The sequence below is a fragment of the Chrysemys picta genome, chromosome 4 (genome assembly GCF_011386835.1).
Source record: "Chrysemys picta bellii isolate R12L10 chromosome 4, ASM1138683v2, whole genome shotgun sequence".
Classification (NCBI taxonomy): Eukaryota; Metazoa; Chordata; order Testudines; family Emydidae; genus Chrysemys; species Chrysemys picta.
This window is the reverse complement of record NC_088794.1, coordinates 137,435,865-137,557,760: the sequence shown is the minus strand read 5'-3', so window position 1 is coordinate 137,557,760 and position 121,896 is coordinate 137,435,865. Positions and strand designations below refer to the sequence as shown.

The following is a 121,896-nucleotide window of genomic DNA, read 5'->3' as shown; positions in this document are numbered from 1 at the left end:
TTTTCAGCAATAGGAGAGCTGCACTGTTGCTACTGAAAGTGTAATAGCATACCATGGCAGGTTGTCATCACACACTAGTAAAAACACCAGAGCACTACCGGTACTGCAGCCTCCATTTTTACAACCCCTCGTGGGAAATTACCGGTCCCAGTTTTCCCCATTGTAGTCAAGGCTCTAGGCAGGACCAAACCATTTTTCACACCGTTACACAAAAAGTGACTGAGAGCTGGAGGAACACAGAATACTCCATGACTGAGTTTGTTTTTTGATGAATTATTACCCAATAAAGAAAGGCAGGATTTCATATAGTGCTGATTTATTATTGGTAAGCTCTATATTGCACTCCAAATAGAGTAGTGTACAGAAAACCAATCCTTTACATACAGAAAGCCAGAAACATTAAGCTGTAGAACTAAGCTTTACATTTAGAGGGGATGAAAATCGGTTAACTTTTACATTTAGCTGTACATTTCCTTAACAGACAGTTTGGTGCTTTTCTAATCTTCTCTCCCAAATAGCACATAACAAGTGAATCAAATAACGAAGAGACCATGGCAGACGGGTACTTGCATAACGTTTGTACGCAAAAGCCATTCTAGCCCCATTCTACATACAACTCCCATTGACATTGTACGGAATGTGGAAATTGTTAGAACCATCAGAAGGTCAAAAACTATTGTAAATTCATTGACAAGGTCAGTGTGAGAGAAAATAACGATGTGAAAATCATTACTAAGTGTATGCCACCAACAGCGTGCTTAATAGCCAAGTAGGAGACAAAGTCCAAAGAGCTTGCAGTGTAAGGCTCTCATCCTGCAAAGATTGCCACACATGCTTAACTTGAGTAGGCCTACTGACTTCTGTGTGAGTGTGAGTAGTCCTACTGACTTCTGTGTGAGTGTGGGTAGTCCTACTGACTTCTGTGTGAGTGTGGGTAGTCCTACTGACTTCTGTGTGAGTGTGGGTAGTCCTACTGACTTCTGTGTGAGTGTGGGTAGTCCTACTGACTTCTGTGTGAGTGTGAGTAGTCCTACTGACTTCTGTGTGAGTGTGGGTAGTCCTACTGACTTCTGTGTGAGTGTGAGTAGTCCTACTGACTTCTGTGTGAGTGTGAGTAGGCCTACTGACTTCTGTGTGAGTGTGAGTAGTCCTACTGACTTCTGTGTGAGTGTGGGTAGTCCTACTGACTTCTGTGTGAGTGTGGGTAGTCCTACTGACTTCTGTGTGAGTGTGGGTAGTCCTACTGACTTCTGTGGTGTCTACTCAAGTGCATAAAGTTAAGCATGTGCATAGCCTTTGCAGGATGAAGCTTTAGGCACTGTATAGGTGTGGGAGAGGGGTGGAAAAGGAATGCAACTGAAAAGTTAAATGTACTATTAGTTTCACAATTTGATTTATTTTCTTTTTCTTTTCACTGCGGGAAGGACTGAGATTCTCTGGGATAAGATTGTGTTAAATTAGTGATTCCAGTAGGAATATTTATTTAGGCTACAATGTACTATGTTAACTTTATAGTTATAATCACCATAACAATATCTGTAACCATACAAAATAGAGTGGAATCCCCCCCACCCCCCAACAAACAGGAAAGTTGTGAATTCATCTTTTCCATTTTTTTTTATTCTAAATTTTTAAAAATTTCTTCAAAATGTTGAAACGAGGAAGAAAAAACCCCCTACCTCTAATGCAAGGAACTTGAAAAAAAGGTGTTTGAATTTATTTATACTATAGATTAATCATGCAGATGCTGCTCAATGCTAAATGGACATGGAGAGTTAACCTGATACCTAGAAGCTTGTGGCTTTCACAGGCTTGCTTGTTTAATGCACTCTAATGTGTTTATTAGCTGTAAATTTACTAAAATTCTTGAAGGAAAAGTGAGTTTCTTTCTGAGGGCCAGATTCACTGCTCTGCTGGCATAAACGGATGCAACTCCATTGAAACAAATTAGAAGGGCCTTGCTTACACACCAGCACTGAATTTGGTCCTGAGGTAACTAGTAAGAAATCATGAGGAATACTTAGTTCTTTTGGGAGAAAATGAATGGGAGCTTCTCGAAAAGATCACAGGTAAAATACAGCCCAAAATTAGACATCCCACTCAGACAGCCTTCCTCTTCCCACCCTGTCTCAGTCACCTGGACTCTTGCTAAATTATTCCTGTGACAAAATTGGAACTGCTCTGTCATGATTTATGAACAGTGAGTGTTGACCTGGCTTTTGGGAATATATTGGTTTAGTTTAGTAGGGGGCTATAAAGAAAACAAGCAGGAAGGGAAGAAGATTGGCTCAGGATAAGCCACTTCTCAGCAAACACTTGAGTGCTGTTCAGTGGGCAATGCCCATACTCTTATAGCATCAATATTTTACCTCCTCCCAAGCCAACCTGCAAAACTAGTTTTGTCCAAAGGGACAAAGGCCAAGAATGCGAGAACAAAGCAACTCTGAAAGTTTAGGAAGGGGTGCTCTCTGCAGAGAGACAAGTCATTGTTTGGGGGAACCAGACTAGGATGCAGGCATTGGCTGGATTGTCTGAAGAAATTAGGCCTGACTAGGTGACCCTGAGGGGATGGTAAGCCTTTGGGGACGATGGACAGGTGTGGACTGTTTGTTGTCCTAAAATGCTTTTTCTCTACATGCTTTGTTACTATAAGTAAAATGAACAATACTCCGGTTTCAATAAGGCAGCTTTGTCACTATACACCATCGGCCACAGGCTCCTGAAGGGAAGAACCATAAGTGTGGAACCCAGTCAGACCTGCTGGGTAAGCATGGTTGATTCCCAGGGTACTGAAGCCCAGGTCCCAGTCCGAGTGGGAGAACTGTAGAATTCCACCCTGGGATAGGTAAAGACATGAGGCCTGACACTTGAGGGGGTGCATTCAGAGAGACCAAAAAGGGAACAGGGTGCAGCTGGCCCTCCAGCCATGACCATTACAATGGTGATTGACCCCTAAGCTCTTTTGTATGTGTGTATGTGTGTGTTTTCTCATACGAAGGGTCACATTCACTGCTGATAGTGCAGCTCCACTGAAGTTAATGAACCTCTACATGTTTACGCCAGTGGTGAACTTGATTTCAAATGCAGCTTTGCTACACTGCTACAGAGGATTTCCGCAGCTGAATCTGATAATGGCAGTGGCCCATTCTAAACTGGTAATTGCTGTAGTTAACCAATTTTCACCACACTCCAAGCAAAGTTTTTAGTTAAAGGTAGCCCCTGTTTTAATTCTGAACTTCATCCAGTACAGGTTTAGTAAATGACCCTTGATCAAGTCTTAATAAGCAATGCAAAGTAGCTTAGCCTGAACACTATTATATGTGCTCAGCAAGTTACTGTATATAGGCATGATTGCTAAAAGTAATGATTTTCCACACAGTTCCCACTGCAATCTAATATTGCAATACAGATTGAACAAACATCTAGAATTTTAAATTGACCGATATGTACAAAATTATATGGTACAAGGTTATTATAAAACATAATTCAGAAATAAAGCTCTGATTTCTTAACACAAAATACTGCAGGTTCCCGGTTTTAAAGCACAAATTGCATAACTATCTTTTAAACTGAAACAGACTCTAAACATTCTGTAGTTGAGTCCAAGTGCCTTTGAGTGCATGCAGCAGGCAATAAATATTCAGAACCAGAGATTTGCCAAATAATATTAGTTTTAAATATTATGAATGGATCACCCTAGAAAAATCTCTTTCTGTTTCTTTAACAAAATAGATACTCTAGGCCCCAAACCTGCAAAGACTTATGCATGTGTCTAACTTTATGCATGTCAGAAGTTCCACTGAACTCCATAGGACTATTCACATGCTTAAAGTTAATGTGTGTTTAAGTCTTTGCAGGATCCAGGCCTTAGGAGTTGTGTATATGGAGAGTTAGTGAACAGCAAGCTGGAGTGCAGTGCCCCAGCCTGTCACGTGCACTAACAGGCAGTATGGACCCTCCGAATGCCCACTAGAAGTTCGGTAGTGCACTTTGATCTACTCCCATTTGAAATACGTAGAATACTGCCCCAAACTGAAACTGGAGTAGATCAAAGTGCACCGTAAAACTTCTAGTGTGTGGTACCAGGGTCCACATGACCAGTTAGTGTGCAGAAGGCCAGTGCACTATACATTTGAACTTCAACTTGACACAAACTAACTCTCCATATAGACAAGTCCTTAGTGTTCAAACAGCCAGCTGTTCACTACAATACATTTTCCTTTAATAGATATCCCCTGTCTAAAACGATAGCAAGGGAAAGTATGTTAATCTGAATTGGGTCTTTTATTTGGTCCAACATCAGTTCCAATTGTTGGTGGGGCACTAGAATGGGAAGTAACAGATTTCCAATCAGATGCTGATGACAGTGCCTAATTTTACCCATAATTCAGTTTTGGAGGCACTGCTGTCTTTAAAATGACTCATGGGGTAAAATGCTGCATTCATTACCCAGGCCATGGCCTCATTGTCTTCAGTAAGAGTTTGGCCTAGGAAGGGACTGCAGGATTTGACCCCAAATGAAGTTTATCAGAGGCCTATTCCTATCAGCCCTTGACACATGGAACTCCCATCAGCTTCCACAGAAGTTCTGGGCATGGAGCATTTTCAGCATCAGACCTTGGCAGCATTCACATAAGGCACATTCTGAAGGTGCTTAAGTCTCTTGCATCTGTCGGTTATTTGCTGGATACACAGAATCCCCAAGGAAGGATTAGTGAAAGACCATTTTAGAAGAAACTTTACATCCCAAGATATTACTACAAACATGATCAGTAATGGAATTTCAACACTGTGAAACGTGCTTCCTAGAGAATGGCAGCATTATATGGATTTGTCAGCGTTTCACCGACTCCACGTTATTTATTCTTCTGCTTTGTTGTGACACCTGCGAGAGAAAATATGAAAAAATTACAACAGCAAAAAAGTTGTGGTCAGGTGTGTGTGTGTGTGTGTGTGTGTGTGTGTGTGTGTGCATGCACGTATCCCGTACATGATGTACTAGTCGGAAAAATTGGTTTTAAATCCATCAAATAACCAGGTGCCCCAATGCACTTAAAAAAAAAAAAAAGGAGAGAGAGGAAGAACAAAAAAAAATGGTAAAACTATTAATGTATGTACTCTATAAAAACTCTATTTCATTCATGCACTGAGATTCTAACTTTGTTTGAAGAGTTTAACCATCTTCTTTGTTCTGGAACTGGTCACTGCTAATAATTCAGCACAGTACTTTAACCAATAAATGTCATGTTCTCCATGCTGAATGTTGGAATATATTAGGTTTTCATCTGTATGCTAGTTAGACACAACTAGCTTAGGGACTAATATTGCTTCCTCTGCAGGAGCTGGCAGTTTTGCCATTGACTTGGGCACTGATCCCACAAGTAAATCTGAGAAGACAGACGTCCCACTGCTTTCACACAGAGCTGCATGCAGGCATAGGGTTCTTCTAGCATAGAATAACTTGTATAGATGGGATTGTGAATGGAGCAGAGTGGGGCCTTTGGTTTTAGCACAGTGATGGCGAAAGACATTTAGCATGGACTTAACTGAATCGTCCCAGTGTGTCAATTTCCAGAAATAAATTTCCAGAAAGAAAACACCAAAATTCCAATGTCGAGGTGAGTAGTACCATTGAAGACAATGAGGTTACTCATGTGAGTTAGGCACTTCAGGAAGTGTTTGCAGGATTGGAGCTTTCATCTGTAAATGTTAAGATGCTGTCTAGCTCATTGACCAAACAAAACCTCCTCCAGGTCTCATGCATATTTTACAAATATGGACACCATGGCTAAAGATGTACACATCCACAAGAGTGAATAATTAGATTCTATAAAAAGCAACAGAGGGTCCTGTGGCACCTTTAAGACTAACAGAAATATTGGGAGCATGTTAGTCTTAAAGGTGCCACAGGACCCTCTGTTGCTTTTTACAGATTCAGACTAACACGGCTACCCCTCTGATACTTGACACCAATTAGATTCTAGTGGCAGATGAGAAAATTTAAGATCATAAGAAGCACTGAATCTGTTGTAGAAGACAAGATGGGTTGTTAGCCCCCTAGAATTAGAAAACAAAAATGACCCAACATGAGTTATCCTAATTTTTTTTTAAAACTGAAGAAATACAGTCCTTATGGAAAAAAGAGCAGGTCAAGGTGTATATGTAGCAGATAACATATAGTGTATGGGACATTTTTTTTTTTTTTTACTTTTATTTGTAACCCTTGATAAATTGAAATCTACTTCCTCCCTGATTTATTTTCTTTTTCCCTCCTCCCTTTTGTGACTACACTGCTTTGTTCAAACAGAAACAAGTACCACGCACAGGCACTCATCTTTTGCTCTTTGAAGAACAAAACTGTACTTTTGGGGGCGAGTAGCATCATTTGGCCTTTACGAACAGCTATTGCAATAAAATTGGGGTTAATGCAGGAATCAGATTCTATGGCTGGTGATATGCAGGTGGTCAGCCTAGATGATCATAATAGTCCCTTTTGGCCTTAAAATCTGTGGTTCTGTGAAACAAGGTAAATTTGAGCACATCAAAGCCTGTCTTTATTCTACTGCTGTTGCAGATGCACAGCATGGTAAAAACTGGGAGCGGTTCAGCTCTGATCTTCCAACTGGATTTGGGCAGGGGGGAGCTTGTGCCACACTGAGCTGCTTCTAAAAAACGACCATGTCCCAAATGAAAATCAGTTCCCCTGATTCCACGCAAATTGTGCTTCCTTGCCTTACAAAATCAAAGGCTGTATTTCGGTAGAAAGGAAGGGGAATGGAAATCCAGCTACTTTTTCTCCAGAAGGTGACGATGACTAATAGCACAACTCATCTCCTAGTTTTACTGGGTTTGTTCCCACTCTCTTTTACAGGGAACGTTCATTGCCCAGTGAAGTAACAGTGCTGCTGCTTGTACTGAAAGGTGGGAAGCATGAATCGGATTTACAGACAGACTGGTGAGGAAAAAGCTGCAGCTAGAGGCTGTAGGGCAACAGAAGTAAAGGGCTTTTCTCATCTACTCCTCTTTAATTCACACAAGCAAATAACTGTTAAGACACCGGATAAAGAAGGAAAGGAAAGAATTTCAGTTAGGGGTTCTCTGTAGCATGTTCATCCAATACTTGACCACCAGAGGGCACTAACAGACAGACATGAAGATGGGACCGTATCGTAGCTAGAATTTTGGGACACCCTCAGCTGTGAATTGCCTTTACTTTTACTGCTTTCTTTCAGGACATTTACAGCGCTTACAGGGCTTGATCCAAAGCCCACTGAAGTCAGTGGAAAGACTCATTGATTTTCAACCAATTTTGGATCCGACCCTTAATGTAAATTCTTGTGTGTGGCTTTCTTGTGTATTCCAAGGCCAGTCCAAAAAACCTGGATGTGTCTCAGGTCTTGTCTGAGAAGCAGGGCCGGCTCCAGGCACCAGCTTAACAAGCAGGTGCTTGGAGCGGCCAAGGGAGAGGGGCGGCACCTGCGGCAATTCGGGGGCGGCAGGTCCCTCACTCCCTCTAGGAGCGAAGGACCTGCCGCTGAACTGCCGCCACCGATCACGGCTTTTTTTTTTTTTTCAAATTGCTGCCGCCGATCGCGATCACGGCTTTTTTTTTTTTTGTGCTTGGGGCGGCAGAAATGCTGGAGCCGGCCCTGCTGAGAAGACATGTTATAAACACACGTACGGTCATCTGTCTCCAAACATCGTTAATGTTCTTGATGCTACTCTTCTGACATAAGGGGGCTCAGTCCCTGATACCCTGACCTGTGTCTCAAATGTGAATTATTGCTACTTTTTGCTGCTGCTCCTGTCAATCTTTGGCGACTGGATTCTTAAAGGCAGCACAGCAGCTTCCCGCCTCTTTCAGGTGTGAAGCTGTAGAGAAGGGGTGTGACTGGTGCAGGAGGAGCCAGGAGTCAGAACACTAGGATGGTCACTCGCACATGCCCAGAACACCGGACGTTCCAGCACTTCCAGGAACGTCACATGACCTCGTCCCCTCGGCATGGCTTTGTGTGCCCTGCATGGGAGGGGTCATTTTGAAGAGCACGTTGCCCAGCTCTCGCTGGTGTGACCTTGCACTCATGCTGGTGGTGGAGGCAGAGAAGCACACTCTTCATTATGGCATCCTCAGTGTGATACCGGAGACAACCACATCTGGTTTTGTCTCAATACCACATGGGGGACAAACAACCCCAAAAGAGGACGAAATGACCTTCTTACAGAACACATAGTGCTCTGGCTAATCCTTGGCTACCAAAATGGCTGAGAGAAACTGGTTCCTGTCCTGATAAATTAGAGCAGGCTTCAGGCTACTGATGCAGAAGAAAAAAAAAAAAGTCTTAGCAGAGGTTCCCATGGCTTCTCTTTCACCACCAATAGATGACTGGCTAAGAGGAATATTAGTTCCTGGGGATCACTAGGGAGGGATACCCAATATTCTTACATAGCAAGAAACAGCAGATTCTGTAGAATAAATACATTTTGTTCATGAAATCAGACATTCAGAGAGTTCAGATTATTGGTTCATTTCATTGACTGCTTATGATTAGAATGCAAAGGAAAACATGTAACTATGCAATTTCAGTACATGTAACTATGCAATTTCCCTCCTGTCCCCTTAATATAAATAAAGGCAAACTTTGGAAAATGGTTTTGGGGCACTTGATAGAGCGTTTCAGAAAAATTGGGTTTACCCATAGCTGCATTGGTGTCTCAAACAAAGCAAAATTAGGCCCCAATCCTGGGCTGTTGACACTAGCACTTTTGTTGGTAAAACTTATGTTACTCGGGGTGTGAAAAAATATCACCCCCCCCCCCCCCCGCCCCGAACGACATAACTTACACTGACAGAAGCGCCGGTGTGGACAGTGCTATGTCAGCAAGAAATGCGCTCCTGCAGACATAGCTAATTATATCGACAGGAGAGCTCTGTCCGGTCAGCGGCTACATGGGGGATCGGTACAGCTGTGCCGCTGTAAGCTCTCTACTGAAGACATGGTCCTGGAGAGATGTCTACATGTGCTTAACTGTCAGCAGCTGCATGCTCCATTCACTTCCATGGATTACTCATGAGCCTAATGTTAAGTACATGCACATGTTTTGCAACACCAAGACCTTAGTGCTGACTAGCACGTAAAATTTGGATTTCAGTTGGGCTGGTAGTCCTGTATAAGCAGAATTTCTCCCCTGGTCCACTATTGTGCTGTAATAATTCCAACAAACCTGTTAAAACAACTCTGTAATGGATAAGCCCCACCCACAACCGTGAGCCTAGGGGAGGAGCAGTCGCCTCTTTCACAGGATGAATGTACTGAAGTTACATTTTTACAATTTTTGGAAAAAATAGTAATCAGACAAAAGCAAGGCCTCCCGTTATTCTAGCAAACTGGATTTGCTTGGTTTAAGTAATTAACACCAGACTTTACGGTCTCTGCTGGGAAAGGTAGATTGGCTGCTGCTGACATAAAAGACAGACATGTGGGACCTGATCCTGCAGCACTGGGCGTATTGCCACTGATTCCAATGGGGCAGGATCAGGCCCTTGGACAGCAAAAATCACAAACACAAAATCAGATATTAAGGCAAAAAGCTTAGTTGCCATAATGATTACTGATGGCATCATAAAGTGTAAAGTCCCAGTGCTGGGGTTAGTTCACATAAAAGCAACGTTGCGGGTTTACATACCTCACTGTATCACACAATGACTTTTGGTTTTATTATCTCCAGTATCAATGTCAACCTCTGCTTTTAAATAAAAGAGAGACACTAAATATATCTGCCCGCTGTGACATAAAGGTAACAACATGGAACATCCTAGGACAGAGACTGTCCTCTAGGAAACATGATTAGTTTATATTTCTTGGGACTAAAAACTATTAGTTTAATCAATAGCTAAACAGTCTGAAAACTTAAATGATTAAATTGTGCTTGGGGCCGATGGTGGCCACCCAAGGAGTGAAGTGGAGTAAAAGCCCCATCCCAATCCCCATCCCCATCCCGCTGTATGGGAAACACACCATTTGATCATGTCTCCAGCCATTGAGGTGGGAAGAGCAGGAGTTGCATGCCCGATATTCTCTCTCCTTTACTCATGAGGGAGGAGAAGGGGTGGAGAGTTGGAAGAGGCATGGATCTACCGCTATCCTTCCCGTCTGCTGACCAGTGGAGCTGGCATGGCACATGTGGGGTTTGGGGCAGCAATGGGAATACACTGTGTCAGTCCTCTAGAAGATACAACAGATCTCCCCATGAATCCCAAGTGAGACAGAGAACTCTGGAGCAACTGTGCCAGAGAGTCCCCCAGTCCTTTCTGGGGCGGCACAGTTACATGTATTCGGGGCTACATCTAAAAGCTGTCTCTAGCCTTAAGAACATGATCTTTTGCACAAGCATCAGTGTGATTTCCCAACCTCCCCCCCCCCCCCAAGCTGTGTGCTTGAATATTTAACACTAAGGAAGGGTCACACTGAAATACACCTGAACTTTTGGGCAGAATACTCTTGTAACTGATTTCTTGGGGAAAACCTAATAAAAATTGGGTGATGGGAGTGCGGGGAAGAGTTTTAATCATACTTATAGTAAAGATACATTTATAAATAGTTTATATGGGGTTAACAAATGATTAATAGATGTTATAATGAATGGTTAGTCTCTACTATAGTAAATGGTTAACCACAGCTTGTAGAGTCCAATGGATCAGTTAGTTGCATCTAACTCTAACTTACAACTATCTGTAGCACCTTCGACAGATGTGCTTATCATCATCTGTACTGCACTCCATTCATGTGTGCAACATGCTTTTTATTGATCCGTTAATCATTAACCCTTTATAAACTACTTATACATGCCCCCTACTGGCTAGTGGGACCAATGTTTTTGCATAGTTTAACCAGTCTCTGATTTTAAAGGACATCTGTATTAAACAGTGTTTTTCCTGAGGATGGTAAAACTCCTATTGACTTCACTGGTGCAGGACTGGACCTTAAGAGGAAGGAATACTTCTAATTAAAAAATCCTAGAGAGCTGAAGATGAGAACTCCAGTCTCCTGTATTTAGCTAAAGGGTTGTTAATCTCCATATGCTGCACTGAAATGTATTACCTGACTGGCTTTTGCTGTGTCGTCTCTTCTTTTTCCGTTTCCCAGACCCTCTTTGCCTTTCCTTGTCAGTAAGTGCTTGCGCTGGAGGGACTGTTGCTGAGCAAGAAGAATCAGTCACTGGCTCTTCTGAGAAGGATTTCTCCTGAGAGGTGTCCAGCAATGAGTCTGCGGCAGGGTCATTTTCTTTCTCTGTCTTCCTTAACTCCGTATGTTGAGAACTCGACTCTTTGGTTGGAGTCATTTCAGCACCGTCAGGTGCTACTTCAACTCTGGTTTTAGCCTCGTTCCCAACTGCATCACTTGGTTGTGACGTTTGTTCATTAGACACCGGGCCTCTTTCTACCTGAGTGGGTCCGGACTCACTGTTTTGGTCTCCTGAGATGGATCCATTCAATTCCTCTCCTAAACCAGTACAGTTGCCTGAAGAGCTGCTTGCAAACTTTATAGTGGTTCCTGGGTTCACTGGCGCAAACACAATGGGGTTGTATTCCACGTTCTCTTGAAAGCTACATGAGCTGTTGATCTGCTGAATACTCTCTCCACTGTTGGGTTGATGGGTTCCCTCAACTTCAGTTGAATGTTGGAAGCTCCTCTCAGTACAGGGTTGTTGTGGCGAATTTCCTCCAGCTCCGTCTTTAGGAAGCACTTCATTGGAAGCTGGTGTCTCTTTGACAACTTTACCAGTAGCCATTGCAATGGCAGCAGCTTCTGAGGCCGGAGTGTTTTCTGTGTGCTGACTGCCATCCTTTCGCTTGGTCTCACAGGCACTTTCCTTCGCTGCTTCTGAAGCATCAACACTCTTTCCTTTAAAGGGACAACACAGGGTCAGGCACAGTTGTTCAGTCTAGCATGACCGTCAACCAACAGCAATGGGTCGTCTGAGTGTAATCTGACCACCTGCAATGTGCCCCGGGCTAATGGCTCAGGGCAAAGGGGCCAATGAATTTATAATGGCCACATGCGATCAGGAGCTTTTTATGTCTAATCCAAAAACTAGCCACTCCCATAGCTCAGTGACCCCTAACATCACATGGGGGCATTTGGTTCAGAACCCAGACTCCCACACAGCAAAGCACTTCAGCACATACTTAATTTTGAGTATGTGCTTAGCTCCCATTGATGTTAATCAGTTTCATTCCCACTGAAGTCAATGGCACTTAAACATGATGCACAGGAGCTGAGCTGAGGGGAGCTAAGGGCCAAAGAATTCCCAGCTGGCATCATGGGACTGATCCTGCTGTCCAAGCCTCGTTGCAGTAAATGGCTCTGCCTGAGACAGGCCTTCAGAACCGCCCCCCATCTGGGCTTCTCCCATCCAAGTACCAACCCAGCCTGACCCTGCTTTTTAAAGGGATTGCAGGAAGGCTGCAATTTGCAAGTTATCTCTTGTGGTAGGCCAGGGTGATGCCCTCCAACAAGATCGTTGGCCGGTTTGCGTCTGGGAATGGAGGCTACCGCCTCAAAAGCTGAAAGGAAGCTCACGCCGCAAATGTAGAAAATAAGCATCTCTTGGGAAACATTTCCGGAAGTGCCCAAGTCCCTTGGAAAATGGGACTTAGTCACTTGCACACTTTTTGAAAATGGTCCCCCTTGTCTATTGATCAAATGCAACAATTCAAAGAAGAGAAGTTCCCGTGTATGTATTTGTTTTACTACAATATTTGCAGCAGGCTGGAGGTTAATGGTTGCAGGTATGGTTGGGTCTTTGGTCTTACCAGGCTCTCTCTCCTTCAGCGTTTCGGCAGGTGAGGCTTTAGGAGCAGTGTTCGGCTCACTCTTGTTCTTCACCGTTTTCCGCAACTGGAAACCTTTCCTTATGTCGGCCAGCAGGGCATCAATAACGCACACCTCCTCCTGCTTCACGGCCCCTTTCTTAACTAGTGTTTAAACAAAAATGGGGAAATGGCTAACGTCGCACTCCTGCAGTGATAGTCGAAAGCGGTGGGGTTACCACCCAGAGTATAGGCTGGGGAGACAGGGCCTGATTTTCCATTGCCCTGCCCCTTGCGTAATCACCCGTTCCAGTGCAAAGTGGGTGTCAAACATTGCCACTCTGATCTGGCACCATTGTACACCCACTGAACCGGTGTAAACGACTATGGAAGGCGAAGGGCAGTGAAGAACCTGGCCCAGAGCCCTGGCCAACCAGGGTCGGCACCTCTAGTATACTCTCCCCTTTGCCTTATGCCAAAGTACACCTGTGGCACCTTGCAGGCCAAGGCCTTTACATGACTCCTGTTCTGTATCTTGAATTGCATTAAAGGTGGGGGAGGGGTAATCTTGGTTCTCTCCTTTGCTGCTATGGGCTGCACGGTGGTAAGGGGCCTCTTTACGGCACCCAAAAGCCTTCAGCCATCGAACACTCAGAAATCTACGTTGAATGATTATTATTGGAACATTAAGGCAGGAAGAGTTGGGAGCTTCTATCAGTCCTCACCTGGCTGACTATGGATTGTATGCAGTGTTGTTGTAGCCAGGTTGGTCCCAGGATATTAGCGAGACAAGAGGGGGGCGTGAGGTAATAGCTTTTATTGGACCAACGTCTGGTCCAATAAACTTTTCCATCCAGACCGGAAGAAGAGCTCTGTGTAAGCTTGAAAGCTTGTCTCTCTCCCCAACAGAAGTTGGTCCAGTAAAAGATATTACAATCCATAGAGAGACAGGGTGGGTGAGGTATGTACATCTCCTTTTAAAGAAACCCTTTCAAATACTCACTGATCTTCCCATTGTCTCCCTTTGGTCTCTTAGCGTCTTCCTCTTCCAGCTGTTTCTTCCTTTTTTCTGCCTTTGCAGCTTGTTCCTTCCTGTCCTTGTTTTCCTGGAGCCAGAGAAGAGTCACAGGGGATGTTTGGTTAAATATCTGGTAGCAAAGCCACCTAAAGGGAAGATGGTTCAGTCTATTCACAGCTTGTGGCAAAACAAGGGGGAAATCCTGGCTCCTCCCTCCCAGAGAGATCTAATAGGCAGCTGGGAGCTGTGTGCTCCCCCATTGAGGCGTGAGAGGCAGTGAGTGTGCTTGGCCGGCGCTCTATCCCCATCCCCCAGTGTGGCATGGGGACGGGCAGCGACTGGATCCATTGTCCAGACTCCCCATATACAGGGGATGGACAGCAGGCTGAGGAATCTCCCCGGACTGGCTGCAATGGGCTCTGAAACCCTTCCCCAGCTGCTGCAAAACCCTCTTTGAGCCAAACCTGGTTGCTTGGGCTGGACCCACTATAAATCCACAACTTTTCTACAAACTTATCCTGGAAGAGAGACCGTCCTGGGTCCATCACTCAGACTCTGGGTTAATGCCAACCTCTGGCCTCGCAGCTCTAGTTTGGTAGTGCAAAGCTCACTGAGCTCCATCCTCACTCGGCAACGGGGTTCCTTCGTTCATGCACATCGCAATCTGAAAGCTCCCTGCAGATCTCAGTCAGATCCCCAAGCTGGCTGTTTCAGTCCCACAACCAGAACCCAGTAATGTCAGTGGCAAAAATCCCATGGACTTTAGCAGGGGAAGGCCCTAGCTCAGGAATCTGACCCTCAGGTTCATATCTTCCAATGTGATCAGATGGTGCAAAGTGGATAGATTCCAGCTAGAAATGGCCAGTGGAGAACACTTCTTGCAGTCCTGCCCACCTGGCTTAGGGGACATGCTGAGAGATGGATGGAATAGGGCAAGGAGCATGGTGGGGGTCGGCTGAGGGTATGGCGGAGCAAGCTTTGTTACGTCAATTCTCCATTGGCATATGGTCCATCAGGGACCTTATGCCTGCAGAGAAGTTAGAGCAGCCACTTGGTTGCTCTAATTAAAGTCAGGGCTGGGCCAATGCTGAATCAGAGGGTCATAATGAGCTCCTTGATGGCCCTGCCCTCACCCCTTGCACCAAATGGAGCTCAGATGTAAGGGAAAACCAGGTCCTATATACTAGCTGAACTGATGCATGTGTTGCAGCACCTGGATACTACTACATAATATTCACAAATGCAAACCTTTAGTGCTCTAATGAAGAGATCCCTGAAGGTTTTCATGGTGCTAAATATATCTTCTAATGACAACTTGTTTGCATCTTCACAGAGATAATTTGCAAGTTCCCCCTTCTTCCTTTCAATGATTTCAAACTCCTCCTCCAACTTCTTTGATGCATTTATGCTGTCCTGAAATGCATTTAGGCCAAGTTACAAAGCACTGTGCAAGACATTGCAAGGAAAGATTAATGGAAAAAATAGTTAGAATGATAAAGTAACAAGAGTTCAGTTCCAAGGCCTAGATCCTTTGCTGTGGCCCAGGAGCTCCTGGGGCAGTTAGGAGAAGAGGTGCAAAGATGGCTTGGGTTCTCCCTTATCCCTGCTCTCTGCCTTTCTAGTCAGTACCTGCTGGTCATGGCAAATGAACACAAAAGGGTTGTGTGGCATCCACATTCGTTTTCAAATATGAGAGGCGATGAGGGGACAAATGTTTCCACTCTTCACTCCTCCCTGAACATGCTGCCTTTGCAGAGTCTTGGCTCTCCTCTCCTCAAGTGAGGGCACTCCTTTCACTGACCTGGATGGGCGTCTCATACTGGGCTTTCACGTCGTCTTTCGAGGACAAAACCTTTCGTTCAAGTTCCAGCAGCTTCTTTAAATTGGAACTGGATTCCGCACGTATGATTTCAAGGTTAATTCTGAAAATGAACACGAAGCCGCAGGAGATTAAAAACAGTTCACTCCTTGGAGGGCTGGGCTAGCTAGAAGAGAGGAAAAACTGCAATGATTTCCCACCCCCCTTCCCCTTTTCTGTTTCCCAGTGACTCTATGGTATGAAGCACAGAACTATGCCTGTGTAATCCGAGGTAGCACCACAAGGCAACACGGTCTAGTGGTTAGGGCACTGGACTGCGTTAGGAGACATGAGTTCCATTCTTAGTTCTGCCACTGATCTGCTGTGCCTGGGACAAATCACTTCACTTATCTTATTGCCTCTGTCTGACTGGCCCGTCAATCGCCGAGCACGAGGGGGCCCTGCTCTCAGTTGAGGCCCTTAGATACTACTGTGATGCAAATAATTCATGAATTTAGAGTGGGCTTTTTGAAGTGCCTCAGTGACTTAGGAGCACAACTCCATTCACTTTCAATGGGGTTTGTGTTTCAATGGGGCTGTGCTCCTAAGTCACTTAAAAACTTTACGGTGGGCTTTTCAAATCCCCCGATAGTACAAAGCATCACCAGCTAGAATGGATCATGCTAATATTTGCTCACAATTATCTGGCTGTGCAAATTCTCAGGGGACATTTGTCCACATGTATCTTGTTGTGCTTAATGTTTTGTTTTCAAGAGCAAAAGGGTCACTAGTGTAAGAGAGATGAAAAATCAAAACAGTCCCCAAAAAACCTTCAAGCAACAACACAAACACCTGTGTTAACAAGCCAGCTCTTTGCCAGCCCCATGAGGAGAATACCCCCCAGCAGCACTTATGAAGAGAAGACCAGGTCTAACTGGACTCTTGCGTATTATACATTTGAAAATGGATACATACAGACTTTAATTGTTTGGCTTCACTAACACATTAGAGAGACTAATCTACAGATTCAGGGCTCTTCTGAAGCTGGTAGGCTATTGTCCCTGAATACAGCAGTGACAGGTACTTCAGCACTGCTTATATGTAGCTAGGATTAAAAAGATATAGCCTCCTTGAACTCCATACCATTTCTGTGAATGCCTGCAAAGCAGAATTAATTGAATGCAGCCCAATTTCGGACCCTACTTACTGTCTTGCTTATTGCTGAACCGTGCATATAGCCAATTTGCATTTTAAAACGGCTCCAGCATTTGCAAAAGGAAATCCTTTGGTTAAAACTAATTGAGTCTCTATCCGGTTAATGAATGGATTATAATAACAGTCATTTATGTCTTAATTTCTTGAATCTGGGTGGTTCTGCTTTTTTTAATTTAAAGTAACAGGTTCACAATCCTACCCGGCTGCCTTTGAGACACATTCAAGGTCCTTGGGAAGCTGCAGGAGGTCTGTGTGACTTTTCTCTACTTCCTAAAACAGAAACATTTGTTATTTTTGTATTTATTTTTCGTACGCAGCGGGTGCACGGTGGGGGGCGGAGGGGAAGGGTTACAAACAGAGGGAATGACTGGCGTGTGCAATGTTTAATTCCCACCCCTCCCCCCGCTGTTTGTTTAGCAGGATTCAAAAGGGGACCGTCTGTTTCTATGGTTGCCATGACTATCCAGAATTATAAGAGTACAGATTAAAAAAATATACAAGAATATTGAAAGGGCTATGAACCCTCATGCCTCAGGGCGGAGAGCGATCTCTAACTGATGGGTGGTTAGGAAGGAACTTTCCCAGTAGATAGATTATCCCAGAGTCTCCTACTGCAGGGTTTCTTTTACCTTCCTCTGAAGTGCAGGGTCCAGGCCGCTGCTGGAGGCAGGATATTGGACTAAAGGGACCATTAGTCTGATCCAGTCTGGCAAGTCTTATGGGTCTGTGTATGCATTAAGAATATCTGTGTCCTAGTTTATCTACCTGCCTAACTATCTATCTACTAATTTATACAACCATCTTTGCCACTGTGTCCAAGCACCTCAGCATAGCAATTAGGAGGCGGCTAATTTTTTTTAGGTGTCACGGTAAAAGTGGGATCCCCAAAAAGGGTTTGAATGCACAGGATTGGCAAGGGAAGAGCTCAATGAACAGGGCAATAAGACTGGCATCACTGGCAGAGGAGAGGGAGAAGTGGTAAGCTATGGGTGGCAGGGACTGGTTTTTTTTAGTTCTTTGTTTGTACAGCGCCTAGCACGATGGGGCCATGACTAGGCATCCTAGCTACAGTGGTAATACAAAAAGTAAATGTAAGGGCAGCTAAGCAGCAGTGAGAAAGCTATGAAAGATCTTGAAGCTTGGGCAAGAAGCTTGAATGTGATCTGGTGGAGAAGGGAGAGCTAGTGGAGCATGCAAACACTGAAGGTGACTTCACTGGAGCTACGGGCCAGGAATATGTTCCTGGCAGCTGCATTTTGTATGGGTTGGAGTGGGGTGAGATGGGCGTCAAAGAAGCAAGAGAGGAGGAACTTACAGAAATCAAGGTGGAAGATGACTAAGGCTTGGATGAGATTCTTTGCTTTCTCAACTCTTTGTTTAGAATTCTTTTAAAGCTAGGTAGCACCTGCAGCCCAAGGACTATGAGCCCAAGCAAATCAAGCAATCTCTCCAGTACTATGCAAATATAACACCAACAGACCCTGGTCGTCGACGGGCAGGAGTGAACCTGGGACCTCTGGAGCTAAATGCATGAGTCTCTACTGCATGAGCTAAAAGCCATATGGCTCTTAGCTAAGGCTGTAGAGCAGACTCATTAACCTCTCTCTAAGTCAGGGGTTCTCAAACTGGGGGTTTATAATGGTGTTAAATATATAAAAAAGTGTTTTTAATTTATTAGTGGGGTCGCACTCAGGGGCTTGCTATGTGAAAGGGGTCACCATTACAGAAGTTTGAGAACCACTGCTCTAAGTGGTCTCGGTGCCACTAGATGGGACAGAACACCACACCCAGGAGGTGTGTGGGTTACACAAACAAGTGAGGAGCATATGAACACACGCACATAACATCAACTGAAGGTATGGCTGGAAAAATAGTTCATGTCCAACCAAAATTCCCAAAGGAAATTGCAGTAGTACCTCCAGAATATGGTGGAGCAGAGTAATACGGGTTTGGTTTGCTTTGGTTTCAGTTAGTTTGAGTAAAGTGCTAATTTTAAAGCCATCGGCATCTCCAGTGTGACTTCCCTGAAAGACAGAAAGAAGAGGCAGGAATAACCCATGTCAAACTCAAACACTCATATGTATAACCTATACATGCAAAAGAGAGAAAAAAAAGTTCTTTTCATCTATAAAATGTAGTGATCTCTTAAAAACAACAACAAAAAAAGATTTCTTACATAGTTAAGAAAGTTTCCAACTTTGAGAATCAGTTGACAAAAAACTGGCAGGCGATGGGTCGTTAGAAGATCTGAAAAATAAAGGTATCCTTTACATAAGGGTCAGCTTCAAAACTGAATGTTTCCCAAATTGGATCAGAATTTCCATTGTACCAAGGCAGGATGTCCATATTCTAGCCTAGAACCTCAAAGACCCTCAAACACCAGAGTTACGGACTACAAGCAAGACATCATGTGAAACTGGAAGTAACCAATCAGGCAGCAGCAGAGACACTTCCCCCCTCTCTCCCAAAAGCAATACAGGCACAGTATAGTATTAAAGGTAAGCACATCTGGGCTGCCTGTCCCCACCCCACACGCTGGGCAGCCACTTACAGCTAAGAGGTGAAGAGGCCGGGTGGGAGGGAGCTCAGCTGCTGCCAGCACCTGGCCTGGAGCCCGAACTGCGCTTTGTTCAGAGTTACGAACATCTTAGAGTTGCAGAGAACCTCCATTCCCGAGGTGTCCATAACTCTCAGGTTCCACTGTATTTGTAACCCAAACGCTGCTGCATGCCGTCTCGTGGGAGAAGACTAACAGGAAACCGACTCTAATCAGACCTGTCCAGCTTCATTAGTTGGGCTGAGGAAAAGGTTTGGTTGATTTGTTGGACATTTTAAAGTTCTTTCATCTTCATTAGGAAAATATAGAGAGACTATTTCCATTTACACTAGTGTCAGACTGCTGTAACTCTATTGACTTGAATAGAATTACTCCAGATTTACATTGGTGTAAGTCAGAGAATCAGGCTCCAGCATTTTTATCTTAAAAAGCACTTAGGCCTGGATCCTGAAAGGCGTTTGGGCTCCTCGCTTTCATTGAAATCAGTGGATGTTAGGAGCCTAAATAGCTTTGAGGATCTTGGCCTTGGAGCCTGCCCCAGTGCACAGTGAAACCAGTTTTGACCAGTCCTTGCAATTATATCCTGACCTAGCCAGTGTATCTCTACCTGCTAGTCCTATTGTTCTCCAGTGGCCGGGGTGACCAGGGAGCTGCTTATCAGGATGTGAAGGATATAACGTGTGTCCTCGCTTATCTCCCAACAGTAAGTGCTGTAGCACCAACAGGAGGGGCGCTGGAGGCAGCATCAGGAACATCCAGAGGCAGGCTGCATGGTCGAAGCCTTTCTGAACATTTCCCACAAACCCCAGCACCCCCCTTATAATTCCAGCTGGTCAAAACTGTGGCACAGCATGATGGAGTTAGACTTTCTGGGTACATTGCTCTTGACAGCGGAGATGGAACATGATTCCATGTCCATTGAAGGCAATGGGAGTTTTTCTCCTGACTTCAGTGGGCTTTGGATCAGGCCAACAGAAAATAATTTATATTCTGTATTTTTTCCTGTGGCCAAAAAAATAAAATCTGCAAGTACAAATTCAAACCCTGGAAAGTGCCCTAGAAGTGGAGCTAGTGACTTTATTTACACTAGGGGGAGATCTTGAATAAGAATCGCTCAAAACATTTTATTCCTTCCTTCCCCCCCTGCTGCCTTTTTCCAGAAGCATTTCCCATTCTGTTCTTTTCATATCAGCCCTGCGCTCCTTAAACAACTTCACGTACTCCAAAAAAGGAAGCTTAACTTATGGCGAGGGCTCCCACATGATCTAACAAGGTATATCCATGATGGCCTACATCACTGCTGTATCCGAGAACTTCCTATTTAGAAAAGCAAACGTAACAAACTTTCTCGTCCTGCTCAGTCTGTAGGACAAAGAGTTTTGATTAGTTTATAGGGGGATTTGGGAGTGTGATTTTTTGTGGGGTGAGGCGGGATTGTGTCTGAGGAATTTATTGAGGGAAAGCTCAGTTGAATGAATTTGTTTAGCATTAACTTCTAAACGTGGGCATTCTTAACTCCTGCAAGCGCGAGTTCTGTCATCTAAAACCTGCTTCTCTGAAAGCTGTGTCACTTGCACTAACAAGCCTCTGACTGGTTGACAAAGTCGTTGTTCAAGTGGACTGTATCCTGGGAGGTCATAGAGGGTGAAGTGTCCTCTCTCTGGTACCCAGTGCCAGCTCCATGACAGGGCTTTGAACATCAGGAAAGACAGCTTGAACTACACTCTGTGCTCATTGGTGAGCCAGGGCAGAGAGTGGAGAACTAGGGTGATGCGTTCATAGTAGCCAATGGTGTTAAGCAGACAGGCTGCTGAGCTTTGTACCTGTTGGAGGTTTTTCAAGCTTGTGGCTCTATTCCTAGTTATGAGTTGCAATAATTTAAACTTGGTGGCCATGAATGCATGGGCCATCCTGGCCAGGTCTGTATCTGATAGGATGGGGGTGCAATCTTCTGGCTAGTTGCAGATTTGCATATATATGAGATGGAGACAACAAAAGGCCACTTCTTCCTTAAATTCTCAGGTAAGATAGATATACTACTACAAGCTGAAATGAGGCCTCACATGGCTCTGAACACAACACGCTGAGGGGTGACGCTGTCCCATTTACCTTCACAGGCTTTCCTGATCGCTTCTGCTTTGGGCTGTAGCATATCTAGCATGACGGTGGTCTCTTCACATGACAGCATACACTCAATCCGGAGCTGGTAGCTAAGAGAGGGAGCCGGCACAAATATACAGTTACGCTTAACAGATTCCTGACCCTGCCAGCAAAGTCTCCCCCTTTCCATTCCCCAAACCATCACACTCTTTCCTCTGGCAGCAAACCCAGCAGAAGGGGATTGGTGCTATCCCTTCCTTCAGTACAGCAGTCTTACTAAGCTTCAGTAAATGGCCAGGTTGGTCCAGCGATGTATAACTTACATTTCACTGTACCAGTGTGTCTGCTCCTCTCTGACACAGAGACTACTCCCCTACCTTACACAAGTGAGGATGATTAATATTTGTAAAGCACTTTGAGAGTCTCTGATGGAAGAGGCATGTGAAAGGCAAATAAATATACAAGTGCAATATTATAATATGACCACAAACAAACAAACAAACAAACCAACTATGGAGTACACTAGAAGCATTTTAAGAAAGGCTTAGTTTTAAAACAACAAATCCATTAAAAGAAAGATTTTTTTTTTAAGAAGGCCTTTCTATAGTGTTATCACAATAAAAGAGAGAGACTCTTTAAAGTTGACTTTCCCTAATTGCAGCAAACGTCTCGGTGTTCAGAATGTTTTGCAGAGTAATGCTCTAATTTAAAGTACTTTCAGTATCCTTTTAAACGACACAGAGTGCTACATCCAATCGGATCAAAAAGAGAAGCTTGCTGTTATGGAAAACAATATGGAAGCAAAAGATCAGGCTGAAGTTGCTAATGATCTGCCTTACCTGGGAACCCTGAGGAGGAGAAGATAAAATTGATCTGCACTTGCTAACTTGGCTTTATCTTCCTTGAAGGCTTTCAGGTTTTCTATCTAACAAGAAAACACAAGAGTCAAGACCCCAGAACGGCATCATATCTACAGCCTTTGTGAATTGAATTAAAAGAGTCTTTCCATCTAACCTCATGCTTTTCGGGTAGCAGCTTCAGTAACTGCTTCAGAACCTCCACATCAAACTTGGTCCTGTCCCCTTTTTGAATCATGTCCACTACCTCTTCATTTGAGCTGCAGAGAACAGGCACGTAATTAGAAGCAACAATAGAACAACAACACTGGCCAGCTCCCTATGACCATACGCTATTGATTATGCCTTACAAACACTAGTGAGTGGTGCATAATTAGACCTTACTGACAGGAAGGCTGTTCCATCGATTAGCGCAGTAGCCTGGCACTCAGAATTATAAAAAGGGCAGCATGCTGGTTTTAGATGGGGCGCACCCATCCACTCTCGAGGTACCATTAGAGAAAGGGATATGGTGATTCTTCCCATCCGGTAATGATCACCCCAGGAGGCATCATTCCACCTTAGCCTGTGAGTATTAGTGCAGTGCGTGGTTAGACTGCAAGACCTGTTTGCTTTAACCAGCCAGTTTATTTTAACAAGTTTTAAATGTTATCACTAGTGTCATTCACAGGCTTCCACTGATTTAAACTATCTCCAACCGCCCTGAAGGCTCAAACCTTACAGAATTCAGTTTGGTTTTATTTATTATCTTTTCACTACTAATTGGGAACACAAAAACCAAAGGTTACACACCAGGTACCTGTCTATATCTTTAGGCACTTAAAAATCTGGCCCTTTGTCTCTCTGTGCCTCAGTTTCCCTCTGTAAAATGGGGTATAAATAGCACTGCCCTTCCCTGCTGGGGTATTGTGAAGATAAATACCTTAAAAAAATTAAAAATTTAAATTGTATCTTCAGTAGATAGCTATAATAAACTGAAGAGAAGAGGGACTCATAACATAGGAGTAAGTGGCCACTGTCTCAAATAAAATTACTATTTCCCCACCCTTGTGTTTACCTTCCATTATTTTTAACACCGTGGAATATAAGCGAGATGCTTTAAAATCAGTAACTGTGGACATGAATAGAGAATATGTAATGTTGTAGCCTAGAAAAATTATAAATACATGAGATTGAACTAGCTGTCTTCCTTGTTTGTATTTAGGCATGTCATTTTATAGTCACTCCTTGGATGGTCAGTCACTCGCTCTATGTCTTAGCATCCAGGATGTGTTCGAACTGTGGGAAATATACTGCCCTGTCCTTTTCTATTTGTCCTTTCATTTTAAATCTCAAATACAATCTTTATTGTATTGTCTCTCACTACAAACATTTAGGGTGTGATCCTGCAAATAATTCAAACAGTGAATAGTCCCCCTGAACTCTGCTGCTGTGAAAAAAATTACTCGTTTGTAATTATTTGTATGACCAGGCCCTGGATGTCCTAGGAGGAAGGATGGCCAAGTGGCTAAGGGATTAACCGTGGTCTTGGGAGTCATATGGATTTTTCAGCCCCTCACAGAACTGTCTGCTACAAAGGCCATGCTAATTTCACTTGCCAAACTGTTGCTTTATTCAACAACCGTGAAACCAGTTCATAGCTTACCATCTAAATTGCTTCAAAAATATGTTCAGATTGAGACTCTTCTTGGAGTCTAAGAATGTGATCTGTTTAAGAAATAATAATTTATGTTAGATGAGCCATGTGCAGTGGCCTTTTACCGTAATCGTCAAATGATGAGAAATAGCCCATTACCTCCTTTGGTTCCACCTTCACTGGGGTAGCTGCTTTCTCTTTGGGCTTCGTTTGCGGAAAACAAAAAAGCTGCTCAATGCTCATGTAATCAGGCTCTATATCTTCATCGCTGACACTGCTCACTGACGCCCACATGGAGCGACTTTCTGAAAGAGGTGAGGCACTCATTAAGAACGCTACAGAAGTATCTGAAAATTCAGCACATCAAGGTAATGCTCCTTACTACCAGTGTTGCTGACCCTCCAGGATTGTCCTGGAGTCTCCAGGAATTAAAGATTAGGTCATGTGATGAAACCCCCAGGAATACGTCCAACCAAAATTGGCAACGCTACTTACTAAAAGGGAAACACTGAGAAAGATGAATGCAATAAATAAGAAAAGAGGCAGAATAGCCCTGGACTGTGCTAATTATTTAAGAGTGGCAGCTCCCACAGACAGCATCCCCAAGGTCTGAAGGTGAATTAAACCAGGAAATCTACAGCCGCCAGAGATTTAGCTGAGCTGGAGGCAGCAGCCGAGCTAAATGGGATTTACTAACTTCTGTTTGCTCTAGCTGATCAGCTACATATTGCAAAGTCACAGGTGTGCGCATGGGACACTGAGCTCCGGTTAGGTTATCATCTCTGCCTAGAATACATAAGGGCTCCTGAAGGTCAGTAACACTGCCAGACTCATTAGGAACCCTCTAAATAACTCCGGGGCCCCCCAGTATGTGAAGCTATCCACAGCGTTAGTTATACTAGAGAGAATTCTGCTCTATGCTGGAAGGGGAAGCTTCATTTGTTTGGGGGCTAAATTGTGACTTTACACCAAAAGACTGTGATGAGGGGAAGATGCCTTCAGGAGCTACCAGGCATGAAGGGGCAGCACAGCCGCAGCTGTGTTCCTTAAAGGACACAGATGGTGTTCTTCTGTGCAGCTGGCTGGGTTAGCATGATTGTGGGAGGGGAGGGGAGGGGAGGAAGGCATGGCTCTGTGGCTAGCACCCAGCCCATCTCCTCGCACACATGCACAGACACCAGCCACAGTCTGGCCATTTTGCTTCTCTAGTCTCATTTTCTGGCTATGGTCGCAATGAATTACTAGATGTGCAGCAATAGACACGGTGGGGTAACTAGTTCTGAAGCCTGGACCATAGGTGCTGGAACTGGCTTGAAGTGGCTACCATCATATACAGGGTTTACAGTTGGGTTCAATGGCTCTCAGCACCCCTGGACTGGAGCCAAAACCAAATGAAGCCAACGGGAAGACTCAGTGCTAGGGCACCTCAGGCTGTTTGGGGGAGCGGAGGCGAAGGGAGATATAAGGAAAACACTATTCACCCAACCCCCAACCCAACAAAATCCAGTGGAAATGTCACAATAAAACTTGCCTCCCCCCCATGGGGTCCCCTGGGTAAGCACCAGCGTTGTATATTGCTAACGCTTATATATGCATGGGAAAGGATTCTGGGAAGGGTTGAAGGTGTGAGTGTGGAATGAAAGATTCCTTTGCAGGTTGCGAGAGGCCGAAGGGGGAAAGGAACGGGTTAACTCGACGATTCAGCTAGGCTCCAAGATAAGGAACGAAACTGCCGCTCAAGGCCAATGCACCCAAACAAGCGCCCTGCTGCCAAACAGCCAAAAGCCTGTGGGAAAGGAGAGCTGAACCAGCCAGACCTGAAGGGGGTTGCAAAACGAGAAAGATTGCGAAGGCCAGTGAGTGGAAGAACAACAGTTTCGCGACCCTGAAGCCGGTGTGTTTTGGGGAACCTAAGGCAGCCGCAGAAGGCCCATTTGGACTGGAACAGCGAGCACGGGAGACGAGAACAAAAATGCCCCCAGAAGAACCCAGGGCTTAAAACCCTCCCGAGAGCTGAAGCAAGTCGGAGATCAACAGTGGACCCTAGACGACCTGTGCACAGGACAGAACTCTCGTCTACCCTTCCCCCTCTTCTTCTTACGTTACACCCAGGCTTGGCCAGCCTTGGGTTGTGCATGTGTGAGTATGAAAGTGGGTTAGGGCTTGGGCACTAATGCTTTCTTCCTTCCTCCGAGTGACATGGGGCGTACCCAGCACTCACTGCTGTTATTTGATTAATAAAGCTTTAAAACTAGTCACTTGGTGTGCTCCTTCATCTCCTCCCCTAAAGATCCTGCGGCCTCAGCCTGATCACCTGAAGCCCCAGGCAGATTGGTAACATAAATCTGTCACAGAAACAGATGGCGTAGGACACACTGGAGACAGCTATGTGTGTGTGCGTCTCTCTACAGCAGCTACAAAAACAATGACTGAGTGCAGCATTAGACGCACCTACCTCGCACCACATTGGAGGGCAGCTTCTGCCAGTTGAGTTTCTTCATTCTCAGGGTCGGAGTCTTCACCTTCTTGGGGAAAGGCCTGGCATAGCCCAAAGCATAGTCAACGTGGGCAACCACTACTTCCTCCACGTTGCCTCCTGGCGGGGGAGGGGGCGGTATGCCTCCCAGGCTGGGCAGTAGGGGAGGAGGAGGAGGCATGCCTCCGAGGCCGGGCAGTGGGGGAGGCGGTGGAGGCATGCCGGGCAGTGGTGGTGGGGGAGGAGGGGCTGGCACAGCTGCCATGCCGGGCAGTGGTGGTGGGGGAGGAGGGGCTGGCACAGCTGCCATGCCGGGCAGTGGTGGTGGGGGAGGAGGGGCTGGCACAGCTGCCATGCCGGGAAGTGGTGGTGGGGGAGGAGGGGCTGGCACAGATGCCGAGCCGGGCAGTGGTGGTGGGGGAGGAGGGGCTGGCACAGCTGCCATGCCGGGCAGTGGTGGTGGGGGAGGAGGGGCTGGCACAGCTGCCGTGCCGGGCAGTGGTGGTGGGGGAGGAGGGGCTGGCACAGCTGCCGTGCCAGGCAGTGGTGGTGGGGGAGGAGGGGCTGGCACAGCTGCCGTGCCAGGCAGTGGTGGTGAGGGAGGAGGAGAAGCAGCACTAGGCGGGGATATGCACTGCCCTGGTGAAGTGGAGCAGGCTGGTAGCTGGGAGGGTGAGACATTCTCTGTGGCTACCGGTGGCCCCAGTGGAGGTGCTGCTGTCGCCGGAGGGAAGGCTGTCGTAGCAGAGCTCTGAGCTGCACTCAGGGACTCCCCGAAATCTGTGTCGGTCTGAGTGCTTTCATTCACTCTCTCAGCTGATCGCTTTTGCTCTAAGTTTCGTTGGTTTGGGCACTTCTTTATGGATAACAGTCTCTCCAGGACTTCTTCAATGCTGTTCCCTTGGACTGTAAACAAGGTGAGGGGGAAACAAATGTAAACTAAAAGTTATCAAAGACTATCCAGATCCCCTTTAGAGCAACTGATCTGCAGCAATATAGGCATTCCACAGGTTTCGTCGGTTATGTTACAGAAATCTCTGGAACTGATCTCTGCTGCAGCGAACTTTTCCCACTGAGCTCGCTGCAGGAGCTGGGCCTGGCATGTTAACAACACCTTTGTGTATGTAAATGGTACTGCCCTGCCCAGCAATGAAGGCCAGATCCAATACCAACTGCAATCAACAGAAAGACTCCCATTGACTTCATTAGGTTTTGGATCAGAATAAACCCTGGGATTCGTTTGTAGAGACAAGGACTTAGTCTACACTACAACGTTTTGCCAGTGGAGCTACATCAGCTGGGAGTGTGAAAAAAATCACGCCCTCAAGCCGACATAGCTATGCCGGCCAAAAAACCTGGGGTAGATGCAACTGTGCCAACAGAAGAGAGCTTGTGTCAGTTAAGGTAATGTCACCTAAGCTAAGGTAATGGCAGCTAAGATAATGTCTCTCAGGGAGGTGGTGTGCCTACGTTTGCAGAACTCCTTCTGTTGTCTTATGCCATATTTCCAGTAGGGGGCTCTGCTGCCAGAGCTATACTGATAAAGGCTCTGTAGTGTAGACAAGGCCAAGGAGTGAAATCCTGATCCCAGTGACTTCAATAGGGCCAGCATTTCACCCAAGGATCAGCACAGACTAGTTATTGATTTTTTTCCTTGGGTTCTGTTTAATCCTGAGTGGATTCAATAATGGAAGTAATTTATGTACATTTGATTTGAGGAAGTTTGGAGGGGGGAGGAGGGGCAAAGCCTGAAATAGCAGGCAAGTTGTTCTTACTGTCATTTGCAAGCAAAATGGCTCTGTTTGCTAAGATTTCCAAAGATTCCCACAACAACAGGTTGGAGTGATGAGAAGGTTCCAAATACAAAAGGGTCTGGAGAATGGACAGCAGTTGGATGGCGACCGGAGAGCTGCTCACCTGAAATACAAGACAGTTTCCTATTAATTGCATTCTCTCCCTTTCACACATCACTGCAGCACCCACTCCTGGTCTCCAGGGCTGGCTGCTGTCATTTCCACTGCGGAATGGTATCCCCAAAGTAGGTCCTACTCACTTTATTGAAAAGACACGAAAAGACCTCTTGGTGATTGTTCATGTCAATCCCATCGCATATCTTTAACAATTCCTCGTCGTCTTCAGACTTGGACTCCTCAAATGTCTCACACTGGATAAACAGGTCCTCGTCCTCTATATCTCTACAATAGCACAGCACGCATTTTAATTGGAGAGCGTATAGCACCAGTTCCCGTTGAAACTTCTGTGTTTGTGTCGTTTGTACTTCTTCACCCACCAACCTGACTATTCAGGGCTGAAATGACCCTTCCCTTATTATTTATAAAGGAGCCAATCCTACCATCCTCTCCCCCGCTACGGAGTATCTTCCTCTGCAAGTAACTCCCTGAAATCAACGAGACAGCTTTCAGAGCAAGGTGTTATTCAAGGGAAAGATGTCTGGCCGAACCTGACCCTGGATGTGTTTTGAAAGCAGGTAAAAGAAAAATCTGCTCTGAGTTTTGACAGGATCATGGCATTTCCCTTTTTTAATTCTTCTCTCTTTACTTGACACTAGTTATTTATCCAGACAAAGGAGGATCATTCAAATGATTTATTTGCTGTTTCAACTGACGTTCCTTCCCCGATCAAAAAAGTTTTTTTTTTTAAAATTGGAAATCATAATCTGCAAGACTCACAGAACAGGCACCCAAACCCTTGTTAGCTGATGGTAATGGAAATACCGCTTATCTCTTAATTTTTAAAGGGCTAGAGCAGACATCCCAACCGTGTGAATAACTGACATTTATTATGCACATATCTTAAAACTTGACATGGTTTCCTCATGGACTGTCCTTCCAAATGAACAATTTATTCAGACAGGTACGTCCAGTCACGTGCCTTAGGAGCTGAATATTTCTGGGACAAGAATCAGCAATCAAATGGTAAAATGCCCTCAAACTGTTCAGTGAGCAGAAGCTATTGATACTATAAGATGAGCTTTATACAGACTCAGCAAGACAACAACACATTGATCCACAGTGATCTGTTTGGATTGAGTCTGAAAGCTCTTTGCAAAAACAATCTTGAAAACTGTCCCAGTTAAAGCTGTGGTCAGTGTGGATGAGGCAAAATAAAAACCAGAAAAGCCAGGTAAGCGAGGCTTTAAGCCATGTTGGCCTAAAACTCTCAAGTTTCATTTTAAAACAGTTGCACCCTTTCTACACTACCAAGACTAACCATGTTTATATTGTTACCGTAGGATGAAGAGGTTTGAAACAGTATTTTATACCATATGATTTCCTCCTTGGATCTTAGGTTTTGGTTTAGAAAAAGGAGCTATTTACAAAATGTAGATCTCGATTCAGTTTGGAACACTGCAAAAGTTTGGGGAGTGGATGTGGTTCTTGGGTTTTGGTTCTGACTCATGGTTAACATAAAGGGAGAAAAAATGAGATATCACAGTAAAAAGTGCAGTGAAATGCAGTGGTTTTTATATTTCTAACCAGGAGAGAACTCAGAAAGGAAGCAGCGAAAAATATGGATAAGCCAAACATTTTTAAAAAAAGGAAATAAAATAAAAATAGGCATTTGTATGAAGTGAAAGAATTGCTAAAATAAGCACTAAGTATTTTTATAGTTGTATCAAAATGAATCGCATTAAAAAATAAAGTTTAAAAGAAGAAAACCTTACCTTAGCTTGTTTAAAATATCCAACAACTGAAGACCTGACAGAGGAAAATAAAAAGTTTTGTCATTCTAATCTACTAGATGTTAAGCACTTCTGTGAGGAATTTGTATACACATAAAACCTAACATTTCCCAGGTGCAAAGGATTAAATTGCTATTTAAAGTTGCATGTTTTTATTATTACCAAGGTGCCTTAATTCTCCTCTTGGAACCTCTAATCATTGTATATTGCAAGGCTGTACAAAAAATTAATTAAAAAAAATTAAGACCCCCAGTTCTGCAAAGACTTATGCACATGCTTAGTACTACTTACTACTGCAAGCAGTTTCGTTGCCTTCAACAGAATTACTCAGAATGAGTAAAGTTAAGCATATGCATAAATGTTTGCAAGATTGGGACATAGAAAAGAGAATGTTCATTAAAAAGAGCTTGGATCCCAGTCTTGCAAATATTTGTGCAGGTGTGTAATACTCTGGAGCTAAATATCTGCAGGATCAGGACTTTATTTTACAATGTTGCGAAAAACATAAGGCGTATTATCCTCAGCTGCACATGAAGTTTCTTAAAATGGAGTATTTGAACATCTGTCTCATTGTACCCAACATTCCTTATGTTCAAGCAATTAGAGACTACTACTGTATATTCTTAAATCACGTGCTACATTGTATGGGCTAAACTGAGTCCTGGCAAAAGAAAGCACTACTCACATTAACTGTGAGAGGAGTTGCATCAGATCTCAGTATGGCCCTGGCCATGTCTACACTACAAAATTATGTTGACCTAACTTATGTCAGCATACAGCCACCACAGTTAATAAATCGCTTGGGTGTGTGCACACTTGGCTCTTTGCGTTGGTGGTACGCGTCCTCACCAGGAGCATTTGTATCAATTGTATGGTCAGTATGGGGCATTTTGGGACAGCTCCTGAAAGCCACAATCAGTGTAAGCAATGCAGTATCTACACTGACACTGCATCAACCTAATTACATCAGCCGTGACTCTACGCCGCTTGGGTAGTGTTACTAAATCGGCGCGAGCCAAATTTAAGTGGAGACACTTCCACAACTAGGTCAATGTAAGGCAGTTTATGTTGACACAACTGTGTAGTGTAGATCAGGCCTGAATAAAGACTGGGCTGCTACAGACATGAGTTGATTAAACTAGCTCATGGAATAAAGGTTACAGTGTATATATATAGGGTAGTTTAAGCTGGAATTCTGCTAGCATACAAGAAGAAAAGATCAAATTTATGTGAAAAAGAAGAACAAAGCTTGAAATAATGGGATTAAAGGAAGTGTATCAAATATAAAACGAGAGTCAAAGGCTACTGCACTGCATATAAGTTAGGCTCATTATTGTCAAGTATGACACAATGCAATTTGCACAACTTTTTTTTTCCATTTAACTATCTTACTGGTATTTTGAAAACCTAACACAGAACTGGCTTGAGTTCAAGAGTTTAATTCCTTTGATAAAGTTAGATCCAACCAACTTTCTTACTGTACCTATTGGGTCCTTTGAAGTGGGTGGGCGGAAGCCAGCCCACTGCTAAAGGATCCTCCCCCCCCCCCCCAGCCTAAGGGCCTGAAACCCAACTGATTTCGGGGGACAACTAATGAAATAACAGGGACAGGAGTGCGGTCAGAGGGCCAAAAGAAGGGAACTTGACGGGGACACAACTTTCTTACTGTAGTGGGGCAGTTACCCCGCTCCGGTGGAAAAAGCTAGGCTGATTGAGGAAGCAGTCACAGCTGGGGCCACGCCCAATCAGGCCACAGCTGGCCCTATAAAAGGGCTGTGAGCCAGGAGCTGAGTGACAGTCTCTCTCCGGCCTTGGAGGGAGAAGGACCCAGCTGCCTGGGAATAGGGTACCTGAAGCAGAGCAGTGCTGGGGAAGGGCAAGAAGAGCTGGGGAGCTCCAGCCTGGCAACTCCCCAGGCTGAGGCCTTGATAAAGGCCTATGCAGGTCCTGGGGTGGGAGGTGCAGCCCGGGAATAGGCAGAGGTAGCTGGTCTGACCCTCCTGCCAATGATGAGTGGCCAATACAGCCTGCAGTTTGCCCCAGGGAGCGGGGGCTAGATGACGACTGGCAGTAGCCACTGAGGCAAGGTGGGTCTAGGGGACTGGGGGTTCCCCTGGCAGGGGGACCCAGCGTATGGGGGTACTGCGGTGGGCAGAAGCCCAAGGTAAAGGGCACCGGGGTCCGGAAGGTACACGGGGCCTGCGACAGGCGAGACACCGGCCACCAGGAGGCGCTCCGATTGCTGGATGAGCTAATTCCCAAATGACCCGCAGGAGGCGCCGCACCTGTGAGTCTTCGCTTTGCTACACTTACCTATAAACTCATTTCTGAGCTGCGTCCTGATTCTTAGTTCTTCAGTCCCCAGGATCACGGCATTAATAACACTTAGCAGCGTTATCATGTAAGGCACGTTATCCGTAGCAAAGAGCTCATTCATTATCACACTGAATCGGTACTGCTGGTTCTTCACAGTCTGGTAACACACAAGTGATATTGCAGATGTTCCAGTTTAGAAACGTTTTTTTCCCTTTTAAAAACAGACTCTAAAACAAGGTCAGTATCTTAACTCCTCATCAGCATATCTCACTAAACACGAGAAAGAAAAATGTGTGCTAGAGACGGCTCCTTCCATCACTGAGCAGACGTCTAGTCAGCAGAGAAAGTAAATGGAAACTGATCACTTGCATTGGAAAAGTTCCCTCTTTGACCTGAGACTTCTTCCTGCTCCTTGGTACAGCCATCCAGGGCTGTGAAACCCACAGGCATGGTACCTTTGATTTTTGTGAGTTTTCTACGGATGCCGGTAGGGCTGCCTCTAGCTGAGTCATTGTGCAGCCACTCAGACTTCTGCTGACAAGGAAGGCATCTTTTTTTTTTTTTTTAACTTACTACAAAGCTCAGTCTTTAAGTCCCTGACTCTCTAACCAGAATGATACAACTTGATCCCTATGCCTGTGCTGTGCCCCCAGGTGGAGGGATGCACCCATGTGCATCCAGCTGCAGGATCAGAGCTGAAATAATAGTGCACACTGGTCTACCTATCACACAGGGAACTAGATAATAACACCATATAGTACTCTGACTATGCACTTGCCTTATAATGGTCCAGGGCGTCCAAAGCCAGGGCATGCCCATCCAGTGAGTAAATGCAGAGTGCAGCTAGCAGGTCAAACACCTGTTTTTTTACCATGACATTAGACGTGTCCAGTGCTGCCAAAAAGAGAAAATGTCTATTAGTGTATACTTCTCTGAAACTCCATCAACATCCAGAGTCTGGGACGCACACAAACCATGTACTTGTGCAAGTGTTCCAGGAAGTATTTGCAATGAGATTCAAATACCTGGACACTCAAGAGTGACACATTTTATTGCAAATTCACAAAAATGGTTCAGTTTCTTGAAAAGCTGGAGAAACGTTGCAGGTTTTTGTTTGAACAGTCTTATTCTTTGCGTTTAGATGGATGCACTATGAATTGCTCTAATCAGCCATCCTATATTTCTGCTTCCCTTTCCCTGTGTGTTCCACAGAGCATTGGCCAGGATATACCTTATTGATCTTTTACAATGAAGCAAAGAGATTGCATTACTGAATAACGCTACAAATGCTCCTACTTCCACAGTGAAAAAGGCCCATTCCTATATTTTATTGCTGTTAGGAAAGACAAGTCTTTTCTTTTTTGGGAGGAGAAAAAGGAAGATAACTTTAAAATAGAGAAGCTTATCAAACAGTGGAGGGTTTAACTAGCTATAAATAATGGGTTTGTAGATATGGCAATTCTTCTTAGCATATGCACAACATGCCACAAGTGGTACTTGACTAGGATTCATCACTGAATTTGGACCTCTGGATGCATTAGCTTTCCCGACCCAGGACAGGTGCTGACTGGGAGCACGACATGAACGCTGATCCATGTGGCATTGGTAGGATAGAGTAACATTAGAGACCTCAGCTAAGATCAGGGCCTCATTCTGGTTAGCACTATACAAATAGTAAGAGATGTCTTGAAGAACTTAAATCTAAACAGCCAAGACACACAAAGGATGGAAGAAAGAAGGCAGCATTAGCCTCATTTTACAGATGGAAACTAAGGCCTAGAGAAATTAAATGACTTGCTCAAGGTCGCACAGGAAATCTGTGGCAGCACCAGGTATAGAACTGGGATGTTCTGAATCTTAAACACAGAGACACCTTCTTCTTTGTCAATTGTAGCTCTTGAGGTCCATTTGATTAACAGTCCACACTCTGCTTTTTGACTTCACAAACAATAAGTGACAGATATCTGTCTACACGGTGAAGTCAGGGAGGTAAGGAACCAGTAGTTTCTATGTTATCCTAAGACAGAGTGTCTTACACTTTGTTGGCAAAACATGAAAGACTCCTATGTGGAAACGGGTCCAATATTTTTCTCTGCCATATGCCAAAAATTGGGGGAAGTGGCATTTAAAAGCAGTAGGGTTTTTTAGAGGAAAAAACCCGTTTTATTAAATGAGTATGCATAAGAATAGCCTCTAATGTCCTTGTGAGAAAGCTGCTAAAGCCCTATGCTATTTAAAAGGCAACAGCATGATAAAAATATAAAAAACTCTTTAATATATATCTGTGAAATAATATGTTCAGAGTGGAGCAGGTGACTAAGCAACAAGAAGCCTTATTGCAAAGCTGACTTGTGTGTGTTTAAAAGGAACAATAAGTGTTCTTACCTTGAGAGAGTTTCCTGACATAGCCTTCATTGCTGACAATGTATTCAATCCCCTTGTGGGAGTTCATGAGAGCTCGCACACAGTTAATGCAGGTGAGCTGAAGCAGGGCATCAGAAATCCTGGATACTCCTCTTCCAGACAGCCTGTCCAGGGCCTCTAAGAGCAGATCTAGGCCACTCAGCTCCAGGAACTGGACCATCCAGGTGTCATCGCTGCTCTCCAGTCGCTTCTTGAGACCAGAGTAGTTCACTACTGAGGGCATTTGTAGGAGGCGAATGCATAGTTCTGGCTCTGCATTTTCCAGGTTGGCCTCTGACTGGTCAGTCTCCTGGGACCCAAGTTTCTCCTTTACGGCAGCCCATTTCTTCTGGGCACCTTCCTTCTTGACAGACATCATGAATAATCTCTCCTTTAAAGGGAATGAAAAGGCAAAGTGAGAAATATTTGGATTTGGCAACATCTCCTCAAATGAAGGGGCATTTCCCAGAGTGATCAGAAACTTCAATCACAGATATTGAAGGTCTGTCTTTATTCTCAAGCGCCCAGCAGGTACACTGATCAACTGGAAGAGTAGCCCTCCAGCTATTGAAAGAAGATACCATTGCATTTAATCCACTCACATCACAACCAATCACTGCAATCTGTCCAGACTGCCTTAACCATTAGAACATCAAAGAGAGTAATCCATAGTTTTAAAAGTAATTAATTTACATCACTCAATAACCACTTGCTAGTTTTCACATAATGGAAAGGATGGTGGTGTAAGTGCTGTATTATCAGGTGTTGGCTTGGTATTTTCCTTCAGCTGTGTGTGCTTGAAGAAGGCAAAATCAGACGATCTCCTAGGTTTTGTTGAATAGAACTGGTTGAAGAATGTTTGGGTCCTCCTACCCCTCCACCCAGAAAATGTTTCATCTAAATTTTCCACAGAAATTTTCTTTTCTCTTTGGCAAAAATTCAAATACTGAAAATTTTTGGCAGAAAAGCAAAACATTGGGGGAGTTGGATCATTTTTGTTTTGGCCAAAATATCAAAAATTTCACAAAAAACTAACTTGTTTTTGAAAAAAAAAAAACCCAACCCTACTTTGGTTAAACTCCAATTTTCCATCATTAAGTAACTTGGATGGAAAAATTTGACCAGCCCTCCTGTTGGATTTGTCTACACTGTTTAAAAGAATAAATAAAAAAAGAAAAGAAAAATTCAAAAGCTAATAGTTTCTATGAATTTTTTCTTAATTCGATATACACAGACGTTAAGTGTGTGGATTTAAACATCCCCTGTGGTGTTTCCAACCCCAACATTGCAGCATGGTGCAAGAGAATGAGAAATGAAACCAGGTAGGTACTGGAGAGGGGTGAAGCTATTGTACCTCAGATGGAGCATCCTGAGTTTTGGAAATTAGGGGGTTCGTGTTCTCCTTAGAGGAGACAGTGGAAAGAGGAGCAGAGAGGGAATGATGGAAACATTCTAATGAAAAACTAAATACACCCCATCTAAAGGAAGTTCTCCTCCTCCTGACAGGGCCGGATTTCCAATTAGGCACAGTAGGCACGTGCCTAGGGGCACCAGAGTTCTAAGGGTGCCTAAAAATTCAAAGTTTGCCACTCCCGGGTCTGGGCAGGGTGCAGGGCCGGCTGATGGGGAGACGGCCTCACGCAGTCCTGTTGGAGCGCTCCTGACAGCAGGGAAGGCGAAGCAGCAGGGGAAGAGCTCAGCAGTCCAATGCCGCTGCGGGCCCTGCGGGGTAAGTGGGTCCCGAGGGAGCCAGGCCTAGGCAGGCCCCACTCCTGCTCCAGCGTGGCTGATCATGCTGCTCCCGAGAGGCCAGAGCAATTCCCTTGAACAGCCCCAGCTGCACTGCCAGCTTAGCTCGGCGGACACAGTCACCTCCCAGCCGGGCTGGTGAATGCGGCCGGGGGGCAGGGCACAGGAGAGTGGGTCTCTGGGAGGGTTTGTGGGAGGGTGCTGGGCAGTGGGGGGTTTGTAGGAGCTGCTGGGCAGTAGGGGATGGGGAAGGTCTGTGTATGTTGGGGCGCTGGGCAGTGGGGGGTCTGTGTGGGGCACTGGGCAGTTGTGCTGGTGGGGTTCGGGGGGTGCTGGGCAGTGGGGGGTCTGTGTGGGGCACTGGGCAGTTGTGGTGGTGGGGCTGTGGGGGGGTACTGGGCAGTGGGGGGTCTGTGTGTGTTGGGGTGCTGGGCAGTGTGGGGGGTCTGTGTGGGGCACTAGGCAGTTGTGGTGGTGGTGGGGCTGTATGTCGAAGTGCTGGGCAGTGAGGGGGTCTGTGTGGGGCAGTAGGCAGTTGTGGTGGTGGAGCTATATGTGGGAGTGCTGGGCAGTGGGGGGTTTGTGGGGGGTGTTTGGCAGTGGGGAGTGGGGGAGGTCTGTGTGTGTTAGGGTGCTGGGCAGTGGGGGGTCTGTGTGGGGCACTGGACAGTTGTGGTGGTGGGGCTGTGTTGGGGGGTGCTGGGCAGTGGGGGGGTTATAGGGGGTGCTGGGCAGGGGGGGATGGGGGAGGTCGGTGTGTGTTGGGGCACTGGACAGTTGTGGCTGTGGGGCTGTGTGGAGGGTGCTGGGCAGTGGGAGGAGTCTGAGGGTGGAGGAGCACAGGGTGGGGGTGTGTGCAGGGTGCTGGGCAGTTGTGGGTGGGGGATCTGTGGAGGGGTCTCTGGGCGGGACGGCGCTGAAGATGCTGTGCCTAGGAGCCCGTAAGATGTAAATCCAGCCCTGCCTCCTGATACATAGCACAGGCTTCCCTTCAGCTAGAGCAACCTTCTTTTGCCTTTTTTTTTTTTTTTTTAATTGAACCACTCTTGGGAAACACACGGACTCAATCCTGAGACCCATAACAGCTCCACTGTGCTTAAACTGCCAGCCGGGGATTCTCCTGATGTAGGAAGAATATCTGCATGGTGCAAAATGGATCTCTTGGGGATGTGCTAGTGCAGTGGTTCTCAAACTTTTGTACTGGTGACCTCTTTCACATAGCAAGCCTTTGAGCGCGACCCCCCCCTTTTAAATTGAAAACACTTTTAAATATATTTAACACCATTATAAATGCTGGAAGCGAAGCAGGGTTTGGGGTGGAGGCTGACAGCTCACGACCCCCAATGTAAGAACCTTGCGACCCCTTGAGGGGTCCCGACCCCCAGTTTGAGAACCCCCCGTGCTAAGGCAAGAGGGAGTGTCGCTGGCTGTGCTGTGCTCTGGCAGACAGTGGTCTGATGGTCACTGTATTTTTGAGATAGTTTAGGGCAACCCAATGGCTGTTCTAATCTACGGTGGGGGCCAAACTGGCTCTCAGCTGCCCCAGGCCTGGGGAGTAGCAACCCCTTCCTTTACGGCTTCCCTACCTCTGCGGCACGCAGCAGAGATTGGACAGAGGACTGAGCCCCATGGTTTAAATTACGGGGGGGGGAGGGGAAAGAGGGGATGGTTTGTGAACGTCAACTAAAGATTTTCAAAATCTTTAACCCTGCAAGGTTCCTGCTTCCTTGCCAGAAAGAACAGTCAGCCTGATAAGCCTGTCTTCATTGTTCAAGCTAAACCAAGTACACGAGGTAAACAATCAACAAAGACCTATCCTCTGTCTGTCTGTTCAGGCATTTATAAACAATGGAGAGTAAATTAGTTTTCTAAAAATTCTTTTAGTTGCAATAATCTCTGGCTATGTTTTCAGACACGTCTAACTAATAATATGTTTAAAAATATGTGATTATGGCATCTGAGAGTGACCCTTTAATTGTTTTTTTAGATCTCACCATAGCTGAGCTGTTTTACAATTTCTAAGTGTTCAGAACGTGCTCTTGAACTCTTTGATCAGATCTTATTCCTAAGCACATCCTATCACAAATGTTTTCTTTTCTTTTGTTTCCTTCTGATTGATGTGGAGATTAAATTGGTAACAGCCTCCTAATGTCTTCCTCTTCTGTTCTAATAGGACTGTCACTTGCAAAATGTGCCATTTGCATATCATATGTGAAAGTGCGATGGGTTGTGTGCTGAAGAACTGAGGTGTGAGGTTATTATAACAGCAGTACATCTTATGAGGTATCTCATTTTAAGGCCCTTCTACCATGAGGGCCTAGTCTGCAGCAGACATTCTCTTTGCAGCAAGGAGAGACAGGGATTGAGAGCAACGTCAAACTAGAGTCAAGTCACTCTTGACAGCCTGTCAAGCGGGTTTATGTTGTTATGCTGCATTTTAATAGCACATTTCAAATCAAAATAATAAGGGAATTATCCATCTAGGTCACTACAAGTTCCAAAATTTGCCTTATGGAGTTTCTCTGGCATTGCTCCTGGAGGTCAAGAGGGATTGAAACAGCAGAAGCCAGGGTTCAGTCCCTAAACTCAGCCGATCTCAGAGATTAGAGCCCTCCACACAGAGGCCCTGAATCTCAATGCTCTGCTGACTTCTGGTTCCTCACCTGGCCTCCTGGAGCACCTGCCCTTCCACTAACTCCCTTAACAACACTGCTGTGCTGCCAGGGACTCTCTACTGCACCCAGAATCCCACCTCCCTTGGGTAAGGAATTCCATATAGACAAAGGAAACCAAGGTAAATTAGTGGAGTCAGACCCACAAAATAGGAGAAGGGTGGAGTGATGTGAAGAGTGTTTCCCCTGTTCTAATCCCTGATAGCTCCCCTTCAGCCACATCATTCAACTCAATGCAACATCCGAAGATAGGCTTCCATACAGATGGGTGAGAGAAAGACAGCACAAAGGTAGCACCCCATGTCTATGCTGCTCCTGCTTCAATCCACCGGGAGCTCATCCCCTCCGCTGACAAAGGCAGGACCTCAGAGGCCTTAGCGGTTCTATAATAATGGATGAAACAGTCGATTGGGTTACAGTAATTAGCTTTCTGGATCCTCACTCTCTAATGTTCTGCAGCACAGGCCACACATAAACTTCAGGGCAGCTAGAAGCAGCACCGTCCCATGAGCAAATGGCTGAACTATAACAGTAACCCAGGACTGCCAATTCCTGTGATTTTGATCATGCCTTGCAATATTTGAGGTTTTTCCTAAAGTCCCAGCTCCCGAAGTCAAGTGATTATAGAAGAATCTCAGTTTCCATTAAAATAACCCCACCGAAGCAGTAAGTTTTTAGCCCTTCTGGTTGCAGAGAAAAATTTGAAAGCATGGACTGAGTGTATCGAAAGCTTCAGAAGACAAATGAAAAGAAACCCACATTTATAATTGTTCCAAAATAGTGTCGTGATTTTAAAGCCAATCTCACGATTTTCTGATGCTTGACTTGTGATTTTTGAACGTTTGGGATGGACAATAGCGACGATTACCCGTGTCCATTATGCTGTTGTACATACAGCCAGGTTTTCCGATTCAGAGGGAACTTTATTTGTTCTCCCCTTTCCCCCCGCCCCACCCCTTTCACCATTTAGTTTAGGGTTACCATGCCTTTGGAAACCTATGCATATATGTGTCTATTCATCAGCCACAGGCATTTAAGGTATGGAGCTGTTGCTTTAAAGTGTGTCTCCTTGCAGTACGGATGTGTCATCGGAATGGAATGTACTAGACTTGTAATTGCTTTAGCTTTTCAGAACTTTGGCATTTGGATTGACTGCTATTTCCAGTAGAATAGCTCTGATTATGCAGGTTTGCCAGCCACACTAAAGTCAATGGGTACCGATTTAAAACTGGGTCAGGGGTCAGAAGGGGTGGTGGCACTGTGGGGAGTTTTACAGAAAAATTCCTGATATCAAATGTTTATTGAAGCTACAGAGAAAATGTCAGCACTGCTTAGCCTGGGTCCCCTTCTCTCTCAGTTCTGTTTGACTGAAAAAATGACAGTAACAATGGAAAATGTGAAGCAGTGAATGAGCCATTTGGGCACGTCCTGGACAGCTAAAAAATACACAAACCAAAAATCCATTCCAAGTGCAGCCAGACTTTTATGATCTGTCATTAACAACTGAATTCTGCAGTAGTCCTAACTTGGGCAAAAATCCTCATTAAATTCACTGGGGTGAAGCTTCAATACCGCCACCCCTCTGTACTAAGTACAAGAAGCTGGGCTTGGCACAAGGCAGTGATCTGTGGGGGAGGGGAAGAAAAAAATCCTCCCCACCCCAAAAACTGTGGAGCTACGTGGAGTCACTGCTAGAGCCCTGAGGCAGAGGCAGCCCTCTTCCAGGTTAAGTTGCTGCGCAGTGGATTTACTGTCACAGCCTGTTCTCTTCCTGCAAAGGAAGTCCCCAGGGTGCTGGGCTCTGATGCAGGCAGGGATGCAGCAGATCCATTTCCCATGTGCCTCAAATCCTGCCCTATGCTGTGCATCAAAACCAGACTCCTTCCATGGTCCGATGCCAAGCCCATGAGAAGGCCAGATCCGGCTGGCTGACTTCAATTGGCTCTAGACCAGGTGCCCACTGCAGGCAGGGCCTTCTAGCTTTACAGGAGGAGGACGTGGCTACGGGAGGTAAATACATAAAAGCACCTCTCTATATTGCCAGATGATGTCAGTGTTTTATACCGAAGCAGATAAAAGCAAGACTGCCTTGTCCGCCTGCAGAGCAATGCTAATGGGCTATTGTTTTCACTCAAGCACATTTCCTGCTGCAGTGTCTTTTTGGGTGGGGAAGGGCATGAGAAATAGTTTCGGAGCCAAGGTGTGTGAAACCAATGGAAGAATTCAAACTGTTATGTGTGCAACTTTGTCTTGGCACCAGTAATTGCTACCCACACCTCAATGTTTGTCTACGTCCAGTTCTGCACATAGCATTTCTCCTGGGAGGAAAGGATGGTCCAATGACCAAGGCAGAGGCTAGCATTAAGGAGATCTGGGTCCTGTTCCTGGCTCTGTGTGACCGTGGCTGAGTCAGTGATCTTTCTGAGCGTCAGTTTCTCTTCCTGTAAAATGGCCATAATAATACGTTCCTAACTCATTGGGGTGTTTTGAGATTTAACTCCTAAGCATCTGTAAAGTGCTTTGAGATCCTCAGCTGAAAGTGCAAACTCTTACTGTATTTCTCATTCCTATAGTTCAGTGAAATGCAGCATGTCTACAAAATGTGATTGACAATTTCCTTTTGAGGCCAAACATACATGTGTAGGGCAGGCCCAAACTGTACAGCCCTCCTCTGTCCTAATTCACAGGGTTTGACTCTCGTCTTCCTTACTCCAGTGTAAATCAAAACGTATTCCTTCACTGAAGTCAGTGAAATTACACTGGGGTAAAACTGCTGTCAAAGGAGAGAAGAACCTGTGCCATTAACTTTAATGGGAGTTGTGCTTGAATCAGGGCTGAAAGTTTTAACCTGTATGTACAGTGCGGAGCCAAGGCTCCTAGCCTGTGCAAAGCCTGGAACATCAGCTTTGCACTGGAGATCTCCACAGGGCTGAGGGAATGCAATCCTTTCCCTGACTCCACAGAGAGGCTGTACTGCAGTTCTGTGCCATTCAGCCTCCAGGCAGCAGAAGCAAGCGCTGATTCTGTACACCCTCCTCTTTCTCTGTTAATATTACTTTCTTTTAAGCCTGGTCTACACTGGGGGGGGGGTGTCGATGTAAGATATGCAACTTCAGCTACGGGAATACCGTAGCTGAAGTCGAAGTATCTTATTCCGACTTACCTCCCGTCCTCACAGCGCGGGATCGACGGTACGCGGCTCCCCCGTCGATTCCGCTACCGCAGCTCATTCCGGTGGAGTAGTCTGGATGTACCCTTAGAGTGGGGGTAAATAGCTTTTCTGCTCTTTGCACAGCACAAAACCCTTTGATAGCAAACCTGGAAAATTAATGCCATTATTTTTTTTTATATTTTTACTTTTAGCTATCAAAATTAGGGCTGTCAAGCGATTAAAAAAATTAATCGCAATTAATCACACTTTTAAACAATAACAGAATACCATTTATTTAAATATTTTTGGATGCTTTCTGCATTTTCAAATATATTAATTTCAATTACAACACAGAATACAAAGGGTACAGTACTCACTTTATATTTATTTTTGATTACAAGTATTTGCACTGTGAAAAAACAAAAGAAATAGTATTTTTCAATTCACCTAATACAAGTACATGTACTGTTGATCTCTCTATCATGAAAGTTGAACTTACAAATGTAGAATTATATACAAAAAAAACCTGCATTCAAAAATAAAAGAATATAAAATTTTAGAGCCTGCAAGTCCACTCAGTCTTACTTCTTGTTCAGCCGATTGCTCAGACAATTTTGTTTACATTTGCAGGAGATAATGCTGCACTTCTTGCAGGAGATAATGCCCACTTCTTGTTTACAATGTCACCTGAAAGTGAGAACAGGCGTTCACTGTTGTAGCTGGCGTTGCAAGATATTTATGTGCCAGATGTGCTAAAGATTCATATGTCCCTTCAAGCTTCAACCACCATCCCAGGGAACATGCATTCATGCTGATGACGGGTTCTGTTCGATAACAATCCAAAGCAGTGCAGACCGATGCATGTTCGTTTTCATATCTGAGTCAGATGCCACAAGCAGAAGGTTGATTTTTCTTTTTTGGTCGTTCAGATTCTGTAGCTTCCGCATTGGAGTGTTGCTCTTTTAAGACTTCTGAAAGCATGCTCCACACCTTGTGGAATTTTGGAAGACACTACAGATTTTGAAAGATTTTTGAAATCTCACATTGGTACCTTCTTTGCATTTTGTCAAATCTGCAGTGATTCATAGATTCATAGATTCTAGGACTGGAAGGGACCTCGAGAGGTCATCGAGTCTAGTCCCCTGCCTGCATGACAGGACCAAATACTGTCTAGACCATCCCTGATAGACATTTATCTAACCTACTCTTAAATATCTCCAGAGATGGAGATTCCACAACCTCCCTAGGCAATTTATTCCAGTGTTTCACCACCCTGACCGTTAGGAACTTTTTCCTAATGTCCAACCTAGACCTCCCTTGCTGCAGTTTAAACCCATTGCTTCTTGTTCTATCCTTAGAGGCTAAGGTGAACAAGTTTTCTCCCTCCTCCTTATGAAAGTGTTCTTAAAATGAATATGTGCTGGGTCATCATCCGAGACTGCTATAACATGAAAGACATGGCAGAATGCAAGTAAAACAGAGCAGGGGATATACAATTCTCCCCCAAGGAGTTCAGTCAGAAATTTAATTAACACATTATCTTTTTAAACGAGAATCATCAGCATGGAAGCATGTCCTCTGGAAAGGTGGCTGAAGCATGAAGGGGCATACGAATGTTTAGCATATCTAGCACGTAAATACCTTGCAATGCCAGTTACAAAAGTGCCATGCAAATGTCTGTTCTCACTTTCTGGTGACATTGTAAATAAGAAGAGGGAAGCATTATCTCCTGTAAATGTAAACTAACTGGTTTGTCTTAGCGATTGGGCTAATCTTTTCATGGATTGAGAACTGGTTAAAAGACAGGGAACAAACGGTAGGAATAAATGGTAAATTTTCAGAATGGAGAGGGGCAACTAGAGATGTTCCCCAAGGGTCAGTCCTAGGACCAGTCCTATTCAACTTATTCATAAATGATCTGGAGAAAGGGGTAAACAGTGAGGTGGCAAAGTTTGGAGATGATATTAAACTGCTCAAGATAGTTAAGACCAAAGCAGACTGTGAAGAACTTCAAAAAGATCTCACAAAACTAAGTGATTGGGCAACAAAATGGCAAATGAAATTTAATGTGGATAAATGCAAAGTAATGCACATTGGAAAAAATAACCCCAACTATACATACAATATGATGGGGGCTAATTTAACTACAGCTAATCAGGAAAGAGATCTTGGAGTCATCACGGATAGTTCTCTGAAGACGTCCACGCAGTGTGCAGAGGCAGTCAAAAAAGCAAACAGGATGTTAGGAATCATTAAAAAAGGGACAGAGAATAAGACGGAGAATATCTTATTGCCCTTATATAAATCCATGGTACGCCTATCTTGAATACTGCGTACAGATGTCATCTCCTCATCTCAAAAAAGATATATTGGTATTAGAAAAGGTTCAGAGAAGGGCAACTAAAATGATTAGGGGTTTGGAACAGGTCCCATATGAGGAGAGATTAAAGAGGCTAGGACTTTTCAGCTTGGAAAAGAGGAGACATATGATAGAGGTATATAAAGTCATGAGTGGTGTGGAGAAAGTGAATAAAGTTATTTACTTGTTCCCATAATATAAGAACTAGGGGCCACCAAATGAAATGAATGGGCAGCAGGTTTAAAACAAATAAAAGGAAGTTCTTCTTCACACAGCACACGTCAACTTGTGGAACTCCTTCCCTGAAGAGGTTGTGAAGGCTAGGACTATAACAGAGTTTAAAAGAGAACTGGATAAATTCATGGAGGTTAAGTCCATTAATGGCTATTAGCCAGGATGGGTAAGGAATGGTGTCCCTAGCCTCTGTTTGTCAGAGGGTGGAGATGGATGGCAGGAGAGAGATCACTTGATCATTACCTGTTAGGTTCACTCCCTCTGGGGCAGCTGGCATTGGCCGCTGTCGACAGACAGGATACTGGGCTGGATGGATCTTTGGTCTGACCCAGAAGAAGTAGGACTGAGTGGGCTTGTAGACTCTGAAGTTTTACATTGTTTTGTTTTTGAGTGCAGTTATGTAACAAAAAAAAATCTATATTTGTTAGTTGCACTTTCACGACAAAGAGATTGCACTACAGTACTTGTATGAGGTGAATTGAAAAATACTATTTCTTTTGTTTATCCTTTTTACAGTGCAAATATTTGTTATAAAAATAATATACACTTTGATTTCAATTACAATACAGAATACAATATATATGAAAATGTAGGAAAACATCCAAAATAATTAATAAATTTCAATTGGTATTCTATCGTTTAATAGTGTGATTAAAACTGCGATTAATAGTGATTAAATTTTTTGATTGCAATTAATTTTTTTGAGTTAATCGTGTGAGTTAACTGCGATTAATCGTTAGCCCTAATCAAAATACATTGTTGTTATAAAATCAATTAAAAATCATCTATAAAAGTCTGAAGATAACAGAATTGTGCTGCCTTTCTGGTATATTTTCAAGTTAATATCTGAAGCTAAACCAGCTCCAAGCGCAGTCAGGAAATCCTGATTACAGCTTCCTGTTTATCAGCGCTTTGCCTTCCTCACCACCTGCACTAAACAGATCTGCAGAGAAGACGCGCTTAGCACAACTCCAAACAGGTGCATCTGAAAAGAATAAAGGCTTGTGGTTGTGCATTAAGTTGAAAAGGGTGGATTGATTAAACTAAACTCTCATCTTAACTGCAATATATTCCAGGGAGAATAAACTCTTTCCATAAGCAAGAAAGTGCCTATTATTGTGGAAACATCTTTAGTCATAAAAAGAAGGGAATAAATATCCAAAAATGAGCTATATAAATGGGAAGAGAACAAACAGAGAGGAAAAGATGGTACCATTACACTGATGGTGTGATAAACGTGTTACACAGATAGCATTGGTAAGCTGTTATAAATGGACTGTCTTTCCATATTTTCTGTGAAGCACCAGCAGTTCTTTAAATTCATTTAGCCTCATCTTTAAAGAGCTCCTCGTTTTCCTTGTATCTCCTGACCACAAGGATAGATTAGCAGATAAATGATCTAATCCAGTGGTTCTCAAACTGTGGGTTGGGATCCCAAAGTGGGTCGCGAACCCATTTTAAGGGATTGCCAGGGCTGGTGTTAGACATCCCAAGTCCCACCACCCGGGGCCAAAGCCTGAGCCGTACCACCCGTGGCAGTGGGGCATCAGGCTTTGGCATTGGCCCCTCCACCTGGGGCAATGGGGCTTCGGTGGGCTCAAGCTTTGGTTCCCCACCCTGGGGTCATGTAGTAATTTTTACTGTCAGAAGGGGGTCACGGTGCAATGAAGTTTGAGAACCCCTGATCTAATCCGTGAATTATGCATGACGGATTAACAGGCAGTACACGTTTTTCATGTCCTAGGGAGAAGAAATTGAGCTCTGTGTTGGCTGGATCAAGGAGAGTTCTTGTTCTGCGTGGAGGGGATGGAGGAGAGAGGAGGCTCATCTCTTCCTTCCGCCCCTCACAGTGTGGACCCAGGCAGGATGAGGACCGTAGTGCTTCCTGGGTGCCGGGCAGGGCAGGGTTAGTGCACCGAAGGCCCACACTCCATGCTGCTAGCGTCTGGCAGCAGGCACCTGGGGATGTGAGGAACGCTATATACACTGGGTTGTCTCTTGAGTTCCAGGAAACATTCTGCTAGCGTCTCTGCCCTTCTGGGGCACCTCTAGCCAGCCCCAGAATATTCCCTTCTGATCAATGCAGTTGTCATGATCTCACGCCTCGCTCTGTAAGGCTGGTTAGGCCCGTGTGTAAGAGGGAGCTCGCAGGGGAAGTGTCAGTGCAGAAATACTAGGATGTAAAGAGCCTCCCTTGGGAAAGGCCAGGCTATCACAGTGCTCCTCCTCCTGCGCTGGTCTAGGATGGTGATGTGGTTCATGGTGCCAGACGGTCTCTTTGAACAGTGAGCTCTGCAAAGCCATTAGGCCATGCTAAGTGTGCTCTGAATCCATCCAACCCAGCTTGTTGAACCAACTGTCGGTTGTTCTCCCCCTCTGACTAATACTTAGGAATCCTCTGTGTACTGTGCTAATACACATTCTCTCTAATATGAATCAGTGACTCACGGGAGTTTATTCATCACTATCTATGGGAGGTAACTGGGGCGGGGGAGTAAACACTTCCTTCTGGTTGTGAACTTGAGGAGACTGCAGCTACCTAGCAGAGGATCCGCTCTGAATAATTACATGTCTTGCTGATGGGGGGAGGGTGTCACAGCTGAGTAAAGTCATGTAGCAGGGCAGCTGGGACCCCTCCTATATAAACTGACGGGGATGGGAAGTTATAGGCCAAACTTGGCCAACTTGTTCCTTGGACCTGATTCATTCCCTGAAAGCAGGGTCTGAACCCCCCATGTCAGAAAGTCTAACTGGAGTGTGGATGCAACGCCACAAGCCGCCCACAATCCCCGCGGCCGGGGGCCTGGAGTTTGCCAGCACTGCACAGCACAACCTGGAGCGGGCCCTTGGGTGTAACGTGCTGCACTATGCAGTTGTAACCTAGGGTTACCATATTTTGTGCCTCCAAATGGAGGACACTCCACGGGGCCCCGCCCCAACTCCGCCCCCTCCCCAAAGTCTCCGCCCCCTCCCCTGCTTCCCGCGAACATTTGATTCGTGGGAAGCCTGAAGCAGGTAAGGGGGAGTGTGGGGGGAGGAGGCGCGGCCCAGGCTGGCCCCCCGGCGGCTCCAGCCTGGGTCGGCTCGGGCCCTGGGGTGCCGGCCCCGGCCGACCACCCCCGGCCCGCCCAGCACTGCCAGCGGCCCGGCGCACCCCCCGGCTCCCGGCCCCGCGACCCCGGCTCCCGGCCTGGCCCGGCGACTCCGGCCCGGCTCCCGGCCCCGCGGGACTGGCCCCGCGACCCCGCGACCCCGGCCCCGCGACCCCGCGACCCCGGACCGGCTCCCGGCCCCGCGACCCCGGACCAGCTCCCGGCCCGGCCCCGCGGGCCCGGCTCCCCGGCCCCGACTCCCCGGCCCCGTGACCCCGGACCGGCCCCCGGCCCCGGCTCCCGGACCGGCTCCCGGACCGGACCCCGGCCGGCACCGCGCCCCCGGCTCCCCGCCCAGCCCCGCGCCCGGCCTGGCCCTGTGACCCCGGCTCCTGGCCCGGCACTGCGCTCCTGGTTCCCGGCCCGGCACCTGGACCCCGGCCCGGCACCGCGCGCCCGGCCCGGCTCCCGGCCCGGCACCAGGCCCCCGGCCCCGCGACCCCAGCCCGGCCCCGCACCGGCCCCGGCCCCGGACCGCCGACCCCAGCCAAAGAGGCCCCGGCCGAGCACCACCCTCCCTCCCTCCCGATTTTCCCGGACATGCCTGGCTTTTGGGGATTTCCCCCCGGACGGGGATTTGAGCCCCCAAAAGCCGGACATGTCCGGGAAAATCCGGACGTATGGTAACCCTATGTAACCATCAGAGCCTCCTCCGGCACATCGCTGGCCCAAAGCACTGTGGCTACAGGCAGCTGTAACTACCAGCCGTGATGACTGTCATTCTGGGGATCTGTGACCCACATGAGAGGAGCGGCTATGTGCTCTGCTAAGAAAGCTGGGGGCAGCACAGAAAGCAACACTGCCAGCCATGCTGCAGCCTGTGCTGGAGGACTGGGAGCAGAGCAGGGAAGGAGCAGCTCTGCACTGAGATCCACAAGATTTGACTTGTCTTGATCAGTGGATTTTAACCCTAAATCCTGCTTTTCTTGGCTCTGTTCCCTGCTCACTCCAGAGCACTCCTGTTCCCTCTTGTTCTGAACTGAGAACTGTGGCAGCTCCTTTTAAAGGCACAGATCTTTCCTGCTAAGTCCTCCTGCGCATAGTTAGAGCATTCAGAATACCACTCTGTTTAAATTAATTTTAATTATATGGTTTTCTTCTATGCAAACCCCATGCTCATCCAGCCACAGAAAACAGGCCAAGCCCTTTTCTTTTTCAGCATGCCAGACTACTTAATCACTTAAAGGAAAATAAATTATGGCTCTAGGCTTTCTGAAAACAACATCCACAGGCATGATGGTGTTGGTCCTGCTTTGAGCAGGGGGTTGGACTAGATGACCTCCTGAGGTCTCTTCCAACCCTAACCTTCTATGATTCTATGACAGGTTTCAGAGTAGTAGCCGTGTTAGTCTGTATCCGCAAAAAGAAGAACAGGAGTACTTGTGGCACCTTAGAGACTAATAAATCTGTTAGTCTCTAAGGTGCCACAAGTACTCCTGTTCTTCTTTTTATGATTCTATGATGGACCTGAATCTCCTCCCCCTCAATTTGGAGGAGCCTGCCTGCAACTTGGCTAACTAACAGGGCTTCAAATGTGTTATCTTCAAGGGGCTTGTGTTAAACTACCTCGCTTGAATGAACAGGGTTGCAAAGGGTGAGTAGATTTCCAGCTAGCTGATCTTGCTGAAGGCTCAAACACTGGCAGGGTCAAACCCATGATACCTTAAGTAGGAGTGGGGTACCAACCAACCAGTCCACAAACCCAACATCCCATTCCAACCTCCTTGTAATGCAACCCAGGTACCCTTAATGGGTAGCCAATAGGAGGGGGCTGCGCACTCTTGAGGTGGCTGGCAATCTAGGACTTACTCAAGCCAAGAAACCAAAAAAATGAAGTATCATAGGGGTAGCCGTGTTAGTCTGGATCTGTAAAAAGCAACAGAGAGTCCTGTGGCACCTTTAAGACTAACAGATGTATTGGAGCATAAGCTTTCGTGGGTGAATGCTCAACCTTGGTGTTGGAAGAAGGAGAAGATGATGATGATTAAAGTAACACAAATGAAACATCCTTTGCCCCATTAACACCCACCCACCTTAACTCCTTAACACACTCCTTCCTTCCTTCCTTCTATCCCTAGAGGCTGTGTATAATCTGATTCCTTCCTTCTTCCCCCCTCCCCCTTCTTCCCAGCACACTCCTTCTGTCTCTCCTCCCCCACCCCCAGCAGAATTTTAATTTACACATAACAAAGTTTAAGCCATCTGGCATTTCAAGATGAAACTTGTTAACAGTTAATTTTTTGATCAGGTGGAGAACAGAAATTGTTTGTTACCCAGCAACATGGAAAATGCTTTTGTAACTTTCTAAGACAATTATATTAACGTCTCAGCAGGAAGCTGTTGCAGGACCTGCTATGAAAACTAGTGCCACAGAGCATCGTTGGTAGCATTTTTGCTCCTTGCAAAAGAGGATGGTAAAATTGGCAGAGAGGAGGGAATTCATGGGTTTAATAGCTGAAGTCAAAGCATTCTGCAGTCTTTTTCTTACACTGAAGCAAATCAGCTTCCTTTAAAAAAACTGTGTAAACTTTCACTTCCAAAGCTCCATCATTCTTACTCTGTGCCAAGCAATCTTTTGCTAATAAAGGCTTAATCCCTGAATGTGTCTGAAAGTTGCGCGTATCAGAAAGCTTGACAGGATGTCGGTGTTTGTTTATGAAAATTTCAGTCTTGTAAAGCTTCTGATGAGTGAAAGCAAGTGCCTTTAATGTAAGTTACAGAAAGGGCTCAGTTTTGCTCTCTGATCCACATCAGAATGTCATTTAAATGCCTTTCTGCCTCATCTCTATCTGAAAAATAATACCTACCATACAGGGGTGTTCTTGTCTACAGTACAGGCAATACGACAGCACAGCTTCAGCGCTGCAACTATACCGCGGTAGAGTAGACACTTGCTACAGCAACAGAAGGGGGTTTTCTGGCATTGTAGTAAATCCACTCCCTTCAGACGTGGCATCTAGGTGGCTGGGGCTTAGGTTGGCTTAACTACATCTCTCAGGGGTCTTGGGTTGACCCACATTTTAGGTGTAGACCAGGTCTTAGAGTGCTTTTAGATCTTTAGATGGATGGCTCTATTTACGTGCAGAGTATTATAGTGCTGATGATGACTGACTATGACACCTTCTCTGGAGTCTGCAGCTAGAAATATCATATAAAAATATCCAGCATTTAGACAATGAGCATAGCAGCCTGGTACATGAACCCTGGAATCCTACAGTTATTTCTGTACACATGGGAGTCAGACTGATCTGGAATGCATTGAACTTTTATGCCAGTATCTCTTTCGTAGTCCGATCAGTTTCTGCAGAAATTAATGTCTAATTCTGAAAGAAAAAGTTTCCAGCCCCTTGTGGCTGTGAACAAAACCCTTCCAAATGTGAGCAGGTGTAGTTGGAGATAGTCTGGAACAATAGCTCATAAAGGTATGGAATGCACCCATTCATTTCACTGCAGGGTGTTAACTGAAGCCTAATGATTATTTAAATGTCAACACTAACTATCAGAGGGGTAGCCCTGCTAGTCTGTATCCACAAAAACAACGAGAAGTCCGGTGGCACCTTAAAGACTAACAGAGTTATTTGGGCATAAGCTTTCATGGGTAAAAAACCATGTTAGTCCCTGCCTCTCCCTGCCCTGTTAGTCTGTATCCACAAAAACAACGAGAAGTGGTTTTTTTACCCACGAGAGCTTATGCCCAAATAAAGACTAACAGAATGAAGAAGTGGTTTTTTACCTACAAAAGCTTATGCCCAAATCATTTTCGCAGAAGCCTCCAGCTACTCCGGGTCTATGGGCTGTGACTGTAGTTTGAGAGCTGTTCTCTTATCTGACTCATACCGCTGAATGATAAAAGTCAGAAATCGGTATAAATTCTGCTGAACTCATACTGCAAACATCTGTCTCACATTCCATGAAGGACCAGATAGATCCTCAGCTAGTATAAAATAACTCCAGGGCTCAATAGAAATACACCAATTTACACCGGCTGAGGAGTTGGCCCTTTATGCTAAATTCAGTTTATTTTAACCAGAGTTGAATTTGGCCCAAGCCCTTTCTAAGCAGGGCAGTTTCACCCTTAAAATTCATTGTGCAGGGAAATGACTTTGCAAAGCATTCCATCCTGCTGTAGGAAACGATCTGAGGCTTTATTTATATAACAGAGGAGAAATGTTAATCCCTGATGGATTTCACCTCAGTGAATGCATTTTCGTTTTATGTTAGGCTCATTCCAGAGGTGTAATCCACAAATCCTGACAATGTCGGCTGCTGAGCCGATTCTTAAAGCAGAATTAGTTTCACACTAGATGATGTTGACAAAAAAAAAAATACACAGAAAGGAATATTGAGTCTGCAGCTAGAAATATCATATAAAAATATCCAGCATTTAGACATCCAGACAGGATGTTGCAAATTTCATCCCTCAATGCTGCAAGAAGAAAATTAAAGGGACATCAACTGCCAGGAGACCTCAGTTTAATCCTGAATTGGTATCATCGTGCCAAAACCATTTGTGTTCATGCACGGAGGGGAACAAATTAATCCAAAAGCTCTTTAGCTGCTGACATACTGCCACTGGATGGATTGCAATTTCTCTCTCCCTGCACCAGGAACACATTGCCAATGAAGGGACATGGCGAGGATGGGGCAGGAGTTAAAACATTGACCCAAGCCTGTGGCTCATCAGTCAGACATGTTCCTTCCAGGTGACTCCAACACTGCCAGTACGGCGGCTGGCTGCGAGTACACTGACCATACTCTGTCTTCTGTGATGAGTCTATGATGGCAGTTTCAAGCAACTTCCATTTTTAACATGATTTTAATCTGCGATGGAAAAGTAGCAAAATCCTCTCATCTGCACACTTTACACCCCAATCCCTTTTTTACTTGTATTGTGTATTGCCTGTTTAAAAGAAACAGGGGAATTCCCACTCTGGTCTACACTTAAAAATTTGTTTGACCTAGCTCACACCCCTGACATAGTTAGGTCAACCTAACCTCTGATATAGACAAGGCTAGGTTGATGGAGGAATTCTTCCGTCGATCCAGGTACTGTTACTCAGAGAGATGGATTAACTACAGTGATAGAAAAACCACTTCTGTCAATGTAGGAAACGTCTACACTACAGTGGCACAGCTGTAGTACCATAGTTATGCCACTGTAGCAGCTGTAGTGGGGGTTGGATAAGGGGTGGGGGGAGTCAGGGGACAGCGAGCAGGGTGGGTTGGATGGGGGTGGGATCCCGGGCGGGGGTGTTGGGGCGGGGGGTCTCTGGAGGGGGCAATCAGAGAGTGGGGGGGGTTGGATGGGGCATGGGAGTCCTGGGGTCTGTCAGGGGGCGGGGGGTAGATAGAGGTCAGGGGATAGGGAGCAAGGAGGGTCCTAAGGGGGCAGTTAAGGTGTGGGGGGCCTCTGGAGGGGGTGGTCAGGGGACAAGGAGCTGGGGGGGGGTTGGATGAGTTGGGAGTTCTGCGGGGGGCTGTCAGGAGGCAGGGGTGTGGAGAGGGGTTGGGGAGGCGGGGAGGCAGGGAGCAGGGGGGTTGTATGGGTCGGGAGTTCTGGGGGTTCTGTCAGGGGGCAGAGAGCGGTTGTATAGGCGTGGGAGTCCCGGGGTGGGGGTGTGGATAAGGGTCGGGGCAGTCAGGGGACAGGTAGGGGGTAGAGTCCTAGGGGGGCAGTCGGGACAAGGAGCAGGGAGGCTTAGATAGGGGGTGGGGTCCTGGGGGGGCAATTAGGGGCAGGGGTCCCAGGAGGGGGTAGTCAGGGGACAAGGAGCAGGCGGGGTTGGGGATTCTGAGGGGGGCAGTCAGGGGGCGGGAGTAGGAGGGAGTGGATGGGGCGGGGCTAGGGTGGGGCTAGGGCGGGGCTCCCTGGGTGCACACCCTAATGAAATGGGCTGCGCACGCCTATGCGTTTTATACTTGGTTTCCAAGCTCTTTGGGGCAGGCATTGTTTTTCTGTGTTTACAGCCTAGCACAGAGGGGCCATGATTCTTCACTGGGTCCTTGGTGCACTAGTGCAATACATACAAATACTAAAACAGTAGTCAAAGAGATCACCAGTTGAGACAACATTAAAATCCAGACCAAATTCAACTTATAGGCCTCGTATCATAATAGCTACCTGAACTTATGCAAGCCTCAGGTCTACAACATAATAATAATTATTTTATTATTTATTAGTATTCTTTTAGTGCCTAGGATCACTAGTCACGGACCAGGACCCCACTGTGCTAAGAGCTCTACAAATACAACATAAAGACAGTCCTTGCCCAAGGGGCTCCCAATCCAAGTACAAGACAAGAGACAACAGATAGATATAGACAGATAAGGGCGTACAAGGCAACAATGAGACAATACTGGTCAGAATGATAGGCAATAGTCTCCCACAACGCACTGATCCCATTGCTCAAAATCACACTGAAGCCATGACCTCATCAAGATTAACATTTCTTACAGAGGGGCCCACTCCTACTGGTAAATTCTATGACATGTTCTCAGCTCAACATTAAATTACTGCTGCCTTGGTTCCCCAACTCCACTGGTTGCATAGAACGCCATTCATTCCCTGACCCTGCGAATAAGGTAGCTTGGCTTGGAGCAGCACCCTGTGTGACACAGTTAGGTCAGCCTAACCTCCACTGTAGATGCAGCTAGGTCGATGGAGGAATTCTTCCATCGCACTAGTTACCACCTCTCCAGCGGGTGGATTTACTATAGTGATGGAAAAGCCCTGCTGTCGCAGTATTATGTGTCTATACTGCATCACTACAGCGGTTTAGCTGCAGCGCTGTAGCTGTGCCACTGTACGGCTTGTAGTATAGACATACCCCTAGTGCCTTTGGTTCTCCCATAATCAGTCTATAGCACTGTAATGTAGACGCTTCCTACATCATGGAAAGGAGATTTTCTGTTCATGTCGTTAATCCACCTTTTCAAGAGGCAGTAGCTGGATCAACAGAAGAATCCTTCTGCCTACTCCAGGGGTTAGGCCAACCTAAGATCGTGCTCAGACATGAACTTTTCACAGCCTTAAGTTACATAAATAAGTCGATCTAAGTTTTAGGTGTAGACCAGGCCTGATTGCAAGCTGCTCAGACTGTTTGTCAGGCAAATCTGCCTGCTACAGATGTCTCTTCCACCGACGTGATGATGAGGATGGACCTGTGTCTGTGTGTGAAGTTTTTGAGCTTGAGGTTGTTTAGCCAAAAATGGGAGACGATCAAGGTTAAATTTCAAGAGTGACTCATTTCTAATTGTTGTTTTGGGAATAGTTAGCAAATCTTTTTTTCCAAAAGCCCTTGCAGAAAATGTACTTGCTCTCTGAGCAGTAATCTGGTAAGCTTTGGTAATTTAATTCAGTCGCTGCTGTGTAAAACGGAGAGATTTTAATCTTGCTTTAAGCAAAAAGCCCGGTGCCTCCTTAACTATGGGATCTTCACTGCTGCCTCCATAATTTACCGTGTTGTCTGGTTACACAATGGATACATGAAATGAGATAAACTAATTAAATATAAATAAGCCAATTTTGCCTTTAAAAATTGGATTATTCTGAATTCTAGCCATCGGTGTCTTCTTGCCACTGTAGATTGACATGACTAATCAGCACCATCCAAGTGGTTCACATTGCTCTTGTAGGTTGAGTGTTAAGAATTTAGAAACTAGATGCCCAAAACATTTCCAGCTAGCACAGGCCCAATAACTCAGCAAATGCAACAGCAGTGTTCTGTTTGGCTGATCTAGGCAGAAGACTGACCTGCTGTCAAATACTGGGACAGACTAGCGCCAGAGAGTTACAGAAGTAATATATACACCTCTGCCCTGAAAAAATGCGGCCCTCGGGAGGCAAAAAATCTCACCGTGTTATAGGTGAGACCGCGTTATATCGAACTTGCTTTGGCCCTCCCTGTTCCTTGTTCCCTGACCACCCCCTCCAGAGACCCCCGTCCCTAATCACCCCCAGGACCCCACCTCCTACCGAACCCCCCTGCTCCCTGTCCCCGACTGCTCCGACCCCATCCACACCCCCTGACAGGCACTCACCAGCAGCAGCGGGAAGCGGAGCAGTCCGGCCCCAGCCCGCTCCACTCTGCCAGCTCCCAGCCGCAGCGCTCCACTTCCCGCCGCAGGTGAGTGCGGAGAGGTTGGGGAAAGGACGGGCTGGGGGGGGATCCCTTCCCTCAAACCCCCTCCCCCGAGTGACACAGCTGAGGCCGGGGCAAGGGAAGCAGAGCGGGCTGCTCCCGGCCCCCCACTAATCCCCAGGGCCCACTCTGAGACTGCGGGGCCCCCGAAAGTGCCCCCCCACAGCTCCTGCCTCCCAGAGCCTGTGGGGTGGGGGGAACCCCTGACCGCTCCCAAGACCCTCTGCCCCTTATCCAACCCCTCGGCCCCGGCCTGGCCCGGCACCCTTAACACGCTGCTTAGAGCAGCGTGTCAGAGCTTTACCGCCTTGTATGTGAACCCGCCTTATATTGGATCGCGTTATATCGGGGTAGAGGTGTATCTCCATAACCCTCTCTGTGGTAAGCTACCCTGTCCTTAGTAATGGCACAGGAATGTTAGTCGTGTCTCTTAAGCGTTAAGCCAGGTCAGACTGAGTCAGTACTTTTAAGAGAGTTCCAGGGAAAAGCTATAGGGTGTGGCAGGAAGTAATCTTGGTGTTTCAGTAGATGGTAAGGTCTTCTCTCTGACTGAGCACTGAGCCAATGCCTCAGCAATCAGGGCCAGCCATGGTTCGAGAGGGGCTATTTAAATTAAGTGCCCTCTCTCCAATGGTTTATGGAGAGGAAACTGAGCAGGTACAACTCCTGCTACCTGCAAAGAAGGGAAGGAAAGTGGCACCTATGGCACACGTGCCGAAGGCGGCACGCGAGCTGATTTTCAGTGGCACTCACACTACCCGGGTCCTGGCCATCAGTCCGGGGGGCTGTGCATTTTAATTTAATTTTAAATGAAGCTTCTTAAACATTTAAAAAAACCTTATTTACTTTACATACAACAATAGTTTTGTTATATATTATAGACTTATAGAAAGAGACCTTCTAAAAACGTTAAAATGTATTACTGACATGCGAAACCTTAAATTACAGTGAATTAATGAAGACTCGGCACACCACTTCTGAAAGGTTGCTGACCCCGGCCTAGTTGGTTGGGTAACAGATGGGAAATGGCCTATGAGGCAATAGTGAAGATGAGGTATTTTCTAGGTTTGATATCTGGCTATCTAACATCAGTCTGGTTTGTTTCTTCATTTATGAACAATGCATAAGGCTATGATTTTGTCATGGATATTTTTTAGTAGAAGTCAGGGATAGGTCACGGGCAATAAACAAAAATTTACGGATGCCGTGACCTGTCTCAGACTTTTACTAAAAACATCCCTGACAAAATGGGGTCCAGCACCCTGCCCCGCTGCGTGCGGCTGGGAGCTACAACCCCATCCCCTAGCCCCGTGGTTGGGACCTGGGGCGATCACCCCATGCCCACGGGGGTGGGGGATCTGGAGGGGAGCCTGCCGCTCACAGCGGCTGGGGAGCTCCAGGGTCCCACCGTGGCAGCTGGGAGATGCGGGGGATGGGGGTGGAGAGGGCCTGCCGCCCGTGGTGACTGGAAAGCTCTTGGATCCCCTGGGAGCTGGGGGAGGATCTGGTGGCTGGACTGCTGCAGGGCCCGAATGTCACGGAGGTCTCTGGAAGTCACGAATTCCGTGACTTCTGCAACCTCCATGACATAACCGTAGCCTTAACAATGTACTCTGAACATGTGAGGAATAGGAAGCCTCAAGGAGGAAAACATAGGGCCGTAAAGCCAATTCTTCTCTGTGCCACCTCCTGAATCCCTCTACCTACTTTCACTTCCCTAGTTCCCTTGGAGATGGAAAGCAAGGAGATTCTGACCTCTGTATATGTTTGTACCTTGGTAACACTACAGCCCTCTCCTCCTCACAACTATTTCTCCTACCACCTTTGGGTAAAATATACTCTGTATGTATGGAACGTTATAGGAACAAATTGGGAAAATTCTTTATCTGATGGATAATTAGGACTAGCTGCAGTGGCTTTACTGCTGCCAGAACGTGCATGCTTCTTGGCAGTGGTTATCTATTTAACGTCTGCTTTAAATGTGATACTTCGTTAAAAATATCAGCATTTTTTTTAACCAGGAAAATATTGTGAGATAAAACATCCTGTTTTCGGGAGGGTACATGCAGCTGCACAGAAGGATCTTCTGCTTCAGCGCGACACTTTGGGCTTTGTTCAGCTTGGAATGGAGATTACAAAAGTATCCAGAAAAAACAGCATCAGTGGTTACATATTGAGTGATGGACACAGCCATACTAATGCAGATGGAAAACATTTACAAATTATTTTCAAAAAGATGTGCTCATGCCAACTACTAATGCCTAATGTTCAAAAAAGAGTTCCCACTGACTTCAGTTGCAGTTGGGAGGACTCAGCACTTCTGTACATCAGACCTCTGGAGTCTCAAGTTAGGTACTCAGGAAATGAAGAACGCACCGTTAGTGGCTACCTGTGAAAAGTTTGGTTCAAGTGAGCTGCCCAGCATTACACAGGAGTGGCTGAGGTAGTGATAAAATCTATTTCTGCAGGGCAGCATTCAACTGCTTAAATAAACCATGAGACCATCCTCTTTTCTGTTCTTTCAGTCCCCTTTCTCACTCACTACACACTGTCCAACTACTGCAAGAAATGAGGCAGGGGTCCTACAGTCCACAGCCTCCTTCACAGCACAATCCTGATTCATCCCCAGGCATGTCCATCCTGTGCACTGAATGAGGCAGGGGTCCTCTGGAAAAATGGTATGTGATCATGTAATTAAAGACTGCATCACAATGAACAAGCAACCTTAATTCTGTCATTTCACAGGCATGTGCTGACAGCAGAGGAACCGTTGAGCTCAGCACTCTTGGGTTCTATTCCAGGTTCTGGAAGAGATTATTCTCTTGTGGTCACAGATCCTTTTGCCCCTGCCACCTCTGGCCTATCCCTGCCCTACTCCTGTCTCTTCCCCGATCCCTGGGCTCCTTGTCCCAGTCTCCTTGCCTAGCCAATCTGTCTCCCACTCTGGGCTGCCCATTTGAGTCCCAGTCTTCCTCTTACCCAGTGCCCAGTCCTACTGTCCATCTCCGGGTAACTCACACCAGTCTGTCCTCTAACTCCTTGTCCCAGTCTCCTCGCCCACTAGTCAGTTCAAGTCCCTTCCTCCAGGTTCCTCCTCAGATCTCAGTCCCATCCACCCTCAACTCCGAGTTCCAGTCTCCATGTCCAGCCAGTTCCAGTCTTTCCCTATCTCAGTTCCTTATCTGATCTTAGCTTCTCATCAATCCCCATGGTCGAGGCCTTTTCCCTCTGCATCTGAATCATGCTATTCTTCCTCCACCACATAGTCTGGGCCCAGCATGGGAGTTATTGTGAGCACAGGAAAAGCAGTCTCCCTGCTTACAGTTCTAGTGCCCAACACCACAGCAGCTGGGAGGAGCAAATTGCAAGGGAAGTCCTGCTTGGCTCCTGCAGCCCTAGGTTGGCGGATGCTCAGTGCAGACTGAGTCTCCAGAGATCTTAGCTTCAAAGCTCTAACTAGTCTCTAATGAGTGTGTGAGATCTGAGATTTTCAAAGGCTTATAGCTTGACCAAATTTGGTCCCTTTTCCCTGGGATCTATAAAAGGAACATGCTTGGCACCAAGCAATAGTCCTTCCAAATTTCAAGACTCTGCTCAAAACCATAAAGGGCTAAAGCTTCTCAAAGAAACAGCTATACAATTTTTTTAACATGGGCAAAACAATGGATTTCCCCCTAATCTTGGAAGCAACTGGATCACTTTTACTGAACCTTAAAAAAAATACAGCCTGAGGCAGACTCCTGGCATGGAAAATTTCAGCCGGAATAGTTGAAGTTTTGCAAAGTTATAAACAACTGAAAACTGGGTCTTATAACTGAAAGTATCAGGCAAGCTTAACTTTAGATGGAGCTACTGGCTCCTTCTATAAGGAGAGAAAGAGAGAGCTGGTCAAAACAGCATAAAAACAATTATGAAGACTTCTACAATGATTTTTCCTCTCTATTTCAGCAAAAATAAACTAAAATGTCAGTGAAAAATTTAATGAATATATTAAGAAATTTCAACCACCTTCTATTATACATAAATAATGAGATTTTTGAGTCATCAAGCTGTACATACTACTTGCCTAATTAACCCTTTAATCGTATTTCCCCGGATTCTCCTTCCCTTTTTTAAAGATGGGCACTATATTTGCCTTTTTCCGGGACCTCCCCCGATCGCCATGAGTTTTCAAAGATAATGGCCAATGGCTCTGCAATCACATCAGCCCAGGGCCGGCTCTAGGCACCAGCAAACCAAGGACGTGCTTGGGGCAGCACATTTTCAAGGGTGGCATTCTGGCCATCTTTCCCCCCCCTCCTTTTTTTGCTTTGGGCAGCAAAAGTCTAGAGCCGGCCCTGGCAGCAGCAGTGCGTCACCCTGGGGCCGCTGCGGTTCGTGCCGCAGGGGAGCAGCGCCACATCTTGTGGCTGGGCCGGGCAGGCTCCTAGAGGGGGACACTCGGGCTGGGGGCCGCCCCTCAGGGCACACACAGCCGCCTGCAGATGCCGCAGGGCGGTCGCCCCCCAGCACCGCAGTTGGGGCTGGGCGAAGCGGCCTGAGCCGCCCAGGGACTGCGGCAGGGGGGCCAGAAGCAGCAGCAGCGGCGGGGCCATAGAGGGTGGGGTGCTGCCTTGCGGGGCCCGCGTCCCGCTCTCCGGAGCTCCGCTCCCTCTGGGGCTGCCCTGCCCCGGCTCCTCAGCCCCCTGCCGGGGCGGTCCCCCGGCTCTGCCCTCCCGGGTCCCGGCCGGTCCTGGAGGCGGGGGCCCTGGCTGAAGGGACCCTGGGCTGAGGCACGGCCCGGGAGCCCCGCTGCCTACCCTGACCCTGCCAGCGCCGGACCGGCTGGAGGTGAGGGGGGAGCAGGTGGAGTCAGCACTCGTGGCGGGGAGCCCAGCGCTGGGGCAGCAGGGGGTGCGGGTGGGGTGGAGGTGAGAGCCCAGGGGTGGGGTGGGAGGGCGGCCAAAAATATTTTTGCTTGGGGCGGCAAAAAACCTAGAGCCGGCCCTGCATCAGCCAACTCTCTCAGCACTCTTGGATGTATTGCATCCAGCCCCATGGACTTGTGCATGTCCAGCTTGTCTAAATAGTCCTTAACCCGTTCTTTCACCACTAAGGGCTGCTAACCTCCTCCCATACTGTGCTGCCCAGTGCAGCAGCCTGGGAGTTGACCTGTCTGTGAAGACCGAGGCAAAAAAAGCATTGAGTACTTCAGTTTTTTCCACATCATCTGTCACTAGGCTGCCTCCCCCATTCAGTAAGGGTCCCACACTTTCACTTTCTTGTCTTACTATGTGTTTATATAGCACCTAACAAAATGGGACCCTGATCCTGCTAGGGTATTCTGGGTGCTGCTGCAAAATGAACAATGAATAATAATGTCACTTTGGCTTAACAAAATGGGCTCTTCTATTAGAGCTGGCCAAATTATTTACTGTGAATAAATGATCCAAGGTATCCCTTCATAGTGTTTACAACTTGTTTGCAAGCCAATCCAGCGTTCTTGCTAACGTGTTCATGAGTATTCACCAAAGAGTCTGGTGGAAGAATTTTCAGGCTATGGGTTGTTTACAGACTGTTCACTTTGTTTTTCATACCATTTTTGGTGTGTGATTTGAAACCTAAACCACATGGTATTATTTCTGCCCCCTGACTGGAAGACTGAAATTTCTCAAACAAAGTGAATGGCAGGTGAAGGAAAAAAATATAAAGCTGATGTAAAATGAAATTTCTGTCTTGCAGGAAATTGTGATATTTTGACATTTGTTTTCATCCTGAATCTGGATGACAGGTCTAAATATCAAAACATTGTTCAGAAAAAAAATGATTCAGAAATATTGAAATGTTTCATTTTGAGGTAGGTTGACTAGGGTTACCATCCATCCGTATTTCCCCAGACATGTCCGGCTTTTGCGTCTTTAAATAGCCGTCCGGGAGGAATTGGTAACAAGGTTAAAAGGTCTGGGATTTTTCCTCCTCCCCTCCCTCCCTCCCTTCCTTCCATGCAGAGTGCGGCGTGGCTGATTGGCCTCCAGCAGCCAGAGCCCCTCCCCTGCTTCCACTCCCCCCACCCCCGTGTAACCACACAAACAGCCCCACCGGCAGCATGTTTTGCCTACAGGGTGGAGCCAGCATCTGACTGTCATGGGCATGGTAAGGGGAGTCCCGGGGGCAGTCAGGGAGCAGGGGGAGGGTTGGATGGGCCTGTCTGGGGATGGGGGGGTGAATATGGGGTGGGGGGGGCGGCGGGTTATATTCTTTTGTGTTTCCCAAGCTCCAGCAATATCCAGGGCCGGGGGCCCTGCTCCAGCAATATTTGGAGCTGGGTCTCTCCCCCGGCCCTGCCTGGAGCGGGCCCCGGCCTCCACCTGCCACCCACCTCCATGTTCCCCCCCCCCCCCGCGGGTCCCCCCGTCCCTGCCCGAAAGAAAGCAGCGCACCCCTCTCCCCCGCCTGCTTGTGCTGCCCAAGTAGCACATTCCTACGCCCTCCTGGCAGCAACTGCTGTCTGTTGCCCCAGGGTACTAGTGTCCCCCATCCACTAATGGCAAGGCAGGCTGCCCTTACCCTGCCCTTCCACCCTAGCCCTGAGCCTCTCCAACGCCCCCAACCCCTCATCCCTAGCCCCAGCCCTCATCCCCCCGCACCCTAATCCTCTGCCCCAGCCCTGAGCCCCCTCCTGCATCATGGACCCCTCATCCTCAGACCCAACCCTCATCCCCCTGCACCCTAATCCTCTGCTCCATCCATGAGCCCCCTCCTGCATCATGAACCCCTCATCCTCAGACCCACAGCCCTCACCCCTGCGTCCCCTCCTATCTCCAAACTCCCTCCACAACCCCCTCCCCCTTCCCACACCCCCCCTCCTGCCTTCAAACTCCCTCCCAAAGCCTGCACCCCCTCCCTTTACACCACCTCCCACCCCCAAACTCCATCCCAGAGCCTGCACCCCTCACCCCCTCCTGCACACCTACCCTCTGCCCCAGCCCGGAGCCTGCACCCAGCACCCAAACTCTATCCCAGTGCCTGCATCCCTCCTGCACCCTAATCCCCAGCCCAGGACCTGCACCCCAGACCTCCTCCCCACACCCAACCCCCCTCCCAGAGCCTTAGGCAGGTGGGGGGGGCGGGTTCAGGGCACTACCAAAATTTCTACAAACCTGCCACCCATAAGGGTCGGGGCAGTCAGGGGACAGGTAGGGTCCTAGGGGGGCAGTTAGGGTTGGGGGTTCTCAGGAGGGGGCAGTCAGGGGACAAGAAGCGGGGGGGGGAGGTTGGGGGTTCTGAGGGGGGCAGTCAGGGGGTGGGAAGTGGGAGGGAGTGGATGGGGGCGGGGCTAGGGCGCCCCCCCCCAGTGTCCTCTTTTTTGATTGTGGAAATATGGTAACCCTAAAGTTGACACTCATTTTTCTGTGTGCCTCAGCCCTCTTGGTGCCTTATGGGAGATGTAGTTCTAGGCCCCTCCTGTATCTCTTCTTCTCTATGGGCCCTACTCTTGGCTGGACTACATCTCGCATGATGCACCTAAGTTTCTCCCTGTGTCTGACCTGCTGCTATGCCTCATGGAAGACAGAGTTTCATTTTGATTTTCCCAACAGAAAATTCCACCAAAATTGATCCTTTCACGCAGAAAGGTTGGATGTTAACGAAACTGCATTTTTCAATGGAAAATGTTTAATTCAAAACTTTTGGACCAGTCCTACTCTTGTATGTGCACAAATACAAGATGGATATTCACACAAGAAGATGGACATTCATACAGAGAATAGCCACTCCCCAAACATATGTGTGAACAAAAAATATTTGTATGGATGTTCACAAATGAATGGGACAAAAGCAGGACTCAACCAAACAGCCTCTCACAATTTGAATGAATATTTGTGGACATTACATTGAACCAGGTCGGTTGGTTATCTTACACAGCAAGTGGCCTAATTGCACACACCCTCTATGTACGCACCCCCTGTTCAAACAAGACTAACCTTAGCTGCGATTTCCATGACACACCCACTCTTTGAAGTTACTGGATCCTTTCTCTCTTCCACACACTTTATTGCTTGCAGCAAGGTTGTAGCCGTGTTGGTCCCAGGATATTAGGGAGACAAGGTGGGTGAGGTAATATCTGTTATTGGACCAACTTCTGCTAGTGAAAGAGACAAGCTTTTGAGTTACACAGACCTGAAGAAGAGTTCTGTGTAAGCTCAAAAGCTTGTCTCTTTCACTAGCAGAAGTTGGTCCAATAAAAGTCATTACCTCCCCCACCTTACAATCGGTGGCTCTGCCTCTCTAATGCACTTTATTGGAAGCTTTGTTTGCATATGAACATTATGAGGAGTTGCTACTGAGCGTGCTCAGTCACTAATTTTAAAAGTTAAGCATCTGAGCTGTTTAAAATCATTTCTTGCATAAAGTAGAAAAGGGGCTTAGTGTGCTTTAGAAACTAATCCCCTCCAGAAATGCTTTTAAATTAATCCAATTACTTTCTCTAGAGCCATATAGAAAAGTTTGAAGCCAGTTTAAAAAACTTATTTATGTTGCAGTTCCGTAATTCTAAAACATCTTGGCCAATTTTAACCCTTCCATTGCTCTGCTCCAGAATTTGTACCAAAGGGGTATCAATTATTTCAGACGTCAGTTCTGGGGGCCTAGAATTGTGTTTCTCAAATCTTTCCTTTTCAAATCTATTCCAATGTCTTGTAATTGAAGTGGATTGAAAGCAAAGTGGTTTATGAGTAATTTTTATGTTCATGCTGGTAGCAAAATGCCTTTGCTATAAACATTGTTTAAAGTTATATACAGTGTGTTTCTATTAGTAGTAATAATGTCTTGCTCTTCCATAGTGCTTTCTATGCAAGGATCTCAAGAACTTTATAAACACCCTGGGCAACAACACCTGGGTTTCTGCATATAAAAGCCAGGGCCGGTGTTAAGGGGGAGCAAGCAGGGCAATTGCCTGGGGCCCCAGGCCACAGGGACCCCCACGAAGCTACATTGGTCAGGCTTCAGCTTCAGCCCCGGGTGACAGGGCTCAGGGCCCTGGGCTTCAGCCCCATGCGGTGGGGTTTTGGCTTTCTGCTCTGGGCCTCAGCGAGTCTAATGCTGGCCCTGCTTGGAGGGTCCCCTGAAACCTGGTCGCAGTCCCTAGGAGGCCCCAGACCCCTGGCTGAGAACCACTGTCTTAGGCAGAGGTGGGCAAACTGCAGCCTGTGGGCTATATTCGGCCTGCGGGAACGTCCTGCCTGGCCCTTGAACTCCCGGCCAGGGAGGCTAGCCCCCGGCCCTTCCCCTGCTGTCTCCCCACCCCCGCAGCCTCAGCTCGCAGTGCCGCCAGCTCTCTGGGTGGCGGGGCTGTGAGCTCCTGCCAGGCAGCGCAGGCCACCGGCCTGCCCCAGTTCTCTAGACTGCGTGTTTGGCTCAGGCCGGGCGGTGCGGCAGCCAGTCCTGGTGCTCTGAGCAGCATGGTAAGGGGGCGGGGAGCGGGGGGGGGGGAGTTGGATAAGGGGCAGGGAGTCCTGGGGGGCAGTCAGGGGACAGGGAGCAAGGGGTGGTTGGATAGGCATGGGAGTCCTAGGGGAACTGGGAGGGGGCGGATAGGGGGTGGGGGCCAGGCTGTTCGGAGAGGCACAGCCTTCCCTACCCGGCCCTCCATACAGTTTTGGAAACCCAATGTGGCCCTCAGGCCAAAAAGTTTGCCCACTCCTGGTCTTAGGGTAAGTCTGCACTGCAATTAGACACCCACAGCTGGCTGTGCCAGCTGACTCAGGCTAGTGGGGCTTGGGTTAAGGGGTTGTTTAATCGCTGGAGCCCAGGATCTAGGACCCTGCAAGGTGGGAGGATCCCAGAACCCAGACTGCAGCCCAAGCCCGACTATCTACACTACAATTAAGTAGCCTTGCAGCCCGAGTCAGCTAGCACTGGCCAGCCATGGGTGTCTAACTGCAGTTTCAACATACCATTATAGACCTTGTGGGGCACATTTAGCACTCAGTTACAGTAGTGTAAATCCAATGTGACTCCAATATCTAGATAGGAATAATAGTAACATTTGAGAAGAGTAGAATTGTCCCCAGGCTTTCAAAAGCAGTAAGTGCTCCTCAGAGGTAGATAAACACTAAACAGCTAACAAATACTGGACAATTTGTTCTGCAGTTTAGAGTCCGTGGTCCATTCTTGTATAAGCTTATGCTGAGAGCTAACTGCTGCTGATCAGTGGGACCAGGTTTTGGCCCTTAGGAAATCAATGTAATAGAGAGAAATTTAATAATTCAACCACACTACTTATAGAAACTGCAACTGAATGGGCTAAAAGCCACATTTCCCTGATTAAAATGGAGAGAAATTATTTAGCTATTTCTAGTCTATAACATTAGCTGTATTTATTCCTGCATTTCAGCCAAGGGGAAGGTTTGATTCAGTGCCCAGCAGCGCATTAACTCGCATGAACAAGGCAAGTCAATGTTTACTTCACAATATCTTAGTGTGAATCACTAATATCCTGTATAAATATTGCAATCTACTTTTCTTTCTCCCAACAAGCTTTTTATTCCCACTATGTCTACATTCTAGATATGGCTGACACTTAAACCGAAGATTTCCAAAGTTTTTAATGGCAGAAGTAGTTAATCTAATTGATGGAGTAACTAATTTTTGTAAATGGTCAGCCATTTTTGATCTAAGAATACACAAAAGGCGCAGATTGTAGAGCATTTGCAATGGCGACGAGCAATTACACAAACAAAAAGCCCTCTGGAAATCAATAGCACTACTTATGGATGTGCTCCGCAATATGAGCAAAATCTCCACAATCTGGCCCAGAAATCCCTGGATATTTTACGTAGCAGCTGTAATTTACGAACAGCGGGATGGACCTCAGTGCAGTTTTGGGCTGCAGCATTTTATCTTGGCTGAAAAACACAATCTGCATCTTCTAGATTGTAAACACTTTGAGGCAGAGACTGTCTTTTTGTTATCTTTATTCTGTCCCTAGCATAATGGGCTCCTGGCCATGACTAATCACTAAACTGTGTTAAATTTGATTTGTGGAGTTGTATTAGATATGTGGAAGTCTTATGGAGTTAGAAACCACCACAAAAACCTGCATTTTACAATAGAAACTGTGACAGACAATGGCAGGCACCTCTCTAGAAGACTCCATTAATTCAGGGAAGTCTTATGGCCTGTGTTATACAGGAGCTCAGATTAGATTATTACAGTGGTTGCTTATGGCTTTATAATCTATGAATGACTGCGTCACATTATGGAAGAAACATCAGAAAAGTACAGTTCCATTGACTGGCTCTTACACTGAGGTTTTGAATGAGAAACTAAAGTGGGGGTGGGAGTTGTTGGGTATGATTAAATAAACATGGTGGATACAGCCATTGGAGAACAGGAGAGCCATGCTTACAGGAGAGTAAGCTACTGACAACTGAAAGCAAAATAGCTTCTCATAATTTACTGTAGGGAAAAAAAAAACCCAAGTAGATAACAGTTCACATAGATTAAGTACTGATCTGGGAAGCAGATGCAAGGCAAAGTATCTGGGCGTATCCTGGCCTTCTGGAAAATAACATTTTGGTCTGGATCAGGTAGGGAAAGAGGCCTGATTCTCCAATGCCCTGCACCTTCTGTAGTCATTTACACCTGTGAAAAATGGGTGTAAAATATGACCCAATCAGGGCTTGTCTATACACAGTGGTGCACTGGTTCAACTTAAGGTATGATTTTAAATTAATTTAATTAAACCAGTGCAAAAGCTGTGTGGACACTGATTTTGCTGTAATCCAGAATTTTTTTGGTTTACCTTAAATTGATTATGAAGATGTTTAAACTGAACTGAAATAAGACACTCTTAATCTGAAATAAGAGTGTACCCACAAGGACTTGCACCAGTTTAACTAATCCAGGTTAATTAAACAAGGCCTCAGAATGGTAGCTTTTTACTGTCGCTGTGCACTGTTGTGCATGACCACACAAAGGCAATGGAAAATTAGGCCCGTGGGTGTTGAACTATAGAAGAAAATCTATTTACAAAAGTAAACTACCTTGTATTAGATAAGCCTGTGCTTCCATCTGGAGGCTCTAAGAATGGATGATGCAAACATCTTCTTGGAAAGAAAATACAACACATCCCTTTTTGGGCTGGATGTGCATGACTTAACAGAAGAGAATGCCATCCAAATGGATAAGCAGAAGACAGCTTGCAGATAGATAAAACCAATGTGGAATAAGAAGCACAGAGAGAGCTGCCTTGTTAAAAATAATTTAGTTTAATTGTCAGTGAATGGAGTGTAACAAAGTTACTTCCCAGCTATATCAAGACAAACAGACCCGGCTCAGCTAAGTTAAAAATGATGTCATCTTCATTCATTTTGTTGGACAGCTGTGAGGGTTGGGGCGTCTATGCGCAGCCTTGTGTTGGAAACGGTGCAGAGACACAGGCTGCACGTAGATGCAGGAGCTCAGGGAAGGAATGTGCTTCAAGCAGGCACGGGCTCGCCTTGGTGAACATCCTTTAGGAAGATGCCACTTGTTCTGCTAGTATGCTGGGAAGGCTAGCGCAAAGAGGGGGATATAATGGCCCCACCTCCTCCCTGGCCCCTTGGAAGTGGTGTATATTCCTGGGAGAACAGGAAGGGATTGGTTCCTATGCTGCTCTGGCCATAGATTCTACCAGGAAGGGAAGTCTACTTCCATCCCTTTTTACCTATTGTGACCTGTGCAAGGGCTGGGGACAGTCTTGCTCAGTATATCAAGCATACTGCGCATTGCACGGTATGGAGCTAGACTGCATTCTGCCCAACTCTCCTCTCGTGACTCCTATCCTTGGGCTTTGATGTCCTGGCTCACTTAAACGTGGTTCAACCTTCCAAGCCAGAGACACTAACGTGAGCAAAACCACTGTGGTGCTCGGATGCTTTGAGATACTTATTGTTGCCCCTTCTCCTGACTCCAGTCTCCTGATAACAGCATTGCCCCTCTGCCAAGCAGTAGCAGATGTCTAGGGCCTTTCAGGTTGGCTTCCCAGTGGAGGAGAAAATCAATGAAGTGATGTCTGGATATCTTCTAAGTGTAACTGTAATTGCTTTATTTACACATATATCAGACTTTCCCTTCTTATATTCCTCTCTTTCAGGAATCTCATCCCAACACCAATGCCCAGTTCTCAGGGAGTAATTCTACCTGAAGAACTGACTCGAGTCTAATCCAGGTTATTGGGCTCAGTACCCGGGTGAATGAGTGGGCATTAAGTGGCCTGTGATGTGCAGGAGGTCAGAGTAGGTGGTCTTGTGGTCCTTTCTGGCCTTAAACTCCATGGCCATGTCTACACCATGGGTGCGACAGCCGCACAGCTACAGTGCTGCAGCTATATCGCTGTAGCACCTTAGTGTAGACTCTTTCTACAGCAACAGAAGGAGTTTTTCAGTCGATGCAGGAACTCCACCTCCCTGAGCAGAAGTAGCTAGGTTGACAAAGGAATTCTTCCATAGACCTAACTGTGTCTCCACCAGGGAGTAGGTTGGTTTAATGACAGCACTCAGCGGTGTTAATTTATCACATCCCAAACCACCATACCTATCTCGACCTAACTTTTAAGTGTAGACCAGGCCTATGACTCTAATTGGACACCAAGGCAGAGAACAAACTCTCCGTCTCCTGGCACAGAACCTTATATATAAAACCCAGAACTGTATATATAAAACCCCAAAACTAACACCACCATGAGCATGTCTTCCAAGTCTAAAAATGTGCTCAAGTACTAAGAGGAAGAACTTGGGAGATGATGTTTAACAGCGCCACCTAGTGACACCTGCCATAACTATAACCATAGTGAGCAGAACCATACTTGGGACCCTTTCAACTCCAAAATCTGACAGATCTACAGCTGCTTGTTGTTAAACTAGATTATTCCTAGTCTAATGTCTCTTTTGAAGGCAGCTCTCACTTTTAAGGTGGTTTTAACATTTTGGGTGAAATCCTGAATCCACTGAAGTCAATGACAAAACTCCAGTTGACTTCAATCATCTGGGTCCAATTTCTGCCCAATGTAATTCCATTGACTTTGTTGTCAGGCCCTTTATTCATTCACAGCTTTCCTACGGTCATTTTAAATATATCATGAAATCTTATATTTTCATTTATTTCTGACTTCACTATTTTGAAGCATTTTGAAATGTCAGGTAAGGTGCCAGGCTGTTGGAAATAGCTGAACTTGAAAACAATATTGATCATTATGTCAAATGGAAAAGTTATTGTACTGCTAATCAACAAAGACCCCTCTGACTTTAAACTTTCTGTGGGAATAAAAGACTATGCTGACAAATCACAACCAATATTCAGCTGCCACATTATACAACTAGTTACTTTCAACTGCAATAACTCTTTATATGCATACACTATGACTCAACAGCAGATGAATACATACACCCTCTTTGTACTTATTTCCACATTCATTTCCATAGAAGTGGCTATCCATCCAAGCTGTCGACATCTGGAAGCAATTATCAAATTTGTCTGTTATACAGCAGTCACTTTCCCAGGGAAAACAGACAGTGCCCAGCCTCTGATTAGAAAGTTTAGTTGCTTGGCTAAGTCACAGAACTATTCGGTCCACTTCTTTTGCAAGATTCTTTTAATTGTTCCTTCCTTAGTATTCTTCCAGCACAGCTCCTAAACTGGAACAACTAGAACATTGCGTCAGAGCCCACGCCCAAATCCACAGCAGAACTAACAGAAACAATGCCAGCTAAATTAACTACAATCAAGGGCGATAGGCTAAATCTCAACCTTATTGAGTTGATCTAATCGTTTATGTAAGTATTTGTATGGCCCTTTACATGGTAGTATAGGAGGGCCTTCCAAGTATCTTAAAAAAATAAATGTTTGCAAAATCCATGTTGTACTTTGTGCTTTCAGTGTTCGTTTGTTCACCTTATAAGACAAAGTCAATGTTGGCAGCACAGCATTTATAAGCATCCCTATAATAATCTGTTGTACGTATGTGATTCCGTAAAACAGGTAAATAATGCTGAGTTCTAGTTCTAGCTGGGAATTAGAAACTCATAATAAAGTGTGCTGTGAAAATGACTAGGAAAATATTTTGATAATATTATGAGTTAAGTGGTGAGCCCCATGCCACGGCAAAGTCAGAATAGTGTTAAATCACGTTGTAAGACTACAGCTAGAATTTACAATATATTTAACATTTGTACTCCATCAGGTAAAAAGTAACAAGATCATAAATGTAAAAAAGCACGGATAATAACTAGGGCTCTGTGGTATGTCAATACTGCAATAAATCACCTGTGGCTGGCTCATGTCAGTTAACTTGGGCTGGCGGGGAGCGGGGGTTGGGCTGCAGGGCTATAAAATTGCAGTGTAGACATTTGGGCTCAGGCTGGAGGTTGGGCTCTGGGACTTTTCCCCCTAGCATGGTCCCAGAGGCCAGGGTTCAGTAGCTGGCAGCCTGTTCTGAATCCTTACTGATAAAATCCCCATAAACACTTTTTATGAGAACAGAGGTGTTAACCCTGGCAGTTGAACGGCAGCTCAGGCTACATCTACACTACAGGGGGGAGTCGATTTAAGATACGCAAATTCAGCTTCGTGAATAGCGTAGCTGAATTCGACGTATCGCAGCCGACTTACCCCGCTGTGAGGACGGCGGCAAAATCAACCTCTGCGGCTTCCTGTCGACGGCGCTTACTCCCACCTCCGCTGGTGGAGTAAGAGCGTCGATTCGGGGATCGATTGTCGCGTCCCGACGGGACACGATAAATCGATCCCCGAGAGGTCGATTTCTACCCGCTGATTCAGGCGGGTACTGTAGACCTAGCCTCAGATAATTACATTTTGCCTCCTAAAACATCAGGCCAACTTTAACTGGTTACATTGTTTATTCCTGATCTGAGCCATTGTGTAGTTATCAACAGCTCCCATCTTCTACATCAGAGAGGGTTCCATTATATAGCGGTGGGAGAAATCCTTCATCTATTATCCTATACACAATGGTCATGTGAGACTTTAAAATTAATGTTTGTAAAGTGAGATCCTTTGATGAGAGTCTGATAGAACTTTCATTTATTACAAGACAGAAATAACTTTTCAGATATCTTGATAAATTTCTGCATACCATGTTTCTAGGCCTTATTTGACAGCACCTACATTCCCTCTGCATAATGGAAAATCAAGTCAACTAGAATCAAATAGGGTTGAGTCTGACTATTGAGAAACAGAAGTTAAAGTCCAGGCAAATGCAGTAGGCTAAATTCATCCTTAGTGTAACTCCACTCACTTCAGTTCAGTTCCTTTACACCAGATTGAATTTGGCCAACAGTCTGACCCCCGAGTAGGGTGCAAGCTACACAATATTTTGTTTGATGTGCTTCTCAAATTGGGGTTTGCCCTCCCAGAGGAGTTGCTATGTCAGGCCATTTGGCATGTATGTATGCTGAGTCCAAGGAACCCATGGCAAGAGCCATGTGTCTCATAAAATGGGTACATTGCTGGGAATTAGAACCTCAGGCGGGATTTGGAGAGTTTCTCCTGCCTGAGAATATGGGTAGAATCATAGAATCATAGAATATCAGGGTTGGAAGGGACCTCAGGAGGTCATCTAGTCCAACCCCCTGCTCAAAGCAGGACCAATCCTCAGGTAGGATGTCAGGAGAGCTCCTGGATTTTCCTCGTGGCTCTGGAACTCATCTTAGGTTGTTGATGCACTGATGAGGTTTTCCCTTCACAGCATTGCTAGGATGTCAGCGAAAATGCTCTCTGGGAAGTGGCAGTGGATGTGTGCACCCACGTGCCCGCAGGAATGGGTGGGGCAAGATATGGGGAAACCTTGCTGAAAAATGCCAGACAGGATACTTTCCTGCAAAAGCAATTTTCAAAAGCATGTCGTTGATGTGGTATGTCACTAGATCTAGCATAGCGAGCAGAAGTAGAAACTTCCCCATACTCCACTACCAATGTGCCTCACCCTCATCCAGAAGAACCACATCTTTCAGAGAGAGCACATCGGTCAGTTTATATGTCAATGTAGCCGTTCAGCTAAGTAAATCATGATCAGATTTTCAAGCATGTAATTACACTGTAGCCCATCACAGCTAATGAAGGGGCAGATGCTGACATCTTAATCTGAAATCAATGGGACCCCAGCCCAGCAGAGTAATGCACACTGAGTAGGGTGTCAGAATTTTACAAAATATACTTACAAAAACACCCCTGGCCAGACACATTCAAGTCTAAAAATACTGGTTTTTCTTACCATATTTCTGCTAAATGGCAGCCTAGGACGGAAGGTACAGACTAGCCCTCAATCCGATTTTTTTTTTTGGCGCAACACCGTGAATTAAGGTGGATGTGCCAGCCCAGATTTTGTTACCCTCCACTCTGAAATTCTTTGCATAGCGGAGTCGGAGACAATCAGATCTTTCACAATTCTTTCAAAGGAAAAACAAATTCCTCCAGCTGAATCCAGCGGGGTTTACTGCAGGGAGCCCGGTTCTATCCCGAACGCATGCGGAGCTCCCCGGCCTCTGCCCAGAAATGATTCTGCAGCCCCGAGCTCTTGAGAAATCAAGTCACGGGTGACACTTTCTTGCCGCCCCCTGTCTCCCGCAGCAGCCCCCCGGGGTCAATGGGGAAGAGAGGATGGTCTTACCCAGCTCTCCCTGCGCTTGTTTTTCTCTCCTTCACCGGCTGCTGCTGCTAGCAGGGGCGGCAAAGATCATCCTCTCCCTGCTTCCAGTGCGGGGCAGCTCCGGACAGGCAACCACAGCCCAGCTGGTCCCAGGCGCGGTGCAGGCGGCGATCGGCTCCTGTCACTGCCCAGCGTCCCACGTGGAAGGAGCCGCACCCCGCCCCGCTCTCCCCCTGCCGGTCGGCCCCCGGGCCCCAAGCAGGGCGGGTCCTGCCAGCCCAGCGCCAGCTGCTCGCCGGGCAGCTCCGGAGAAGTGTGTGCAGGGAGCGCCGGGACCCAGGCACCGCCCAGCCAGGGCCGCGGCTCCCCAGCAGCCCCGGGGCAGCCGTTCCCTGCCCTGCGGCAAAACGACAGGGGCCCCGCAGCAGCAGGGGGAGGAGAAACCTCGTCCCCATCCCCCGGCCCCGCGCCTGGGAGGGGAAGGGAGATGGTGGAAGAGGAGCGGAGGGTGGGAGAGGATGAAGAGGAGGGGAAGGAGGGTGATGGGAAAGGGAGATAGTGGAAGAGGAGGGGAAGGTGGATGAAGGGCAAAGGAGATGGTGGATGGGGCGGGGAGGGTGGGTGAGGGTGAAGGGAGGATGGTGGAAGAGGAGGGGAGAGTGGGAGAGGGGGAAGGGAGGATGGTGGAAGTGGAGGGGAGGGTGTGAGAGGGGGAAGGAAGATGGTGGAAGGGGTGCGGAGACTGGATGAGGGGCAAAGGAGATGGTGGAAGAGGAGGGGAGGGTGGGTGAGGGCGATGGGAGGATGGTGGAAGAGGAGGGGAGGGTGGATGAGGGGGAAGGGAGATAGTGGAAGAGGAGGGGAGGTGGATGAAGAGCAAAGGAGATGGTGTATGAGGAGGGGAGGGAGGGGAGGATGGGAGAGGGGGAAGGAAGATGGTGGAAGAGGAGGGGAGACTGGATGAGGGGCAAAGGAGATGGTGGAAGAGGAGGGGAGGGTGGGTGAGGGGGAAGGTAAATGGTGGAAGAGGAGGGGAGGGTGGCTGAGGGGGAAGGGAGGATGGTGGAAGACGAGGGGAGGGTGGGTGATAGGGAAGGGAGATGGTGGAAGAGGAGGGGAGGGTGGCTGAGGGGGAAGGGAGGATGGTGGAAGACGAGGGGAGGGTGGGTGATAGGGAAGGGAGATGGTGGAAGAGGAGGGAAGGGTGGCTGAGGGGGAAGGGAGGATGGTGGAAGAGGAGGGGGGATGGCTGGGGGGAAGGGAGGATGGTGGAAGAGGAGGGGAGGGTGGGTGAGGGGGAAGGGAGATGAGGGGAGGGAGGGGAGGATGCATGAGGGTGAAGGGAAATGGTGGAAGAGGAGAGATGGGTGCATGAAGGTGAAGGGAGGACGGAGAAAGGATCTATAAAACCTGATCCACAGGTGGCAGAAAATTATGGGGAGCCTGTAGCATGCACAGGGTGCGAGCTGGGGAGCCAGTGTCTCTGCCTCCCTGGCCATAGTCATGATAATTCTGGCTGTTTGCTTCTCTTTAGAGATGTCACCTCGCTTACAACCCAACACGCCCAATGTTATATTAGCCAAACACAACATAAGAGCCAAAGCCGTGAGGATGGATTTCTTCTAGTCCTCCCTGCATGTCCTATACACTTGTCTAATGCACCTATGGCAGTGGTGTCTAGGATAAAGTCTCTCCTTTTCCCTGGTGCAGTTTTGTTACTGATCAGTGTACTGCCTCCGTTGGGAGAAATGGTCATTTCTTGCTTCTGAGCGGCAGGAGGGGAGACAACGAGCACAGCTTGACGCGCAGCAGAGAATTCCACTGAAGAGTAACTTGTCCCCTGCTCAGGAAGTTCATCTCTGTGTCATTGACATCTGTATTCTTGTTGATCACATAGAGCAGAGGGAGACATGATCCCCAGCAGTTGCTCCTGAGCTCATTGAGAGCCTTGAAGGCGAAGGACCTAAACTTGGGTCTAGTACTCAATGGGAGCCCAGTGACAGGGTGTCACCACTGCAGTGATTTGTTCTTCTCTGCCTGCTCAGTTCATCTTCCTTGCCCAGGGAGGAGCAGGCTTGCACCTGTGTGCTTACCCACTACCTTGGTACTGACTCTCTCTTCTATTGGTCTCCCTCTGACTGTGGGGCCTGGAGTGCAAGGCCTTTATTCTGTTGCTGGTGGGGGGTTATGGAGGAGAGGAAAAAGGAGGTGAGGGGAAGTTGTGGAAGATCGGAATAGGCTAAATAGATGGTGTGAAGCCCAATGAGTAGGGCAGTGGATTAGGATTCTGGCAACATGGGTTCTGTGCCCACTTCATACAACAGGCCAGTGGCAGGGATGATTTAGTTGGGGATTGGTCCTGCTTTGAGCAGGAGGTTGGACTCAATGACCTCCTGAGGTCCCTTCCAACCCTGATATTCTATGATTCTATGACCTTTGGCAAGTTACTTCAGTGCTTCAGTTTTTCCATCTGTAAAATAGGAATAAGGATTAATTTACCTTCTAAACATTATCATCATCGAAGGGGGGAGGATGGGGGAAAGAGAAGGAAAGGGGATGCATGTCCCTTTTCTGCTTGACATAGGGGATCTCCTTTCAGTGGTGGAGATATGGAGGGGCTGCCTCACTCAGTGAGTAGCATTGCTAGCCACAGACTAAGAGCTGATGAGCATCATGCGGGAGGTCAGATTAGATTATCATAATGGTCCCTTCTGACCTTAGAGTCTATGAGTCTATGAGCATTTCATTCTACTCAGCAAACCCACCAGTGACATCACCCGACAAACAGACTTTGGAGAGGGAGAAAAGTTGAACTGAAAGTTGGGATGAAGCTGTTTTGCAATGCCTGAACAGTAATACCATTGCTGTGGGCTGGGGATAGCCAAGCCTTTTGACGCTTGATTTAGGTCACACAATGATTACAGGATAAATACGCAACTTTGGGAAATCTGTAAAACTTGACTCGCAAAAGTGGTTCTGTGAGATGTTGATGTTACCATTTGCTTGTTAAAAACAAGGGTTTTTTGGGGGTGGAGGGGAGGACTTTAGTTCTTGTGGGGGGTAGGGGAGAAGGAGACTGCAGCTCTTAGGAACAGCTCTTAACCTTAACAGGTCTATTGTTGTTATTTTTGAAAAATTAATCCTTTTAATCGCTGTGGTTCTTCCCCAGCTAATACCCCGACACAATAAACCTAGACACCCCATCAAAACAAATTGATGGGCCCCCAAGAATAGTTTTCTGAAATGAATAGGTTTTAAGCTTGATTTTTAAAGGGCTAACTGTTACCCAGGAAATAGAAGTGCTTTATGTCCTCAGGTATTGGCTACTGAAGAAAGACAAATCCAAGATATTTTATACTTCAGTATGTTTATTCTCCTTTGTTTGATCTCTTATTCTTCTCTTCCAGGGGATTCTCCTGGGGTTTGGGAATTGCTGGGGTAGGGGGCAAAGAGAGGGCTGGCTCTTTCAGAACCCTTGAAGAAAGTGGTGTATCTGGAGCTTCTTTGAGCTGTAACAGGGGCTCACCTGGCTTCCTGCTCAGCTGCTCTTAGTTCACCCATCCTACTCTAAAGTTTATATTGGCAACACTGCTTCCCATCTGGGATTGGAGATGCACATTGCACACCAGCTCACTGCATCAGTTAGGAACGAGAGGAAAAGTGACACCATGCAGAAGAATTTCTGTGCTGTGAGAGGACCTCTGTCATCTGATGTAGAAATGAGGGGCAAGGCTTGGCAATAGCAGGAAATGGGGAAAAAGTTCAGGACTATGACAATTATGAAGTTGAACTGTGTCTCTTTGCAACAGCCTTAGCCATTACCCTACAAAAATCTGTCCCACTGAAGTGAAATAAAGGAGGAACTGGAAAGAACACAGGTTCCCATGTTAATTGGTTGGAATAAAGTACTATCTGTGTGTGCATGAGAAAGAGAGAGAGAGTGTGAGTGAATAGGATGGGGAAAAGCTGTTTCTTTTTTACCCACACATGTACCATTTGAGCTCTAGGCTCCACTGTAATTTTATTTAGCCTTTGCGTTTCTTATTATTATCCTACACCCAAAAAAAGTACAGGGTCATATTTTCATCCCCATCCATGCCTCTGATTAGTCTGCACAAGATTCTATAAAAGGGTGTAGATCCTGTGTGCATTTTTTTTTATTTTTCAACTCTGCATTTCATTGGCAAACACAATTCACTAGGTTTATGAAGCACACATAATCAGTTTACTTCCCTATACCTTTGTCATTGTTTTCTCAGGGCTGGTCCACACTAACCCCCCAGTTCAAACTAAGATACGCAACTTCAGCTACGTGAATAACGTAGCTGAAGTCGAAGTACCTTAGTTCAAACTACAAAGTACTTACCGCGGGTCCACACGCGGCAGGCAGGCTCCCCCATCGACTCTGCGTACTCCTCTCACAGAGCAGGAGTACCAGCGTCGACGGCGAGCACTTCTGGGATCGATTTATTGCGTCTAGACAAGACGCGATAAATCGATCCCAGAAGATCGATTGCTTACCGCCGAACCCAGAGGTAAGTATAGACGTACCCTTAGTGTTGATCAAATTAGAATGATTATGCAATTGACTTCCATCCTGCATTGTTCATTCAATAATAGCATAGAATCATAGAAATATAGAGTTGGAAGGGATCTCAAGAGGTCGAGTTCAGCCCCCTGTGTGGAGGTAGGACCAAGTAAACCTAAACCGCCCCAACAGGTGGTTTTCTAAGCTGTTCTTAGAAACCGCCAAGGATGGGGATTCCACAGCTTCCCTTGGAAGCCGATTCCAGAATTTAACTACCCTTCTAGTTAGAAAGTTTTTCCTAATGTATAATCTAAATCTTCATTGCTGCATATTAACCCCATTACTTCTTGTCCTTCCTTAAGTGGAGCTGGAGAACAGTTGATCACCATCATCTTTATAACAGCCTTAACATATCTGAAGACTTTTATCAGGTCCCCATCTCAGTCTTCTTTTCTCAAGACTAAATATGTCCATTTTTTTTAACTTTTCCTCCTAGGTCCAGTTTTCTAAACCTTTTATAATTATTGTTTTCTCCTCTGGACTCTCACTAATTTATCCACATCTTCCTTATGTGTGGCACCCAGAACTGGACACAGTAGTCCAGCTAAGGCCTCACCACTGCTGAGTAGAGTGGGACAATTACCTTCTGTGTTTTACATACGACACTCCTGCTAATACACCCCAGATTGATATTAGCCTTTTTTTGCAAGTGCTTCACATTATTGACTCATTCAGTTTATGAGCCACTATTACCCCAAGAGCCTTTTCATCAGCACTACCACCTAGCCCGTTATTCCCCATCTTGTAGTTGTGCATTTAATTTCTCCTATCTAAGTGTGGTACTTTGCACTCATCATTATTGAATTTCATCTTGTTGATTTCAAAGCAGTTCTCTAATGTGTCAAGGCTGTTTTGAATTCAAATCCTGTCCTCCAAAGTGCTTGCACCCCCTCCCAATTTGGTGTCATCCTCAAATTTTATAAGCCTATTCTCCACTCCATTATCCAATCATAATGAAAATAGTGAATAATACTGGACCCAGGTTGCAAGGTTGACAGCAAACCATAAATAACAACTCTTTGAGTATGGTCTTTCAACCAGTTGTGCACCCACCGTACACTAATTTCATCTAGACCATATTTCCCTGGTTTGCTAGCACAAAACACATCACTTCTGATTGCATCATATGTTTGCAAATGGAATGAAATGACATGGGCCAAATTCTCCCACACTTACACCTGGGCAACCCCCTGAAGACCCAACATGGGACCTGAAATCTTGTTCTCATAATATCGGTAGCCCAATTTTACAAACTAATAAGGTTTGAATAAGCACCAAGGCTCTGCTCCTGCTACAATGGAATCAATGGCAAAACTCCCAACGAGTTCAATAGGGGCAAGACTGGACTCTCCAAACTTTTGGCTGTTTATCTGAATGAAACCTGAACTCTGATCCTTTTGAAGTTCACCCATCACTGCTCATACATTGGTTCTCATGCTTTGCTGCCCACCAAGGTTCACTGTTCTCTTTTTCACTATTCGTTGTTTGAGATTTATGATTCAGTGAATCTTTGGCTTCAGATGACTAGTTTATCTGCACTTAAATGACCCTCCAAGAAAGCAGATCCTGTGTTTGAAACTAGGGGTGAAATACTGGCCTCATCGAATCAAATTGGAGTTTGCCCCATTATCTCGGGCCAGGATTTCACCCCAGAGGTTTATGAAAGCATAAGCCTAGTAATGAAAGACCCAGCCTACGCTGGGAAAAGCCATTGGTTTAGAGAATCCATTAACTAACACAATGTAAACATGATTTAGCACTTGGTATAGACCAGGACTGTTGTGTTTAAAATCATGTCAGTTGGTTACTCAGCTATTAATTTTAATGGGAATTAAGCATCCACATCTCCTAGGCAGCAATGAAAATTTCAGCCTGTGTGTTTTTATAGTGTGTTATTTAACAACGCATGTCAATTTAACATGTTTTCTAACATGATGCCCTTTCCCAGTATAGACAATGCCCACCTGGCTTTATCTCCGTTCAGTCCCACTCCTTCTGGTATGAAAAGAGCACAGGGCAAGAATTACAAGCACATATTTGCACTCAGTTTTGAAGCAATACTTATAGATTCATAGATTCATAGATTCTAGGACTGGAAGGGACCTCGAGAGGTCATCGAGTCCGGTCCCCTGCCCGTATGGCAGGACCAAATACTTAAAGCGCCTTGTGGTAGTGTTGGTGATACGCTCTGTGAAATGTGCCTGATGGAAAGTGATGTGTGCTGTATTTAAGCAAAGCTGACAAAAAGCTAATATTTACCTGGTTTGCCAGTTGTGATAGTCATCAGTCCTTGGGCTATATTGATGACCGCTGGCACAAGGAGATGAAAACTGTGATATTTTGTACTAGCAAAGGCCACTCCAGAGGGCAGGCAGCATTTCCAGTGTTGATCTTCCTGGGACAGGCATCTTTAGTTCCTGCATAAGAGCCCTGCTCGGTGCTTAATTTGTTCATAGCCCCGGCACCTCTGGGCTTGCTGCATCATTTATGAATGTAAAAAAATTGCTTGAGCCCAGCACTTAATTGCGTGGGCCCTGGCACCTCTTTCATTACAAATTAAGCACTGGCCCTGCTAATGAATGCAGCTAAGGGGATGCACCTCAGCCAGTCACCCTTTTTGGCCAGCACCGCCCATTTTTCTGGCTGCCCGTTCTTTTTCTGTGAGGCAACTTCCCCCCTATGGACATTTATTCCACAAGTTGGCATAAAGCAAGGCTGAATTTAGCCACTCAAGTTGACTTTTCTTCTGGACTGGGCCCTGCTGAAATGTTTGCTAAACATGTCAGTAAAACCTCTTCAAAATAAATAATGACTGGTCCTGGGTCACACAGTGCTCCCATTGAACAGGGGAATGTTGCTGCCAATAGGAATTTTTCCATCAATGTGACTAGACACTGGATTGGACAGGGGGAACTTTCTCAGAGGACCACACTGGGAAAAGAGAGAATGTTGTTCCCAGATGTTAGCTAGCCAGTGTTCCGTTTTTAGTATATATTAGTACACATATTTTGTTTGAATTGGAGTTTTTTCCCTTCCTACCCAGCTTATCCCTTTTTTTCTCCAGCAGTGAAATCTTGATTCTAACACATGTTTTTCAGAATTTCATTCTGCAGGAAATTTTGATTGTTTTGTGGTTGTTGTTTTTGTTTGGTTTTGAGTGGATTCTTTCAAAATCGCTGAATTTCCAGTTCCTGCAGAGCTCTGCTGTTGTCTTCAGAGGAGTAACAGCAGTGCAAGTAAGATCTGATGTAGGCCCAGAATATTTTACTTATAACTGAATTCTCTTAGCCTTATGACTTCAGGGCAGGATCAAAGGAGTCAAGGCATGTCTGTGTGAGAAATATCCCTTGTTTGAAACTCCTTGGTAATTAGCTTGTTTAGAAAGGGATCTGACATATACAGCATTTCATTACTGCACAGCTTTATGAATTGTAGTCCCGAGGTCTCATGGCATGAATCATATTTTATATTCTTCCCTATGGATTACTGAATTTTTTTTTCAAACAGAAGAGGTCTCTAGCACTGTTTCAGCATAAAAGTCATTTATTGTACAGAAACATTTATAAAATGTTCTCTCTTTGCTTAATCCACATGGAAATGATACTCAAAGTGAAGGTCAGGACATACAACAAAAGACTTTGTTTTGAGCTGCAAATTAATAAAAAATGTTTAATTTCCTGAAGCAGGAAACACAGTAAGGGATGTAGGCAATATGGTATTCCATAGAGCAAGCTATGCTTTTTTTGTGTTCCCTAAACCACAGGAGATAAAATAAGAATAGCTTTGCTAATAAAAGGAAGATGATGTCTGTCTGTATCTGTGCGAGTTTTTTCATTTTTTGTTAGTCTCTAAGGTGCCACAAGTACTCCTGTTCTTTTTGCTAATAAAGATTGCAGAGACGTATCTGAAGATCTGGATTTGGTGATCTCTCTCTCTCTCAAACACACACACATACACAGATTTAGATACAAGTTTACAATGTTAAAGCAGATGTTGAAATGGGTGGAAGATAAGAATTTAAACCATTTATAAAACATGGATTTAAAGAATTGGTCAAATGCCTAAAAATTCAGATAAACCCTTTTAAAACCCACTCATGCCTCTATTATATAACATAGCTCGATTAGAGGTGATAAGTAAAGATTTTTTTCAGTCATTTTCACCTCCCCATATTTTATTTTGATAGATCCTGACTTGCATGGCAAGAGAGTCTTCTGTTTCTTCAGTCTTCATCTGCCCCTACTGCTTAGCCCCCAGTTTTTGTGCACACCCACAATATTACATCTCAAACATGATTTCAAATGGGGTAAAAGCGGCAAGAGCCAGGTCTAGTTGATTTCAATGCAGTTACACTGCAGATTAATTTCACATATTGTATTTCAGAGATTTCCACATTATTTACACCACTGCAACGGAGACCAGAATTCAGCCTGATGGATCTCTAAAGAACTGCAGTTATTGCAATGCCAGGCTCTGCCTTCTGTTGGACACATCCAACCGAAGCATAGATTAACTGAAGGTAAAATCTTACAGATTCAGTTCTCTCACCTCCTTAAAATCCCTTCATAATCAATAGTGCTTCTCCTGCTGCTCTCACATGTTAGTTTTCCCAGCACACTGCAAAGCACATCTTCCTTTCTTTGTCCCCAGGCTGCCGAGGAAGGAATGAGCTAATGGTCGGGCTGGTCATATTCATGGGCAGTTCCATTGATATTATTTTGTGTGTATTATTTTAGATGCCTACAGGAGAGACATCTAAAATTCAAATTCACAGATGCAAGCCACGTTTACCTTTGAGCTAACTGTTTATTTTAGCACATGCAGTATAGCCTCATGCTTTTACATACAAAGTCCTGCATTTAGTCTCTTTGTCGACGACCCAGCTAGTAGCATTGTGTTACACAAAAATGTCTGTTCTCTAAGGTCCCAAAGAAAGGGTATTGCATACCTTGTCCTATATGTGATCTCTCTGGCTGATGACTTACATCTCATATCTCAAGCCATCTGAGTCTGGCTCACTGCCAGCTCAGCTTCTCCGCTTGTATCCTCTGTCCAGGGCCTTTTCATGCATTTTGAAAACTACAGTGAATTTTCACAGCATATTTGGGTTTCACAGCCCTCTATTGCAATAGCACCTATTTTGCAAGCACCAGTGCTTGCATGTTCTTTGTTTTCTTTTCCTGCACTGCGTAACTCTTTTTTAAACTACTCAGAAGTGTCCTAGTTTCCACTTTCTGTAGGACTCTTTTTTGAGTTTCAGATCATTGAAGATCTCCGGGTTAAACCAGTGTGGTCTCTTGTCATATTTTCCTACACAGTGAGATAGTTTGTTCTTGTGCCCTTAATAATGTTTCTTTGAAAAACTGCCAACTCTCTTGAACTATTTAGACTTGCTTCCCATGGGATCTTACCTACCAACTCCCTGAGTTTGCTAAAGTCTGACTTGGTGAAATCCATTATCTTTATTGTGCTGTTTTCCCTCCTACTATTCCTTAGGTAGGGGAGGGATAGCTCAGTGGTTTGAACATTGGCCTGCTAAACCCAGGGTTATGAGCTCAATCCTTGAGGGGGCCACTTAGGTATCTAGGGCAAAATTGGTACTTGGTTCTGCTAGTGAAGGCAGGGGGCTAGACTCAATGACCTTTCAAGGTCCCTTCCAGTTCTAGAAGATAGGATATCTCCATTAAGTAATTTATTTTTTATTTAGAATCATGAACTCTACCATTTCACGATCATTTTCACCTAAGCTGCCTTCCACTTTCAAATTTCAAATACATTTGAAACTGGATCTGTTTTTATAAAACATTCACACTAAAGCCCCAATCATATCCATGTAGCCAGACCCTTGATGTCACTAGGGCCATGTCTACAGTATCACTTTTGGTGGTATAATTTATGTCACTCAGGGGTGTGAAAAAAACAGGGTTACCGTCCAAATACCATATTTGTGACACAACCTTTCCAAAATGTCGGGGGATACAGAAATGGGCAAATGTAAACTGCATTATATTCCATGGAAAGTGTTTTGCAAGGGCTCAATCCTGCAAGTTTCTGAGCACTCCAGCCCTGATCCAGCAAAGCCCCTTTTTATTGAAAGTATAATTGGACTGTATAATTGCATCCACACCAAGAATTGTACCTCTTTAACTACACCAGAGTCGTTAAAGCAATTGGTGTATGGACATGGCCTTGGATACAAAGCTAGTGTTTTCAATGAAAAATCTGTGCCAGACTATGGTCGGCTTTAACCAGCTTAACCAAGATGATAGAAGAAGTAAGTATCATCTGAAATAAAGGAACAGCCTTCCCTTTTTTCAGATTGCTATCTGTTCCCAGCATCTCAGTTTGCTGAGACGAAGCAGAAGCAGCATGTTCTGCACTTTGAGCCATCAACATGTCACTGTATTTCTTGCCCAGTTTTGCTAAATCGAGTCAGTGTTTTAAATGAAGGCAATCGAACAGAACCCCTTTGTGTGTGCAGTACTTAGGCTTAGTGTGTGATTTGGGGAAAAATGTAACCCTCCCTCCCCCCCCTCATTTTTGGGATGGAACTGATACAAACAGCAATCCTTTTTCACATACAAGGCTGCCCTTTCAAAGCTAATGCATTCAGCAGAACAAAGGCTGACCTTGCTTCTCATCTGGAGTGGCTAATAGCCTGGAATATTTATGAATTTGGCTCTTCTTTACATGCATACGTCATGTTTGATTGTAAATGAACAGGCCTACAACTGGGTCAGACTTCCTAATCACACTCAGACCTCTGCAAACGAATGATCAGAAAAGGTGGCTGCTCTTGTGTCTTTGCATCCCTCTCCCCCAGCTGATGCCCAGTCTTGCTAGGGTTGCAGAGGACCCTGGATTCCAAGTTCCCTAAATGAGTAGTTGTGGATTCCCCCAGATAAAGGAGGTACAAAGCCTGCTTTTACACCACCTGCTTCATCCCTCATCACAGGGCAGATGGAGGGAATACATGGGAGGGACATAGCTGGAACACTTACAGCACTCTGGCCAATCCTCAGACAGCAGAACAGTTCCTGTTCTTGTAAATTTAGAGCAGTCCTGAGGCTGCTCTAAGTTTACACTGGAGGCTACATTGGCCCCCTGACAACCCAAGGGGTCAGAAAAGGGTGTAATAACATCTCTGCCCCTCCTCTCTATTCCTCAGGTATGCCAAGCTAAGGTCAGGTGCCCTGATGAGTGATTCCATTATAGCTAATCTATAGTATATACATTGATTTATATAGGTTATAAATGAACACTCAGGAAAGGAAGGATGGTCCAGTTGTTAGTATACTAGCCCAGTACTCTGCCACAAATGTCCTGTGTGACCATGAGCAAGTTGCTTAGTCTCTGTGCGCCTCAGTTCTCCATCTGTAAAATGGGATTATAGAGCTTCCCAATCTCACAGGAGTGTTGTAAGGATAAATACATTTTAGATTGTGGGGTGCTCAGATGCTATGGTGATGGCATCTGTACAAATCCCTAATGTATATTTACATATGCAGCATATACGCCTGAATTATTGTTCATGTCAATGGTTATCTGGATAGGTGAACAAGGTCAAATGGTGTTTTTAAATTATCTGGTGTTTTATTGGGTAAAACCATTTTTTACGTGGAAATTGTGATCAGACAGTAAATTGATTGGGCTAAGTGAGAATCAGGCTTCTTTTTGTGGCCATCAGCATATGATATGAGTCAAATAATCATATGACTCATGTATTGCACAGAAGGTCCCGTGGAGGAACAATGTTCTCATGCTGAAGAGTTGTCAGGAAAGAAAAGAAGGGTGATTCCTATTGCAACAGAATCTTTGTGCATATTTTCTCATTTAAGCAAGAGGAACAAAGAGGACATTCATACAAAATGGGAAATGACTGCCTAGGAAGGAGTACTGTGGAAAGGGATCTGGGGGTCATAGTGGAGCACAAGCTAAGTATGAGTCAACAGCGTAACACTGTTGCAAAAAAAGTTAACGTTATTCTGGGATGTATTAGCAGGAGTGTTGTAAGCAAGACACGAGAAGTCATTCTTCCAATCTACTCTGTGCTGATTAGGCCTCAACTGGAATATTGTGTCCAGTTCTGGGCACCACATTTCAGGAAAGATGTGGAAAAATTGGAGAAAGACCAGAAAAGAACAACAAAAATGATTAAAGGTCTAGAAAACATGACCTATGAGGGAAGACTGAAAAAATTGGGTTTGTTTAGTCTGGAGAAGAGAAGACTGAGAGGGGACATAATAACAGTTTTCAAGTACATAAAAGGTTGTTACAAGAAGGAGGGAGAAAAATTGTTCTTCTTAACCTCTGAGGATAGGACAAGAAGCAATGGGCTTAAATTGCAGCAAGGGAGGTTTAGGTTGGACATTAGGAAAAACTTCATAACTGTCAGGGTGGTTAAGCACTGGAATAAATTGCCTAGGGAGGTTGCAGAATCTCCATCATTAGGGATTTTTAAGAGCAGGTTAGACAAACACCTGTCAGGGATGGTCTAGATAATACTTAGTCCTGCCTTGAGTGCAGGGGCCTGGACTAGATGACCTCTTGAGCTCCCTTACAGTTCTATGATTCCAGCAGCAGGGCCGATCACTTACATTGCAGAGTATGGAATATCCTCTGAGTATCTCAAGAATTCATCAGCACCTGCCTTACGGCTTTCTGTAGTTCCCATCACTCGACTTATGATTAATTATTATCACTGATTTGTATTTCACTAGTGCCCAAAAGGCACAAGTGCGGTCAGTGCCCCCGTGCTACGCACCGTACAAAGGAAGAGACAGTCCCTGCCCTGAAGCGCTACCGGAAAAATCTACATAGAAAACACAGATAAAGGGCAGGAGAAAGATATTATCTCAAAAGTACTGATGGGAAACTGAGGCACAGAGCGATTTAAAGGCTAGGTTTCAAAAGAACTCAGCACCTGCAATTGAGGCCAGGTTTTCAACAGAGCTCTGCTCCTCCATTACACACCTAAATGAAATGTCCAGATTTTCAACAGAGTTCAGTGTATTGGGTGCCAAGCGCCTTGGAAAAAACTAGCTTCAGATTTGGTGCTGAGCCCTCAAAAATCTGCCCCCTGGGGTCTTGACCAAGGTGACACAGGAAGTCTGTGGCAGAGTCAGGAACTGAGCCCAGATCGCTTGAGTCCCTGTCCACTGCCTTACCCACAAGACCATGAGTGGTTATTACTAGGGTGTTAAGTGCTGCTCCTGGGCCATACGCAGGGCCTGCCTTAGGGAAAATGGTGCAAACTTTCTTTGGTGCCATTAAGTACTATTCCCCGAGCAGCAGATGATGACTCAGCAGGCAGACCAGTAGCAGCTGGAGTAGTGGCGGCGCTGCAGGTGTCATGCTGCTGGGAGTACAGAGAGGGGACATGTGTGAGTGCCTGCAGTCCCCTTTAGCCCCTCCCTCCTTGCTTCCCGGGTGGGCATGGCCTTTCTGAAGCCTATTGACCTGAGCGTCCTCCCAACCATGGCATTCTGGGTGGTCACCCACGTCACTCATCTGTAAGGCCGGTCCTGGTCATATGCTACTGTTACTATCTAAGTGCTTTCTTACATTGTCAAAACATTTATCCTACTGCTGCCGCTGGCCTCTGAGGTAATCGTGGTGTAGCTGTGAGGCTTGTCATGGGCTCTGTCCATGTAGAATGCTGCAATCACGGCAGCTGATGTGCTTTGGGAATTTCCACGTGTGAAGTCGAAACTAAGCTCTGGCTAGACACTGCTGGGCTTCTTCTGACTCAGTTACCGGTGTGAGTGACTCTTGGGACTTCGCGGCTCCAAAAGGAAAGGAGAAAAAAAAAGTACTTGACTAATGTAATAATCTCAGATAAAAACTTGCTGGACCCAGTCTGAGAGTGTATCAGGGCTGAGTGAGGGGGTCTCTGTTAAACGGGAATGGCAGGGTGTTTACCCAAGGCTAGAGTGTGACTCAGACCACATGCCTGTTTAAGGGAGTTGGCACTCAGGGCCACATGCCTGCTTGCTCTCTGTCCAGAGCAGGTGGGCATAAAGTGAGTGGGATGAGCATTGGCTTCCTTCACTGGCCAGCTCAGCCTGTGCGGGGGTGTTGTAATTTACTGTTGGTATAGGCCAGCAGGGCATGATTGCTCCCTTCCCATCTCCCATAACAAGAAGGAAGCATGGAAGGGAATTGTGACTGAGGGGTGAAGCTCTGAGTCACCAGGCCTCCCAGGGCTACTCCTGTAGTGGGGTAGATTATGTATTGCCCCTTGCTCAACCAAGTGCCTAAAGTCACAAGCTAGTCCTCTGTTTACTGCTGTTTGCAGACTGGGCTGCACCAGGTCTGACTATGGTGACATGCAATTAAAATAACATTTGTGGTCCTGGTATTATGCAGTAAAGTGCATTAGTGGCTGGCTTAGCCATTCTCAAAGGGCCAGGTTCAACTTTAGCACACTGCAGAAGCAGAAGTGGTTAGTCTCTCCTGAGAGGGTTCATATCTGCACTACAGGATGAGCACTTGACAGCAGATGAACTCAGCACGGCCAGCTGTAACATTGCAGGTCAGAACTGCCCACCCTCTGCTCTGTGTATCATAGCATGGCAATGTTTTGCTTGTGCACACTCTGCATAGAAAAGACCAGGATTGAGTCCAGTGGGGAGAGAAGTAGGGGTGGGCTGGAGAGAAGCACAGGCAGATGCCAAATGTTACCTGCTTTCTTCCCGAGCACTAGAAGGACTGCGGCCCAGCTCCTCAAATGGATTTAGGCATCTAACTCCCATTGATTTTCTGTTGAAATCAATGGGAGTTAGGCACCGAAATCCCTCTGAGGATCTGGGCCTAAGGGGCTAATTCTGACTTTTGTGATTGATTTCACTGGGAGAAGGATCAGGGCCTGACAAAGAAAGGAAACAAGATAATGCCACGGAGGCTGAAGCCCACAATTCCACGTCTAACGTTTCTGCATTCCAAACACCCCCGGATACACATGGGCATTGCACATGCCTGATGACTACAAGTCCATGGCTTTTAGCACCTCAGGCAGAGAACCCTGCTGATTGTAAGGTTTCCATTATATACCTACATAAGATCAGGGCCTCATTACGCCGGGTGCTGTATAGACACATTATGGCACAGAAGGGGGAAGTGACTTACCAAGGTCACACAGCAGGTCAATGCCAGAACCAGGTCTTCTGACTCCCAGTCCAAGGTCCTATCCACAGGATAAGCCAGCCTCCCACAGGCTTGGGGTTGTGACGTGCTCAGATTGTTTTGGAAGGGAGCTTGCTCATCAGACGCTCAGTTAGATTTATTGTACCAGCTCTTTGGGGCAGGCACAGTCTTTTTGCTCTGTGTTTGTACAGTCCCTAGCACAACGGGGCCTGGTCAATGACTGGAGCTTCCAGGCACTACAGTAATATAATTAATAAAGATGGCATCACAGTTCAGGGAGACTGCAACTGTATTTCCCCTCAGTGGCCCAGTAAGACTGAAGACTGGGAACTCTTGCCCCATGTTCAGGGCATGCGAAAGTAATGTAAAGTAAAGATCCGCACTTCAGCTAAGAGATCCCCAGTGTGGATTGGGGAGAAGAACTTTGCTCTTAGGGTTACGGAAAAGCATCAGGGCCAGTAATTTAAATTTAGCAAAAAGGGTTCTTGCTGTGTCTTCGTGCTGGCAAGCCACCAAAGTGCTGGCCTCTAACACTCAGAGTCATAACTATTTAGGTGACAGTGACCTTGTGCAGGGACATAAGACGGTACTTAATTCTCCTTATGCCCTGGCATGGGACATCCAGCTCCTGATTCTGGGTGCACAGGGGTCAGCTGGGTCACCGTGACTGTTACTCATTCCTCCTCTAGCAGGTGCGGAGGAATGGGAGGAGCTTTAGTCTTGCCCCAGTGCACCAGCCAGTTGAGATGACCAGTGTAAAGGGGGTGGGTAATAGCTTACTGCTGGTGTACGTACACAGCAAATTGCTACCTCTGGGTTGGTGGAACTGTGACTCCCTGAACTATGGGTCCTTCTCTGGGGATGGTGTAGTTATGAGCTCCTTTTGTACTGGCAATACAAACAATTAGGGGGCCATGTGATCTAGCCCTCAAATGTATCATAAATATTATTTCCATTTTATTCTTATGGATTGAAACAATTATGCCAAAGAAGTAAAAACAGAGGCTATGAACTATATGATGCCCTGGTTTTTCACTTCAGATCTGAGAATCTTAGGTGACTTCATAGTGAGCACAACCTAGAGCGGACACAAAACAGCCTTGGTGACACTAGCTCAGAGCCTGTAAAACTTGGGAGAGTTCAGTGCTTAATTTGTGCCAGGGCTTGCCAGGGCTGAGCCGCGGCACCTCTAGGCTTGGCAGTTCATAGCCCCAGCACCTCTTTCATTACAAATTAAGCCCTGCGGGAGTTGTAGGTGTTGAGACATTTTTCAGGTTCATAAAGGAGCAATATTTGCTGGAACTGGCTAGACCCTCACCTAAGTGTGACTGTCAAGGCTGCTTCCCCACTTTGAACTTTAGGGTAAAAATGTGGGGGCCTGCATGAAAACTTCTAAGTTTAACTACCAGCTTAGATCTGGTCCGCTGCCACCATCCCAAAGCTAGTTCCCTTCCCTGGGTAGCCTTGAGAGACCTTCACCAATTCCCTGGTGAATACAGATCCAAACCCCTTGGATCTTAAAACAAGGAGAAATTAACCATCCCCCCTCCTTCCTCCCACCAACTCCTGGTGGATGAAGATCCAACCCCCTTGGATCTAAAAACAAGGAAAAATCAATCAGATTCTTAAAAAGAAGGCTTTTAATTAAAGAAAAAGATAAAAATCCTCTCTGTAAAATCAGGATGGGAAAATAACTTTATAGGGTAATCAAACTTAAAGAGCTCAGAGGACCCCCCTCTAGCCTTAGGTTCAAAGTACAGCAAACAGAGATTAACACTCTAGTAAAAGGTACATTTACAAGTTGAGAAAACAAAGATAAACTAACACGCCTTGCCTGGCTGTTTACTTACAAATTTGAAATATGAGAGACTTGTTCAGAAAGATTTAGAGAACCTGGATTGATGTCTGGTCCCTCTCAGTCCCAAGAGCGAACAACTTCCCAAACAAAGAGCACAAACAAAAGCCTCCCCCCACCCCAAGATTTGAAAGTATCTTGTCCCCTTATTGGTCCTTTCTTTGGGTCAGATGCCAGCCAGGTTACCTGAGCTTCTTAACCCTTTACAGGGAAAAGGATTTTGGAGTCTCTGGCCAGGAGGGATTTTATAATACTGTACATAGGAGAGCTGTTACCCTTCCCTTTATAGTTATGACAGTGACTGATTCAATTAAACAAAGGGCCTCGTTCTCTGCTGTGTTGTGCCTTGTGTAGCCACTTGCACCTGTGCAAACTGCTGCCAAATCAAAATAGAAGCATGGTTTTACACCCACTTTGCACAAGTGCAAATGTCTACAGAAGGATCTAGCTAGTGGAGACGATGGCCCAAACTGTTTCTTATAGAAATACCATGAAACTTGGAGTTTTTTATCACTTCCTGAAGCAGGATGATAACTGCAGACACTTCAGTATGGTTTCCCATAGGAAATGAGCATGTCATTTTCATTTAGTTTCACTTCCAAGTGACCCTGAAGCTAAGAATAACTTGAGTCAAGAGACTCAGTGCCACTGAGATATTTATTTTGTAAATTTCAACAGAGTGATCTATTTCAGTGCAACCTCATATACCCTCATAAATACAATTTACTCCCCCACCCCAAATCTATGCCATGTATTCAACTGTGCTTCCTTCAGGGCAGCAGCAAAGGAATGAAAGAAATAAATCAGTTTTCTTGTGTCTGATCAAAAGATAAAGATCAGAGTGAAATGTAAATACTCAGCTTTCTCTGCAAACATGGAACTGGCTAACCGCACAACACAGTGAACCACATAGTTACCCCTGGGGTGAAAATATCAGTACGCAGGACTGGTCCAGCTGTAGCGGGGAAACACCCAGTTCTCCTCCTTGACTCTCAGCTCAGCTGGGATGAAACTATTAAACAAATGTAGTAAATTTGGGGTTGAGCTTTGAACGGATACATGTGAAAATGTGTCCAACACACACACACACACTGTGGTTTGACCAATTTGTAACACTGGCACCTTGGTGCAACTGGTATGCTTGTAATTTGTTGGCACAGGAAATGTAGGACCGGAGTCAATGACTGTTCAAATCAATTGGCATCTTTCCACTGACTACAAATGGGTGTTGGATCAGGCCCTTGGAAAGCTTTGTTTGCTTTTGAGGTTTGGTTGGGGCTTCTGATGTTTAATGTGCAGAGCAGGGAGATGTTGGCAAACATTTTAAAACAATGGACAAGGCTGACAACCACTTCCGTGTGCTGTGGTTGGTCTGAATATTCGGTGCTGCGACAGTGTGTCATTCAACTGCAATTAGCTACAACTAATCAGGAAAGAGATCTTGGAGTCATCACAGATAGTTCTCTGAAGACATCCATGCTGGCAGTGTGCAGCGGCAGTCAAAAAAGCAAACAGGATGTTAGGAATCATTAAAAAAGGGATAGAGAATAAGAAGGAGAATATCTTATTGCCCTTATATAAATCCATGGTACACCCACAACTTGAATACTGCGTACAGATGTGATCTCCTCATCTCAAAAAAGATATACTGGCATTAGAAAAGGTTCAGAGAAGGGCAACTAAATGATTAGGGGTTTGGAAAGGGTCCCATATAAGAAGAGATTAAAGAGGCTAAGACTTGTCAGCTTGGAAAAGAGGAGACGTAGGGGGGATATGATAGAGATATATAAAATCATGAGTGGTGTGGAGAAAGTGAATAAGGAAAAGTTATTTACTTGTTCCCATAATATAAGAACTACGGGCCATCAAATGAAATTAATGGGCAGCAGATTTAAAACAAATAAAAGGAAGTTCTTCTTCACACAGCACACAGTCAACCTGTGGAACTCCTTGCCTGAGGAGGTTGTGAAGGCCAAGACTATAACAGGGTTTAAAAGATAACTAGATACATTCATGGAGGTTAAGTCCATTAATGGCTTTTAGCCAGGATGGGTAAGGACTGGTGTTCCTAGCCTCTGTTTGTCAGAGGGTGGAGATGGATGTCAGGAGAGAGATCACTTGATCATTACCTGTTAGGTTCACTCCCTCTGGGGCACCTGGCATTGGCCGCTGTCGGCAGACAGGATACTGGGCTGGATGGACCTTTGGTCTGACCCAGTATGGCCATTCTTATGTTCTTAATGTACAAGCACTATAGAAAATATGTATTTAGTAAATTCCCGCACATCTGATGCACCCAAAAGGGTTGATGATAAACACATGAATGTATAAGCAATGAAGAGAATCCACTGGAGAACATGCTGCTTTTTGGGGCTCTGAACCCTCACACTGAGTCTTAAAGGAAAAATACAAGGTAATAGAAAAGAGAGACTCTAATCTGTATCAAATAAGAGTCAGTAACTAAAATTTATTATTAAAGTGTCTGAAACATAACACAGAAAGTTAAGGGCCAGATTCTGATGTGAGTTACACCTGTGGAAATCTATAGGGGTCCCACTGATGTTAATGAGGTTACTCTAGATTTATGCAGCTGTAGATGAGATTAGAGTCTGGCCCCAAAAATCAAAGAGCAAGGTGTGATTTTGACCACTTCCCGAAACATAAAACATATTAGGAAGGAGAAAACTCAGGCCCTGTTTAAAAACAAACAAATAAACATATTTCCCTGTGAAAAGGGGAAGCAAATGGTCAGAAGCAAGATAGTCTGTGGTGGTGTCTCAGGATACACAGTTCTCCTAGAAAGATGCATCAGCTGGACCAAGTTGGACTGCTTGGCTTTCATCTCAGACAGATGCTATCAGAGCATCCCTCTGCCAGAGGGCCATGTGATCCAATAAATAGGGCCCTGCCTCTGGCAAAAGAAGATCTGAGTTCTAGTCCTGCCTCTGACTTACTGTGTGACCTTGAGACAATCACTTAGACTCTCAGGCCCAGATCCCCAAAGGAATATAGGATCCCTAAAGTGGTTTACGCTAGCTGAGGATCTGAATTTCAAGGCATGGAATAACCTAGCCACACAGTTTGCTAGTGCAGGATTCTCTTGCTGTAGGAAACCATAACAAAAAGCATCTTGCAGAGAGCTGTCCTATTAAAATTCTGCACCATCAGCCAATAATGGAATCACTAGTGCATTTCACAGCTGTAACTTTACTTGTGCTCCCTACTTGAGTTCACACCAATTTAAAAAAGAAAATACCCAAGCTGTCTTGGATCAATGGGCTGAAGACATGCCCTGCCAAGTGCCTGCTGTTTGTTCCTTTGTAAGTACCAGCCAGCACCACCCTCTGATATTTTTTGCTTTCTTTGTGATAGTGTGTTCTGTGATGCCAGCCCTAGGTACAGAAGTCTATCAGCAGAGTTAGGGTTATGGGACACAAAATATCATTGCAAAAGCTCGAGCAGTGGGCTGGAAACCTGTGTGCATGGAGGGGGAGAAGAAAGTAGCAGGGGAAATGAATAGCTATTGAAAAGGACTATGGAAGCTGTGTCTGATGTAGCCAACTGTAGTACAATCAGCTTCTCATTTGGCCTGATTCTCTTACCACTCACATAGTGTAAATCAGGAGTAACTTCACTGAAGCTCATGGGTCTTTTACCAAGGCAAGAAATCCTGGAAGAAGAAACGGGCCCACTGTCCTTAAAACAGACCTGCACTTGCTTGGCAACACAATAGAGCATGAGCTAATAGCTAAGGAGGAAGGATGGTTCTGTGGTTAAAGCATCAAACAAAGCATCAGGTGATGTGGGCTCTATTCCTGTCTCTGCTGCTGGCTTCCTGTGTGACTAATATCCTGATTTCAGAGCTGCTGAACACCTGCCACTCCCATCGCAGTCAGTGGGAGCTCTGGTTGCAGGCCTTCTGTAATCGTCCCATTAACCCATCTTTTGAATGGGCATACAAGTACTCACAGAGGAGCTGTGAAGGGATGGCTCCTGCCCTCCTCACTCCAGCTGAAAGTCCTGTGGAGACTAAGGAGAGTTCAAATGAGCAAGGATTGTAGGGTTGGGCCTATTATTGGCACTAGCAGCATGGTGGCCAGTTGCTATAACTCTGAAAACAGAGTGGTCTTGGTCCAGCTGATGCATCTTTCTAGGAGAACTGTGTATCCTGAGACACCAACACAGAGGCATATTGTTGACAATATTCCAATACCAGCGATGTCCCATGACCATCATGTCTGACTCTCTTGCTTCTCTTTTCCCCATCCCTTGGGCAAAGAGAGCTGCCGGAAGTAGATTTTTCCATCTGGTTGGATATTCATAGTTGAAATGTGAGAGTAATTGGGTCCTATTTCTGTTCAGGGACCTTTGGACGAAGCGTGTAGCACAAGGAGAAAACTAAACACACTGATATAATGTTTGCTGCTGGTAGACTTCCCAGCTGCTGATGAACAACCATGAAATGAGCATTCCATTTGCAGTATTGCCAATTCCAAGTGTTCAATAATCAGGAAACAGGTCCCAAAAAATCACAAGGTTTTTTTAAAATAACACATTTTGGGTTCTTTGCTGTAGCTTTCGGGTTAATGAGCCTATAGGCTACACCTAGTTCATGTTTTCAAGCTTTTCTCCACAACCAGGAGGATTAGAAATGCATTTTTTTAATGTGAAAACAGATTCTCAAGTGCTTTCTTGTGAATTGCAAATCCTCGGTGGTGTGACCACTGCTGAAGTACTGTGTCCCGTTCTGGTGTCCACAAAGCAAGAAGGATGTTAATAAATTGGAGAGAGATCAGAGAAGAGCCACGAGAATGATTAAAGCTTTGAAAAACATACATTATAGGCGAAGATCTTAAGGCGCCCAATCCTTAGCTTATCAGAGAAAAGGTTAAGCAGTGACTTGATCACAATCTATCAGTACCTACGTGAGGAACAGAACGCTGATAATAGAGGGCTTTTCAATCTAACAGACAAATGTATAACATGTACCACTGTTTGGAAACTGAAGCTAACAAATTCGGACTAGAACTACATTTTTACCAGCAAGAGTAAGGAACCATTGGACAACTGGAAATTTTTAAATTAGGATTAGATATACACAGCTATTGGACCTGAAGCAGGAATTAATTCATGGAAGTCCTATGGCCTCTGTTATGCAGGAGGTCAGACTCAGTGGTGATCAGAATGGTATCTTCTGGCCTTAAACTCTATGAATCTATAAATATTCCACCAGCTGGGGCTTTAAGAAGAAAACCACCAACTATTGCAAGACTCATAGTAAAATCACAAAGGGTGGCAACACTGCAATACTGGGCAGGTGAAGGATGATTTTGCAGATGGTGCAACCAGCTGTAGGAGGAGAGGCCCAACATTAGGATAAAACATAAGCAGGACATAGCTGTGTTGTCACAAGGGGCAGTGTAGTGGGGTGGTCACCCCACTCCTGCCTGAAGGGGATGAAACAGCCCTGGAGAGGGCTACAGTGGGGAAAGCTAGGCTGATTGGGAAAGCAGCCACAGCTGTGGTCAGCTTAATCAGGGCCCAGCTGGCCCTTATAAGAGAGCTGTGGGCCAGAAGAAAGACAGACAGAGTCTCTCTCTAGCTGTGGAGAGAGATGGGCCTGGCTGCCTGGAAGCTGAGAAGGGTAACTAGGGTGGAGCAGTGCTGGGGAAGGGCAGAGGGAGCGGGGGAGCTCCAGCCTAGCAAAACCCCAGGCTGCAGGCCGAAGTAAGGGCCCACTAAAGGGTACTAGGGCTGCAGAGGGGCAGCCCAGGAATAGGCAGAGGCGGTTGGTCTAACCCCCCTTGCCAATGATGAGTGGTTTACAGACTGCCGTCTGCCCCAGGGAGCGGGGGCTAAATGGAGACTGGCAGTAGTCACTGAGGCAAGGTGGGGATAGAGGGTTGGGGGTTCCCCTGGGAGAGGGATACCCAGAGTGAGGGGGTACTGTGGTGGGCAGAACCCCTGGGCAAAGGGCACTGGGGCCCAGGAGGGACACGGGGGCCAGTGGCAGGTGAGACATCAGCTGCAGAGGGCGTTCCAGAGCTGGAAAAGAGCTAATTCCCTGGACAACCAGCAGGAGGCCCAGCACCAGTGAGTCTCGCCCCGCCACAGGCAGGGAGAACAGTCTTGTGTAGAAAGCAGAAGACTAGAAATGAGGACCCTTAGGGTACATCTACACTACAGGGGGGAGTCGATTTAAGATACGCAAATTCAGCTACGTGAATAGCGTAGCTGAATTCGACGTATCGCAGCCGACTTACCCCGTTGTGAGGACGGCGGCAAAATCGACTTCTGCGGCTTTCTGTCGGCAGCGCTTACTCCCACCTCCGCTGGTGGAGTAAGAGCGCCGATTCGGGGATCGATTGTCGCGTCCCGTTGGGACGCGATAAATCGATCCCCGAGAGGTCGATTTCTACCCGCCGATTCAGGCGGGTAGTGTAGACCTAGCCTCAGTTCTGTTCCTTGTTCTGGTAGTGACTCACTTTGTAAGGTCCCGCTCCAGGAGATCACTTAAGAGCATGCTAAACTTTAAGGATGAGAGTAGGTTCACTGAAGTCAATGGAATTTCCCATGTGCTTTAAGCTAATCACATGCATAAGCACTTTGCTGCAACAGACCACAGTCATCTATTCTAATCTCTTTGTTCTACATTTCACTTGATGACTGGCTAAGCAGCAGTTCTCAGAAAAGGACCTGGGGATTACAGTGGACGAGAAGCTGGATATGAGTCAACAGTGTGCCCTTGTTGCCAAAAAGGCTAATGGCATATTGGGCGCTGCGTTAGTAGGAGCATAGCCAGCATAACCAGGGAAGTGATTCCGCTCTGTTCGACACTGGTGAGGCCACATCTGGAGTATTGCGTCCAGTTTTGAGCCCCCCACTATAGAAAGGATGTGGACAAATTGGAGAGAGTCCAGTGGAGGGCAATGATAATGATTAGGGGACTGGGACACATGACTTACAAAGAGAGGCTGAGGGACTTGAGCTTATTTAGTCTGCAGAAGAGAAGAGTGAGGGGGGATTTAATAGCAGCCTTCAACTACCTGAAGGGGGTTCCAAAAAGGATGGAGCTCGGCTCTCCTCAGTGGTGGCAGATGACAGATCAAGGAACAATTGTCTCAAGTTGCAGTGGGGGAGGTCTAGGTTGAATATTAAGCACATGCTTAAGTCCACCTGCTGAAATGCTTTGTAGAGTGTGAGTGGCCAAGAGTTAAGTCCACTCCAAGGATACAGCAATGCACCACTGTGACACAGTGGGACTGGGGACTTTTGTAAGGGGTCCAGTGCCTTGGAGTCTGGACTCCATAGCATGGAGCGGCCTAGCAAGGAAGATGGGAGGATGCCATTCATATACTAAGTTTATGCACTACCATGTACTAACACTTTTAGCTTGAGCACCCAGTTCCATTGATATTCTGTCAGTGTCACACTGATCTGGTTGTGACTCTGTATCAGTTTAATGCATTGAAGGGCATTTTAACACTTCCCATTGGCAAAGGTGCTATTTATTATCTGCCAGGATTACAAGAGGGCGAAGTGGCTTGGGCTAACCGTGTAATGATGTTTACAGATCATTTGTTTCCACAGATGAGAAAACAGCAATTACGCTATTTATGCCACAGTTGTTTTGTTTTACAGTCTAATGTGTTTATTTCCCTGTGACAAACTAGTGAGGAAAAAGCCCAGTTTCATCAGTGTCACTCAGCTGTATAATTAAACACAAGGTACCTGATTTACCAGGCAGCTACATGGGACTCGTTCAGGTTTCCATGCAGTTTAGCTAGTGGAAGGGAGGAGCCTATCAAAACTGGAAGGATTGCGCTAGGTTGAGATCCATTAAACCCATGAATGGGTGCCTAATTAGTTATCCAGTCTGCCCAAAATAAAGGGAAACAGATCCTAGATCCAGAGTGCAAGGTGCAAACAGTCAAGCTGTGCTTCAGAAAACCCTCCTGGGTTTCATTTCAGCATTGTTGCTCTACTACCATTTATCACAATGGAATAACAGACTGTTCTGACACACTGTTTTTTAAAACACAAAACACACAAAGATAGTCCACAGAGGCAAATTTGGGCTACTAAAGTAGCCCTAACACCAGTGAGTGAGAATATGGGTTCAGACAAACAAAGCTTAAAAGGTTTGAGCTCTTTAAACCAGTTCAAATTCAGACATCAAAAGGTGTTGGGTTTTTATTTAAAGGTGTGCCTGTTTTACTTTAATCTTGTTTAACGGCATTACGGCAAATTTGATTATTTTCGATACCAACGCAGCACCCTCTGGTGGTGAATGTTAGGGACTGTTATAGGTCATCTCTGCTTGCAGCTTCTGAATTAAATGGATGGTGTTAGAATTTAAAATTAAAACAATCCTGACCTCATAGCTATTACAAATTATTTCAGCATTAAAAATATAACTTTTACCATTAATATTGTTTGTTTGTTTTGCTTTTGATTCAGTGTGGACAACGCACCCAGGCTGGAATGATACTTCTTGCCCTTTGTAAAGTGCTTGGAGATCTACTGATGAAAAGCACAGTATTAGAGGTAGGTATTATAAGTTGGTAATAGTCAATGTCATTTTCTGATTTATAATCATTTTCACTTTCTGATTCTTAAAACAAACCTGTTTGTTTTAATTAATAATGCTTCTAAACAACGCTAGACATACTATATTTTGTAAAAAATCCTATTTTTTAAACAAAACTCAATTTTGAGACTCTTGTCTTTTACTCTTTCCACAACAATATACTGAAAACACATGGGTACAGTTGGATCCCAAATAACTGTGTTTGCTAAATATATTAAAAGACGTAAGGTCCAGCTACATACATACTGTGGCTCTGACTTGTTTTTTGTGGCTTCCAAACCACAGGACAAAGTGAGCACCACTAGAAGGCTCACAAATTATTTAAAGGGATACTACCTTATTTCTATATACGTTAGAGACCTGAACTGTTAGATTCACACTACACTTAGATAGATTAGTCACTTTGAGAATCTACAAAAACAACGAGGAGTACTTGTGGCACCTGAGAGACTACCAAATTTATTTGGGCATAAGCTTTTGTGGGCTAAAACCCACTTCATCAGATGCATGGAGTGGAAAATACAGTAGGAAGATATATACATGTATACAGAGAACATGAAAAGATGGGGGTTGCCATACCAACTCTAATGATTCAAATCAATTAAGGTGGGCTATTATCAGCAGGAGAAAAAAAACTTTTGTAGTGATAATCAGGGTGGCCCATTTCAAACAGTTGACAAGAAGGTGTGAGTAACAGTAGGGGGAAAATTAGCATGGGGAAATAGTTTTTAGTTTGTGTAATGACCCATCCACTCCCAGTCTTTATTCAAGCCTAATTTAATGGTGTCCAGTTTGCAAATTAATTCCAGTTCAGTCCTCCCATGCCACAGTGAGTGAGGTTTTTTACAAATGGAAATGAAAGCTGACTTTGGCCGTGTCTATCTAAACATGCTGTTTGTGATCTTATTTTAATAATCAGCTCTGTGCTCGTTTATCTCTTCAGTTTAGCAGAGTAAGGTATAACAAGATCCAATAGCTGGAAGCTGAAGCTAGACAAATTCAGACTAGAAATAAGGCCTACATTTTTAACAGTGAGGGTAATTAACCACTGGAACACTTCACTAAACGTGGTGATGGATTTTCCATCACTGCCCATTTTAAAATCCAGATTGTTTTTTTGTTTTCCCTAAAAGATCTGCTCTAGGAATTATTTTGGGCAAGTTCTCTGGCCTGTGTTATACAGGAGGTCAGACTAGATGATCACAATGGTCCCTTCTGCCCTTGGAATCTATGAGCTACTCTGCCCATTCACAGCTGCATATGCCTATGAATAGATTTTTGTAGATTTTTTTTTCTGTCACCATAATTAAAGAACCAATTATTCTGCTGGTGTGAATGGGTGCAAATCCATCATCTCCAGCAGAATTTCATCTTTATACCAGCAGAGGATTTGATAATCTTTGTATTACAGAACTGCCCTTTGCATGTAGGAGATCAAAGAAGGGAAGGACATTTCTAATAGAAGCAAGATACGACTTTATCCTTCTCGTTCCAAGTTCTGCTGAACAGGAATTGTGAATAACTATATTTAATCTTGCAAGTGCACATGTGCATAAGTGATAAACAGGCACATATGAAAAAAATATTGGCAATGAGCAAATCCAGGTTTCTCTGCTAGAATATGGTTACATGCCTTAAAGAAGCTACAGTATCACCAAATCTTTCCAAACATTTCTCACTCTTTGACATGCAAACCTCTGTCCTTTTGCTTATCTAGGCATGTTTCTTCAGCATTGCATTTAAAATACCTTTAAATATTTCAAGGCTGGTCCTGGTTTTTTTATGCCATAGATTTTCAATGTGACCTTGGGCTAGTTGCTTACCCTTTCTGCAACTCAATTTCCTCATCACTAAAATGGATAAAATGCTACTTTTCTATTCCACAGTGGGCTTTTCTGAGCACTGAAATCCTCAGCCACAAAGGTCTTCTTGTATGTGTGAACCTGATCCAAAAAGGTAATTGAAGTCAATGGAAAGACTCCCCTTGACTTGAATGGACTTTGGATCAGTCCCTATGCACAGCATTATTACCACCTTTACATTAGGGACTAAATTGGTTTCAGAAGATTAGCTGCCAACCTAGGCCTTTGCCACATTACAACCAATCTATCATTCTAGATTACTATAGCATGTGTAACATGCTAGGGAAAATATTAGAGCATACAACATAGATATTAGATATGCATGCCCACATAGATGTATGGATTCTTGATAGTATTTAAGGGTCTTTACATCTTTATGCCTAAATCCCTGATTTTACACATCCACATGGGTACACTGGTGCCGCTCTAGTTATTTCAGAGACATAGAATCATAGAATCATAGAATATCAGGGTTGGAAGGGACCTCAGGAGGTCATCTAGTCCAACCCCCTGCTCAAAGCAGGACCAATTCCCAACTAAATCATCCCAGCCAGGGCTTTGTCAAGACTAACCTTAAAAACCTCTAAGGAAGGAGATTCCACCACCTCCCTAGGTAACCCATTCCAGTGCTTCACCACCCTCCTAGTGAAAAAGTTTTTCCTAATATTCAACCTAAACCTCCCCCACTGCAACTTGAGACCATTACTACTTGTTCTGTCATCAGGTACCACTGAGAACAGTCTAGATCCATCCTTTTTGGAACCCCCTTTCAGGTAGTTGAAAGCAGCTATCAAATCCCCCCTCATTCTTCTCTTCTGCAGACTAAACAATCCCAGTTCCCTCAGCCTCTCCTCATAAGTCATGTGCTCCAGCCCCCTAATCATTTTTGTTGCCCTCCGGTGGACTCTTTCCAATTTTTCCACATCCTTCTTGTAGTGTGGAGCCCCAAACTGGACACAGTACTCCAGATGAGGCCTCACCAATGTCAAATAGAGGGGAAATGATCATGTCCCTCGATCTGCTGGCAATGCCCCTAATCTGCTGGCAATGCCCCTAGACTTCAAAGGTAAACATGGAAACAAAGAAATGTGCTTGAATAAGGAAAGCAGCCCATTGATTTGCCTGTAGAAGAGTGAGAAGTGTTCTGAGAGAGAGAGAGCTAGACTTTGTCAGCCTTCTGATGAGTACTCCTTTACTCTACAAGTATCCCATTCAAAATAATGGGACTGCTCATTGAATAATGTACTACTTGACATGAGTAATGATGTCAGACTTGGATCCCATAGTGACTATGGATTCTTCCATGCATGTTTTATACATATTACACCACAAAAATGAAGTACATTAAAATAATGTTACTAAGGTTGCAACGTCAAGCACTCCAAAGTTAGGAAATGCCAGAATTAATGTTGCCTGTGCACTATGACACAGTCTTTAATTACATGATCACATGCTATTTTTTCTGCAGGATCTTTGCCTGAGCCTCTCCTAGAATATCCCAGTCCAGAAATCAGTGTTTGTTCAATGCCAGTATATTTTTCTTTAAGGTGTGCTTATTGTTTAGGCCCAGGTACATTTATGTGATTAAATATACTTATCCACAAATCTAATTAAGTACGCCTTGAGTGGGTGTGGTATTTTAAGAGAGAGAGTATTAGTTCACTTCTGTTTGAAATCCTCCACCCTTCGTTCTTAGCTTTTTTTTAAAAAGGACAACAGAAAAATAAACCACAGAAGCTGTAAAAGCTAGAGCATAATTATCACTTAATTTACTGTGGTATCACAGCAAAAAAAACGGAAAAGATGTGGCATATCATTGGGTACTTTTCCTCTTATTTAAAGAGAAGGGTCCACATATGAGTTAGGATTTTTTTTTACACTACATCTCCTGGCTGATCTATTTTTAAAACACATAATAGCAAATATTTTATGTGATTGAGAAATTTTAATGAAGTTGTTTTGTAGGGGATGAGGGTTGGTGAGAAAATATATTTTGGTACCAGAAATCAAATATAACAACATAATGATCAAACGCAACCGTGCATGTGATTATGAATTGAAATCCCCGTAAAGTTTCCCACTGAGTTGAGCAGGAGTTGATTCTGGCCCTGAAATGGAAATCAAGTGAAATAGTCCAAAAGTCAATGTTTATATCAGATATGCAGTGCTCAAAAGACACCTGAGAGCACACAAGCCAATTAACCAACCCCATTGCCAGATCTGCATTGGAAAGAGACAAACCAGTATCACATTGATTCATGCTTCTTAGAAACACAGGAAACTAATGTATATATTTGCTAGATAGCAAAAGCAAAACTTAGTAGAGAACCATCTTCCATTAGCACTCAGGCTGGGCAAACTAAACTTACCTTGGGACAACATGATGGATTCTCCATCACTTGCCATCTTTAAGACCAGAGTGGATCTCTTTCTGAAACGTCTGATAGCTCAAATAGGAGTTGTGGGTTAGGGGCAGAAATTACTGGGTGAGGTTCTTTGACCTATGTTATACAGGAAGTCAGACTTGATGACCACATTGGTTCTGTTTGGCCTTAAAACCTATGAATATGTAACAAGCAATATATTTATTAAAATAATTAAGCCCCCTTTTCTGTTCATAAATTATCTGTGAACAGACTTTAATTTTAACATATTTCGTTTTTATTTGGAATTATCAATGAATGGTTTATGCAAATATATTTTAGCTTATGGATGCCCAGGACCTACGTTATTATTTATAATATAACAGTGCCCAGATGCCTCAACTGAGATCAGGCCCTCTTTGTGCTAGGTGCTGTACAAACACATACAAAGGGACCATCTCTGCCCCCAAAGAGTTTATAATTTTATGAGACAAAAGAGACAAAAGTCGGGAGGGACAACAGAGCAGAAAATGACTTGCCCAAGGTCACATAGTAGCAGAGCTGGGACTAGAATCGCATTCTCATGAGTCTTAATCCAGTGCTCTCTCTACTGTGTTACCTGGGGAACCAGGGCGCAGTACCCAGCCTGTCTGACTCACAAAGGACACTCTCCTCCCCCTGCCTCTGCTTGAACCAAAACCGATGACAAGAAAGACTTACAAAAAGCAATGGAAAGGCCGTGGGAGACGCACCTAAATCCCTGGGACAAGGGTGACAGGATTAAGGCAACTGCCCTAGCCTCATTTGCATACAAGATGGACAGGGAGGCATCTCTATTAGCATACAGAATGGAGAACAGAGATTCCAAGGTAAGAACCGCATGGAACTCTGGGACCGGAAAAGCAGGGAAGGACTGCATGATGGGGGATCTCTGCTCCAGATGTTAATGAACCCACGCCTGCACACACCCAGCTCAGTAGTTGTCAGACCAATTCTAGTAATAAATCCTTTATTGGTATCTAAAATATTGAAGCTCCTTAACTGCATTGTGAGCTCCCTCAAAAGAACACGGCCCATAGCCAGGAATGATCAGTTCCTTTTGTCTAGCCTGAACAAAACAACTTTGGTATACTCCCTGGAGCCGTCAGTTTACCCATAAACAAATCTAGTGTTCTCCCTTGAACCATTATTGTTTCCCTACAAAACCCCCCTACCCACACTCAAGTAAGGGTTCTGATGCTTGGATGCAAAATCTGCATCTGTTCTATTGGGACTTCATCTTCACCTGACAGATCATGCTGAGGGCCGTGCCTGTCTCCAGCACTCTGGACCCTCAACTATCACCACCACTTGGGAACCCTGATCAGTTCAAGCTTCACGGGGAAGCCAACTCTCTCTCTCTCTCTCTCTGTTTTTTTTTTCTACTCTAGGTATAGCTTTCAAACCCTGACTTGTGTGATCAGGTATAGTTTTCTAAACCTGACTTTTGTAATCAAATTTAAGCTAGATTTAATATTGTAACTGTTTTGTCTGTTTGGCTCTCCTTGTATGGTTATTACTTGGCAGTAAATACATGTTATGGTTAAGCTGGTTGCTTCCCTCCCTCTCTCTCTCTCTCTTGTGTTTTTGGCTTCCCCATTTGCTCTGCAGCAATGCTCCTCTTACCTAAGCTAAAGATCCCTGTAGCGCCCAAAAATCCTGTGGGGTTTGCTCATCAAGTGGGTTACTACCAGAACAATTGTAACATGAAAGTGGGGATAGGGGTGTGCTGAACCTGTGGCATAGGAGGATGGCAGCTTGAAAGTGCTGCTTGACCCAGCCTGCTGAGTCCAGGGACATATAAGGGGTCAGTTTGGGAATGCTGATGGACCCGGTTCGCTCAGACGTGCTTTGTTAATGTGTGTGTGTGTGTGTGTGTGTGTGTGTGTGTGTGTTCATCTGATTCTGGGGATGGAGGAACCCAGGCCTGGGGAACCTAGGTCCTGCAGGATAGCTTCATTGGGAGGGAACTTGAAGAAGGGAGAAGTAGAGCTTCATATGAGAACACAAGTGACACAAGCTGTACATTGATAGAATTACAGACCCCCCCCCAGAAGAGTAACCCTAATAAATAACATACCCCAAGTAACGGGCAAATCTGGTAGCAACTGGACCATGCAACCTCTTAACATTGGTCATCCTATTGCTTTGGGAACGTGTTATTTTAATTCATTATTCATGAATGATCACTAAGTACTGTTTCTACTTCTTGCTTGGATAACTCTTAAACCTCCAATATGCGTTGATTGAGAACATTCCCACTAATACAAATTCTCACTAGGGTTTGCCACACTTTCTCATATGCAAACGTTCTGTGAAAGTGAATAGTCAAGGTTGTAAATACTAGGAGTACTTGTGGCACCTTAGAGACTAACAAATTTATTTGGGCATAAGCTTTCATGGGCCCAAGAAAGCTTATGCCCAAATAAATGTGTTAGTCTCTAAGGTGCCTCATTCTTTTTGCTGCCACAGACTAACATGGCTGCCCCTCTGAAACCTGGTGTAAATACTATCACCCTGAGTTTTTTTGAATGAAAGTTTGTGCTGATTTTTTCGCAGCAGTGCTCAATAGCATGAGTCCAACTCTTCAGATTGCTGAGGAAAAGAGAAATTCTAACTAGCAGATATCGAGTCTCTGGCCTGAATTAGCTTGTCCATAGATATGCTGTAATGACATGGTGATTTTAAGATCCTATATCTTGGAACCTTCCATGACTAGAGGCAACTATTTTATGATCTTATCTTTATACATGTGATGGGAATTTCACTCTTAGTTATAAGTTTATAGACCTAATGAAAGAAATTGTTTAAGTTGACAATGGGGTTAATTAATCTGATTGTTTTAATACAGATGAGTGCATAACCACAGCTTGTAACTCAATCTCTCTCTAGTCCTATAACAGATGATTTAGCAGCCTGAATACTACTTCAGTGTTTTAGTTTCCGAAGGATGACTTGTTCCTCTGAGCTAATATAATATGCGGCTTGCCATTACAGTCCAGCCATGGTCTAACAACACTTCTGCTTAGGGGTCGCAGAAGCAGGCCAGGGTCTGATGTTTGGCTTTTCTCTGATAATTGAATGATCCCCAGCTTGGAATAACATTTTCTGCCCCCTAGATAACATAATGCTGCGAGGGGCGGGGGGAGTTAAAGCAGTTCCAGATGTTTACCCAACATGCCCTGCAGTGTGTATTCAAGATCAGGTGAGAATGTTCCCTCAAATGAGAGGAAAAGTTCCAAAAGTCAAATTAACTTTACTGATGAGCCTAATGCTGAGACGTACTGAGCCTTCAAACCACTGGGAACTGAGGACATGCAGCACCTCGCAGGGTTAGTCCTTATCTTTGCTGTCAGCAGAGAAGACGGAGGATATTTAAAAGTAGATAGGCAAAGCTAAAAATGAAGGCCCAGATTTTTAGAGCTGAGTGCAACTGGAGTAGCAGGTATTAACTGCCCTGAGAAGCTTCCATTGTCAGATGGACTGTAACCCATCAGTGCTTTTGAGCACTCCATTATCATTATTTTATTCTACAGTTTTAGTGATTTCTCTTCTTTGACTTGTGGGTCTTTGTTAGAAATTTCCACTGTATATCTGGCCTCAGATTCTTGCATCACCATTCTGAAGACCGTACAACAGCGGTGTAGCTCAATGTAGCTGATTTCTAGGATTTCTAATAGAGCTGAAGATATCAAAGACATTGCTTTGCTATTTAATCTAAGCACCTGGCAGGACTGTTTGTTTTCAGACTGGTATAGTATGCAGTTTCCATCTAGACGAAATCAGTTTTTAACACCGACACATAGAATAATAATGTAAAAACAAATGGAATATGGGGCGGAATATCAGAGCAAGATCTGATTCTAACGTCACTTTCACACCAATGTAACACCATTCAGTGTGGTGGAGTTTCCCCAGATTTATAGTGGTGTGAATAAGAATTTTATTGAAACGACAGGCCGATTCTGATCTCCATTGTAATGGATTTACCCTCATGTATCCAAGGTCAGACTCTGGCCCAGTCTCTGAATGTTCTAGTATCTGAATAATTAGCTATTTCCAAGATGTCCTTAATCTGGTTCTATAAATCTCACATCTAGAATCATCATACTGTAGATGGGATCATGGTAGTTTGAAACAATTTTCTTGGTTCTGAGGGAAAAATAGGCTGATATATTACTGTACATTACTAGTTTACCGTATTCTCATCCCCTCGCTCGCAGAGAAATCAAAGGGACTTTCTTGGCTTGTGGTGCTAATCAGCATGGTGTAATCTGACTCTTAAGTATCAGATACAAGATACAGTTTCCTCACTGAATGTTTACAAGGGAGTTGGCCTGCCCAGGCATGTGCCTAGTGTAAGTTTCACACTGGCAGGGAGCAGCAGGTGAGAGGGATTTAGACATGAGAACACTGTGGTTATGTATGCAAGTTGGTGGGACTCACCCTTTTTGCCCTGAAGCTTGATTACATATAGACATCAGGGATTTGTGCGTCTCCATGTGTAATTATGTAGCAGGAGCAATGAATGACAGCAGCTGCACAGCAGCTGCAGATAAGGAATTGGTGTTACATACACATGGCCAAATCCTGTCCTTGTACATACCGTTCAATTCCAGTGGGGGTGCCCCAGTGTAAGTGAGGGTAGAAACTAGATCACTCCAGTCTCTCTATCTATCCCACACTCCTTTCCTCCTCTCAACTGATTTTTTTTATCAATCGTTATTGTTATTTGTATCATGGTAGCACCACGTAGATCCAGCTTGAATCGAGGCCCTCTGGGTGCTATATATACATGGTAGAGACAGTCCCCGCGTAGAGACAGGACAGACAAAAGGCAGGAGAAAGGGAGCAGTATTATTCCCACTTTACAGATGAGGAACTGAGGAAGACTGTGGCATTCCAAATCTGGTGCCTTTGTAACACCGACAGACCCTGGTTGTTGGCAGGCAGGATCGAACCAGGGACTTCTGGAGCTTAGTGCATGAGCCTCTACCACTTGAGCTAAAAGCCAACAGGCTCTTAACTAAGGTTGTAGTGCAAATCATTTAACTCTCTCTAAGTGGTCTCGGTGCCACTAGATGGGACAGAACACCACACCCAGCAGGTGTGTGCGTTACACCTTCACCACTAAATCATCCTTCCTCTGGAAAGAAAAAGAAAAAGAAGGAAACTTGAATGATTCACATGAACATAAGAATGGCCATAATGGGTCGGACCAAAGGTCCATCTAGCCCAATATCCTGTCTTCTGATAGTGGCCAATGCCGGGTACCCCAGAGGGAATGAACGGAACAGGTTATCATCCAGTGATCCATCCCCTGTCCCCCATTCCCAGCTTCTGGGAAACGGGCTAGGGACACCATCATATGGAACAATTATTTCCTGCAGACCCATTGCTGGCCACTTTCACAGAGAGGAGACTAAGGCTGCTTGAAAATTTTCCATCAAACCTTTTATTTTCAAAGGGAAATTGGATTTTCCACAGAATGAAAGATTTTGCAGAGGGTGACTGCTCTTGTCAAAAATGTTCACATTTTCACCTGAAAACCAAAAGCCAGAAATGTTGCAATTTTCAGTGATTTTGGGAGGAAATTGTTCAGTTTTCTGGCACCAAAACAGAAGGTTTTGGTTTTTCTACAACATTTCTACAGAAAAAACCAACAAACCCATTTTCCAACCAGCTGCGCAGGAGATTGTGCGGGACAAATATTGATCGAATCAGTTTGGTCTATTCTTATACTCCTAAAGAAACAAAGCAATTTATTATAACTATAAGTACCAGCCAGACTGGCTGGCGTTTGAAGTTTGTTACTATCTTCACTGTGAGCTGTGAGTCTCAATCCAATGCCCAGTGCACTGACGTCTACTGCACAACCCTGCCCCCCCAACCCTCTGCAGTTGGCATTGATGGCACCTGCAGATTCAGTAGTGGGGCCAGAGATTCAGTGGATAACAAAGCTGAATTTCTTCCTTCCCACTGGAGATGAAAAGTCTGGAGGAGGATTTAAGGGAATGTTGTATGTTCCTGCTTTGTATAGTGAGAGGATTTCAGCTTTCAGGGCTGTTAGGTCTGCCTCTTTTGTGAGCACTAAATTCAGTTACAAACAATAGAGTGCCATTTCAATGCGTATATCTCTGTGGCCACCTGGGATTTCAGCTCTGCCCTGGCATCCCAAGAAAGCTGAGATTCTGGGCTTTCCAATCCTATTAAAGCACCAGCACAGAGCGCAGATGGCTGCTGAGATAGGGGGGCCAAATGTTGATCTCCGTTCCATCTGTGTGAAACAGGAGTAGCTCTGCTGAGCTCCGGGGAGTTACGCTGTCATAGCTAAGCTCAGAATCTGTCCCACTGACATTAAACAGCTTCCTGTAATTTAAAAAAAAACCATAATTTATTTTAGAAAAATGAGATCACCCCTTGAAATAAAATTAATGGGGAAACATTGCTAAGGCAGGTTTCAGAGTGGTAGCCGTGTTAGTCTGTATCAGCAAAAACAACGAGGAGTCCTTGTGGCACTTTAGAGACTAACACATTTATTTGGGCATAGGCCACGAAAGCTTGTGCCCAAATAAATTTGTTAGTCTCTAAGGTGCCACAAGGACTCCCTGTTATTGCGAAGGCAGCGTCTCCTGCTGGCAGATTCACAGGGACACCATTCAGGAGCAGGGATTATTTTGGCCCCAGCCAGAACCTGTTGGCACATTTAATTGCAACCTGGACCCATGTTAGGAAGCAGCCATCTTAGACTGACTTCCCAGACCACATCGCTCTGTGTTCCTTCCCTCTTGGTTGAGCTGCAAGTCCTGTGCCCATGCCAACGTCATGGAGGTGTCTGCCTGAGAATAGCCAGTGCTGTGCCACTGTGGAAGAAGAAGGGTAGTCTTCAGGGACCTCAGACAAGGGCCTTGCATCCCTTGTGAAGCTGTGTTCTGTGCGGGTGCACCTCAGCATACTGGAGGAGGTACAAAGGTCGGTCCATTGCATCTGTCATTACATGGGTCCACCGCCTACCTCCCCACCCCACTGATGGAGTGGGGTACCACTCCTGCTCTGTGGCCTGCAGGTTCCTTCTGCTTGCCCCCAGTGGAATTTCCCAGAAGTGCAGCTGTTCCATGGAACGCTGCAGCGTGCAGGAAGATGCAGGTTCTCTCCCTGCTGCCTGGGCAGCAGCAACACAGGGATTCCCATTGCTTTGGGCCCTTTGTGTTGCATTGAAATCAGTGGGACTAAGCCTGTGAGTTGGGACTACGTGTGTGAATAAAGGTTGCAACATTTGATTCTTAATTGAAAGTTCTCTTTGCGGAGCTAATGTGTATCAGTAGCACTAGCAAAGGATTACCATTAATAGCAGTTATAGGTGTACACTGAGGGAGAAGTAGATCCTATTATGTCAGAGCTGATCCCTCAAACAGTGTGAGCGCCTCTTGCAAAGAGCTGATCACCAGGAACTGAGGGTGGACCGTACTTTGCTGGAGGCACTCACTGCTTGCAGGATCGGGCCCCTTGTGTGTAAAATGATAACAGAATGAAGTCACCTGATTAGCCAATGAGGATTCTGAACTGTATGTGCAACCGTCACACCAGCATGGTCTGGAAGTTCTTTGTCTTATCACTGGAATATCCCTCCTCCGCTGAACAGTTCAGCATAAGCAGTTAGCTAAAGAACTCTCACACGCAGGAGCTGAAAGCCCTGTTCTAGTATGAGAATGCAGTGGGATGAAGGAGGGAATTAGCATAGGCCAATCACTGAGTCTCCATATTCTGGCTCTCCATCGTTTGACGGTGAGCCGTTTAAAATGAAGAACTGGGCTTTTTAGGGCCAAGCAATTTTTCTGAAGAATTGGCTGTTCAGGTGCAAAACCTGCCCAGTTCGGTTGGCTCATTCAGTGAAATACAGTTAATGAGGAATAAATTCCTAAGAGAAGAGGGATATTGCTTCTCTGTTTTTCTCCAAATTATTATGTTTGCAGCAGCCTGTTAAACACCGACAACTACAGCCTGTAGTTTTGTGCTACTGCTCTATACATGCTTCTCATTATGCAAAAAGATGAGGTGATATGTTATATGTTTTAAAGGAGTGCTCTGTGAAAGCAAGATGTCTGTGTGTACGTAGACAATAAGCCAGCGGATGGTGCTCAAGAAGAAATTGTTCATGAGGTTGTTGCTCATTGAGAATGACTTTCTGAGTGTAGCTCTTTACATGGAACTCTTCAAATACATACAGTGTAGCTTGAGGTGGGAAGCAAGGATATGTGGTTAAAGCCCCTAGGCTACGTCTTGGAAGCTGAGGGTTCAAGTCTTGATTCTGTCTGATAGTCTGTGTCACCTTGGCAAGTCAATTAATTGCTCTGTAGTTCGGGTCCCTCTCCATTCAGTGTTCAAGCATGCAAAGAGAGACCAGATAGCACAACATGCAGGTTTTATTCCTTTTTGCACATACGCTGTCCGCACTCGTCAAGCACTTCCTGAAAGCAGAGTTTTCTAAATTCCTAGACATTACCTGACACATAAGCATACTTACCCCATTGGGAAGCTGTCAATCATAGCATCCCGTTTTGCCACATTTATCTGAGAAAGCAAAATTAAACATGAATACCATAACCTGCTTAAATATTTAACATTTAATTATTAATATATATATATATAAATAAATTCATATCAACTTTTTTTCTTTCTGTTTTTCTTTCCCTCTGCCCCACACAAACTCTTAACTTGCTTGGGAACCAGGTATTTTCCTCTGGGTTTTGCAGGGCTGTTCTTCCAGGCCTTAGTATTGTACAAAATTTTATATGTACCTTGCATGCAACTTGATATTAGTTCTTCTGGTGGCATGGTATTTTGAGAGTCTGTTCTAATATCTATTGGTTGCTAATTGGCCTATGTTCCTTCAGTGTCCTGCTGATCAAGTCTCAGCAGAGTGAGTATTTCACCATCCTCCTGTCCATACTTATGTCTTGTGTTTGCAGTAGGTGAATGTATTTGTGGTTTTGGAGATGCCTTTCTGCTGCTACGTTATATGAATGAGGATTTAGTTGTTCAACACATATAGATTGCTTCCAAGTGCATAACTTGTCCTGGGGAAATAATTTGATCCTGATAAGGTCTTCCATTTGTAGTTCTGGGAGGACTTTCGCTTGTTGGTCCTAATAGGTTTTGGCCGTTGTATGTCTCTCTTCCTTTTTTGTCTCTCCTTCCACTACTGCAAGTTGTAGCGCTGCTTGGGCTATAGGCACCCAAGTTTGTGTGCATCTTAACATCAAACATTGTACCGGGCTTCTATTATGGACTTCTGTGGAATCATGTCTTCATTCAAGAATGGCTTGCCATATATTTTCTTTGCTTGTTGTGGCTTTCTTTATTAGAACTTTAGCACATTTAACTGTGATTCAGCTTTGCTACTTGACTGGTAATGATGTGGGTATGACTGAATTCCCATTCCCGAGTAAATTGCACAAACGTACTGCAAGTGAACTGGGGTCTTGTTGTCTATACAACATGCCTGCTGGTATAATATGCTTTCATTGCTTTGTCTAGGATGGTCCCTGCGGTAGTGTCTAATATGTCTAATCTACAATAATGAGGTAGTTTGTGGTGAAAAGATCCATTCCTACTTTGCACCAAGGTCTGCTGGGAATGCTGTGTATTTTCATTGCCTCTTTTTGCTGCTTGGCCTGCATTTCCCCACATGTATCAAAGCGGCTCACCAGGACTTGGATATCTTTGTTTATGTTTGGCCAGTATACGGCATCGCTGGTTTTCTAGATACAGGATTCTATTTCAGAATGGTTCCAAAGTATTCTTGAGAGAGTTTCTAGTCTCAGTTATCTGGGTATTATGCTTTGACTGTCTTTATATAACATGGTACCTTGTACACTCATCTCACCTAGATAGGTCCAGTATTCTTGAGAGGCAGGTGGGCCTCTCTCTGGGGTCTGGCCATCCTGACAGAACGACAAATGTTAGCACTTGTCAATCTTTTGTCTTGATGATTTTTTCTCAGATTCTTTCCAGCCTCTTCCTTGAAACTGGCACATAACTGGCGTGGAGGATGCTTTCCATGTCTTTCTGTGTTTCTGTATTTCTATCAGACTGAAGATCTCATTCTTATTCTGTTCTATTTTCAAACTGCAAGGCGGCTTTGGATAAAGAAGGTCTCCGTGTACATCTCAGTTCCTTTCTTGAGGTGTACATCTAAGCTGCAGCTTCACAATTTCAGTAGCGTTCACTGAAGGTGTTTTGGGGCTGCTAACAGTGGATTTTAAAAAATGCGATAGTGATTTTTGGTCACTTTCTACTCAAAGGTTTCCTGTCCTTAAACATACTGGTTGGACTTTTCACATGAGAACACTACTGCAAGACATTCCTTTTCAATTTGGCCACTCTCAGCCATCTGTAGCTACCTGCTGGTGTCCAAACTGTGGTAAAGTATTTGCTTTCCTTATCCAGTAGCTCTTGCCAATATCTATCTTTGGCACTGAGCACTGAGAATATTTTTGCTTTTGCCAAGTCAGGTAATATTTCTTCAATTGTAGGCATTTGGTAGTGAGCTCTTTTTAGTGCTTTATTTAAATTGCTTGAGTCCGTATAAATACATAGCATGGGTGGCTTGCAAGCTCTGTGACTTTAGCACTAATGCCTTCTTTTCCACTTGCTTTATTGCTCCCATTATTTTTTCTCTTTATGAAATGGATACTCTGAGAGGCAGGTGCTGCAGTGGCAATAATTGTTTTATTTATTTCAAGGCACAACGTGCCTGGGAAGACACCACAGTCCTTCAAAAACATCTTGGTAATCTTTCAGCAGCTTTGCTGCAGGAATGCCACCGTGCATTGTCTGCTCTGGCTCTGTTTTTTATTTTGCTTGTGTGTCTATTGCAGAGGTCCCCAAAGTATGTGGTGCACCCCCCTAGGGTGGCATGGGGGACCATCCGGGGAGGTGTGGTGGAGCCTGGGCCAGCCCCCATGGGGCGGGGAGGGAGCACCACCCAGCCCCTCCCCGCCCCCCAGTTCTGCTCCGGTCTGGCCCCAATCGTGTCCCCAGCTCCCAGCCCTGCACGCGCCTGGCCCCGTCCCCAGCTTCGGACACTGGCTGCGGCTCTGTTCCCAGCCTAGGGCTGAGGCTGGGTCAAGGCCGAGAGAGGAGCTGCACCTGGCTACGGACCTGGCTGCAGGCCCCCACCGCAGCCCATCTGTAGCTCCACTCCTGCCCTTGCCCCCAGCTGCGGCCCCTGGCCATGGCCCCTGACCCACCCCCAGTTGCAGCGCCAGCCTTGGCCCCTTTACCCCGTCAGTGTTTCCCCACATGAGCCTGGGCCCTGCTCCCAGCCCTGGCTCAGGGGGGATGAAGGGGCACAGACAGGGTAAGGAGGGGTGCGACCCTCAAAAGTTTGGGGACCGCTGATCTATTGTATAAATTGTTTGGTCCAGGTCTAGTGTCGCCATGTTCATGAATTCACACATTTTAGCTGACAGCACTGACTTCTGTGTTGTCTGTTGTACTGAAATTTCAGCCTGGGTACTTTTCCTTGGTATTCCGCTGGTACATTTGCCCCAGTGATCTTGTGATCGTGCTGTCATATAATCTTAATTTGGCTTTGCTTGGTTTCAACTTCACTTTCTTCTTGCATATGCTGAGGAAGTAATTGTAACCTTGTGTGCTGCTCCCTTGTTGTTGCATCTGGTGCTAGTTTGAGCCTTTCAAACTATTTATGTTTTGCTGTTTTTGCTCTACCGTTACATCAGATACATGCAAAGGCGTCATCTTCTGAGTCACTGCTTGCTGCCTCGGTTTGGCAACTATGTACATCTCAGTTCCTTTCTTGTAGTGAATATTTAAGCTATAGCATTCCTCGGTATGGTGCTTTTATTTCTTTGCTTTTCTTGTCGGCAAGCTTTGACACAATGATTTTTCTGGCCACAATTATTGCATATGACCCTGTATGCTGGTAACCTCCCTCACCAGTGCCACACCCAAGTCTCTTTCAGGCCCTTTCTTCAGGGCACACTTTATTAATTCAAACACAGACTCCCAAAGTAACACAAAACAAAGCTCTCCCCCCATGAACACTGGCTGCAAGGTCGCAGAGGCCTGTCCCTTTGCACCTCTGCCCCTGGAATAAGGACGTATCCCTTCCTTTAAATCCCTGCTGACTCAAATGTCAAGCAGGCAGCCTTAAAGCATCTTCATGATTTACATATTTGAGACTAGATCCAACTCGGGCCTCAGCCCTGTAAATACCCCTGGACATAATAGCTGTTGGGATGCAGTGCTGCCTAGTGGGTAGAGCAGTGCACAGGGATTCAGAAGACCTCTTTTCTATTTCCAACTTCGTCGCTTGCCTGTTCGATGACTTTGGTCAAGTCACAGCACCACTCTCTGCCTTAGTTTCCCCATCTGTAAAAAATGGAGATAAAGCACTTTACAAAGGAGGCAAGTAGCATTATGATGTACTGATGAAAAGTGCTATATAACATTATTACTATCACTACTTGTACTTCAGTGGGGCTACTCATGACAGTAAGAACGACACCCACTAATAACTGTATGCGGGATTGCGCTTTTAGAATCAAACCCCGTTGAAGTCTGTGGAAGTCCTTTATGAGGTTTGTATCAGGCCCTTACTGGCTTGGTTTCCTATCTAATTCATAGGATTTATGATAAAAATTGCTTTGCCGCCTCTTTTTAATGAAATTTTAAAGGAACAAATGGAGTAACTTGCTATGAATAATGGCTGGGCTAACAGAACACTATGGCAGTGTGTGAAATGAAGACAAAACCCAGCCTCCTTTATATCCACCTCTAAGACTGGGAGGTATTAATTTAGAATAGCATATTAGTAACCGTGAAGTTGATGTCTTATTACTACATCAACAATATGTGGAAAGGAAAATTGCAGGTTTCATACGTTGACATGGTTATGGTGATAAATTAGGTATACAGAGGAGCTAATGATGAAACTGAATGGAGATATGAATATGTATTAGGTATCTTTCTCAAGGTCAACTTTGGATGACACAGCAAAGAGATAGTCAGTAACAGGAAGTCTTCAGTCAATGACCTTCAGCTAGAACTCAGGCATCAGTATTCATTAAGAAAATTAAAACACAGGCAAAGAGAAGAAAGGGAACAGGAGCTTTGTGTTGGAATTCAGCAGAAAGAATAAGGAAGAGCAATTCCTACATACCTTATGAGCCTGATCTTTTAGAAAAACATCCAAACGTGATTTAAAAATGGCCAGTGACAAAGAATCCGCCATGACCCTTGGCGTGGTTAATTACCCTCACGGTTAAAAATGTGTCCTTATTTCCAGTCTGAATTTGTCTAGCTTCCATTTGCAGCTATTGGATTGTGTTATACCTTTCTCTGCTAGATGGAAGAGCCCGTTATCAAATATTCGTTCCCCATGAAGGTACTTATAAATTGTGTCAAGATGCATGTGCAACTGCATTGAGGTCAGTGCACAAAAGAAGGCTGTGCCTGGATAGACGGGTTGTTTAAAGCCGGGACTGAAGGCTATGGTAGTGCTGTGTGATGATGGTCACTTGTACTGTGCCTGACTCCAATCCCTGCTTCACCAGTGTCAAATGCAAGAGTTAACAGAAATGGAGGTTTACCTATTGGCTCTGACAGATTGTAGCAAAGAGGTGTGGCCTCCCTCAGAGATTGACAATGAGGGTGGGCCACACATGCCTACACAGCCCTATATACAGAAGTGTAGACTTAACCCCTACTGAAGTCAATGGCATTTCAGCCGTGTCTGTTTGAGCAGAATTGATCACCATGGAGTTGCACCGCATCTGAATTGGATCTGGGGGTTCTGACTCTGGGGGCAGCTCCTTGTGGCCCTCATAGGCATCGCGCTCACAGTGAGGGCTGAGCTGGGGCCCGTGGGATTGTAAAGGGCATACGTTGGCTCAGAATTAGTCTCTATCTCCAAACATGAATTAATTAGAAAACAACTAGTGAATGTAATTAATGAAGGGCCAGAGTCTGCAACCCTTAGCACTTCCACAAGTTGTTCTACTGGCTTTGATCTTGGCCTGTGTTTACAGGATGTCAGATTAGCTGGTCACATTGATCCCTTCTGGCCTTGGTATCTATGAATTTATAGAGTCCACTGATTTCTGTCTAACTCTATGGAGATAGGCTGATGCAAGTATCCTTAATGCACATAAGGCCTCAGAGCAGAATTGGTCCTGACAGCTGTCGAACATGAATAAATGTTTTTAACTGGGCCAAATTCTGCTCCTGTTTCCAGCTGTGTAGCCTCATTGACTTTATTGCCATTAAAGTCTGCGCAGGGTTATACTAGTAAAATGGAGGGTAGGATTTGGCCCAGACGCTTCAATGTATTAACACAATTACATGATAGATACAGTCCAAATGGGTTTAAAATTCTTTAGAAATTTACCTGCTATGTACTCAGATATGCTTGTTATTAAGGTAGGCAGCACGGTCTAGTGGATGGATAACTGGGATTCAGGAAACTTGGATTCTATTGCCTAGAAAAGTTATGTTGCCTCACCGCTCCCCCTCCCTTATGGTCTGTTTAGATTGTTAACTCTGGTCTGTTTCTGAATGTGTCTGTACAGCACCTAGCAGAATGTGTCCCTGATCTCAACTAAGGCCCAAAAGTGCTGGTGTAACACAAATAACGACACACAGTTAGTACTTAAACATTGACAAAATTTACTAGCTGTTAAAATACAAATATGATTTTCAGGGGAGCCCAAAGGAGGTGGCAGCCACCCAGTGCCCATGGGCTCCTTTTGAAAAATCACAGCCCTAATAATAAATTAACTAACCATAGAATAGCTCAGACCAGGGGTCAGCAACGTTTGGCATGTGGTTTGCCAGGGTACGCACCCTGGTGGGCTGGGCCAGTTTTATTTACCTGCTGACGCGGCAGGTTCGGCCGATCGCGGCCCCCACTGGCTGCGGTTCGCTGTCCCGGGCTAATGGAGCGGCGGGAAGCGGCGCGGGCGAGCGATGTGCTGGCTGCGGCTTCTCGCCGCCCCCATTGGCCCGGGATGGCAAACTGCGGCCAGTGGGGGCCGCGATCGGCCGAACCTGCCGCGTCAGCAGGTAAATAAAACTGGCCCAGCCTGCCAGGGTGCTTACCCTGGCGAGCCGCGTGCCAGATGTTGCCGACCCCTGGCTCAGACCATCATGCTGTGTTCAGAAGTCAAGCAGAATCCAGATTTAGTGGTGAGTAATGAGGCTGATGGTTCAGTGCATCTCTGACACCACAAATGCACCCTTCAGGGTGCTCTTGTACCATGTTGGAAGGATGGTCCAGTGGTTATGCTACTAGTCTGGAACTCAGGCAGCATTTCAATTCCCTGCTCCTCCACAGACTTCCTCTGTGTGACCTTGGGCATGTTACTTAGGCCAAGCTTTTCAAAAGTGACTAGTGGTTTTAAGAGCTTCAAATTGTGGGTGCTCAACTTGAGGTGCCTTGAAGGGCCCTGATTTTCAGAAAGTGCCAAGCAACCCACCCTCTGAAAATCAGGCCCCCTTAAGATGTCTCAAACTGGACACCCAAAAAATGATGTACTCAAAAACACTAAGCACTCTGAAAATCTTGGCCTCAGCCTCTCCGTGCCTCCATTCCCCCTCTATACAATGGGGATAATGGTATGTCCCTGCCTCACAGGGCTGCTAAGCAGATAAATACATTAAGGATAGTGAGGCACTCAGATCCTATGGTGATGGGGCCAAATAAGTACCAGAATTTGAGAGATTATTTTTGAAGATTTGGTTTACAATTCTCTCTAATACAAACATGAAATAATATTCACGTACCCTTGCCAACCATCTTGTTGTTAACCCAGTTCACAGTACTGTATACCCCACAATGAGGTGCTCTATGCAAATCTGTTCTTAGGAGACATCCCTATGTTTTCAAACCAACACGTGGATGTTTACTCATGTTGCTTGCACTGACCTTGCTGAAAGGTGCCTCTTTGAAATATAACTAAAATCCCAACACCCTCTGCAGGTTGTGCACACAGGAAAATTTGGGGATTACCATATTTCAGGCAGTGATAATTCCTCTAAAGAGACTCACGTTATTTGATCAAATTCCTTCTCCCCCAACTGCTTTTGTTTGAAATCTATAAAATAAATAAATTAACAAGAATAACTTGCTTAGAGACTGCTTTTCTCTCTAATGGCATGTATGTATTTGCTTGCTTTGCTTCTGATTTGCTAGTATAGAAGGCTGTTGTGGGGTTTTTTGTGCTTCAGTCTTGCATTGGGGTGATGCGGAGCTGCACCACCCCAGTGGGAGCACTAGGGGGCATTGTGCATCCACAAAGGGAGCATGCACCCACTTGTTGCTGTACAGCCCTTCAGGGCCAAAGTTCTGCCTCCCTGCCTGTCTCTTTTGGTCTGGATGGCCCTCCAGAGGGTACAGGGACAGTCACTACCCCACTAAGAGCAGAAGTTCCTTGCAGGCCAGCCCAGGCCTCCTAATTAGAGTTGAGTGAAATTTCTCAGTTGAATTAGTAAATTCCCCCCAAAATGCAGTTTCGGGGCCACCCAAACTCTTTGTGAATTCAGGAAGAATTTGGCCAAGTACAATATGAGGAAAAAAGTCTAAATAGTTTGTTTTGACATTTTAGAAACAAACGGCTTCCCTCCAAAATACCGTTTTGCAACAATGACCAGAATGTTTTGCTTGACCCCAAATGATTTGTTTTGTTTGGTTGGTTTGGTGGTTTCTTGTTTCGGCAAGAAAACTGCCCCAAACTCAGTTTTGGTTTGAAATGAACTGATTTTTAAAAAAGAATATTTTTATTTTTTGGTTCGTCCACCAAACCAAAAAATTAATTATTAGCTCAGCTGTACGCCTGACTCATGGCCCAGTGCTCTCTTTGTTGGATCAGACTGCTCCCATCGTCTTCAACTTGGCCCAGAGTTTGGGGTTTACTTGGAACTATCATAGCTGAAAATTTTTAAGCTAACAAAGTCTTGGGAGGGGGAGGGGGAGAGTAGTGTGTCCAGCCAAACAACTTTAGCTCACTGTGAAATTAAATGCAGGGCTAGAGTTTTATGACAACTAAACAGCTACATTTGAAGAGTAATTTTGTGGGGACTACTTTGAAATGTGGAAGTAATTTCAGATCATATCAGTCTGTCTAAGGAAGAAAGGAGGGCAATTTCATCCATACTCAATTCACTGTATGTTGTGAATGATAGAATCTCCTTTTGCTGCACTTCATGTCTGCAGAAGGCGTTTGGGTTGATGGAGAGAGAATCCGGGCAGATTGAAATTTGGGTAGCACAGATCTGCACTACAAGTTCAAACATCCTGACCTAGTGCCCCTTACTTAATGAGCAATGGGGCATCAGGGGCTGGGCAATGGGGCAGCTTCTCTGAATTTGGAGAGGAGCACGTTTGAAAGAGTGATTCAAATCCTACAGGTAGAATCAGCTTTGCAACTCTATTAAACAAGATGCACAAGACTATACTGCAT

The 121,896-nt window shown here is 45.4% G+C and overlaps 1 protein-coding gene across 3 annotated transcripts; it reads right to left on the bottom strand.

Annotated features, from left to right (window-relative positions):
• Positions 1 to 299: 299 nt before the first annotated feature.
• On the bottom strand, positions 300 to 74,205 carry INF2 (inverted formin 2). 3 transcript variants are annotated; one of them, XM_065593718.1, is made up of 23 exons: positions 73,993 to 74,205; positions 34,873 to 35,281; positions 33,266 to 33,381; positions 32,485 to 32,644; positions 30,154 to 30,187; positions 28,522 to 28,663; positions 28,244 to 28,385; positions 26,448 to 27,374; positions 24,152 to 24,297; positions 24,002 to 24,063; positions 22,514 to 22,616; positions 22,339 to 22,424; positions 21,509 to 21,609; positions 19,019 to 19,089; positions 18,759 to 18,866; positions 17,042 to 17,112; positions 15,631 to 15,751; positions 15,078 to 15,242; positions 13,815 to 13,917; positions 12,815 to 12,976; positions 11,100 to 11,903; positions 9,685 to 9,741; positions 300 to 4,885 (listed from the first exon to the last, which is right to left on the bottom strand). In XM_065593718.1, exons 2-22 carry the CDS (start codon positions 35,267 to 35,269, stop codon positions 9,686 to 9,688), a joined length of 4,077 nt encoding a protein of 1,358 aa, XP_065449790.1. In that variant the 5' UTR covers positions 35,270 to 35,281; positions 73,993 to 74,205; the 3' UTR covers positions 300 to 4,885; position 9,685. The 3 variants fall into 3 exon arrangements, with proteins under 3 accessions (XP_065449790.1, XP_005285869.4, XP_008166413.1); XM_005285812.5 differs by lacking the exon at positions 9,685 to 9,741; XM_008168191.4 differs by lacking the exons at positions 300 to 4,885; positions 9,685 to 9,741; positions 11,100 to 11,903; ... (13 more) ...; positions 28,244 to 28,385; positions 28,522 to 28,663 and having other exon boundaries at positions 30,150 to 30,187.
• Positions 74,206 to 121,896: the final 47,691 nt, after the last annotated feature.

Excerpts from the sequence above, each read along its gene's own strand:
- INF2 (XM_065593718.1), bottom strand. The coding sequence starts at position 35,269 with ATGATGTCTGTCAAGAAGGAAGGTGCCCAGAAGAAATGGGCTGCCGTA. Across the intron at positions 33,382-34,872 it reads TGTCAGGAAACTCTCTCAAG|CACTGGACACGTCTAATGTC; the intron begins GTAAGAACACTT and ends TCTTTTTGGCAG. Across the intron at positions 18,867-19,018 it reads TTGGAAACTTTCTTAACTAT|GGAAGTCACACTGGAGATGC; the intron begins GTAAGAAATCTT and ends TCTGTCTTTCAG.